This window comes from Diplotaxodon limnothrissa, linkage group LG12 (genome assembly GCF_057381915.1).
Source record: "Diplotaxodon limnothrissa isolate DT_005_m linkage group LG12, D_limnothrissa_male_GT1.1, whole genome shotgun sequence".
In the NCBI taxonomy this organism is placed as follows: Eukaryota; Metazoa; Chordata; class Actinopteri; order Cichliformes; family Cichlidae; genus Diplotaxodon; species Diplotaxodon limnothrissa.
The window spans coordinates 12,129,276-12,273,454 of NC_140607.1; the positions used below are offsets into that span (position 1 = coordinate 12,129,276).

At 41.4% G+C, this 144,179-nt stretch overlaps 4 protein-coding genes across 6 annotated transcripts; 3 read left to right on the forward strand and 1 right to left on the reverse strand.

Annotated features, from left to right (window-relative positions):
• Window positions 1-30,074: 30,074 nt before the first annotated feature.
• LOC146620910 (leucine-rich repeat transmembrane neuronal protein 4) lies at window positions 30,075-88,549 on the reverse strand. The gene is made up of 3 exons (XM_085367956.1): window positions 88,498-88,549; window positions 86,436-87,976; window positions 30,075-30,293 (listed from the first exon to the last, which is right to left on the reverse strand). The coding sequence occupies exons 1-3, from the start codon at window positions 88,547-88,549 to the stop codon at window positions 30,075-30,077; spliced, it is 1,812 nt and encodes a 603-aa protein (XP_085224082.1).
• Window positions 88,550-97,921: 9,372 nt separating this feature from the next.
• Window positions 97,922-99,520, forward strand: lrrtm4l2 (leucine rich repeat transmembrane neuronal 4 like 2). 2 transcript variants are annotated; one of them, XM_085367958.1, is made up of 2 exons: window positions 97,922-98,995; window positions 99,092-99,520. In XM_085367958.1, the coding sequence occupies exons 1-2, from the start codon at window positions 97,925-97,927 to the stop codon at window positions 99,518-99,520; spliced, it is 1,500 nt and encodes a 499-aa protein (XP_085224084.1). In that variant the 5' UTR covers window positions 97,922-97,924. The 2 variants fall into 2 exon arrangements, with proteins under 2 accessions (XP_085224084.1, XP_085224083.1); XM_085367957.1 differs by having other exon boundaries at window positions 97,922-99,520.
• Window positions 99,521-135,068: 35,548 nt separating this feature from the next.
• On the forward strand, window positions 135,069-139,193 carry vsig8b (V-set and immunoglobulin domain containing 8b). 2 transcript variants are annotated; one of them, XM_085367960.1, is made up of 8 exons: window positions 135,069-135,147; window positions 135,411-135,505; window positions 137,341-137,501; window positions 137,630-137,828; window positions 138,074-138,226; window positions 138,342-138,464; window positions 138,644-138,782; window positions 138,872-139,193. In XM_085367960.1, the coding sequence occupies exons 2-8, from the start codon at window positions 135,433-135,435 to the stop codon at window positions 139,122-139,124; spliced, it is 1,101 nt and encodes a 366-aa protein (XP_085224086.1). In that variant the 5' UTR covers window positions 135,069-135,147; window positions 135,411-135,432; the 3' UTR covers window positions 139,125-139,193. The 2 variants fall into 2 exon arrangements, with proteins under 2 accessions (XP_085224086.1, XP_085224085.1); XM_085367959.1 differs by having other exon boundaries at window positions 135,426-135,505.
• A 3,717-nt stretch (window positions 139,194-142,910) lies between these two features.
• On the forward strand, window positions 142,911-143,849 carry tas2r202 (taste receptor, type 2, member 202). Its single transcript, XM_085366900.1, has one exon. The coding sequence runs from the start codon at window positions 142,911-142,913 to the stop codon at window positions 143,847-143,849; it is 939 nt and encodes a 312-aa protein (XP_085223026.1).
• The last annotated feature ends 330 nt before the right edge of the window (window positions 143,850-144,179 follow it).

Sequence of the window (144,179 nt, forward strand, 5' to 3'; positions counted from 1 at the left end):
ACCTGGGAAGGACAGGTAATGATTCCTATCGGTGCAATTATAGCTACCCCCACAAACAGCTATTCGTTGCTGTCATGTACATAACGGTTCAGTATCTCTGACCTCAGGAAGTAAGTGGTGATGCCCGACATCAGGCACAGACCTTTGTTAGGACTAAAAACAAACTGGCCACATAACATTGAATCATGTCATTTAAACTGATTGATTCAAACATGTATTTAAACAGCACTTATAGACACATTGTGTCCTGCTCTGTTTATTGTTTCTCATAACTGGGCTTACTGATCTTTTTAAATGTTACAACTTCTGTATTTCTGATTTCTGAACATTATAATAGGTCGGTTTGTGATGTTACAAAATCCATAAATGTAATTATGTTTTTATTCATTAGTGTAAATTCCCCTCTGTTCAGTGTCAAAGTATCTCATCATGACAACAAGAGTCTCATTTATATCCCATTGGCCACCTTATTAGGTACACCTGTTCAGCTGCTCATTAGTCCTAATATCTAATCAGCCAATCACATGGAAGCAACTCTGCCCATTTAGGCATTGAAGACAACCTGCTGAGGTTCAAACTGAGCATCAGAATGGGGAAGGAAGGTGATTTAAGTGACTCTGAATGTGGCATGCACTGAAAAAAAGGGACTGGCCATCTCTTGGATTTATGTAAGCATCTTGCATGTATTTAACACAATTGCCTCATGTTTTAAAGATAAATGTAACTATATAGTGTAAAAACTACATGATATGCAGAAAGGGTGTATTAAATTGTTCATATCATGTTCAGGTGAAGTAAGTCAATAAGATAGCAACGTTAAATCTCGTGAAACCACGCGTGATTTCATCTCGCGGGCTTTGGATCGTGGTTTAAAAAATGCATCCATCTCAGTCAAGTCGAGCAGCCAACTCTACGTTTTTTGGTATGTCTTGATTTTTTGAATTAATATTTACCATATTTCAGCCAAATGTAGTTAAACGTCTAAAGTGCCGCCATGTAACATGCTAAAAAAGAGCCGTTAGCTTATTTGCTGTTTTATCTGTTATCAAAGAATTGGCGCTTTTTCATTTGAATTTGTCTTTGGCACAAGAGCCGTAATATCACATTAAACCTAATTACGAGGCACTCATAACATAATTTGGTTTTCTGTGTGAATAGATTTGTCAACTGACTCTTCAGTTACATTGTGTATTTACTGCACCGTGGTGTTAGTGAGATTTTGGACATTGAACAGCTTTAGCTAATATCATCAGCGGTATTATGCTAGCTTACATCCCTACCCCTCCTGCCCTCACCTGCTGTCCTTTTGTTTTTGTTTTTGTTTTTGTTTTTGTTGATGCACATTGAGAGACCACATCTATTCTGCATTTCACCAGGAGTCAGCTGATGGATTGTGGGTTCAAGGTGTTATGGTAAGAAAGTATATTCTATTTTCGCTTAAGGTTTCTGTAACTTAATTATAATAGGTTTTTTATAATTATTAGGTGCATGCATACTCAAATAGACCACCCTATTAATACAACTGAGAAATCCAAAATCTGCCATAGGTTTAACTTATACCTGTATGTATTGTCAGAAAGGTGATTACTGGACTCACATTAATGCACACTTGAACTAAAATGAGGTTGTAACTTGTGGGTTCTTGGGTTGCAAATGAGAAATAAACATCTTTGGATTTTTTTAATCCCATAAGATCTGGAAACACAGTTTTTATTCAACAAAACATTACTGATTATTAACCAAGCACAGTGCCTGCTGTTATTTCAAAATAATTTTATGTCATTTCAGATGAAATGCAGCATTCCAGGCATGGTTGGGATAACCATGCCTTTACAGTCAAGGTTTCTGACGGAGCTGAGTTTCTCTCTGACAGTCTGCTGAAAGTGTTTGCAAAGTGATCGGGGGAACAGGGCACAAAGCTAAAGGATGTAGCTGCCATGATGACAGTAAGAACTTTAAAATTCTTTAACTACAAAGTGTATATGTATTGCATTAGGTCAGTAAAAGATTTTTATGCTGCATCCATTGAAACAGTCAACTATTACCTGTGAGTACTGATTCCACCGAAAGGATGCCATAATTTTCGTCATGCATTTACTGGCCCACTGAGAAAAATTGATCTTTTTAAAAAAATAAATGTTCTGGAAACTATATATCCATAAAGTTGATGTCAAACAGGAACTTTTGATATTGCTTTGTAGATGCTGGTGTTGCATGTTGACTGGTTTAAGTTTTGGTCTGGGATCATTTTCTTCTGTGCTACTGAAAAGTTCACAAATCTCTGTTTTCTTTGTTATAATACTTTAGGATGACATTAATGCTCAAAGGGAGTCTCATCAAAGTGCTCCGCATCTGTGTGAAAGACAATTGCAACATCTTGGTGCAGGAGTTCATGGTGAGTGTTTTATGAGTAGATTGTGGCTTTGCAACATTTAAAAATGCATTTAGTTATCCACTTGATCCTCATTGGACCAGTTAGGACCAGTAGTCCTCTTTAATAATTTGAAGTTCACATGAGGCCTGGTAGTGAACTCAGCCGCCGGCCCTTGAGGCCCCACCCCTGTATTAGGGGTCACATCAGTGTGAAAAAACTTTAAATTTGTCATTCTAGTGAACAAAGGAAAATCCCACCAATATTTACATTAGCTTTTGTTTGAAAAAAAAAAAAAGACCAACAGCTAACCAAATTGTGGGGCTGAAAGTCTAAATTCTAACATCTTCTGAGTGACAAAACCTGGATTTCTGATGGGCCGGTGTCTTTCTAAGAAAAACTAATGTAAAGCATTTGAAATTATGTTTTTCACCCTCTCTTAGAAACTCTGTTAGACCATGAATGGCAGCATGGCAGGCCACTCTTTGGCTATAGCTATTTACTATGTTGCTTGCATTGGTTTAAATTACTCTAACATTAGAACTGGTAGATTCAAAAGAGATGAGTTTAAAAAGGAATCTTAAAGAAATGTTTTGTGTTTAACCAGGACTTGACTGAGGCCACTGCACAGATTGAGAAAACCACAATGAACATCTGTCTCCAGAGGATGCACCAGGCAATGACTTTTCTGACGTTGGCATCATCATCGAGGGTATAGTAGTTCTTCAAGATCTGGATAACGTGACCTTTGCAGTAGCCATGCTGTTTGGACCTTTTTTATTCCTTCAATATGAGTTACCCATCACAACTCTGCTACACTTTTGAGGTGATTCAAAGGGTGGTAATGGAGTTGGATGCAACTCAGCTCTCAAGAAAAGCTCACAACTAAGACAAAACTGCTCCTGCAACGAAGCTCACTGTTATGCATGTGAGGTGACCAGCTCTAGGTGAGAAGACATTTAAATCTCACACTTGTTCTGCTGCATTTTTGAAGCTCAATTCCAGGAACAGATCGCAGGGTTCATTTTTATATACACTGCAACTGCCATGAGGACGAGCCGTTTTTTTGTTGTTGTTGTTGTTTGTTTTTCCTTTTGCTCTGTACAAGTTCTCTGTCTGTTTGGCAGCATTTTTAAATTTCTCTTTGTATTTTTTCTTTCTTTTACTAGTGAAGAGATGTAGCATGAACAGTTATGCAGTCTAAATATCCCATATGGGCCGTGTGAAATGGTATTTTCAGTTTCATTCAGTTGAAGTAAGGAACGTTGAATATTTCTAAGTGTGCTGTTTTGAACCAAGATGTCACAGTATGATCAGTGCCGTAATTTTTGACAGTCACTGTATCAATGTTATTTTTGCATCTCTTGAATAAAGGTTTTGACCTGCAAGTGCTAATTTCTTTAGTTATTGGGGTAAAATGGGTAATGTTAATAGGAAGGTGTTTGCCAATTCAGTAACCTAATTTAATGTTAATGGAAACTAACATTACCTCAAATTGTTTAGTTATAATTGTTGTTTAACTGAATCTTGACGTTAGAGGCCTTAAATAGAATGTTTTGTATTGTTCTTTCCCAACATTTTTCAAAAGAAACAGTCTAATTTCTTTGCTGTGATTGATTCCAGAGAACACGGAAGAACTGACATTATTTAACTGTTGATTTATATAGATTCAGTAGTGGAGTAATGTCAGTTTAATTCTTTACCTACTGTCAATGCAGTGAAATTAGACATTTTGTTTTGAAAGGTTACTGGTGGATGCCAGCAACCATCTTGGAAGAGAACAATATAATCTGTTATAAGGCCTCCATTTGAAAATTGTGTATTTGATACTAGAATATAATAGCAAAATGTAATTTGAAGATAACATGTAGTATTTAAGTGACCAAGTAGTATTGGGTAAAAGTTATTGAATGGTGTTGGGATAAAGTGAGAAAATTGTGAAGGATTAAAATATTTCAAGAGCTCAAATTACTTCATCAAAACATGTTTAAGTCACATTTTATCAACACAAATTGCACAGGTTTATTGAACATGAATAAATTGTGTTAATTTAACTCAATTGTTTAAGTTGCTGCCAAAGCAAAACATCTGTGTGCAACAAATGTCCACCATTGAATTAAGTAAATCCAACAACATATTTTTTTCAGTGTGGTTAATGGTGCCAGATGGGCTAGTCTGAGTATTTTAGAAACTGCTGGTGTACTTTCACAGAGGGACGTAAACAGACACGTACAGGCCTGCAGTACCAGAACTGAAAGTGCATTTTTGATGGTTTTTAAATGTTAGGAAATGTTTAACATGTAGATTTGGCAAGAAGCGCAACATATCAAAGGGAATTTATATTTTGTTCTTCTGATTTTTTTTCAAAGCCCATTTTTTCTATTGATTTATGTAAATGGACACAATTTTCATATTTTGTGTATCCCACATGGACAGAAATGGCTACAAACAGGTGTTAAAGTTGGCATGATCCAGCACTTTCAGTTATTGAGCAATTAAATCTGATAGTCTCTTGTCAAATGAGTACGATTTTTGTGTGTTGCAGCTTTCATGCCGTCACTGACATCTCACAGCCCACTTACACCTTCAGCACATCCTTTTCTCCCTTCTCTTTGTGATGTGTTCATAGTGCAGATCTAAATAAAGCTGCAGTCATAGTACTTAAGCATCTAGCTAGCACTACAGAAGAGGGAGAGGTTTTTTTTTTCCACACAGTAGTTTATATTTAAGGTAGTGATGCTGATTAGATTCACTTACCTTTTAGACTTTTAGACACCTGCTTAGCTCTTGTTGAATTCAGCTTGCTAAATCCAGAAATAGCAGTGTATATTGAAGTAGCATCACAGGTCAGCTGATCACAGCCTGTACACAAAGAAAAATCTACTGGAGCTCAAAAAGCGACTTATTATATTACTTATCATTGTTTCCCCCAAACTGCACGAGACCTACTCCTTAAATATATTTACAATTATTTAAGCCAGAAATTTCTAAATTGGATTAATCCCCCCATAACTCCTGTTTCCACTGATTCAGTGCAATTGTGTAATTATGTGTAATTTAGCATATCTCGGCATTTTCTCCCTATTTCCCCTCAGCCACACTTACACTGAGACCATTTCTGATGAGGCTTTGGCAAACAGTAAATGGGCTAACTTAGGGTTCAGAGTCTCCCAGGTCCTGTGTCAGGTCTTTGCTGGGTTTCTTCCCTCCTATTTCTTAAGAACATGATTTTCAGATAGTGTTCACCTGCTGTACATAATTTTTAGGCCTGTCACTTCTTCTTTTGTCATCCACTTCTCCACCTGTCAGACTGTTTTTCTATCCATGTTTTTGATGACCAGCTGCTAGAATCAACGTACCTAAAGATACAGTTTAAAATTGGTTTGTTGCTAAGTTGTCTGTTATGTGTAGGCACAATATCGGTTCATGCTTTGAGTCAGGTACTGTGCCTTTTTTATGCTTGAAGTAAGATTCAATTTTAAGTGGCTTAACAAAGAAAAAACATTCCTCGGAAAAAGCAGCCGATTTCCAGAATTATTTTTTAAAGACCATTTAGAAAAAAATACTGAAAAGTCTGGCTCGTTGAAGCAAAAAAACAAAACAAAGTCTTTTGAACAGTGTGGTACGTGTGAACACGCATAACAAAACTTACTGCTACCCTGCAAGTTACTTCACTTCTGAGCTTACCATACTTCTACTTTTTTTTGTTTGTTTTCCTCCCCAAAATACAATTACAAAGACATCCAGGATAGTACTGTGACATTTCACAGGTAAGTGCTGGTGTTTTTCTCAACCCACTGAAAGGTCACGTCTAGTGATAAAGGAAATCAGCACAGTGTAAGGCAATATTCTGGGATGAAATACATCAAAACAAACAGAAAAAAAGAAGAGGAGAAAAAGCAATCTGTTTTGCGACTTCTGGGAGAAAAAAAAAATTACATTTCTATGTGTGGCAGTTTAGCAACTGGTTGATTTACACTTAAACACATCTCCAAAACCCATCATAGTCCTAAAAATGCCTCGGTATCACATTAACACACAAACAAATATTTAATTTTGTTGAAGAATTCTCCTGGATACAACAAATGATATGGAACTTAACCTGTGACTTAAAATGTAACCTCCCTACCCTGCTAGACAAGGTGGCACACGCTTTTCCAACACGACTCAACCTTTAGAGTTTCAAAAATTGACTCTTGCTCACTTCAGTGCCCTACATTTCTCACCTTTCAAATGGAATGTTTCGGATTTGATTGATTTCCAACTTGATCTATCTTTGCACCTGCACTCAACCACCTCCATCAACTTGGCAGAAATGCAACTAGAGAGCTATTGATTTTTGTACCCCTGAAATCACTTAGAAGAGGATACTCACTTTGCTCTCACTGTACCAAAATAATTTTATCTCTCCAAAATGGTTTCCTATATTCGCAATTTCACCAACCCATTTAATTCAAGGGAACATTACTGCGAGAGGAAATTGAACATGGGCTTGCTGCGGCCAATTCAATGAAACCGTAAGATATAGAGGCTGCATTTACACTGTGTGAAGGTACTGTGCAACCCACTGAGATCAGTGACACATTTGAAGTATAGCTGGTATTACAGGTTTCACCAAGCATTCATAAAACAACTAAGTTTTAAGTGAGAACACTCCACAATTGTGTAAAAACACTAGCTCGAACCAAATACATCAGCTAAGACTTAGAAGTGTATTTTTGAAGGAAAGCAGTTGAATAATCAACATATTTGCTCTTTAATAGCCACTTTTGCAGCGACTTAAAAGAAAAAAAAAAGCCCTGCTCCTCCATGACACTCCATGAGTGTCATCCACAGCTCTGCTCTTTGTGTCAATGTCACCTTTCGTGTCACAGCTTCATGGAAAGCTGCCCGATGATGAGCTGCCAGGTATTAAGCATTTTTAATCTCACTTAATCTCCCCCGAGTTTCATCCAACCTTCCACTTTCAAGGAGTTAAAACTTTATGATTTGTGATTCACGTTTACGATTCCCCACTTTCCTTCCTTCTCTGTTCCCTCCTTGTCCCTAAGGTTACATCAAGTGTGCATTTTCCTTTATTTTATTTATGTCTGTTGTGGCATAGAAGTGCATGACCTTATCTAAAGCATTCTCATTTACTGAAATTTGCATCTCGTGCATCACGTCATCAACGTGGATCAGCAGTAATTTAGATTGAGAATAATCCCATCTTGAAGAAAAACGCAATAATCTGTTTTTTCATTACTGGCTGTTTTCTGTGATGCACTGTGGCCAAATTTGTCACCCTAAGGCTTGAACGCAGAACTGTAGTCACAGTAGCCAAACGCATAAACTGCACAGTCCAAACGGATTTAATTTTACAGAGCTACGTTTAGTCTACACTAGGCTGATCCTGTTATCCCCTGCAGTAAAACAGAGCTGTATATTCAAGGCCATGTGCAAAACACATGAAACATAAACACACTCAGCCCGACTGGGAAAACATAGGGCCCTTTAACCAGCTGAAGAGGGTGGCCTATGAAGTCTGTAAATCAAATCATTTGTTCATTTTCAGTCCAAATGGGCTGTAATTAAGTAAATGGATTCTAAAAGAAATGAAACTGTTCAGCAAACACAGACCGGAGCAGAGAGTGTGGCCTATTTTCTGCACAGCAATGCTGATTCTTCCTTTACTCTGCATCCGTCTTTCTCTTTATTCTGCTTTCCTTACTTCCAACCCCTATAACGTACACCCAGGGAGAGGCCACACAAGCCTGCGTGGCACCAGTTGGAGATTAATGTATATTGCCCATAGGTCAACTGAGTCTCGGATGCAATTGAGAAAGTGGATATGATGCTGGCAGGGAGGCACAGCTTGAAGCCGTTCTTTAGATGAGTGAAAAATGTCACAGAAAAGGTGACTTATTGCACACAGGTTATGACAGAAACATAGTGGAGATGGGTTTGCATGGTATCTGAATATAGGCTCCAAGTAATTCAAATTTCATTTTATTTTTACATTCGATGCTTGAGAAAATGGATAAAGGAACCGCGGGAAGCACAAATACATTTTCTTTCATATTTTTCAAATTAACTAAAGCATTTCCAATAAACAAACATAACCAAAATAGATTTCCATGTCTTGTTTGTGCCGCATAAAGTAGAGGGAAATTGGTCCAGTGTTCCTCTGCTCTGAAGTAAGGCAAGCTATTTGAATTCCTGCTGTGCATAATTATGATGGATGTGCATAGGTCTGGTTGGCGGTGGAGGCGGAGGCAGTGAATCTGTGCGTGTTTGAGGAGTAGTAGTTGTCCGTGTATCCTGGTAGCTGATGAGCTGTTACTCAGGGTAGACTGACAAGCGCAGAGAATGTGTGGGTGATCTCTGGAGCTGACAGGTGTGAGAGGTTCTGTGGTGTGTAGGAACATTTTAATAGATGATACAATGTAACAGGACTTGAGAAGGACTGACAGCCTTGATTTTCTTCCTCTGATAGCAAAGAATGCAGGTTTCCATTGTTTAAAAAGAGTTCATTTCATATTTCAAATAAGAAAATATGTAGTGTTACCCAGTATACGTTTTTTTAAGTGTATGTGTCACGGCTGCCGAGGCGAGCCGTGTGGAGTTAGAAGAAGGACCCAAGATGCAGGCAGTGGATGAGATGCCGGTGAGTTTATTTACACAGTGGTGAGAAGGCAAAACAGGCAAGAGGGAAGACAAAACTAAAGACCTGAACTGGGAAAGCTAAATGACAAACCTGAGATGAAACAAAAAAGGGAAGAGAGGCAGAGAGACGAGCAGGACACCGAGGAACACAGACTGACGCGGAGTTACACAGACGAACCGGCAACAGGCAGGAGAACACACAGGGCTTAAATACACACACACACCAGTAATCAGGGGATGAGAGACAGGAGGGCAACACAGCTGGGAGGAATCTGGGCTGACGGGACAGGGGAAACGTAAACTGATCACACTCACATACGACACGGACCTTCACAATAAAACAGGAAACTCAGATACATGAAACCAGACAAGACATTGAACTAAACAGACAGATTCACAAACAGATGGGGAGACACCATAGACAGACAGATACAGACGCAGACTCAGAGGCAGATCGAAAATAACACAGAACTTAAACAATCATCATCTAGAAAATGATAACAAACTAAAAGCGCTGGGTCACCGACCCAGGACCATGACAGTACCCCCCCCTCAAGGGCTGGCACCAGACAGCCCAGCAGAAACGAAAAAACGGACCAAAACAAAACAGAAAACAACCCGACCAGGGCAGGCGGAGGGGGCCCAGGACGGAGGGACAGAGTCCAAAAAGGCCCAGATGGTCAAGTTCAGGAGGCCGACCATGCGAATGGCAACGGGGCAGGTCCGGATGCCGGCCACGCAGTAGGCAGTGGCGTGGAAACAGTTCTGGGGGCCGACTGTGCGGACGGCAACGGCGGCGTGGAAACAGTTCTGGGGCCGACCGTGCGGACGGCAACGGCGGCGTGGAAACAGTTCTGGGGGCCGACCGTGCGGACGGCAACGGCGGCGCGGAAACAGTTCTGGGGGCCGACCGTGCGGACGGCAACGGCGGCGCGGAAACAGTTCTGGGGGCCGACCGTGCGGACGGCAACGGCGGCGCGGAAACAGTTCTGGGGGCCGACCGTGCGGACGGCAACGGCGGCGCGGAAACAGTTCCGGAGGCCGGCCACGCGGAAGGCAGTGGCGGCGTTCAGGAGGGCGTCCACGGTGGCGGAGATGCCCAACAAGCGGCCTGGCAGATGACCGAAGATGTGGAAGTGGTAGTAGGGGACCTGAAGGCTGCGTGGCCCCTGCAGCCCCAGGCGAGGCGCAAGCTGAGGCTGGACCAGACAAGGCGGAAGCTGAGGCTGGACCAGACAAGGCTGATGAGGATGACGAGGAAGCTGAGGCTGGACCAGACGAGGCTGATGAGGAAGCTGAGGCCGGACCAGGCGAGGCTGATGAGGAAGCTGAGGCCGGACCAGGCGAGGCTGATGAGGATGCGGAGGCCGGACCAGGCGAGGCTGATGAGGATGCGGAGGCCGGACCAGGCGAGGCTGATGAGGATGCGGAGGCCGGACCAGGCGAGGCTGATGAGGATGCGGAGGCCGGACCAGGCGAGGCTGAAGCAGAAGCGGAGGCCGGACCAGGCGAGGCTGAAGCAGAAGCAGAGGCCGGACCAGGCGAGGCAGCAGCTGATGAGGATGCTGAAGCTGGACCAGGCAAAGCAGCTGATGAGGATGCTGAAGCTGGACCAGGCAAAGCAGCTGATGAGGATGCTGAAGCTGGACCAGGCAAAGTAGCTGATGAGGATGCTGAAGCTGGACCAGGCAAAGCAGCTGATACTGAAGCTGAAGAGGAGGCCACTGCAGGTGATGCGGGAGCTGGACCAGACGAGGATGAAGACACGGAGGCTGGACCAGGCGAGGATGAAGACACGGAGGCTGGACCAGGTGAAGCGGATGAAGCCGAAGCATGCGCTGGACCAGGCGACGGCGTGGAGGATGCAGACGGAGGCGCTGAAGCAGGTGGCGGCATGGATGAAACTGCTGCTGCAAGCGTGGATGAGGCTGCTGGTGGAGCAGCTGGTGGCTGGATGGGCTCCTCGGGCCCCCCAGCTGACGAGGAAGGAGGCTGGACGGGCTCCTCGGGCCCCCCAGCTGACGAGGAAGGAGGCTGGACGGGCTCCTCGGGCCCCCCAGCTGATGATGCAAAAGGCTGGACGGGCTCCTCGGGCCCTCCAGTGAGAACAGTCTCAGGACCAGTGGGCACAGGGGCCCCTGGAACACACAGGACAGAACCAGCAGGCACACGGGCCTCTGGCAGGCACAGAACAGGACCAGCAGGCGCACGGGCCTCTGGCAGGCACAGAACAGGACCAGCAGGCGCACGGGCCTCTGGCAGGCACAGAACAGGACCAGCAGGCGCACGGGCCTCTGGCAGGGACAGGACAGGACCAGCAGGCGCACGGGCCTCTGGCAGGGACAGGACAGGACCAGCAGGCGCACGGGCCTCTGGCAGGGACAGGACAGGACCAGCAGGCGCACGGGCCTCTGGCAGGGACAGGACAGGACCAGCAGGCACGGTGGCCTCTGGCAAACACATAGCAGGCTGCAGCTGCATAGAGCATCGACGCTGCTCAGGCAGCGACAGCCGGGTGCGGCCCTCAGCTGGCTTCTTAACCTCCAGGGGTCCGGAGTCTGCTGGGGGCTGAAACCCAGCCTCTGGGGAGGCCCTGGAGTGCACCTCAGTTTCAGAACTGGCCAGCCTTTGAGGAGTGTTGACATTATTACTAAGTGTGTTCCTCTGCTTGGAATGGACGGGCGAGGAATGGTGTTTTTCGGGTTGAATTGACTTGTATTGTTTTACAGGTGGAGCAATTGGTACAGGATGCCGGGCTAGCGGCTGCTGAACAGGAGGCTGGACTAAGGGTGACTGACATAATGGTTGTGATGACAACGGTGGTGACTGAGCTTCTGGCCGGGCGGCTAACTGAGCTTCTGGCCGGGCGGCTAACTGAGCTTCTGGCCGGGCGGCTAACTGAGCTTCTGGCCGGGCGGCTAACTGAGCTTCTGGCCGGGCGGCTAACTGAGCTTCTGGCCGGGCGGCTAACTGAGCTTCTGGCCGGGCGGCTAACTGAGCTTCTGGCCGGGCGGCTAACTGAGCTTCTGGCCGGGCGGCTAACTGAGCTTCTGGTAGATAGTCTTTCTTATTTCCAGATTTTGGTTTGAAAGTCCGGGTTGGCATAACAGAGGACTCGGAAGAGGCAGAATGAAAGCAGTCCTCTAGATCCTCAGAGCGAGTGTTAACGGACCTTGGAGTATCAGACAAAGAATTAACAGTTTCCGAATTACTCTTTTCAAATTTGAATAACCCTGAGTTGACTGGTATTGAATTACTAGATTCAGGAAAAACTGACAGAGTGTTCATGAATGCACGCTCAGATGGAGCAGAAAAAACACTGCGCTCCTGACTCACGGAATCCGCCGGTAACTGACGGCCGTGCGGACGTCGCTTCCGCCTGGGAGAAGGGGCGAGAGCGGCCGGGGAAGCGGACGGTGATGCGAGGCAGCTCTGAAGTGGCTGCTCCTGCTGTGAGGTGGATGGGCTGGGTGGAATGAGGATGATTCCCAGTGCTTTGTAAAAAGCCTGGGCTGGTGTGAGCTGGCCACTGGGGGGCTGCATGTACATGAAACCGTCACTCTCACTGACCCCGAGAGCTGGTTTGGCAAGCGAAGGATGACGGCGGCGTGACCGCCGTTTTGCCCGGAAGGAGGGGGAAGCCGACTGATCGGGCGGCATTGCGTCCAGCAGAGAGTCCTCTGGTGGACTGGGGAGAGAATCTTCCGGTAAGCCAGGCAGGTCAGCTGTCACAGTTGGAGGGTGAAGATGAAGCGTGTTGAGGATGAAGTCCTGTAGGAGTGGGTGAAGTGAATCCAGCAACCAGGGGTGATTGGAAACTAGCCGCTGTATTCGGGCCTCCAGAGCATGACGAAATTCCTCCCCCTCATGCTCTAGCCACAGATTAGTCCATCTGGAAACTGAATCGGTTAATTCCTCCCGAAGCTCCTTGGAAGGTGCGAATGCCGCTGGGTCCATATTTGGCCGGTTCGTACTGTCACGGCTGCCGAGGCGAGCCGTGTGGAGTTAGAAGAAGGACCCAAGATGCAGGCAGTGGATGAGATGCCGGTGAGTTTATTTACACAGTGGTGAGAAGGCAAAACAGGCAAGAGGGAAGACAAAACTAAAGACCTGAACTGGGAAAGCTAAATGACAAACCTGAGATGAAACAAAAAAGGGAAGAGAGGCAGAGAGACGAGCAGGACACCGAGGAACACAGACTGACGCGGAGTTACACAGACGAACCGGCAACAGGCAGGAGAACACACAGGGCTTAAATACACACACACCAGTAATCAGGGGATGAGAGACAGGAGGGCAACACAGCTGGGAGGAATCTGGGCTGACGGGACAGGGGAAACGTAAACTGATCACACTCACATACGACACGGACCTTCACAATAAAACAGGAAACTCAGATACATGAAACCAGACAAGACATTGAACTAAACAGACAGATTCACAAACAGATGGGGAGACACCATAGACAGACAGATACAGACGCAGACTCAGAGGCAGATCGAAAATAACACAGAACTTAAACAATCATCATCTAGAAAATGATAACAAACTAAAAGCGCTGGGTCACCGACCCAGGACCATGCTTGTGCTTGTGAGAGGAACACATTGGTTTAACAGCCACCTGAGCAAACATAGTATTTCACAGTTACTGGGTTTGTTATGGACACACATTGGTAATCCTTGAGATTTTCTGACATCTTTGATGCTGATTCGTGCAGTGCAGTTCGCACATCCACAGATCTCTTCTTCAGGCACTACAAAAGGCTCATGCTGACAATACATATACATGCACACATAATTTTGATTTAATTCTGTGTTATTTTTAATTGATCGCAAGTCTAACCCAAAACCCAGGAACAAGCTGTTTTCAAAACCAAATCAGAACCATGTGCTGAGTCTAAACAGGTTTTGAATAATTGAGAAGTCGCAACTTTAAATTTATAAACTGTCCAGCGTAGAAAACAAACAGAATTATTAGCCCACCTCATAAAAAAATGAAAAAAAATCAAGTGCTGCTAAAAAGAGCAAGGAATTGTTAACACAGCTTTCCCAAAAAATCCTAGCTTTGTTTTGGATGCTTACATTATTTTACTTACACAGAAAAATAAATTTTTGTATAAAAAATGTTAACACAGCAAATTATTAGCACCCTTAATGTTGTGTTTTCTTTTTGCTGGACACTCTCTGAAGGTCTTTGGGCATGGATCTAGTTCTTCAGTTCACCCCACATATTTTCAATGAAAGTCTTCAATGGAAGCTTTGTGGAGGCCAGTCAGCAATGTTATAATGTAATGACAACACGATGAACCAGACTCAGTGTTGCTGCTGGCTGGTTTTTCTTTCGGTCTTCACATATCTTTTTTTCTTCATGGTTCCTTCCTCCTTGACAAGATTCCCAGTTTCCGATACACTGAAGCATCATCACATCTCTGCGTAATACTCCCACCACCATGTTTCACAGTGGGGACTGTGTTCTTTGGGTTGTACGCCTCTCCCAGTCTTTCTCCAAACACAAGCAGCACCTGTGTGGCCAGCTTGTCCTTAGCATACTTCAGTCTGACTTGCAGGCGTCTCTTCTGCAGAAGTGGTGTTTTTCTTGGTCTGCACCCTTGCAGTCCATTCCTGTGCAGAATTCTAGTGATCGTCTTCTTTGAGACTACAATTCCCAGCTTTGCTAAGTGAATCACCAGAGTCTTGGCAAGTTGCTCTGGGTCTTTAGACACATCTCTAACTAATTTTCTTCACAGAAATGCTTGAAATGCTTCCTACCTCTGCCACACTTGTTCTGTTCTGTGTGGCTCTCTTTCTTGATGATACTTCTCCCTCCCAGCATGACACTTGGAAATGCTGGGATAACTTTGTTACTTTGTTTGTTATCACAGTCCATTTCTTGCTTTGTGAGCATCAACAATTCTTCTTCAGTCTAAACAATTCAATCAGTCTAAACTGATTTCTTTTGTTTTGGGCATGATGCTTTCTCAAGTGACAGTTCAAACCTTTGTTGAAGCGTTTATATGGTGTGTAAATTGGACGGTAACCCTCAGTTTAACTTGATTATACAAGCTTTGAGCATTATAAAGTTAAAGTGCATCCTTGCACAGCACTGGTTTGTGCTATGTCTCAATAAAAAGTCTGTTTTTAGGGGGCTGATAATACTGATCCTGGTAAAAAATAATAATAATAAAAATAATTATTATAATTCTGTTATTGTATGAATAGAAATAATATATCCAAACTAGTATATTTGGAAATGCTATGTTGAATGCTATGTCCCTTGCTCTGTTAACAAATCATTTCACACGGGGCTAAAAATGTTGCCCTAATCTGTAAATAAGTAAAAAGTGCCAGAATTTGGGACATTGTCCCAAAATTGAAATAAATGGAAGCAATAAAGGAGCTTCACAAAGTCGCTGGAAACAAGAAATCTTATTTGTAGTTATTCACTATAAAGTCCAGTGTTCAAATGCCCAACTTTAGAGCAGATATAAACATGTTTACTGCCTTATATCAGGGAGACCTGATCCGTTTGAACTGCATCACAGCTTAAAGTTATGACTTATTAAGGGTGTGGCCACTTTGAGTGTCAAGCCGGTGCTGATGAAGGTGGCTGTAGCTGCCAGCTGTCTGTTACCTGTCACCTCAGCTAATTTGAGTCACTAACTTGGAACTCAGACACACAAGATTACTTGCTATGTGGTAATTGTATCCATCCAGGCCGTCCAAGAAGTCTATACTTTTTTTATTTTAGTGAAATTCTATAAAATAGTTCTTATATGTAGACACTAATTAGCAGGTTCTGTAGTGAGAGTAGGGAGCAGGTGGAGTGAGCCTGGAGAGGTGGAGGTTTGCTCAGGAGAGAAGAGGAATGAGGTCAGTAGAAGCCAGACAGAATACAAGTGTGTGAATGAGAAGGGGGCAGGCATAACTGTGATGCTGCAAGTAGTAAGGGTTATGAAAGTGGATGAGTTTAAATACCTGGGGTCAACCATCCAAATCAACAGACAGTGCACAAGAGAGGTGAAAAAGAGAGTGCAAGTAAGGTGGAGACTAGTGTAGGGCAGCAGCAAGAGTGAAAGGGATTCTTTACATAGTAAAGATAGTGGAGGGATAGTGCATGTATTGGGCAAAGGATGCTGAAGATGGAAGACTACAGAGAAGACTGATTGAATGTAGTGAGGGAGAGTAGGAGTAGTTGGTTTGACAGAGAAAGCTGGAGATTAGTTAGATAGTGGCAGATGATCCACTGTGGCGACCCCTAAAGGGGGCAGTTGAAACAAGAAGAAGAGACACTAATTAGTAGGTATGTGTCATCTATGAATACATCTTGCTCACCAAGTTAGCCGATAACTTTGCAATCCACCCCCTCCTCCTAGATGATCCCTTCTGGCACCAAGTAAACACCATGGCGACGGCCAAAATGCCAGACTCGAAGTTACTTCACCCACTTTTGTTAAGGAAATAATTAGAAAGCACAGTGAATAAAAATCCTATAAATTTATGCTGTCTTTCTAAAGTTCCAGTTTGACATCAATCAATGCATGCAATGCACTATTTTCTGTTCATGTGAAATGAGCACGTTGATATTTTTTGTAAGCCAGCTACATAAACAGTCGACTAGCCGCGGTGTGGTAGCTGTGCTGTGTACACTGTACACAAAAACCATGCACTATAGAACTAGGACACACTGACAGCATCCATATTTTCTGCATTTTACACACAGCAGCACAGAAACCTGTCAAGTAAAACGAACATGTTCTCTCCCTCCTTCTCACTAGAGAAGACCAACATATGGCTCCACCATAATTCTTCTCACCACGTTGTTATAAAGCACTTTTTTTTCAATTAAATGATACAGTCGCTTTATTAAAAAATAGATCATTAAATTTGCTTTTGTTAACTAAATCAATATCTTGCAATTAAAAAGTCAAATTAAAAGTGTTAGCTGATGCATTGACATCCTCTGTAATTTAACAGCTGTTACAGAAATACAAACACTATTCCATGTCCTGCTTTAAAAAAATTGTTCCCAAGTAAAAGTGTGTATTGTTAGTAAAATGTACTAATTGTACAATAATCTGCATGTGTGGTGGATATACTACAATATGTATTATGTAGTTTTTCTCTACCAGTGCATACTGGTGCTATAATAGTGCAAGTGAATAGTGGAGTGCACAAATGCAACATTTCCCTCTGTGTTGTAGTGAAATAGAAAAAAAGAACCTTACACTTTACTTACACATACACTGATTGCAACACCTAAAAAGAATTAGGCAATATCAATAATAATGATCATCTCATTATGACATGTACCACCTGCCTAAAGACTGATGCACACTGACGCCCCCTCATGTCCCTCCCCTGTGGCAACAATACTCTCCCAAGGCAGTTGCCTCCGCCGGCAGGACAATATGGCCCACTATACTGCAAAAAAATAAAAATAAATAAAAACAACTGCTCAGTAGCAGACACCCCAGGACAGCTGCAGCTTTCTTCTGGTAGCATCAGGAGAACCTGTGTTATATGAAACGATTACTTACAGAAAACAGACGACATGTAAGATTTAATAGGCTGTCTTTGTGAAAATGTGAAATTTTCCCAGACATTTGTCAGATAATTTACATCTTCTGTTTGTGTGTGTGAGTGTCTGACAGGGAGAGAGAGAGAGAGAGAGAGAGAGAGAGACAAAGAATCTCCTATATAGTCTACAGTAGGCACATGTGACAGGAATAACGGTTAAAAAGAACCATTCTTATGACACTTCCTGTCCCTTTATCATTTTTTTTTATCTCTTTCAACTGACAAGAAACTCTTTAAGCCCTCTATGTACGGTCATGCAGAATCAAAAGTGTCTGGGCTCCTGTGTCGTGGAGAGGGGTGGGGCAGCTAGTGTGTATGTGTGAGGGATCTTTCTTGGCTGCTCTTGATGCAATTTATCATTTTGTGGCACCGATGCACCAGTCAACAGTCTCCAGCTCCCCTGTAATATGGGGGATATTTGTGGCTGCTCCGAGGCAAACAATTTAATAAATCAGTTCATTGCAGTACACACAATGCCCCTGGGCTTTACAAGCAAACAACATGCTCCGGCATCTAAAGACGGATGAGAAAACAACGTTTAAACAGTCTCTCTTTAAGGGGAGCTAATTTCTACTCAGCGATGCAACATTCGTGTTCTCGGGACGGCGCTGAAGACAAACCAATAGCTGGAACGGCCGGACTTAACAGCAATTAAAAGAATAATCTACAGCCGCGCTTGCTCGTTGGCAGTTCTTTTTTATATATCCAGGCGGTTTTAGATTAATTGTGCAGCTCTCTTCAACATAATAAACAGGAGATAAGCTGTAGATTAATTTAATGAGTAAATGTAATAAGAACAGGAGAATGGCAGGCAACGGCCTCATATCCTGAAATAAATAAATGCTTTACACTGGAATTCTGGCTACAAATAAAGCGTGTCTCTTATTCGTTCGAGTCTAATGACACATTTATAAATGGATAATAGTACTAAGTAGCAGCTTCGGTTACTCTTTGTACTCCAAAAACAATATTGTAAATGTGTTGCATTTAATTTGCTCTATACATCTGCAACTTCTCTCTTCCAAAAGCTTTTATTCTGAACTGTGTTACAGAGCCAGTTAGATAATTTCAGCACGTGGCAATAAAGCCATATTAAAGTAGAAGGAAGTTCATATTCAATTGTTAAAAATTCATCATTCATTTCTAAATGAGTTGGAAAATGTGTTGTTAGCTTGTTGAATACACAAAGACATGGTTCTGGTTTCAAAGGGACAAAAGCTTAAATACAGAACAGCTTAAAACAATGCTGATCGCAGACACTTTCTGATGGATTTCCCTCCTGTCAGGTGGAAGAGATAAGTCATGAGTGAAATCCTGCCTGGTTACAAAGGCCTTCCAGTGCCAAATCTCATATGACCTAAAATTGTCAATACAGCTTTTACAGCAACAGATATTCCCTTTTACTTCTTCTTCTTCTTCCCTCCCTAATTGTGATTAAATGCACAAATTTTCGATTGAACGTGATCAGAAGAGAACCTTCCATAACTGTTCTTGAAGTTCCTGATTAGATCTGCCATGATAGATTCCCAGTCATGTGGAAAAATGGGAGGAAAACACCGGATTTTCCACAAGTCATGAATTGCCTTCTGCCAGTGAGATGTAAATCAGTGTAGCAAGCTAAAATTGATGGAGCTTCCTCTGGTTTTATTCCCGGCTCCTCGAGATCACCCTGAATGCCCCGGCCCCTATGTATAGTCACTTAAAGATGGATTACAGGCAAAAAGGAGAGGTGTGAAACAAAGAAATTGTACATCAAAGCTATCAATCACACAGGTCCTGTGCCGCTTTCTTTCTTTTTTTTGGCTCCCAGTTTGTTACATAAACTGTAATTATGGATGCGGCTGAATACGAGGCCTGTATCTGTTTTGATCCCCATTGACAGTGCTTATGTTGAGTTAATTGAGCTCATATCCCAGGATACATGATGAGAGGCTGTAACATTAGCCATTTCCTGCATGCAGCTCATTGGGATGCAAGGCTAGTGCTGGCAGAGTAAACTGCGCCTTGGCAGAGATGCTGAGCAGTGGTGGTGGTGGTGCTGCTGCTGCAGGGACATGACAGCTACAGTCTTCCCAGCCATAAATCCCACCGTCCCCCACAGGGCACCCAGCTACACCTGTGTATTAAGTTGAAAGACAGGCTGAATTCAATCTGGCCCTTTTTGTGCCATGTCAGTGGGGCGAACTTGGTCAGGTGTAAGACTTTTGCACTGTTTCATCAACAGGCCATTATTTATTCTGGGTGTTTTTCAGATGCTCAGGAGATGGGGTGGGGTGGGGGGTCTGGGAGTCAGCCAGTCTCCACAGAGTGTGAACCCAATTATGCCACTTCCTTCTCTTGTCTCACTCAAAAATCAAAGCTGTTTGCTCAAAGCCACATCCTAAGCCCTTTCTAACTATGTCCGTCATGGAAGTAATCAGACCATATCCTGAAAGCGGTAAAAACTCTATTTTTTTTCCTAAATAAAGAAGACGGTCACTGATATTCTTATGGAGTGTACTTAATTGCTCAGGTTACCTGATTATGTCAACCAGTTGCTGCTGTGCGCGAGGACAGGAGGTAAACAGCTTCATTCAGCGGCTTGCTCCTCTCATTCTGCTCCTGAGCTCAGTGTGATATGACTTTGATTGTCTACTTGCAATTTACCCAGCAACTGCCAGCTCTCTGTCTTCGCCACATCTCATACAGACCTTTTCTTAGATCTCAGTGGATTGCCTAGCAACCTTTTTCCTCTGTACAAATACCAATCTGTGCACCAAGCAGAGCATGGTGACCAGTGTAATTATTATGCAAGGGAGACTAATCAGAAATGCAACATACTAAGACACAATATGGTCACAAAGATGCACCATTAAAGCTCTAAATAATTAATACAAAATGCTTCATAATGGTTTCTTTCCATTTACTGTAGCTAAACGAATGCCTCCAGCTTCCATCCAGTACTCTTGGGAATTCCTTCCACTAAACTGACGTCTTCCTTCATGAACGTTTTGTTCCCTTACACGAACTGTTCAGTCAGGTTCACTCTGCTCCCTGCAAAGATTAGTTTGGTAGCCTGCTGGTCTCTCTGTGCCTGACTGCGTGACACGGCAGTTGGACTGGGAGCTGAGACGCGCCACCGACAAGGAGTGAATGGGAGTTGGTGAATGAGAGAGTGAAGGAGACAGTGAGCCTGGCCACTGCCTGGTTGTGGCAGATTGAGCAGTCCATACTCTGGTCACAAACCACCATTTCACTAACAGGAATATTATACGTTGACAGAATCATTTTATTTTCTGGTGACACAATCTGCCACACTTAAAGATATTGTAGCCATTTACAAAAATGTAGATTGAGAACAAAGAAGCTGCCTCACAGAAGTAGTTTAAGGTTAAGATTACAAGCAAAACTAACTTGGTTTATGTTTGATTTGTGCGGTCAAGTTGGATTTTCAAGTACTTCTACAAGCCACTTCATCAGTCCTTCCAGTAGGTAAAAGGCAGCAGCATGCAATGACATTAACCTGCTAAGGCAGGCTGTGTTCCCACATTATTCAGTACTTCTCTAGCAAAATGAGACAGGCTTGTAGCATGCTGCCAATTCTTTAAAAGCCCCGATCAGCAAAAAGGGTAAGTGCAAGTTTAGGAATAAGAGTATAACTTTGTCCCAGTAGTCACTTGCCTGCATTGAACCGGTAATTTTGAGCGAGTGTAGATTTCACTAGTATGCAGAATGTAGAGAAAAAGCTGGCCTAATTGTCTTTCATCTGAACTACAGCTAAATGTGAAACTAGATTACACACATTTATGAACTTGATGGAGATTTCTCACATTCACATACTGCCAGTATAATCCTAAGGAGAGCATGTGTCTGGTAAAGTGAGTGGCAGTCAGCCTTTAATACAAAGCACACAGCACAATACCAGCTTAACTATGGGTCTATTTACCATAATTGATTCGTATTTTCACTGCTGAATGTGGCATTGAGGGAGACCTGAAACTAGTCTGAAACTATTTAAATAGGAGCAATTGACTATGTATTATCCTGGCTTTCAGTGACTAGAACAGCTGTGGCTACAGCTTGAGATTTTTAAATTTAATTTCATTGTTTACTGACATTTTTTAAGGACGTCGTGCATTTCAATCACCAGTGTCACCAAATGCGCTTCCACTCAGGCGTCCTCCTGCATTAACCCCGTCTTTAGTGCATCAGTGTGTCTTTTTCCCACTTGGGCTTCGGCTGAAGCCCTGTTCTGTGCAGGAAATCTGTTGAATCAAGGAAAAGCCTATGTTGCATATTGGATTTAGATATTAAAGCCTCGACCAATAATGCCGACATCCTCATGTGAATTGCGTAGCATTATTTCGAGTGATGAAAATGCATTTTTTATTAGGATTTGGTCTCTTCTCTCTGCATAACAAGGCCAGAGTGGGTAAGGGACAATGCAGAAAAGACTTGAGTGGGTGGAGGATTTAGGCTGGGGAGAACAGGAGGAAGGAGTTGTAGTTTCATCAAAAGTAGCAGAGGGTTGAAAGACACTGAAAAATTACTGCTGCTCACACAATATCTGTTTTATTATCATAGCCAATAGTTGTGCACATTACAAGCATACTAGATGGACAAAAGTATTGGGTCACATCTCTTAATCTTTAAATTCAGGAATTTTCTGGACCATTCTACAGATGTATAAAATCAAGTATGTATCCCCACGGTCTGTCTTTACAAACATTTTTGGAAAAATAACTCATTCTAAAGAGTTCACTGAATTTGACTGTGCTGCTTTCATAGGATGCTGCCATTGCAACAAGTAATTGGACTGTGCAAAGTGGAAGCATTTAGGAACCCAGCAAATCAGCCACTGAAGTATCAAGCCCTGTTATATCTCCAACGCTCTACTGTTTGAAACCTCCTCTGACATTAACATTGTACACCGGGAGCTTCATGGCATGGGTTTAGATGCATGTACAGGTACCTACATTGTGTAGGTAGCCCAATACCTTTGTCCATACAGTGTAGGTTTATTAGAAGTTCTGTTAAGTGTGGTTTGTACCATGGCCACTCACCAAGAAAATATCATATGTTATGTGCATATAAATTAAAATATGTTAATTTGCACATCTAATTTTGGTATAGTTTTCCTATTTATACATAATAATAGTATTTGTACATTACATTTAGCTAACAGAAGTGCTGGATCAGGAGTATTACTATTTTGATACATACATACATCACTTTCATATTCCCACAAGCTGCCTCTGTCTTCATCTTTCTCTCACTTTTACATTTTGCATTATGGGCAGCTTTAGCTGCATTATATTGTGGTTTTCCTCTGCTGACTTGCATTGATCCTCCACACTCAGGCCACCAGCCTATCACTAAATTCTATTTTGTCTGTTTTTCCCTATTCATTCAAAGACAATTCATATTTAAAATGACATCTGCAGTGTTCTCACTGATAAGCTATTTATCCCATCTTCTGGCTCTTGTTGTTTATACGCATAACCTGATACCTCCAAGCTCTTTAGCTGAGGCTCAGCTGTTGCTGTTTTCAACTCCCGTTTAACACTGGTGCATTCACTGAGAACAACAAACAAATACTTAGGTCGCAGGTGTCCAATTGAACTGTCCAGATGCTAAAAGCTAATAAAAACTTTGCATCCAATTTGAATCCAGAGTCATGATTTAGCAAGACTTAAACTAAAACAAATATGCTGTACTAGTTTAACACCTTATATTTGTGCAGTGGATAAAATGAGTTCAGGAGTAGCTAAGGTAAAAGGCAGCTACCTTTACAAGGCATAATTATGTCCAACTCAAAGATTTTTAATTAGTATTTAGGCAACTTAAACAAACAATGTGACAAACAATACTGCTAGTTCTTGGAAGCATTAGTGGCTATGCCTTTTGACCATAAAATGCATCAGGAACGTAGTCAATTGCCTTGTGATTTGGCATTTTGTTAAAAAAAAATACCAGTGTCATATTGAGCTTCTGAAATGGTAAAGGTAACCTCAAACTGTGAGCGTAGCAGCAATGTAACTCCCCGGGGAAATCAAGAGCTTTCACAGCTGCATTGCCCGCCAGCAGTTGCAACACAATTCTTAAATGACGGGGCAACGTGCAAGCGGCTGAAGACAGACAGAAACTTCAGTTTGACCCCAAATCCTTCAACACTTCAAACATATCCTAAACTGGTGGGTGAGACGAAGCCCTTTTGGAGGAGAAATACACCTGGAGAACAGCCACAAACAAAAGCATGTATACCTTTTGACTGTGCAACTTTGAGATGATCTGTGCATCTGTTACAGTTTGAAAAGGTAAATTTTTCTCTAATCTGTTGTGTTGCAGCAACCACTTGGAATCCACGAGAAGAATTTAGGTTAGAATATGCCAAAAGCAAAAACATCTGGCCCAATTTTATTTGATTTCAGAACATCTGAGTAAACAAGTCGACAGAGCTATTTGGGGCGATTTTAAAAACCAGTATAAAAAATAGATTGAATGAAGAAGCTATCGTAACTTTTTACACTCTCTCTACCCTTTACTTTAGTGTGCTTTTATGAGAATTGTAAATGTGGAAATCTCCCTCGACGCCATCCTGATCCCCCGGAAATATGATCGCTGGATGAAATCAATGGAATGGGATGAGGGATGAAGGGATTTTAAGCCCATATACTATAAAGTGTTGCATTGTCTACCTCACTCTGACAGCTCAGAAGGGCTGAGAAGATAGCTTGTGCCTGCTTTTCAAGAAAGTGCCAACAGATTGTCAGAAGGACGCACGTGTTGTCCAATCCGATAAAAGTAAGTAACAAAAACAAAAATGTTATGATCGCCTTGGCACTTTTCATTTCCGAGAAATTAAGCCAGTCAGCATCTGCAAGGAGCGCGTGGTTGTTGTTCCTGTACAGTGAAAGCATCGGCATTGTCCTTTTAAAAAAGAATGATTTTGTCTAGTGGCCTTCTGGCTTCGGTGTGCATGCACAAAATTGGGAACAGTTGAGTGTTTCTGTTTTCAGCCTATTTCAGTCAATACTTTATTAAAAGTTTAATCATTTCAAGGTTTCAGATGACAACATTTCTATATTAGAAAAAGATTTTTGTTTTGGTTCTTTTTCCACATGCCTTAATCTTCTTGTGACCTGTAAAAATCATCTATCAACCCTCCTAGTTCTAAACACTCCAAACTTTAAAATATTGTGTATTGCTCTTTTCCCTTTCTGTGAGTCACACAGTTGATTTAAGATGTGATGTGTGTGATAATTATCTTCCTAGTTTGCGGGTAAAGTCATAGAGACAGAGCTGCTCCAGAGGTGTTTGTCAGTGGTGGTTGAAGTATGATGAGTCATCAGCCTGTTAGTGTAAATCCATGCAAACGCTTAGGTTTGATGCTATTGTGTTGCATCTACTGCTCCTCAATGTCCTGATTCTCTCAACGCTTTTCTGAACACTTGAAGCGAGTGCAGTATATGCAGTCTATCAGCGTCATTAAACTGTTCCGTGTGCACGGCTACAGAGCAATAAATCCTCAAGCAGCATGAATCTGTCGTGTGTCAGAGCCTGTTGTCATAAGCAGATATATCTTCTGCACTGCCTGCTTTATTTTTCTTTCTTTCTTTCTTTCTTTCTTTCTTTCTTTCTTTCTTTCTTTCTTTCTGTCTTTAAACAGAGGAACACCAGGCAGAGCATGATCAAAATGTCTGTTATTGAGGAACTGTTGAAAATCGGACATACACATGTGCCGCTGTACACAATCAATGCGTCATTCATTTGTTCTTCATGATGCCAGATGACTTGTTTTATACAATCAGCGTTAAAATATTCAGAGTACAGCTAATGCATGACTGGAGATGGATACAGTATTGATAATGACAGAATATTGTACATCCCTGGACATTTCTATTCAAACACATCGAAAACAAAATGTATAATAAATATAAATTTTCTCAGTACAATTTAATCTGTGATGTCACATGTTCAAAAACAGTTTTTTTAAAAAAATCAATATTGTAAAAAGCCTCTCAACAATTGACCGTTTGCTAAGCCCTATCCCCATCCATTACTGTTGCATTAGAGTTTAGGGGCTAATCTACTGTTAAATCATCGCTGTTATTTTTCAATCACTGGGTTCTTAATTTCACATGAATGCACACAAGATGCCCCTGCAAGCAATGGCTTGGCCAGCTAAAATAAACAGATCTTCATAGCTGCTGCTAGCTAACTACTTTAGTAAAAATTTAATAGCTATATATTATTTTGATGAGTTTCTTAAAAGATAATTTAGATGCAGTTCAAACATAGTCAACATTATACTTTAAACTTAAGAATTTTTCTTTAACTCAAATAAAGGAAACCAAAATATACATATACACTATGTGGACAAATGCACAGAGCTACCTTGTACACATAAACATGAACAGCCATATCACGAAGCTCCTGGTACACAACTTTTATGCTGATGTTAATGTCAGAGGAGGGTTGTAACTCTGGAGTAAGCATAGTGTTGGAGACCTTTACACAGTATGCAGCTCAGCACTTGGCAACCCCACTTTGTAACTCTGCAATAATACCACTTGTGAAATCTGTAGGAGGGAAAGAATTTCATACAAGTGACTTTTTGGTGGCTCCAGCGAAACTTGAAGCACTATGGAACAACTTTATTAGCTGACCAACGTGTTTCAGCTTGTGGCCTTTTTCAGGGTCATTACAAAATACAGTTTGTGTTTAAATAAATAAAGAAATCCAAGTGAACCAATCACACATAAACAAGCTGACCAACCAGCATTTAAGGGGGTGGTACTGGCTGACTCTGGACTGAAAATCACCCCACATATCCAAAAGTAGTTCATTCTCAAAGGTCCTAACTAGATCTCTCTTTTTCCTGATGAAGTTAATTTTATCACCTCTTTGACTGGGCTTCATGGCGTCAATGCCAATAAAAAATAAAGCTCACCATGAAGCATTCTGGATATTTTGTTTAAAGAGTTTATTTCCTACAGGTATGAATGCAGGTCTATTAATGAGATTCTGCGAGTTACACTATTTTGCTTTATGTTCTTAATTAGATTTTCAAAGACCTTTAAAAAAAACCATCCATCCATCCATCCATTCGCTTCCGCTTATCCTTTCCAGGGTCGGGGGGGGGGGCTGGACCCTATCCCAGCTGTCATGAGGCGGTGGTACACCCTGGACAGGTCGCCAGTCTGTCGCAAGGCTAACACACAAGGACAGACAACCATTCGCACTCACATTCACTCCAGCATTTACACCTATGGGCAATTTAGATTTTTCAATTAACCTATCCCCACTGAAAAACCAAGAAACCAAAAACCTTTTATTGTAATGATAATTGCTGTTAACTAGTTCAAATTTTTTATTATGGAGTTAATAATTTTTTTTAAATCATTTTTTGAAAGTTGAACCAGAGCCAACCAGTCAGCCAGTACAACACGTTCTTGTTCCCAAAGTGTAACATATTACGCTATGTGACAAATCATCGGTATGTTACCCGTTTGGTCACCCAACATATTCCTATGTTATGCGTTAGGAAACAGGAGGAAACATGAGAATCGTTTGGACTCAATCTACACATGTACATTTATTTTACTTTCTCATCATGAATCGCGTTGGAAAACTCTATCTAACACGGGGCGATCGTGGCTCATGAGTTCTGAGTTCGCCTTATATTCGGCCCCGGCTCGGACAGTCTCGGTTGTTGTGTCCTTGGGCAAGACACATATCGCGCCATTAGCCAGAAGGGCCGATGGCAGAAGACTGACTGCTTCTGTCAGTCTGCCCCAGGGAAGCTGTGGCTACTGTAGCTTGCCTCCACCAGCTTGTCTCCAGTGTGTGTGAATGGGTGGATGTGTAAAGCGCTTTGGGGTCTCTAGGCGGGACTAATAAAAGCGCTATACAAATACAGGTCATTTACCATATTTACCATTTAACACAATTATTGTTATGGTTAGGATTAAGGTTAGGTTTAGGGCTGGAATACACGGCTGGAAGCTTCATTCTATGGGATTTCATCCGCAATCCGCCGCGTATCATAGGGACGTGACAAATCGTCAGTATGTTATGTGTCGGTAATAAGAATGCCTTGGCTAGTACCACCCTCTTAAATGCTGATTGGTCAGCTTGTTTCTGTGTGGTTGGTTCACTTGGATTTCTTTCTTTATTTAAACACAAACTGTTTAGTATTTTGTAATGACCCTGATGAAGGCCACAAGCCGAAACGCGTTGGTCAGCTAATAAAGTTGTTCCATAGTGCTTCAAGTGTCGCTGGAGTCTTCACGCCACCAGATCTTTGTCCTTCTCAATGCACCTTGGAAGCAGGTGAAGTTGTGCCAGAAATATTTGGACACTGACTTTTTGCAATGGCAGCATCCAATTACAGCTCCATGCTTGAGATCAGTGAGGATTTAAAAAAAAAATCTATTGTTTCACAAATGATTTGCACCTAGCTATGATTTGCATAGCTAGGCGCTTGATTTTATACACCTGTATAAAATTCTGGAAACACCCGAATTAATAAATTGAAGCATGTCTCCCCAAAACCTTTGTCCATATACTGTTATAATATTATATTAAGCGCCCCCTCCTGTGTTTATTTAACTCTTTAGTCTTACTTCTTTTGCCTGTTGGTATAGCTAGCTATTTACGTAGATTTAATTAAATCAATCAGACGTGTAGCAGGACTGAGCTCCTAATATTACTCTACAATATGCTGAATCAGTATTCAGGACCAACTTCTGGGGACTTGTGTAGTGAGCTTGCCTAGTTGTGGGACGCTAAACCCCAAACAGTTTAGTTAACTAATTTTCATTGGCCTCAAAGGTAAAACTGTGTTACTATTACAACTGTATCATAACTGCTTATTGCCGTAAGCTGGGCATGCTATCATTCACATCATATACTTAATAATCTCCTTAAATGGTGAGTGTTGATTTCGCTGGTTAGCAGTTCAAAATGTGCAGAAAACCAAAGCTCAGCAGGTCTGCTGCACATAGTTATTGTAGATAAACTATTATTTGACAATTGTTGTTTACTGGACAGGTTTAGCTAACGGTCAATTCCCAGCAGAAAAACAAATGTATACTTTTATATCACAATAACCTTTTACCAATTTCATCGTAAACTGTGTCTATGTTAAGAACATAGAACTGCTGCGTTGAACAATATTCAGGATATTAATTGGGTGATCTGTACACGTTTTCCTTCCCTGAAAGTAAAATAGCCTAGAAGTGTATGAGTTCAGCGAGTCGAGCTTACTGTATCACATCAGATACCACACAGTCACAGAAGAAGAAAAGCAAGAGAAGTTACCATCAGGGTCTTGATCAATAAGGCAAAAACCAAACACACATCATTATCAGACAGTCCTGCCTGTGCTGTGCACTGTGCTCTGCAGTTTAAACCACCTACACAGCTGGCAAAGTACAGTAGACAGTTGTTTGGGTTGATACCGCTGAACTTGATGAATGACACTGTTTCCGGTCATTTAGCACAGTTTATTTGCCATATATTATATTGTAGCATTTTGTAAAAAGCACACGTGTAGATATGCAAGTGTACAATCAGATAATTGGCTGAATAACACATTATAAAAACCAAAAACCATTAGCCACATAAGTGATTTAAATGAAGGATGAAAAGTAAACATCTGAACGTCCCAGTGCACCAAGCTCTGTACTTGGTGTTTATTTTTCCTCTGTTTATTTCTCAAATGAATAAGAACGTGATCAACATCACAAATCATTAAGCAATTCAAAAGTCACCATGTAAACTATACTGACTGCCAGCAAGATGTGTGGGCTGTACATTTTATAAAACAATTACTGTCCGCTATTTTCGGACTTGTTTCTCTTGTCTTGGGTAATTTCATTGGAGAGGCTCATTTCTCGAAATGAAAAAAGCTACAGGGACTTGAGTTTGAGAGAGACCTCTGGCTGACAGCATGATCAGAAAAAAGAAAAAAACAAAACAAAACAGTAGAAACCCTTTCAGCTTGGTCGAGCTTTCGTTTGTTCAGCTACTCAGTTGCTTATCATGCTGTTTCCCCCTGCTCTGTTTACAACGTTTTGCATTTTGATTACTTTACCTGCACAGCAGAGGGGTGTCCACGTTATGAGAAGTCAAGGAAATATGTTTAATAAGATTAACAAATCATGAAATTATTATCTTTAATACTCCCCAAGAGGCAAAGCAGAATGCAGAAAGTCATGCTGAAGTTCAGCCTCCTTTGCTAATTGAGGACATTGAGGGTCAGGTAGGTCAGAAGCTCACTAATCAAAACTGCTGCTCCCCTTTATTTCCACTGAGAAATATTTTCATTTTCATTACCCTGGTTCCAGGATGCTCTGCAGTAAATTAATTGTCTCCTTTGCTTCTTTACCAGTCCCAGCTTCCTCCCACACAGCCTTTCATTTCGTATGAGCAGTTCTGTGATTATGTGCAGCTGACGTACAGTAGTTTGGAGACAGAGCCTCGTGGTGTGCACAGCTCAGTGGTGGTGGGAGTGGGTCTGGGGGCAAGGCAGCACAGGCTTTGAGGGGAGGGCAGCCATTAGGCTGGGTTGGTACAATGCTGGCCCTGGACCTCCCTGCGCCTGAGTGGAGGGCTCCATGCCCACATTGAGGTGCAGTGACAGGTGGGTATGGCAGTAATCCAGAACAGACTGCTCACACCTGTACAATGTCAGAGCACTCAGCTGCCGCGGTACCTAGACAGAAACAGAAAGTAGAGGGAAAGAAGAAGCACACGTAAGGGTAAGGCTTTTAAAACAGCTAGAAAAAAATCCTTAGAATATTTGGAATTGGCTTAATTTACTTCATGGTGCCATGGCACAGCTCTGTCATTAATGCAGCCTTGGCCGATAATACAGCATGCGCCCCAAGACCTGAAATCTGTGGCGCTCAAACACCCACTTTCAGGAGTGATTTATATGCAAGATGAAAGCCTTAAGCAAGAGTGCACACATATTTTCTGCCCTCTTTTAAATGGAGTCAAGGCTCCATTTAGAAGAGAGTGCTTATTACATTACAAGCACTTTGCTGATTCAAAGACCCCTCTTCGCTTTACGTGCTACCGCGGTCTGAATTCTGTCAATTAAACGAGATAAAGCTGCATCACAGCCTGTGCAATATTGATATTAATATCCTAATGTATATTCATATATATATATATATATATATATATATATATACACACACACACAGTGGGGAGGAATAATTATTTGATCCCCTGCTGAATTTGTAATTGTAAAAACGATCAAAAGAAATAATTTTTATGGTACTTTTATTTTGATTCAATTCAATTTTATTTATATAGCGCCAAATCACAACAAAAGTCTCCTCAAGGCGCTTCATAGATACAGAGAAAAACCCAACAATCATATGACCCCCTATGAGCAAGCACTTTGGTGACAGTGGGAAGGAAAAACTCCCTTTTAACAGGAAGAAACCTCCGGCAGAACCAGGCTCAGGGAGGGGCGGCCATCTGCTGCGACCGGTTGGGGTGAGAGAAGGAAGACAGGATAAAAGACATGCTGTGGAAGAGAGACAGAGGTTAATAACAGATATGATTCAATGCAGAGAGGTCTGTTAATACATAGTGAGCGAGAAAGGTGACTGGAAAGGAAAAACTCAATGCATCATGTGAATCCCCGGCAGCCTACGTCTATTGCAGCATAACTAAGGGAGGATTCAGGGTCACCTGGTCCAGCCCTAACTATATGCTTTAGCAGAAAGGAAAGTTTTAAGCCTAATCTTAAAAGTAGAGATAGTGTCTGTCTCCCAAATCCAAACTGGAAGCTGGTTCCACAGAAGAGGGGCCTGAAAACTGAAGGCTCTCCCTCCCATTCTACTTTTAAATACGCTAGGAACAACAAGTAGGCCTGCAGAGCGAGAGCGAAGTGCTCTAATAGGGTGATATGGTACTACAAGGTCATTAAGATAAGATGGGGCCTGATTATTTAAGACCTTGTATGTGAGGAGCAGAATTTTGAATTCAATTCTGGATTTAACAGGAAGCGTCAATGAGTGAAATAAGTATTTGATTCCCAACAATCCAACCAAAACTCTCTGACAGATTGGCTCATATGACACTTCAATTACAATCAATCAATAAATTACAGATACTCTTGATCTCAACTCATTATATTTACATCATTTATATACAGCATGGCTGTACACAGCGTCACCAACAGCTCCACCATTATGGGTAAAACCAAAGAGCTGTCAAGGATTATAGATTATAGACCTGCACAACACCATCAGCAAGAAGTTTCTTAAGAAGGTGACAACTGTTTGGTGCTATTATAATTCAGTATGTATTTATAATAATCAATAATTATTTCCCCCACTGTATGTGATTGTACAGTCTACAGAAACATTCACATAACAACAGAAAGAACACGTGCAGAACAACTTTTCAGCTTTAATACTTCCTCTAAACCTAGAGTCATGTAAACATACATAACACCATTTTTTTTTCATTGACTTTCACAATATCCTCAGGAATAAAATCACATTATCAATCATTACAATGTAATCTTTCCTCATGTGTAGGATAAAGAATGGAGAATATATTCAAAGTCCTTGTGAGAAAAATCCCAATTCGCTGTAATCTTAGTTGTGGGCAGTACATCTATTGTAAAATATGCTGTCTTGGATTATTTTATTGGATCACAAAAGGATTTGCTGAAAGCTGATTTGATGCAGAAATGGCTTTCAGATAGGTTCCTCTTTATCTCGTTGGGTCAAGATTCATAGTGCCGTCACCATTCAGACCCTTAAATTTCAAATAACGGCTTTCTAAAGGTTATGTTTTCCTTTTCGGAAACGATATGACTCGGTTTGTTCTCCACTCTAATGGGAAGATTAGTTGAAAACACTCCATTGTCTAATTCAACAGCTGAACTTTGCACACTACATAGAGGACTCGATAAAAAATTCATGAACAACAATGCTCTGAATGCAAAATGAGGTAAATGCGGGGGAACCGGATCTGTGAGTTCTCGGTACAGACTGCCAAAGGAGAAAGGCTACACCGTGAACTTGTTTCTCCAATTATTACAATAGTAAAAGTCAAACACGTAAGCAGTGAAGTGGATATAAATTTTTCCTGGTTAGCTGGTCAAACCAATAGCCCTTTCCTTCTTTGCAGAAGTAATTGGCAGAGCACCCACAACCTTTGCCTCTACAACACTTTCTTGCCTCCTATGTTTAACTTCACCAGTTAATTCCACATGAAATCCAAAGGTACCATAAAACAAACTGAGCTGCAGTTGCAGAGACTATAAAAGGCTTTCTTGGCCTTTGCGCCTATCCACCAGGGACCTGTACAGATCTGTAATTACAAAATAAATACACCTTTAGAAAGGAATAGTGCTATAATCATATAGGTCTCATCATTGTTAACAGCATCAGTAGTTCAGATATCACAAAAAGACCTGAAAGAGAAATGGTAAATGGGCACCATTTACACAGTGCTTCTTCAGTCTTTCTCACTACGTGGTGCTTTACACTACAAGCCACACTCAGCCATTTCCACGCACATTCATGCACTGCTCTCTCACAGACACCTATGAGACTCTGAGGGCTGCTGAGTATCTTGCCCAATGACACTTCGACATACACACTGAGGACCTCGGGATCTTTCAATTAGCGGAGGGCCCGCTCTATCTCCTTCGAGATGCCACAGCCACCCCAAAATCTTCTTATGACCTCTAAAACAGTTTGAGGCTTGTGAAGGATTTGTGACATTCAATGGGAAATGCAAATAGTTAAAAGAAAAATGCAAACCTAAGCATTGAGAGAGACTCCTCTTTTGTCATACAGATAGAATTATTTATTCACTGTCTACAGTCTAATTTTTGGTATGTGTTTGCAAGTCAATCTTTATACAGAGTTTTAAAGTTGCATCTTTGTGGGCTGGATATAAAATGTACTGATTATTCAAATGGTGCCAAAGTCAGATTCATTTTTCTGTTTGACCAGAGGGTCCAGCGTGGTACAGCAAGTGTGGAGATGCCTCAGTGAAAACCATAGACATAGGTAATTATATGCCACCCAACACATAGGCATATTACAATAAACACATACATTACAACAAACCCACAACAATTTCAAAACAACCACGCTGCATTTGAACCTTTCCCCTGTTATTTATTGCCACCTCCTCAAACACTTTAATCATTTGCAGCCTTTTCCAGCACTTCACTCACACTGTCACCTACTATAGCTTATATAAAGAGCACTCACTAAGTTTCTATTCGTGGGATGAAATGCCAAGAAATCCGGCTATGATTTCCATTTCACGGGCTCCATTTTTTTCTATTAAAACCCTCCACAGTATTTTTTCAATGACCATCAGGAATAGCTACAGCTTTTGTCTTGTAAAAAGTAGAAATAAAGCCACACATTAACATGCTATACAGTTCATCTATGAATCCTTATAGTGGGCGTTCTACAGACACTGCACAGTTAAGCTCAGCAGAACCGTTTGTAACTGTTAAACACTCATCATTGAGAATAGTTTTCACTGAAACAGTGAGTGAAGTAGTGAGATGTGACACGTCAAGTAGTGGAGGCTTGGATTTTGCACTTACAGTATGAATCACCCTAATGATTTTTACTGAATATCTTTCACTCTACCCTATATTTTGGCACCCTCTCATATGAACTCTTCAACAAGACTAAGCGGCTGCATGAGCCCATAAAGCGCCATGTGTTAAAACAATGCAAAACATTAAGGCATATATTCTCTCAGGCAGCGGTGAAGCAAGAAAAATTCAATGCAGGATGTCCACTTTGAATAAAATCTGTGACACTGAAAGCTTATCACTAACCATTGTTAGTGATCAAAGTGAAAAATATCTAATCATTTGTGCTCATGGTTGTGAGCTAAAATGAAAAAATGCTACACTAATGCTACACACCTGCTCGGCATATATGTATTTGATTACCCTCTCTGGGCTTTTGCAGGATTAAAACTCACTGTTTATCTGTTTAGTTTATCATGTTAGTTAACATGTATTACTTGGCAGTAAACACAGAGGTTATTGGAGTACTATTACATGTATCTGGCCATAAAGCAACGAAATGGCAAACTGGTAATCTGACCTAATGGTGCAATTAAAGTTTAGAGCGGTCAACAAAGATTTTCTAATCTGTATTTTGGGAAAATTAATGTCTATACCACATATCATGACAAACTCTCCAGTATCGTACAGACTGTTCAAAACCAGAAAGAAATCAGGAAATGCTCCTGAGATATTTCAGTCTGAACAAAACAGGTGAAATGACTAACCATGCTGTGAGCCACGCAAACAGCTGTCCTCTAACTCAAAGGTCACTATCTGTGTACAATGTACTGGCGTCTAAATGGGCAGTTTGGCTTTAACTTGTCGTTATGAAATAAATGTTGACTGCAGAGTGAATGGCTACAGCCTAATGCAATCTGGGTTTTAACAGGCTACAGAAGGCTTCAGTCACACAAGCCTGGAGACCATTTGGCAACTGCTTCAGAAACCACCATTTGCTAGGAAAATGTTAGTTTTCCCTGACTGTGAGTGGTTGTTGGAGGCTACTGGCAGGCACTGTGAAATCAGCTGTTAAAGCCACAGTGGTGCAGTGAAACCTTCATCAGCTGATGAAATATGTATTCCCCAACTGATTGGCAAGCGGTTGCATTAAGTTGCTTACTGTAGTCCCAAAGAGTTATACCATGCAACACTAAAAGAAAAAAAGCCTGTCTGCAAATACTTACCTGCTTACAAAACTATAGTGAAACTGAAAAGCCTGTTGGTTTCAGCAGTAAGAGTTTTACTTTGGAAGAAAATATTTTCCTTTTTTGATTTTTGTTGCACTTTTAAGTTTTACTACTGCTCCATGGTTAATTAGCAAATGCTTGCAGTCAAGACAAAGTCATGCAAACTATGGGTGACTGTGGCAATCATGGTTCCAGGGGGACGTCAACCAGGCTCTAGGCTGGTGTAACTGAGGCCTAAACAGAATTTTCACTGAGGAATTGGTGCTTGGTAAAAAGTCTCCCAGAAACAAGAAGGTTTAATTGCCTAAGCAGAAGAGGTACTGCTTTGTTCCCCAGTAGCTAACAATAGCTTTCTCCATGTTGCTAAAATGTTAGGCATCAGACCAACTGCAGTAACATTTGAATTTAACATGCAACGAAAAAAGGAAGGCAAATAAGACAGAGAGGGAAAGTGGCAAAACCTGAAAATGTGAATCTCATACAGCCATTCATTCAATAGAGGAAGCTAGAAGACTTGATATTCAGTTGATATAGCTTCTACTACATCAAAGGAAAAAACAAAAAAACCTGCCTCTGTTTTCAGTCACTTTATGACAGTGGCGCGTGGGGGAGCAGTGCGGGGGAAGTTGTCTAACGCCACTTTAAATTAACCAGCTGATTTTTTTTCTCTTCCGCTGTTTTTGTTAAAGACAACAGCTTTTCTTTCACCCATTGTCAGCTTCTGTGGATAATAGCGTCCAATAATAACTAAAATACAAAATGTCAAAACAAAGTCACTTAACTTAATGTCATCTCCCTTCATAGGTCTGATGAAGCTGCTGCAGCTGGCGGTCATTAAGATTGGGATAAATGCTGTTTTGTGTTTAAACAGAACATTTCTGAGGTCAGCGGAACATCGAGCTCCATTTCCACAGAGCACAGAACCCTCTCCCTGCTCTTCACTGGCGATCTTTAATATCTGCATTGCCGAAGCGCTGATCTAAAACAGGATCAGTTTCATGTCTTTACACAGAGGAAAAGAGTAAAACCCTTTTTGGCGATCTAAGCTGACTTAGCATTCAGGTTTAATCAGGAATATTGGGGAAACGCTGGCTGTTACAGTTGGAGCTCTTAGAGAGGTGAGTCATTGGCTACCTCTGCTTGGATATTTGCCAACAGAGCTGCATATAGCTGGATTTCGCCTGAGGAATGATCGTCACCTTTCCTAACTTTAATGGGTCCTAAAGTCCCTTCCAATCTAGCTGTGCGCTACAAAAGCAGAAAAATATAAAATGAATTCAAATCTCTTGATTACAATAGCCATCTAAGAATAGCTCTGTTTCCTCCTGACAAGTGTACGCCGTTATTCAGTGAGTCACTGGCTACCGGCCAAGGTAATAGAGCGGACATCTGGCATCAGCCTGATCTTGTCTTCACTTTATGTTAACTGTTTAAACTGCAGCTTGACCTATTTACCCCGAAGTGAATTTCAGGAGAAGCGAACACGACAAGTGTCCTCCGCAGAGGCCGTTACCTCAACTACACCTTTAATTCAGGTACTTTTTGCTGTTTATATTGTACGGAGGTACATTTATACCTCGGGTTATTACATCCCATATTTATTTTCAATTTTTTCCCCCCACATCTTCCTCTCAGCTATGATTCATTGTTTATCACTGAAAACCTCTAGAGTTTAAAGTGTTAAGAAATTATCTTCTCAACTGTTGTGGGAATTGCTCTGGGCTTGAAGTGGTGACAGCTATTAGAATAAACAATAATGCCTTTTTTTCTTAGGTTATTTTCTTTTCTTTCTGTTTAGTTGTGTGGCGTTGTGTACTGGGTATTGAGTGTTGATAACACAAAAAAGAGCAGTGGTTAACACTTCAGATAAGAGAGAAAATGAAATTGTTGGATGAGACGGAGACGACAAAAAACCTAAACGACAAAGTAACAAAACACGGAGAAATTACCTAAACGGAAAGTTGGGGAAAATAAATGACTGTGTGGTTTTTCCACAGTCTGTGTGTGCAAAACATGAGTACTAAAATCCTCACCTCAAGCAATATGAAAAATTATTCACTACCTGGGCCGTTTTCTCCCAAGACTGCTCTGTGTGTGGTATTAAGTTGTCTCTGTGACATCTAGTGCTTTTGTACAGTTAGCACTGTCTGGCTAATGAAATGTAGAGTGGATTACACAGATGCCACAATATTTGGAATAGCTACAGTTTTCAAAGAAACATCAGGAATATGGTTCTTGGAAATACAGTATTATGAATGTACACTCAACAAAAATATAAACGCAACACCTTTGTTACTGCTCCCATTCCCCATGGGATGGACGTAGAGACCTAAAATTCATCCCAGATACACAATATAACCATCCCTCCCAAACAGTGGTCACAAATCTGTCCAAATGTGTGGTAGTGGGCACATCTGCTATATTGAGATAATCCATCTCACCTCACAGGTGTGCCACATCAGGATGCTGATCTGACATCATGAGTAGTGCACAGGTGTACCTCAGACTGCCCACAACAAAAGGCCACCCTGGAATGTGCAGTTTTGTCTCACAGCAAAATGCCACAGATGCCACAATGAGGGAGCGTGCAATTGGCATGCTGACAGCAGGAATGTCAACCAGATCTGTCGCCCGTGCATTGAATGTTCATTTCTCAACCATAAGCCGTCTCCACAGGCGTTTCAGAGAATATGGCAGCACATCCAACCGGCTTCACAACCGCAGACCTCGTGTAACCACACCAGCCCAGGACCTCCACATCCAGCAGGTTCACCTCCAAGATCGTCTGAGACCAGCCACCCAGACAGCTGCTGGAACAATTGGTTTGCACAACCAAACAATTTCTGCACAAACTGTCAGAAACCGTCTCAGGGACGCTCAACTGCATGCCCGTCGTCCTCATCGGGGTCTTGACCTGACTCCAGCTCGTCGCCGTAACAGACTTGTGTGGGCAAATGCTCACATTCGATGGCGTCTGGCACGTTGGAGAGGTGTGCGCTTCACGGATGAATCATGGTTCACATTGTTCAGGGCAGATGGCAGCTGAGAATGTCCCAGTTCTTGCATGGCCAGCATACTCACCGGACATGTCACCCATTGAGCATGTTCGGGATGTGCTTGACCGGCGTATACGACAGCGTGTACCAGTTCCCACGAATATCCAACAACCTCGCACAGCCATTGAAGTGGAGTGGACCAACATTCCACAGGCCACAATTGACAATCTGATAGACTCCATGCGACGATGTGTTGCACTGCATGAGGCAAATGGTGGTCACACCAGATACTGACCGGTTCTGGGTCCCCAGACCCCCAATAGCGCAAAAAACTGCACATTCCAGGGTGGCCTTTTGTTGTGGGCAGTCTGAGGTACACCTGTGCACTACTCATGATGTCAGATCAGCATCCTGATGTGGCACACCTGTGAGGTGGGATGGATTATCTCAATATAGCAGATGTGCCCACTACCACACATTTGGACAGATTTGTGACCACTGTTTGGGAGGGATGGTTATATTGTGTATCTGGAATGAATTTTAGGTCTCTACGTCCATCCCATGGGGAATGGGAGCAGTAACAAAGGTGTTGCGTTTATATTTTTGTTGAGTGTAGTTGATTTAAAAAAGCCCTTTTTTCTTTCCTGCTTCAATTCAGATAGAAGACTGTCTGTTCCTTGCTATAATCCATAGTGTTTAAGGTCAAATCTACTATATGTTGGACAGCAAAATATACAATGATAATAATAATAATATTACTATGATAATCAGAGTGTGTGTATGTCTGTTCCACAACTCCTCCTACATGGTCAGTTTAATCTAGAGTACCAGAATTGTCAAAATCTAAAAAGCTTTTAGAATTTTTTTGGCACTCTAGTCCTTACAAATTAAATGTATTATGTATAGCAGCTGATCTCAAACATTATCAGTACATTTGCATGTGTCTGTGAATTGTCTTCTTACTAATTATATAAGTTTTGTGTAGTAATTGCTCTCAGAATGAACACTGAATTTGCGTTACACGTACATTGTTGCCATTACATGTCTATTGTTATGTACTTGTATGTGCTTAAACAGTGAGGCCAATAATGCCTGTAACTGCTTATTTTGTCTCGTGGAATGAATATGTGTCTTGCAGAGAAGAATAAATATATTTATCTAATATTAATTTCTTTGGTTATTTTTGCCCTCTGACTACTTTCGTGATATGATGAAAATAAATATAATAAATTGATAATGGTAATGAAAACTTTATCTATATAGCGCATTTCATTATAAGTCAACTCAATGTGCTCAAATGAGAAAATGAAAACACCTGTGTAGGTTTTACAATGCCTCGAGGAAGTGAAAACAGGAAAAATGAACAAAACAAAATTAACATACATGTCTGGGCTTTTAATACAGGCGTGAAGCAAACAAGTGCCACAAGATAGTAAAAATAATAATAATGATAATAAGAATAATAATAGCTAGTAAAAAAATTCAAACTAGTAAATGCAAAAAAAAAAACTATTTAAGAAGATTCAGAGGATTTTGTCTACTAAATTTCTGATTAAAGTTAATCCCAAGACTGGAAACAGTGTGTAACATTTGATTTTTGTATGGACGAAACCAGCTATAACAGTGGGCTTTAAAGACTTCCCCCTTATACAAGTCTTCATGCTCATCTAAGCTAGCTGTAGCCAGGAGCTTCAATTTCTCAAAGCATTGTCCTGACTCTAAGCAGCCTCCTAGCATCATAACCTTTCAGTGTAACTTCAGACTTTCTCGTGATTTTGGTGCTGCATTACAAATGTCACAGTTCTCCAGTAGAGCGCTCCGCTGACCCACTCGAAAACACTTTGCAGCAGATGCTAAAGAGGCCAGTGATCTGAACAGTACACAGCAATTAATTCTAATTCCTGAGCGATTAGCTTTGTGATGCTAATGAAAACATTCGCATAGGTGGTCCCCCTTTTGCACTGCTCTGAATGTAGGTCAAGCTGCAGCTAAATAATTCCCATTTGCGTGATAGGCAGCTGCACCATGCCAGCATGCCTCAGACTGGCACGGGAGGCATGAGCTCTCATTGGCATATTAACAACATCCGCCGCCCGAGCTGTGCTGCTGCTCTCTGTCAGCTGGATAATTCACTCAGTGGTCAACGCTGCGGTGAGAGAGCACAGACAAGCCTCTATTATCATTGCTGTCTATTAGGCTGCACACCCAAGGCTGCTGAATGGCATCCTAATGGCCATAAGACCCCCCTTCCCTGATTGTTGATGAACTGAAAAATAATTTCAGGATGAGCATTGCCGACATGAAGCTGATAACAAGTAGTCAGTAAGCTTAATTAAGCGGGACATACGGTACAGCAGAGGAAATGCATTGTTATGAAGGTCAGAAATGTGCATACAAGAGACAGAAGCTAAATTGTCCTTGGAGAATGTTTCATTTCATAAATCATGCAACATATATTGAACAAGATAGCAGGCGGTTAGCATCCTCCATATAGGGGTTTAGTAGCAATAAGGAGACCAGACGTTGACCTCCATCTGAGAGGCAACTAATAGTTTTACAATTTGATACTGCGTGTGCTAGAATTCCAGAAAGATCATCTTCTGCTGACTTTAATATTGCCCATGTAATTACATTTCTATTTGAAAAGCATTTTGCATTTGTCAAAATAACCATAATCCTTCAGATGTGGGGATTTATCTCCTCCTAATGCTGCTCATCCCGTTTTCTGCTCATCAATGTTGGCAATGCCTGCTGAGATTTACTGTTATTTACTGGAGGGACAATTTATGAGTCACTTCGTAGTCTTTTCTGATATATGTAGATATAAGTAACCTGAATATGGAAGCCAAGAAAATGTAGATGCATAGATGAATCCATATTCATTGAGAGGCATGCACTAAGCAGGGATGTGTGCTACACTGTTTGGTTCATTCTCCCCCGTTGACTGTTTTTCTCTCTCTTTACACTCCCACACACTTTCCTAAGTGCACACACACACACACACACACACACACACACACACACACACACACACACACACACACACACACACACTCTTTCAAGCACACACATTCAGTATGTACTGATGCTGCTTGTCAAAACAGCCATTAAAAAAACCCAGTTCTAAAATGATAATAATAAAAAAAAAAATCATTTCACTTCTAAGGTCACACCTCTTTACTTGAAACTGTGATGCATCATATAGTGTAATAAGATATTGCTAAAGATTCGTATTTAATTTATGTAGCTGATATCACACATGCAGTAAGGATAAACTCTGCTTTTATCCTGTAACATGTATTAAAGGCTATACACTGCTGTGAGAGGGAAAGAAAAATCACAGCAGAGGGTTTTCTCGCCATTTGAACAAAGGCCTAAAGTAAACCTTCTTGTTAGCATGCCAGACCCTCTAATGGATATCATTTGCAACAAGAAACTCCAACTGCTGTTTTTTTTTTTTTTTTTTTTTGTATGTATAATTGCCACAAGTCAGAGCTGGTATTATTTAAATTGAAAAAATAGAGACCACGTTGGATTTGCTGGGGTATATATACAAATTTCTTTTAATTGCTTTGGACTTAATTCAGCGAGACAGGTCTCTAAATTTTTAATGCAGTCTAGTGATAATTAAAGCAAATGCAATAGGCTTTCTCATCAGTTAAAATGAACATAAAACATCTATGATTACTTTCAATAATTATTTTTTCTTTTTTTTCTGGAGAATGGATGCATGGGGAAGTTAGTCTTGATGGTGGAAATTTGATTGATTTGGTCTACTTTCATATGTTTTTGTCATAAATCTCTATAAGTTCTTCCCGACATCAAAGTGCAGACAGAGGAATTTAGCACCTACTGTAGCAGCATAGCTGGTTAACAAAGTAAAGCATCAGGACTCTGTGGTCATGTCCAGACTGGGTGAAAACAGAACCCCTGATTTATAGGAGCTGCTTTTCCATCAGTTAGTGCAATCAAGAGTGCATGGTGGACACTGCTAATGTTACTCTGTATCAAAAAATAACATTTGCAAATATCCGCTTAAAGCGTGATGGCAGTTTTCTAAAGAAAGTCCATTTTCATATATAAGATATATCTTGGAGAAATAACAAAACAAGCAAGGGAGGTAACTAAAATTAGAAAAAGCTCCATATCAACAAAAGAAAAAGAAGTTTGTCAGGAAATGCATACAGTCAGTAATTCTTAAAGAAAGATGATTCAGTGCTGCACGGCCGAGCTATTTCATTGTCTGATGGATCTATAGTTTATCAGCCTTGCCTTGGCCGGGTGAAAAGCAGAGCTAATGCTGCAAAGCACAGATAATTTAGTAAGTTAAAGAAACATATAAAAGACTAGTGTATTCAATGGCAATATTACAGTCACCTTGGTTCAGACTGAATGCTCACTGACTGTGCGGATGGCTGCTGCAGAGAAGCTGGGCCAAATTTTGTTTGATTGAAAGATTGCACAGATACAGTGTGTACAGTTAAGTCCTGCCTTCCACTTATTTAAAACATCTTAACTCCATGGGAATCTGCTGATATGCAAGAACTGCAGGACATAAGAGATATGGTAATTTGCTCACATCTTATACCGATAGTCCAATTAAGCAACTGCATTTAGTAACAAGCCACAGAGCTCAGCCGTAACTTCTGTAAAAAGGATAAGTGAAGGTTTGGGCTTGAGGTTAATTTGGGGATTAGAGTTAAACGCATACAGAGAAGACAGGGGTTGGGGTTAAGGATTAAAAGAGGGATCGGTATAGACCTAAACTCAGCCTTGGTTTGGGGCCTACATCAGACTAACTAAAAGCAAAAAAATCATCCCTTCTATAATCCTCCTGGTGGCTTTTTTCCCTCTGCAATGGTACTCTGTTCTTTCCAGTTTATGTTGGAATCGTCAGGGAGACACAACAGCATGAAGCAGACGAGCTAACAAGCTATCCGCTAATTATGGAAAATACTGACAAATACCATAAGGCAAGTAATTAGTCTCGAGCAAACTGTTCCTGTTACATTTTTCTCCTGGACTATATTTAGAAAATGAGCCGCACGCTGGAAGTTCTGCATTTGAAGATTCTGATTGTTTAAACAAATGACCATAGGCACATTTTATATTTGCCAGAAATCACTATATGATAGAGGGATCCTTTTTCAGGCTGGTTTTCAGATTGCCAGAATTTGGAAAATTATTGTGGGATATGTGAGGAATACAGCTAGCAACCACCATGGCTAAGCAGGAGGCATGAACACCTGTCAATCAAGGAAACTGTCATGGTTCTGGGCCATGTTGGCCCAGTGTTCTTAGTTTCCTTGTATGTTTGTATTTTGTTCCTTGCTTAGGCCATGTTTTCTGAGTTGCCCTGTTGTGTTGTTCCCTAAGTGTTCTCCCTTCATGGCTCTTACCCCCTGTGTGCCCCTCTGTGTATCTGTGAGCCCTCGTCTCTCCTTATGTTTTATTCCATGCTTCCCCTGCCCATTATGTCTAAGTTCTCCCCGTGCTCTCTCTTCCCCCTGTGTGCCCTCTATGTATTTATGAGCCCTCGTCCCCTTTCGTGTTTATTCCGTGTCTCCCCTGCCTGTTACGTTGGTGTTCTACTCGTGCTCTCTCTCCTCCTGTCTGAACCTCTGTGCACTTCCTGTTTACTTTGTGACCCTCACGCCCGCACATGTCATGTTCAGTTCACCCCGCCCTGTCTCGTCATGATTATCAGTGTCACCTGTGTTCCCCGTGTGTTCCCACTTCCCTCGTTAACCCTCTGTGTATTTCTGTCTGCGTCTCCCTCTGTTCAGCGTGACGTCGTCCCTCATGCTGCGTGGATTTCCCTGTGTCTCTCTCTCTCCGAGTGTTAGTTTACTTTTCCCAGTTTAGTTTTGTATTTCCTATGTTCTGCCTCTTCGGCAATAAAGCTGCCTTTTGAGTTCATCCCCGTGTGTGTGAGTTTTGCATTTTGGGTCCTCCTCCTGCCTGCCACACAGCCGAGCCTTGACAGAAACATGCTGCCAAATTCAATTACATGACATTTCCTGGCCAGGAGTCAGTGGAAACAGCAAAAAAAGAAAGAAATGCTATGAAAACCCCATTAACTGCATGCAAAAACTGTCAGCCGAACTTATCACAACATGAAACCGAGGTCCTAAATTTTAACAAGATGCCTCTAGCTAGCTAAAATGTTATATAAAATTGTATATTTATGTTAGCTAGCATCAACAGGCTAGTCTTCTAAATAATCCACATTTTACTATATTACAGGTGGCACACTTTAAAAGGCCTCAATCACAATGGCTGCTACCTCCAGTCTCTAGAAAAAAATATGTATTCTCAAAACAGTCTGTGTAGGTTCTTAGGCATCCAGGTCATGGTCTAAGGAGCTCGGAAGAACGCCAGTCAGGCTCCCGGAGGTTACTGGCTGTGTGTGCAATCAGTAGCAAAAAGGGTACTGCACCAAACACCTGCTTGTGATTGCTTTGATCGCTAGCAAGTTCCCCTGGATGCTTGAATTTTGCATGGAAGACAAAGGCCTTTCTGCAAAAACTTGCTAACTAACCACACTGAAACTTGAAAAAGTGCATCGCAAACGAGAAGTGGAAATCGTTTTTCACCAGCGACTGGTATTAGTGGGGTGGATGGGTGGAGAGATGTCACTGACCAGTCTTTAGGCCTGCTTTAGCAATTGATTGCACAGCTAACTTCCATTAACTAGTCGCAACCAGGTGGGGAATGCTCATTTTTCCCTAGCAACAGATGCTTGCCTGGCTGTCTCCTACCTGTGTCTAGGCCTCTGTGACGGAGGCTCTTGTAAACATAGCGTTATTACTCATAGGTTTCTAAATTATGCACATTCCACTATATTACTGGTGGCACGCTGTCAAAATGCTTTAGCTTCACTTAGAGCCTAAACTGTTATTTGGATGTTTGACAAAATGTTTGCTGCACACATACACTACCAAAGGTGGCAAAGTCAAGTTGAGGGCTGTAACCAAAACAATGGGCCTCCACAGTCATTTCATCCATTGCCAATCTAAATCCCTGTAGTGGCTTTAGTATATATTTTTTTTCGAAAGTACAGAAAGGCAGAGGAAAAGAAGCTCCTAGATTTTGGGCAGCCAGTGCAGTAGCACAAAATAGACAGCTGGTTTGATAAGACATGGATTTTTTTGTTAGTCAGTGGTTACCAAGAAAATGTTGCTGCGGCGATTTAAGCATATACTTTGAAAGCTGACTTTCTTGAAGCATTCAACCATGAGAGCTCAAAGTCTGAACAAGGTAATAATCATTAGCTTTTGATATATAGAGCTTAACAGGATTTCTGAAGAATCTTTTATGAATTTTTATTACTCTTACCGCTCTCACCCTTTTTAAATACCTGACTGACCCCTTCTGAGAGCTCAGGTTAATCTGCATAGACTCTGTAGTGCTGAGGTTGAAGTAAAATAAAGGATGCTAAAGTGGAAAGATGGCCAGTGATTTGCATTTCTTAGAGGCTGGCAGATAAAGCTTTTCCATATTGTGTATGTCACAGAGTAGGGCCTAGGATGTTGTCATGCCATTGCTCCATCCACCGTAGTATAGGCTTTTCACTTCTGTCCAGTTTCCATGGTGATAACTCTACAGGATAGGCTGTATGTCTAACTCTTAATGCTGTGGAAGATTATGTGCCATTGCATGCGGGTCTCTGTATGCCACACATGATAGTTTATGTGCTGGGTCATTGTGTGAATATCCGCTTAAGTTTCACACTAATATCAAATCTTTAAGGAAGGATACACCGAAGGAGACACACAAAAACACACAGATTTCCACTGCTCTAAATACGCCTCATTCTTGGCTGGAGAACCAACTTGTGCAGAGGGAAACAACTGATTGCAAAAAGAAAACTGCAGGAAAAAGATATTACATTTAGGTTTATCTCTGTCAGTCTTTTGTTTCAGCAGAAAAGGCCTAGAGGACTGCCATCTGTTTAAGTGCTACAGTCTGAAATCTCCTCTGAACTTGAACAGACTTGTTCAATAATGATGTGGCTGAAAAAGTGAAGTGACAAAAAATGAACTACAGCCAGCTGTTGGCCTCCTGTGATATTTCCACAGAGGAACAATCTGCACTACGATGATCGGGTTGAAGGCCCAGCAGAGATTCATCTGCGTCGATGAGAAGTGAAAATTGCTAAAGGATACAAGTGAAGCAAAGAGGCACGAGGCCAGCTCTGTGATAGAATAGCTGTTGCATGGAATCGCATTACAGCGTCTTTCTTCTTCCTGTCAAACAAACGGACTGTTCTGCCCCACTTTCAGAAGTCTCAAACTGTCTTTTCCACGGCAATGATCCCAAAGATTGGTTTTTGTTTTAATGCCGTGTCTCTGGTGCTGCTCATGCCACTCCCCTAAAAGCCCGGGATATTACAAATGCTGTCCATGCATGCAGCTGCACACAGCAGCGATAACTGCACTCTCATTAAACTGTCTTCACCTGATAAACATGTGATTGTTGACTGCGGTAGAGATAAAATAACATAATATATAGCGCTCCCTGTGATGAGCATCAGTCTTTATGGCTCTAGTGACGCATGGTGTTTGTAGTTTGTTTTATTTAACTCTTCTATTTCTGTACGGCAGATGAAAGTACCGTAAGCTTGGAGGAGATAGCCGCTGATTTTACACATCAAAGTCTGGTTACAGGTCTTTGAAAGCACTACTGCATTATGTGGAAATAAAAACTTTCGAAAGCCCTTTGTGGCTCCAGAGGGAGCACTGCTGTCACTTAAGGGTGAAGACTGAAGAGTTTGAAAAATAAAAAATAAATACATAAAAATAAATCTGTAAGTGCAGAGCAAGACAGAAGTGTGACCTCTGAAACCTGCATCTCATCTTAGCCGGCCGATGGGCTGACTATTATCTGTTTCGGATTTCAAAATGATCAATCCTCTGTAACAGAGTTGCTTTTATTCCACATATAAACAAGACAGTTTGTTTCTAAACAGGTTTCTGTTTGTTTGCTGTCTCTTTTTATAAGAATAAAGGTTTCATAAAATGATCAGGCAAGCTTCTTCACATAACTTCAACCCCCCTGAACCATCTTTTCTCTCCTTTTTCAATATTTCTTTTTGTTGGCATACTGCATGTATCATGCAAGATAGTAAACAACACGAACTGGCACATCTGGAATGTGGGTGTCATTTGAGTAAGGTTTCTCTACAGCTCTTCTGAAATCTGGATTTATTACGATTTTCTTTTTTGGTATCATGATTCATCCACTTCAGAGAACTTTGTGCCTGTTTTGTCCAAATTACAACAGAAACAGGAGCGACTATTGTTATACAGATAATTGTTAAACATTTGATATTTTTCCCCATGTGCCAGCTAAAGAATTTATGCATATGTTTACGCAAATGAATCATGACTCAGAAAAAATGGTAAAATTTAGGGTCTACCAAAAATATCCATCCATTCTTTCACTTCCCCAGCTACAAACTGTATTGAATGGTTATAAATGGTTTGTCCTATAAAGGGAGATCAATCAACAGCAGGAAACATGCAATCAGCCATCTGACTATGCAGCCTGAGGCTTAAGGTTCAAATAGCATCCTGTTCATTTACATTTGTTTTTTATATATCACCAAATCACAATGTAAGTCACGCTGTACAAGACACTTTGTATTGTAAAGATGTAAAGAGAAAACCCAAGACTGTGTAACCCAAGAGCTACATCTCAGACCCTATGCCTCAGTTAGCATGTTAAACATTACAGCTAATGACAGTTAGACAATTATAAAAAGACTAAAAAAGTACGGCTTACTTGGAACAAGCCTTTCCCTCTAAAAAGAACATGAGAGAGTACTTAGATTTGCAAAGTTGAAACTGAACAAAACCACAAGGCTTCTGGAACAATGTCCATGAAACAGAGATAGTATAAGTGAATTCCTGCAAACCTCAATGAACTGAACTAATACAGTAAAGAAGAATGCACCTGGATTTCTTCACACCAATGTGAGCTACTGATAAAGTCATACAGAAAATGATCAAGATATTGCTGCAAAACGTAGTTCTGCCAGATGATGCATAGGGTGTATTTGATAAATGATATTAAATAATGACACACTGTAATGTGTCATGCATTGTTGTTCATCTGAAGTTGTATTCATTTTAGGACCTTGTAGGATTTACGTACTTTTTTAAAATTTTTTATAAATGCCTGCATACTTAAGTCCTGTGTACTTTGTTTTTAACCATGACAGCAGAAGCACCAGATTTTATCATGAAGGCTGCATGAAATAAAAAAGATAATATCCTGCTGCCACCAAGTTTTTGTTTTTATTGTGTACAGTAAAGTGGTTCTGAAAATGTTAGTCACAGTCGGTGGGCTTCTCTTGTAAAGACAGTGTAACCTCATTAGTGACCTTTAAGTGTGTATTAGAAAATGCAATAAAACCTGTGTAAAAAATCCCAGCGTAAGACCAACTGTACTAACTCTACTTACCGTGACATGCATGCACAATGATTTTAACACAACCCCACATGCACAAAGTAATATGCACAATATGAATGTTGTAGCTCACCCATTTCCAAGCCAGACCCAAATGCTATTATTACAGTGTAAATAGAACACATTCAAAATGAAAGATGTCAAATTAAATTTTTTAATCTACTTCACACTCTTTTCTGCTGCACTGAACGCTGTGGTCCTTACTGCAGTAGTCTGGGCTCAAATGTAAATCACCCCCTCTCCCTACTTTCCTGTCTACTCTACATTGCCCCATCAAATAAAAGCCCCTAAAAAAGGACCATCAACCAAAATTAATTTGGCTTTAAATTGGTCATGTAGACACACAAGACAGCTTTTGGAATATTAGGCATATTCCTCTACGGGGCTAAACGACCAGATTTCTGTCAAAACACAAACAAGCCTACGAAAAAAGAGCCCGTCTACATGAAAATATAGAGATATTTGGAGCTTTTTTGTCAGCAGATCAGTCTTAAATATTGCAGGAGGGGGAAGCAGCTGGTTGCATGAAGAGGTAGGAGGTGATGCGGTACACTTTTCTCTGCATGCTATCACTCTTGTAAGGAAAACCACTCAAGCTGTCACTCTGCTTTTGTTTTTACAGGAGATTACTTGTCAATCAATAAGTGACGTCTTTGCCTTTCTATTTTATGATGAACTTGAGTGTAGCCGTAGCATCTGTAGGCGATGCAATTTTCCCAGTTTGTTCCCTGCTTGAGATAAATACCCGGTATTTATTACAGAGACACTGCTGGCAGCATAAAATGCATCATTCCCTGTATGCCAGAAGATATCTTATGGGAAAGACCCCACAGACGTGGGTGTTTAAAACAGGAATGTAACAGCCTTTGTGATTCGACTCTTCTTTGAATCGCTGCTGTGCTACTGTATGTCAGCCACTGATGTGGAGTAGCAAAACACGTTTATTTTTATGAAAGTGTGACAGATTTTCACTTAAAAGAATAATTGTGCTACCAAGCATTTGGGGTGTCAAATTAAAATGTGCTTTGCAGCACTTCAGCAAAAACGAGCTTTTCTGCCAGTATGCTGCCAACAGGTAGGTACTGTTCTATTCAGGGGAATGATGCCGGGGAAAGAACATTGTGTTTACAGCTGGAAAGCCTTACCCATAGCCCTGTCTGCTTCTCTTCCCTCCTCTCTCTGTCTCCCTGCCTTTCTTCCCTTGTCTAACTAGGAGCTCTGCAGCCACATCACTTTGATGGTCCTCTTTATTAAGATGAATGAATCTCATCCGCGTGATGCCCTCCTTCATTTTACTGCAGCGCATTCCCTTTCTGCTCAGTGTGCTTCAAGTGCTCAGCTGTCACCTTGAGTAGCCCAACAGGATGTCCCTGGAGGTCACCTTGGGGATGTAAGTTCACAGTCCCAGTGCAAATGTTTTGTTACCCTGACAAAACTGCTGCAGCATGACTCAGTTACACTGTCTATCTGCTGAGCAGGATGCAATGTACCCAGCAGGACGGCCAGTAATAAATCACATAAGAAGAGCGAGGGGAGAGAATGAAGGGAGCGAGGGAGTAGAGGTCAGCAACCTCAATGTTTTCCGAACAACATACATTTAAATTCAGCGATAAGATGAAGGAAAGGTGGGTGTAAAGGATGCCAGCGGGGTCTGTCTGTATCCTGGAGTGATATAAAATGATTTTATGTTTTTTCGTTTTGCCCCACCCCCCTCCTTTAAGCCCAGCTGGTTGAAGACAGAAAATGTAATTGATTACAAGACCTAGTGGTTCAGTTTGGTCTCAGTCATTTGATTATTTACCTCTGCTCAAAATGGGGAATAAAAACTAAGCAGATTAAAGGTTGACCATTAATCCGCTGTGTTTAGCAATCAAATTAATTTCAAAACTTCCGATGGTACTTTAGTATAAAAAACCTTATATTCGGGCAAGCCAGTGGCTCGGCAGTGTGGATGGCAGACCTGTCGGTTCGGCCGAGTATTAAAGCCGCTGTGAACAATGTCTTATATTGAAGGTGATTCAAGTAAGTCTGTAAACTGAAAAAAGAAATTCTGTGTGGTAAATGGAACCATGAATTCTGCTGTCTACTAAAACAAAAAGGCGGTTCATGCTTGAAAACCCTCCAATGTGGCTGAATTAAAACAATTCTGCAAAGATGAGTGGGCCAAAATTCCTGCACAGTAAAAGACTCATTGCCAGTTATCACAAACACTTGTTTGCAGTTTTTGCTGCTAAGGGTGGCCCGACCAGTTATTAGGTTTAGGGGGCAATCACTTTTTTTAGACAGGGCCATATAGATTTGGATTTCTTTTCCCTTAATCATAAATACCTTCATTTAGAAACTGCATTTTGTTTACTTGTGTTATCTTTGTCTAATGTTGACAAACGTACAAAGAAAAAAATAGGAATTCTGAAAGGGGGCAAACATTTTTTCACACCTCTGAAGATATTGTCCAGTCTGTCTGACTAAAGCCTATATTTAGACTAATCTATTAAATTATTACATTCACTTCATTGTATTATTGAATGAACTGTTTAGATGGCCACTTCAGTTAAATCCTTCAGCCAATATTTATAAACCAGATTTTAGCCGTTTCTGTTTGTCTAAATGCAAATGACATTTCAAGTAGAACAATCAAGTTCTACTGAAGTAGAACACTGACTAAACAAATTTAACCCAATGTTACCTGATGGAAGGCAATAGAAATGTTAAGTCTTTAGCATTTAACAGCTAATGCTACACACTAGAGAAACAGTGATTGGAGGCTGCAGTGCAAACAAAATTTATTGCAGCTGTGTGCACTGAACCGGCCGGCTTGTTGGGTTTGAAATGGTTGCTTCAAAAATGGGCACCAGGTCTGCGCAACTTTGGTGTGATAAAACACCAATTAAATCCCGATAAAACAGAGTCAGGTTGCCACCAGTTTCTGACTGAATTAGGTCACATTGGTTTGCATGTAATCTGTTTATGATACAGTTCAGTTAACTTGCAAATCTGCTGCCATCTGTTGAAAATCCATTGCAAAGCCATTGCCATCTACATCACATTAAATGGAAATTCACCTTCAGATACAACTTCATCACGTAGCTGTTGACACAAGCGCTTTGCAGGCAGCCTTGCTTTTACAAAGGAAAATAACCAGAATGTAACCAGTTGGCTACGAGTTGAGTCAGTTCCTGTACTGCAAACAGACAAGTTGCCCCCATTGCAGCAAAATGACTCAGACTCATTGCAGTGAGTTGGCAGTCTATCTGCATTTATAAATTGGATGGCAAGCCTTTGCTAATCTGAGAGCGATTCCAATCAACCCATGTTGACCTATGCAGTCGCCTTGTGATCAAAAGTGGTTGCCAAAGGTTGAGGGTTCAGCAGTTTCAAAGAAAGTAAATCATGATCTCACATTTGCTGTTTGGTCAGGTGCTTGCTGCTAAGTGTAGCATAGTTGAAGGTAATTTGCAATAACTCATATAAACACGTACTTGGCTTGTAGTTCATAGCTAGCAGTAGAATATCACAAAGGGGGGTGTTTCTTTTCCTTCTCTTGAACCAATAAGGCAAATGTGGGGTAGGTGTGGGTCACCTACATCTCCATATTAGAGATGGCACGATACCACTTTTTTATGTCCGATACCGATACCGATATCATAAATTTGGATATCTGCCGATACCGATATGAATCCGATATAGTGTTTTTTAATCAACAAAACTGTTTTTTAAAATATCTTGCTGCATTTTGCAAGTCTGCAAGTTCATACTCAAGTTTAAAACAACAACTACACTAAAGCTATTCTGTTATACCTGTGTACAAAAAAAAAATTTAATAGTTCAGCAATACTGATCAATCTAATAAACTTAGACCTACACCATCCTCCCTATTCTGGTATTTTAAAGAGTACTTAGCGTAAATATTAAGCAACCTAACTAATAGGGTTCCAACTCCCAGCAACAACAAAAATAAATAAATAAAAAATAGGGAACCACCCCTCACGCGCCACCTCATGATGCTTAATCGACGTAATCAACCTTAATTTGATGCAGTGTGAAAAAAAATGCACAGAAATCAATTATTTTTCAAGAAATATTAAATAGATTCAACATCTTTCTTCAACAAAATTGCAGACTGCACAGATGGTACCTTCCCAAAGGAAAAAGTACTATAGCTTACTAGGGTATATATATTAGACTTAATAGTCACTATATACAGTAATTGACTTCTATTCATTTTACATCAAATTAAAACTTTGTGTGTCAGATAATTATTTATTAAAAGCTAGACATTTTAAATGAGAATAAGAAAGAAAAGTATGTCTTTGTGCCCCCTTTTCCCTGTTAATGCCCTATCGGCCCCCCTGGCTAAACTTTGCTAGATCCGCCCCTGCACAGTTACCAGCGTCAGCTACGTAGAAAAAGATCCTGGTGTAGAAAGTAATATTAAATAAATTCTAACAACAGCTTATCAAGCTTAAACGTGCTGCTGTTGTTCAGCCGCTGGTTTCCTCTTTCTGGTGCAAAGTGGGCCAAAAACAAAGACGGACTCGCGACAGAAAAGCCGATCAGCTGATCATTTAAGCAGTTTCACGATTGAAGTAGCAGCCGGAGAGCGAGAGGCAGTCGCTCGTTAAGCTTAACGCAGGAATGCTTTACAAACATTCAGAGATGGACTTACACACTTGCTTTACTTCTCTCGGGGATAACTTTGTCGGAGATGAAATGCCAGGTTGCTAGCGAAGCTCCAAATGCTATCCAGACCACAGGTCCCGCATGCCACAGCCGCTCTATCACGTGATGCATACTGCTCCGACATGCTAACGTTCTGAGGTGAGTTACGGCGTGTTGCAAGTTTTGTGAGGTGCTTTCGTGATATTTAATGGATCGGATTACATTTTTTATTTTTCTCCGATATCCGATCCAGTCATTTAGGTCAGTATCGGACCGATACCGATACGTAATATCAGATCGGTCCATCTCTACTCCATATATATATATATACTCTCTGTCATCCATTAATACACTATGAAGACAACGTCTTCTGTTTTGCATTGACATCTAATGAAGTAATGTGGGCTGCTTTCATGTCTGCTTCATACAACACGGCCATTAGGCCAATCTTTACATGTATCACCTAACAGTAGTAACACACGGAGAGTGGCACAATGTCTCCATTTAATATCCACAGATTTTGTTTCTCAGTGTGTACGTTCATTAAAGCTTCACAATGCTGCTAGTGTGGCTTTAGAGTTATTGAGATTTGCAGCGTGATGAAAACTGGCACTACAGAGAACTTGCATTAGGCCGGTGTCTAAATTCTCTATGCAGACTCTATTAATTACAGGATTACAATGCCTGTTCCAGTCTGTCGTAGCAAAGATCACGGGCATCTGAAAAGGATATAATCAGATAAAGATGTTAGACTAAATGAACACAGCCAAACAATACACCCTGCTGTTTACTGGACCTATAAATAACACGAAGGTCTTTTAAAAAGCAATTAAAACATCCATGAACCATCTTTCAAGCAGCCAACACGCCTAATATTGTGAATCAAGATCAAGGAGAATCTATCCTGCTGAAAAACAGTTGTCTGTTTTTCTCCTTTGCCAAACTTTAAGGTTTTTTTCTTTCTCGCTGTCTATCTCTTTACCCACTGTCAGACACAGCTGACATTAGAATTCTGACACAGCCTCCTTCAAGCAGTGTTCAGTGCCAGCCACTTAATTTGTCATTTATTGCTCCATGACAACTGAAGTAATTGAACCTCTTGCCCATGGATGCGATCTGCCAGCCTTGTGGCGTTTTCTCTCCTCGTGGTGAGATTGTGCTGTGGGGCCTTGGTGCAAATAAGGGCACAGATCTCATTTTATAGGGCAGTGAGATTGTTAGTCCTTACCCTGGGAAAAAAGGCCTCTCTGAAATGTTTTCTTTTCCCTGTGTACCTTAGAAAGGCTAACCAGATACACCAAATAAAATCAGAGAATCGGAGAGTATACAGTAAATAGCTAAGAAAAGGAAGGAGTACAGCCTAATGGGATAAGGTTAAATGTTTTATTGAAATAAAAGATTTTAGGATGTCCGATACTGGACAAAAAAATTACCTAAATATGTGCATGCAAACTAGTGATCATTTGCATGTTTATCTGATGCATTATCCGCGAGGGAAATGAAGGGAATTGTGAATCAGATAACGAAAGAATGAATTAAAGATGATTCTTTGATCCACTGATTTACTGCTTTCACTGTGTGAACAAATGATCACCTCTGACCTTGTTATGAATATTCACATGGCTGACAGAAAGAAATCTATTGATCTGCTGACCCCTTGACCTTTCTCACTGTGCTATCAGCAAACCGTACATACCTGTAATTATCCTGTCATCTCCTCTGCACAGTGTCGACTGTGAAGCTTATATTGACCATACAGTACACTTGTTTGGTCATCGAGCCAGCTCAATACATATGTATGTATGTTGGTGTAAACAAATGATATGTGCACAGTGATTAACACGGAGCAGAGCACATGTAAAGATGCTCAAGAAGCACTAAGAAGAGATTACTGGTTTGAGAAACAAGCTGCCCAGATGTTACACGAGTAGTAGTACAAGTGCTTATAGTAAGTCGCACACGAAAAGCTAGTATCTAAAGCAAGGGAGTATTTTACTACATGTAAGGAAATACTTTCCTTTTAAAATATTTCCAGCTGTAACTTTTGGAGTATTATATATGTACAGAGAAGCAAATCAGGTTCATGCAAGAGGCAGAGCATGGACCAAAAAAATTAAAGCTAGCTGCAAGCTTCAAATACCCCAAAAGAACAGAGCGTAAAGACGATAAAATGCTCTACAGCACTGAGGAAAACTGCAGAATGGAGAGCGGACTAAGCTGAATGTTGTGTTTAAGTAATCACACAGAGGTGGCAAACCCTATAACTGCCTCCATTCAGACTCAGTGCTGGAATAAATATAGCAACAGAACAATGACAACTGAAGGAGACAGCTTCTAGAGAATTCCCAGCACAGCACTCTAACTACCTTGGCCAAACTTTGCTTTTGCATTGGAATTATTCACTTTAAGTGTCAAACTGCCTCACTGACAAGGAAATACAATATGTGTAAAAAAGTTCATAACCCAGCTTCTCCAGGTTACAACCTAAAACATTGTTAGGTGTAATTTCACGTTTTATTTATCTAGCATCAAATCACAGCAGCAGTTGCTTTAAGGTGCTTTATATCTTAAGATAAAGACCCAACAATCAGATGACCCCCTGTGAGCTAGCACTTGGCAACAGTGACAAGGAAAAACTCCCTTTTAATAGGAAGAAACATCTGGCAGAACCAGGGAGGGGCAGCCATCTGCCACAAGCGGTTGAATATGAGGAGAGGGAGATGTTGCTTTAGACCACAAGTTGCACTGGAGAAATTCTCGGACCTCAGAGACAAAAACCTTACCAGATGTATCTTTGAATGATTTCTCCACAATATCATCTGTATGTGCATTTAAGATGTCACAAATGGCTCCCAAACTAGTCCAGACATTAAACATGTACTTCTGTATCAGACCAACCCAACTTTCTTGTTGCCACGGCCACTGCTAATGAAAGCTGGATCTCTGGATACAAACCACGGACTAAACAGCAGGCTTTAGTTAAGAGTTTACCATGCCTAAGCCTGAAGGAGAAGGACCAGGTCAGCAGCACCAGCAGGAGCATGACTGTCGATCACTTCACACCCCACTTGCCAAATTTGTCTCCTAGCAGTTTTTTTCTTTTTTGCTGAAACACAAATTATGGTGGAGACATGACACATTTGAGACTTCCAGTAATCAAGTGCAAATGTGCATGTCCAGGTGGTTACAACAGAAATTCCTAGTAGCAGGAGTGTTTGTAGCAGAGCAGCTACTGGTCGAAGATGACAGCGGCCAAATTTAACTCAAAAAGGTCTGAGTCCCGGATGTTTTTGCTACTGTATGTCACTACATGCTATGTAAATTCCTATGTTAGACTTCATCTAAACCAAGATAATTTCACAATATCTGTTCATATGTCCACAGCAGTCACTTTACCACTGACCAGCTCATTAAACCAATAACACTCAATGGTCAATGAAGGCTTATTAAACTAAATTTCATCTTAAAATCATTTGTTATATTTAATACCAGACTGCACAGAAAACTGTTATATAATCCACAGTACTGTGCAAAAGTTCATCCCCCCCTTCATTTCTTTATATTTGGCTTCCGAGGAGTCAGACTGTCTTATAATTTTTTTTAAAGTGGTCCTGAGGAGTAGTTCTCCAGGTTTTCTGAATGTCTCTCAAAGTTTTTCTTTGAAAATTAATCAAAAGCTTGGACTATATCAGCATGGTGTGGAGTGTGCCCTTTAAAAAATGTTAAGGAAACTGGACACTTGGTAGATAAAAGTAAAAGTGACAGGGCTGAAAACTATCTAGAGCAGATGAAAAATATTTGACAGTCCTGTCCTTAGAAATTGGAAAAAATCCAGAAGAAACCTTATACGGGATCTGAGAGATGCATCTGGCTGATCTACAGTTCACTTGAGACCAGAAATGGTCAAGCTGAGGTACGCTGCATCACACAAGAACTGGACTAAAAATAAATATCAACAGGTCGGATGTAGTTGAAATTGTCATCAGTGTGTACAGAGGTGGTCAGGACAGGTATCATGGTTTGGGGCTGCATTGTCAAAACTGATGGAATTCTGAATGCGGTCATGGATTGGTCTCCCCGGAGCCCAGTGCTCAACATTATTGAGGCAGTGTGGGATAATGTTGGCAGAGAATGAAACAGAAGGCAGTCAAAAATCTAAAGAAAAGCTTTGAATGTCCTTCAAGTAGCCAGCAGAACTATTCCTGAAGACTGCTTAAAGAAATTACAAGTAACCTTATGTTTGCATATTTCAGTAAATCACTGCACCTATTTCCTTTTTTGTATGAAATTTTTCACACAGTACTGTAAAAAATGTCATTACAAAGTTTGAGATTTTAATTTTTCAAGGTCGATTTTGTATTTAGTGCCATCTTGCAGAGGGCACACAGGTCTGCAAAATGAATTTATTCATTTATATGTGGAAAAATAACAGAACGCAACTGGCTTTATTTCTGGGCTAACTTGCCTTAATATGATAAATGCATAGACATTTTTATTTAACAAACTCCCCCAGACTGTCTTAACGGAGAATCACTATATATATAAAATTCCACACTCTGTTTATCTCTGCATGAGCCATCATAATAAAGTAAGCCCTGCATGCCATCAAGGACTCTGTGAAGTCAAAAACAGTTTGTTTGAGTATCTCACATCTTTGTACTGTGCAACAATGCATAAAACTTAAAGGCAAAATCCAAGCTCATGAGTCATCCTAGGCTTTACTCATTTGGCATGTGTCCACAACCTTCATATCAATCATTTCAAAAAGACTAATTAGCCCAGCGCTCTTGGCTCTTCATGAGCTCCAGTATGTTTAGCAAAGGTGAAAAATACAAAAGAAGTGGACTGACTCATCTTTTCTCGAGTCCTGTTGTATAAAAGCCAAGCCTAAAGCTTTATCACCATCAGTTGAATCTCTGATGAATATTTTGGTGTCAGCAACAGATTCCTTTCTCCTCAGCTGTGCAGACAGACGTACCCCATTTACACCTGACATTGTCATCAACCTTTTATGTGGCTTATATATTATTCAAATGGAACTTAAGGCTATATCCTCAGATACACCATTCCGACGATCTCAAGTAAATTCTGCTAGCTCAGTTCAAAGAAAAGCCCCATTAACAAAGAGGTACAGTTTCTTTTTTTCTGCTGGCCGCGCTTCACTTTCATGACTGAGCTGTGTGAAGAAGCGTGGGCACGGCAGGAGATGATGGACACAGTACACAAATGTTTTCATCTTCGCTTTCTCAGACAGAGCAGACATTTGGCTACCATTTCGGTTTCTATTCATCTTCAGATCGATCACCACCAACCTTATAAAGCCAATTTCATGTACAAAGCACTGAGCAGCACACAGTGGTGCACACCAAAATCTCTTTTTACGTATTTCAACCATTTAGTGAATCTGCCCAGTTACCTTTTTAGCTGCATTCCACTGTGCATCAATCAAGGTTATACTCAGTGATTTATCAACATTAATTTATATCTGTGCCACACTGCTCTCCCCTGTCCATGTTTTACTCCTCAACATTGCATTGTACAGCTTGGACATCACTACCATTTCACAGCGACAGTAAACATCTGTTTTCATTGTGCTGCATTGTAAGTCTCATCCGTGTCCAGTGGCTGGAGCCTGTCCCAGTGTGCTTTGGGCGGAAGGCTGAAAAGAAGTGTGGACAAACAGCAGCCCACTGCAGACACACACTTAGTCATGCTCGCTCACACCTACAGTGTGAGAGTCATCAATGTGTCTAACCTGGGTTCTGTGTATGTGTGACAAAGATGTGTATGCAATGACATTCATGTGTGTAACGTAGGAAGCGTATAATTTCAGCCAAGCATTTACATGTATGTGTACGTGCACTAAGTTTATTGTTGCAAAGAAAAGACACTATTAGTGACCGTGGAAACAATTTACATAATGAGGCATGCCACATGTTGTGCTGTTAAACAGCACGATGTCAGAGGTTAAAGGCAAAAAGAATAGTGCTAGCAATGTGAATGTACTGTAGATGTGTTGTTTATTCCATACAATGCTCTTAAAGATCAGACACTGAGGCAAATGTAGGTGCGGATGATTAATACTGTACCCACACAAACCCTGTTAATGTCAATTATGATGCGTACAGTGGTTAGCAAGACATTAAATTCCCAATGTTCCTTCATTGTGCTATAATTATGTTATTAATAATCGAATATAAGAATATATATTTCAACAAAATACATATTGGTATGAATATATTTAAAATGTTGGCAGCACTTCCTATTACAGGCTAGGAATAATGTAGTAATAATATGGAAACAAGGAGATAACAATAATTTCAATTAAATCTTATTTATATGGCACCAAATCACAACAGCAGTCACCTCAATGGACTATATTGTACGCTAAAGACCCTACAGTAACACAGAGAAAAACCCCAACAATCAGACAACCCCTTTTTAGCAAGCACTGTCACAAACAAGGATGCAGTGGACTCAAGAGCAGACTCAATTGCTCGAACTATATACAATTTATTGAAAGGAAAAGGAACTTAAACAAGACTGGGTCTAACAGAAATTATTCGCAGGAACTGAGGGAGGCCCGAGGGCGGCGAAACGGACTTTGAACACAAAGAGAACACGGGCGGGAACTTCTGCAAACACAGGGTTTTACTGAATGGGAAACAATTAAAGGACAGAGGTGAGTGGTACTAGTGGAGAGTCTTGTGCTTACTTGAAAACACCGGCTATTAGGCGGGGAAGGGGTTGCTGTGGGAGTGTCCCAGGGATGGTTGAGAGTGTGGGAAAGCTGGTCCAGGTTCCAAGGTGTCAGGGGAGTTGAAGTACGGGCTGGAGGGCAGGCTGAGGAGAAGGTGAGTGTGTAGTCCTAGGGTTCTAGGCAGACTGGAGAACGGGATGGAAACAGAACCAGCACTGCTGATGAGCACGACGGGTGATGAATCTGGAGAACACAGGAGACGGAGAACACATTAACCCACGATCCAGGCACACAGAGTCCGAGCACAGAGGAGGCCAAGTTTATCACGGGTGGTAGGAGGACAAACTGGCGAGGAGTGGCAGGCAGCCCTGGCTTAAAAACCCTCTAGATGGAGGCCTGGAAATTGGAAGCAGGTGATGAGCTGGCCAACTCCACCCCAGGGAATGGACAACAGGAACCTGGACCACACCCGACCAGACACTCCCACGGCATATGACAAGCACTTGGTGACAGTGGGAATGAAAAACTCCCTTTTACCAGGAAGAAACCTCAAGCAGAACAAGGCTCAGTGAGGGGCGGCCATCTGCCATGACCAGTTCAAGGTTAGGGGAGGAAGACGGGACAAAAGACAGCGCTCCATGTTACTCTGTGAATATTCCAACTATTTCTGTATGGAAATAGCAAGTTATCATCTCTTAATTACACGCCTTATAATTGAGTTTGCTTTAATATGTCAATGATATGGAATTAGACAGAAACAGGGATTTTTGTATGTTGCAGCCCTGATTCCTGGTATGAAACTACCACATGTTCAGGTGGTTCCAGGAAATAAGTCACACATTACATATAATGTTTACCCAGTTACCTTCAAACAAAGACGAATGCTAAGGACATAATGCAGGAATCACTCCAGTATTATAATATGATAACAGTATCCTAATATGTCAAAGCATCAATCAATGAAGCTTCTTTTGGCTGCTCCCTTATTCACATGGGGTCACCACAGCAGATGGCTCATTATATGTGATTTGTCAGAGTTTTACACCAGATGCCTTTCCTGACGCAGCCCCCAATGGGATCTAAGTCTCCTTCCAGCATCAAACTGGGGAGCTTTCATGTGTAAGGCAACAGTGTAAACCACTCTACTATGGAGCCACGGTTAAAGCAAACAACATTAACTTATAATTATGAGGTTACTACCACAAGTTTGTATATACAAATGCACAGATATTACAATTTGATGGTCAGGAGGTTAATATTATTACTATAATATTTTGATACTATTAGTAATTGTTTTGCCTCACAGACATATATTTGTTTCTGCATTATTATCCCCTGTTATCACGTAATTACATATATTTCAATGTAATATTACTCAGAAGATCATTATTTGGACATTCGTCTGTGAAAGTTCTCAGTCATCATCTATTTTTAGAAATTACTTTGCTAATCAGGTGATAATAAATTGCTATTTGCATAGTATTACCTTCTTGTTTCATCTTATTACACCTATTACAGCATCATTACAAGCTATTAAAATCTTCATTCAGTTATTGGAAATGACAGTTATCACCTAACAGTTGTGACGATGTGTCAGCCACCTGGTCAAGTTGTAGTGTGCTTCCATGTCTCTCCAGACTAATTATATAGTTAGAGTTGCCTGGTGAAGTAAATGAATAAAAGGAATAAGAGTCTGTGTAAAGCTCTAGTGTGTTCTGATTTTATCACTATATAGACAAAATATACTAGAATCTATCCATCCATCTATACAGGCACAGTGGTTAAGTAATTAGCACCATCACCTCACAGTAGGAACCCGCTGGGGCTTTTCCGTGTGAAGGCTGCATGTTCTCCCTGTGCCTGCGTGCAGTATCGCAGGGTACTCGAGCTTCTTTATTCACTCCAAAGACATGAATGTTAAGGTAGCAGGTGAATCTAAAAAAAAATCTAACTGGTTCACTGGTGTGAACCAGTGCTAACACAGGTCTATCTCTCTGTGTTAGCCCTGCGATTGACTGGTGATCTCTCCAGGGTTTGGCCTGTGAGAGCTGACAGCTGGATAAACATACATTAACTTTACAAAATGTGAACATTTGCAGTAGGTTATTCTCTGCTCTGATAGGGTATGTCCACTGAGGTCATTGATGGACACATATGATAACATTCCAAACAGATTGCATTAAGTAGAAGATGGGTGTCACGGTACTTGGTCTGCGACCCACTATTTGTGTTTCAGCTTCTGGAATTAGATTCTTTGAATATTTTTTCATGTGTTTGGGTTTCTTTAGTTCTCGGTAATCTTAGTCCTCTCTCCCTTAGTGTTTAGCCTATGTTTAGTCTGTTCCCATGTTTTCGTTTGCTTTTGTATTTCCTCTGTCCCAGAGTCTGTCGTGTTTCCGTGTCAAGTCTGCATCTACATGATGTCATGCCTCCTGTTTTATTTTGATAGTCGTTGACTTATGTCAGTGTATTCTGCTTTGCTTCCTTTGTCTTGTTATGTCAGATTTGTCCCAGCGGTGTTCCCACCTGTTCCCCATCCTCTCGTTGTCTTGCCTGTGCATTTAAGCCCTGTGTTTTCCTTTGCCCTTTGTTGTGTCGTACCACTCCATGTGCTGTGTGTTTCCAAATTACTTGGCACCTAGTTTTCTAGTTTCCCTAGTGTTTAAGTTCTTAGTTTCTAGTTCATGAGTTTATGTTTCAAGTGTCAACAGCGCAATAATTCTGCCTTTTTGAATCCGTCTTCTCCATGTTTAAGAGTCCTGCTTTTGATTCCTCATCTAGCTCCTCATCCAGCACCAAATTGTGACACTGGGTTAGTTTTACCAAAACCACAAAGATACACAGTGTTTTCTACCCCCTTCATAGAGCCCTATTAAAAATCTATCCAACAATGTGCGTAGAAGGTTCAGTAATTCTGTCATTACACACTCAAGCAAAAGCACAACTGGACGAGGGGAAAAGGTGCCTTAATTGGATTCTCATGCAGCCTCATTTCTGCTAAATGTGTGAGTAGGCATGTGTTTAGGCACAACAACTGTGCTGTAATATGAAACAGCAAATTAAATGCAAACAAGTTGCTACGCTAAGCAAATTAAAGATGTGTAATTGCATAAACCAGCATGGTGAGCCCAGCTGACCTCGAAGAGTGCCTTGTTTTTTTTTTTGTTTTACGAAAGCAATAACACACTTCACCTCACCAGCAGAAATGTTTCTGGAGGAGGATCGAGGCATGAGAGTGAAAAATGCGTCTTGTATTTTTTTGTATCTTATGTTCTATTTATTGCTAATAACTTATTGATCCACAAAGAACTGGAGCTCATTCACCAAGAGTATAAAAAGCCAAAAAAATAAATAAAATAAATCCACATTTTAGTTCCTCTTTGAAACGAGTCCTCTAAATGTCTGGTAATATTATCATCATTAAGAGCAGCTGGTTAGGTTAATGACTGTGGTCAAAAACTGTTGAGTCACCGCTGACTTAAAGAAATTGCAGAGCTACAAATAAAGCTCAAGCCTCACTCTCAGCTATCAGGGACTTAAACCTCGCCATTACCAATGGCATTCCTTTGCAGAACGGCTCAGCCTGCTTTGCATAATAGGGTGAGAAGTTCAATGATGTGAGCAGAGCTCAGTGTTCTGCTCCTGCTCCACCATGTTGCATGGACCAGCTGAGGTTTTTTAAAGACCTTATAAACTGCACCATTGATTCTTGTAAATAGAGCCCATGGTTGTTGGCTTATGATTAATGGAAGTAATTTTGAAATATCAGGAAGTTCAACTTCAGAATATTCTTTTCTGCAGTTTCTCACTCAAACCACTACAGTCAGAGTGTTCTTGTCTGTACAATTGCTCAAAAATTCAGGACGCTATTAAGTAGTCCACTTTAAATAATGTAATATTAGAACCATCACCACAAAATGTACACTAACCCAAGTCCTGAGACAGCAGAACGGCTGAAAGATAATTTGTATGTATGGGTTTTAAAGTGGCCCTTGCTGCAGCTGTACAGTACTATACAAAAGTCTTGAGCCAGCCCTCACTTCTTTACGTTTTCCCAGAAAAATGGGAAGCAGACATAGCAATTTAATGAAATATTGCACACACTGCAATATATAAAATCCGAGTTTGTACAATTTTAAAGAGCTTGGAAGTCAATATTTGGTATGACCGCGTGTATTCTTTAACACAGCCTGAATTCTCTTTGGCAGCTTGTGCCTAAAAAATGACACATCTTCAGGACATTGCAAAGCTCTTCTTTGGATGTCGACTTCTTTTTGTTCCGTTCTCCATCAAGATGATCCCACACTGCTTCAATAATGCTGAGATCCAGGATCTGAAGAGGCTGATCAATCACTGACAGTATTCCACTGTATGTTTTTCTATCCAGATTTGATTTTACTGCATTGGCAGTGTTTGAAATAATTGTCATGCTGACAAATGAAGCTGTTGCCAATTAGATGCTTTCCAAATGGTATTGCATGGTGGATCAAAATCTGATGGTACTTTTCTGGGTAATATTCCATTAGCTTTGACAAGATCTCCCACACCACCAGTTGAAATGCAGACCCAAACCATGACAGAGCCTCCACCGTGTTTTACAGATGGCTTTAGACACTCACTGGAAAGTAACAAAATGCTTAAAGATTTGATTTAAACTTGGCTCTTAAAGTTATCTGCTTGCATTTGGTGTCTTTAGTATGCCTAAATGACTAATAGGAGAGTGGCTTAACAAACAGTAGAAAACAAAGTAAACATTCATGTGAAAATGTTCAGGTGCAAGAAATTGACTGAAAATGATTGAAAAAGGAGAAAATATCCAAAATAAAACTTTGAAAGACCTTCAAAAAGCCTGGAAAACTGTTGCTCAAGGCTATTTTAAAGAATAAGAAGAAAATCTGGGTGCTTGGAAGCAAAATATGAAGAAATGAGGAGTAGCTCAAGACTTTTGCTCAGCATTTTAACGTTACCAGGTAATAACTGGTTGATGAAGCCTTTCCTTGAGTGCAGCCAGTTATAAAAATGAAATACATTCTTAAACAAGAGAGAAATTCAAGGGCCAAGAAAAATCTTTCCATTTAGCAAACAAACCTAACTTGATGGGTTGTCATTTTGCCCTTCTGCCAACAAACAAGCTTTAGGGGCTGCTCCACGGACCTTGGGTTTGCACTAAATGTTTTTGTTCTTTAAAAAAAACACACCAGTCGCCTGACTTGGAAACTGCTGACAGACAGCACATAATATAGCGTTTGTTCAGAATTTCCACAATGAAATGAAAAAATAAAAACGTTTCTTGACTTTGCAGTCAGATGTGACTGCTGCCATCTCCGCAGCTCTTGATGAGTTATACATTGTCAGTGGGTGTGTGTGTGTGTGTGTGTGTGTGTGTGTGTGTGTGTGTGTGTGTGAGACTGTGCTCTGGAGAGAGATGAAGGCAGCATGAATGCGAATTGTGCATCTCTCTGACATGTGGGTCGACGTGAAGCAGATTGGACTAAATGCTGCCGCTCATAACGATTCATATCAGCAGCCTTGTTTTCGGCTCACTCGAGACATCTAAATTCATGGAGTCTATTTCTCAACTTTTTCAAGCATGTTGTGGCACTGAAATGTCAAGTTAGAACATAAAGAGCTATTTTACAAAACGTAGTGCTGTATGGGCAAACTGGAGAAAAGAAAAAAAAAACATTACCACTAAATTGTACTAAGAAAAATGCTATGCAGGAAAATAGTTTCCATCATCCTTAGCAAAACATTTGAGATTGAATTAAGCCGCTTTAATATGGAGGGCTACACTTGTCATTTAAATGTGGTCATTTTTGTTTCATTACATTTTGGCCGTACACCGTCAAATTTGGGCAAAAAGGGAAAAATGAAAAATGCTGGAAATCCACTGCAACTGAGGGCAGTGTCTGTGCAATACAGTCAGACTATTACAGAGGAGAAAAGCTGTTTGACAGGTGGGTGGAAAGAAAGGGGGGGACGAAAAGCCTCAGGAGCAAGAGAAGCGCATGACCTCTCCATTCTGCTACAGCTGTGAGCTCGCACCTCTGTGCTTTATGGAAATAGGGATTGACGAAGATACGAGAGTCACCAAAAACAGGGAGTCTTCAGTAATGTCAAGCATGTACGGGCATGCAGGATCAATAAGTCCTGATCTCAAATTGATAAAAACGCCCGTCCTCCGGGGTTAAACTCTACAGATCTATCTGTACTAAGGATGCTCTGCAGAACACATAGCCCTGCGCTTTGTTCTTTACTCTGGAGTTTGAATCTATTTGCTACATGAGGAGGAGTAAATCTGTCGGAAGCAACGACTGCCCAAAATCTACTTTTAACTACAGTGGGCCTCATTTTAGCCTTGATGGAGAAGCTTCTGTTTTCTTATGGTGAACCCAAACAACGATCTTTCTCTAACTGGAGGACATATACAATGCTGGACATGAGACAGCAGCTGCTACTGAATGGAGAATCCAAACAAAGTGTAGCCACAAACATGTTTGGGGTTCACTCTGGTACAATAGCCTAGAAATCGGAGTGCTTTCCAGCGCTGGTATTTTCCAGAGAACAAAGAACGCTGGCTCCAGCAGGGGAGAGAGGCCAGCAAAATATTTCCAAGGCGTTCAGAAACATTTCAAAATCACATTATAACCATCATAACATTATAACAGCTGCTGTAATGCTGACCGGTAATAAAATGGTTTGAAAGCGGATCATGCAGCACTGGAAGGCTCTAATTTGTGTTCCATGGTGATACTAGGAGCTCATGAGTAACTCATTGTGAGCAACAATTGAACTGATAAAACTAAATAATTAGAAGAAAATGAGGTGAGCACATAGAGGATTTCCATGCACAGAGGATCTCCATGCGGCTGCTTTGCTGACTGGAGCTGATGAAGTTATCAAAGTGAACAGAGCAGGATGCACACTCACGACCGTTTTAACAACCTTTGACTGTCTTGATTGATCTGAGTGAATCCACGTGCTCACATGCTGACAGCCATATGTGTTACCATGGTCACTGAATGATTTGTATTAATATATGTATCATTTATAAAAGAGGTTAAGGACACTTCCTGAGCAGTTTATAATCAGCAGCTATTGAATTTATGGTAATGCCACATAAAATCATGTCGATGGCCTGCGTGATAATGGATCAGAAACAAACCTCAGTAGGACAGGACTTTCACACATTTAGATCACAATTTTAGACATAGCTGTGTCTTATGTTGCTGTTTACTTCTGTTATTATTCATTCTTTTGCTAGAATGTATAGCCAATTACATGCAATGACTTTATTCACAATCAAGCATTGAAAACACATCAAATGGGAACATGTACTGTTTCAAGGAAAATAGTAGCTTAGTTTGAATTTGATGGAAGCAACAGATCTCTAAAAAGAAATGGGCCAGTGCAAAAAGAGTAAGTAGTACTAAAAAGAATCAGCTGGAGGGACGTTTTGAACTAATTAGGATAATTGGCAACAGGTCAGTAATGTGATTAGAGAATTTAGAGAGTTAGAGTCAAAAATAAAGATGAGCAGATGTTCATCAATTCCCCCAAAATTGCGTCTACAAAATTGTGAAGATTTTGAATATCTCATCATTTACAGTGCATAATATCATGAAAAATCCAGGGAATCTGGAGAAAACTCTGTGCAAGAGACAAGGCTAAAATTCAATATTGGATGCCTGTGATCTTCGAGCCCTCGGGGGCACTGCATTAAAAACAGCATGATCCTGGCATGGAAATCACTGCATGGGCTCAGGAACACTTCCAGAGATCACAGTCTGTGAACATAGTTCACCGTGTCATCTACAAGGCGGCAGGTTAAAGCTCTTTCGTGCAAAGAAGTCGTGTGTGAACATGATCCAGAAATGTCTTCTCTGGGCCAAAGCTCATTTAAAGTGGACTGAGGTAAAGTGGAAACGTGTCCTGTGGTCAGACAAATAGAAATTTGACTCTTTTTTCTTTCTTTTTTTTTTTTGCATAAGATGAACACCACTTCTCCTGCATTAAAGAGGAGAGGGAGCATCCGACTTTTTATCAGCCCTCACTACAAATGCCTGCATTGCTAAAGGTATGAAAGTGCACTAGTGCCTATGGAGCTTTAGAGCAACAGATTTACAAACCAGATGGCGTCTTTTTCAGGGAAGACCTTGCATATTTCACCAAGACAATGCTAAAGCTCATACTGCAGCTATTACAGCAGCATGGCTTTGTAGGAGAAGAGTCCAGGAACTCACCTACCTGCAGTCCAGACATTTCACCAACTGTAAACATTTAGCACATGATGAAATAAGGAAAACAGCAAGCAGCATCCAGGACTGTTGAGTACCTAAAGTCCTACATCAGAAAACATGTAGGGGATGCTACATGATGGCCTCAACTATTTTCCATTCTTGTCACTTTAAACTTGTATTTAGGAAAGGATTGTGGTTTGGGCGTAAAACACACTCCGTCAAAGGCACAAACAATGGACATCTGGTGATCTTTCAACCTTTTTTGTCATAATACAACATTTTTAGCCGTCTACCAAAGTAGATGAGTTTAAATGAACTAGCAAATAGGTTTTCTGTGCATGGACACAAACTGGCTGTACAAAATCAGCTCAACATTTTCAGAAAGTGGACAAGGAGATAACATTGTTCAGCTTTCCTTCTTTAAATTGGCTCATTTGACAAAACTGAATTAGTTCCATTAATTGCATTCAGTTCGTTGGCTGATTGGCATAAATGATGGCTTCACTTTAGAAACCAAGTTCCACTGGCTCTAAATATTCTTCTCATAATCTCTCCCATCTACCTACGTTACAACAGAATTGAATTTTTATGTCAATGTGTCGTTCACAAGTTAATTTGATTGCTGAATTTATTGGCATGGAAAAACTGGCTCATCTCCAAGGAAACTGGCTAATTACGCTTTTTCCCAGTTTATTGCCTTTATTTTGTTTTCCAGCACATGGCCTTGCAGTTTCAGCCTATATAATTTTATAAAAGTATAAGTTCTTTCTGTCAGTTTGTCTTCCTACTTTAAGTTTGGCTTGTTTACTTTTCGCTGTATGGAGAAACATAGCTGGGAAAGGATGTTGGTAAAAAAAAAACACGGTACAAAAACATGAAGTAAGGTACCTGGGGAATGTCGAACTGAAAGAAAAGAAATCCAGAAATCAGCTGAGGTATGTTTAAATTCTGTTCACTCGGAGCACACGTAATCCCAACAGGAATATCTGCCCCACATCCTGCATTGTGTAGACAGCGTTGTTTTTTCGTTTCTGTGAATGACCAAAATTAACTACAATTTTGCCCAGCATGGAGTAAATTTTTTTTTTTTGGTTAATGTATGACTGCTGTCTGCCTACACAAATCCAGAAAGCATTTTAAATTTAGAGTGCTGAAACAGCCCGCTGATCAGAGTGTATTATATCCCTTTTAGATAAGGCAAGTAAAAATATTCTGCCGGAACAAAGGGCTGACCCATTTGTTTGATTTGAAAAGAAGCATTGGCAGCCAGAGTGAAAACGGAGAGATGAATCCCTCCGCTCCCTCCACCTGTTCACAATACATGTCAAAGCAGATTATACGGCAGCAAATATTTAAACATCTCCATAGCATTTAACATCAATATTACACACGAAATGAAATCTGACACATTTCATTCCTTGAGTCAATTTGTTCCATGTGCTCCAACAGCTGTGCGCTTCGGCAAAATTTCATATGAGTTTGATCAAAAGTTTGATTTGTTTAATAAGGCTGGTTCTTGCTCCCCTGCTCTATACAGACATGCTACGCCCACTCTAGCAGTGTGCTGATACACCTTATGTAAGAGATGTATCTGTGTGTGTTTATATACGTGTGGGTCTGAAAAGTGAAGCAAAGCAGAGGTGCTTTAAACTAGCATTCTTTCCCATGGCCAGCAGGAGGTAGCAGTCTATGAGAAAATCGTTCCATTTCATTCATGACCTCAGTATCATCATCATCATCATTTATTTATTTATATAGCACTTTAAAAACACACCTGGTAGACCAAAGTGCTGTACAGTACTAATATGCACATAGTAATAAAACCAGACATAGCAATAAAGTTAAAAAACAATAAAAATATCAGTTACCCACAGAGTTAAAAGCCAGGGAATAAAAGTAGGTTTTTAATAAAGACTTAAAAACTGGCACTGATGCAGCCTGTCTAATATGGAGAGGAAGGTTATTCCAAAGCATCGGCGCGGCAACAGAGAACGCTCGGTCTCCTCTAAGTTTCAGCCGTGACTTTGGGACCGAAAGCAGCAACTGCTCAGCTGACCGAAGGGAACGAGTGGGGACGTGGGGCTTCAACAAGTCAGACAAATAAACAGGTGCCAGACCACTTAGAGATTTAAAAGCCAATAAAAGGACTTTAAAACGGATCCTGAATTCAATTGGAAGCCAGTGTAAAGAGGCCAAAATCGGAGTGATGTGATCAAATTTTCTTCTGCCAGTTAAAAATCGTGCCGCAGCATTTTGCACTAATTGCAAGTGTGACAAAGTGCCCTGCCCAACCCCTGTTAAAAGAGAATTACAATAATCTAAACGTGAGGTAATAAAGGCATGAATAACGCTTTCCAAGTCACGCTTGGAAAGAAAGGGCTTAACCTTTGATAAACGTCTGAGGTGATAAAATGCTAATTTTACCACCCCGTTTACATGGTCATCAAAGGTGAGTGCAGAATCAATTTTAACTCCGAGATTTGTGATCGAACTCTTTAGTTGGGAAGTCAAAGCTGCAAGATCAACATCCAGAGTATGAGAAGAACGATTTGGGCCAAATAAAATTGCTTCAGTCTTCCGATCATTAAAATTTAAAACGTTTTTTGCCATCCATGCTTTGACATCAGTAAGGCAGTCAAGCAGAGGTCCAGTTGGGAGACTATCAGAATGACTAAAAGGTAAGTAGAGCTGGCAGTCATCTGCGTATAGATGGAATGGCACTTTATGCTTTCGGAAAATTGCGCCAAGAGGCAAGAGGTACAATGAAAACAATAACGCCCCAAGAATAGATCCCTGTGGCACACCCCAAAGCAGAGGGGCCACAGAGGATGAAGCCGACCCCAACTTAACACAAAAGGTCCTATTTAAAAGATAGGACTTTAACCACAAAAGTGCCGAACCAGAAATTCCCACACAGTGCTGTAGGCGGGAGATCAGCAAATCGTGATCCACAGTGTCAAATGCAGCTGTCATGTCCAACAAGACCAGCACTGCATATTTACCACGGTCTGTCGCTATCAGGATGTCATTCATAACTTTTACGAGGGCTGTCTCCGTGCTGTGGAATGGCTTAAAGCCGGACTGAAAGATTTCTGACAATTTAGAGTCATTCAAGTAGTCTATCAACTGAGTATAAACAATTCTTTCCAGAATCTTACTAAGAAAGGGAAGCTTAGAGATGGGTCTAAAATTTGATATGACTGAACTGTCTAAGCCTGGTTTCTTAAGTAAAGGATGTATGACTGCATGCTTAAATTCCCTAGGTACTTGACCAGACAAAAGACTAGTATTAATAATGTTCAGAATATGTGGTCCGATGATAGGATATACCTTTTTAAGAAAACGGGGCGGAACAACGTCATTTGGAGAGCCACACGGTTTAGCATTCAACACAAGTTTCTCTAAATCAGATAAAACAATTGGTAGAAAAGCAGAGAACAGACTTGAGCAAGAACCATGCATGGCTGGGTCAGCAATAGGTAGAGTCTCAAACTAGCAACCTTATCCACAAAATAATTAAGAAACTTATTGCACATAACCGCAGAAGAGTGCAAAAGAATATAGCCTTCCGGATTAAGTACAGAATTTATAGTGTTATATAGAACATGAGGGTTATGCGAGCTGGCAGCAATAAGTTGAGAAAAATAGGAGTGCTTGGCAGCCTTTACTGCTCTGATAGACTTTCCAGCTAGTCTTAAGAGCTTCCATAGAGACGCACAGCCTATCTTTTTTCCACTGTCTTTCACATCTTCTACATTCTTTTCTAGCGGCTCTGGTAAAATCAGTTAGCCAAGGACTAGCCTTTGGCTTGCATTGTCTGAATATAAAAGGAGCGACAGCGTCGAGGACAGATTTACAAGCAGAATCCAAACAAGAAACTAATCCATCTGAGGTGGACAACTCAGGAGGATAAGAAATAAATTGGTCAAACAATATGGAAAACCGCTCGGCAGTATCTGAGCCAAAAGCACGATAACATCGAGCAGGTACAGCAAGCTTAAGAACAGGATTAAAAAGAACAATATCACATAAAATAGGCATATGGTCAGAGAACACCGCATCCTCGACAAGTAAACACTTTTTCAATGGGTTTTAAAGTCTTACTGAATCTAGTGTGATGTTACTTTTGTTTCTTCCATTTGGACAGAAATAGATAATAAATGAGACTGTTCTTTAGTCTGTGGCTAACCTGTGATTAACAAGTTAGCTTGCTCTGTCTTTTTATCCTTGGGTAGGTCCACCCCTTGCTTGGGAAGTCACGTTTCAAAGAACCAAAACAACCAATGGTTAAAAGTGCTTAATTTCCATCTTTAGAAGGGCCCCTAATAGGTCAAATGACATTCCTGTTTTTTTAGTGAAACTTTTATGTTGGGTTGCAATTAAAATGTAAATAAAATGCAGATATCCCTCCTCATGATGGCTTGCATTAAGTCCAGATACCATAACTTTTCTTATGTTTGAACTCTGCATTTAATCAATACTTATTATTAATCTCTGGTTCACCTCCACAGTGTGTCTTTTACCCTGCTGTCCTTCCCTCATCCACAGCCGGTGGCAGCAGATAGCTACTCCACCCTGAGCCTGGTTCTGCCAGAGGTTTCTTCCTGTTAAAAGGACATTTTCCCTTCCCACTGTTACCAAGTGCTTGCTCAAACTGGGTTCTTTAATTTACAATATAAAGCACCTTGAGGCAACTGCTGTTGTGATTTGGCGCTTCAGCATAAATTTATTTGAATTATTTTGTTTATCTTTTGGACCTACAGGTTGTATGATCTTATTGTAGTCCTAATTATTTAACAATTTCTATCTAATAGAATCTATCTTACTTATTTGTACTTAGATATTACTTAGTATGTAGTGTGTGGCAGCTCATGCTTTGCACAGCACACTGAAATGTGTTGTATGAATAAAGTTTGACTTGCTTGCTAGGGAGCGTGTCTTCATACCTTAACCCTGCTAATTAATTTTAATGACTCTTGGATCTTGTTCTTTTTTTTGTTTTCACTAACTAGCTTTGGCTAAAAACTGCGTACATATATGCATTAAACGCAACAGTAACTCAGGCGGTAAACACGACAAACCTACCTGCTGAACATCAGCACAGCCACTGTGAGTGTTCTGATATTTATATTTCACTATAAGTGAGGAAGATGGCAGAAGTGTGGCATCATTTTCAGTTTGTGCTGACTGACACACCGTGTCCCATCAGACAGAGTGAGAACATACTGGTATGCTGTAGCTACACGATGTAGAGGTTTTAGTTTCTGGGAAAACACTATTTTTGAGGTAGACGTGAACGTTACATCAAAATTCTTCTGAGGAGAAATGATGAAAGAAACTGTAGTGTCACTCTACAGAGAAGCGTGGAGATACAAATTGCAGTCCAACAACTTACAAGGGCAAGCACTAATGTGCCTAGTCAACATTTCATCATTTCATTCTCTTTTAAATATCACTTTCAAATTCTTTTCAAGGGAATCAAAGTGACACAGAAGGCAGAACTACAGCGTCTCCGTCAAACTGTCTTAATAGCTCTAATTAAATGAATCATAATAAAATGAAGGGCTAAACACGCAGTAACTGCTTCAAGCTGCGATGAAAAATTAACGTGGCTGCTGTGACCATAAAACGGCATAAAATGTTATGTCTAATATTTTCATGTTATATTATTCATTCTCTCTGCGGTGCCCGACTTTTCATAAAGTGCTAGATAAGCTGTCAAATCCTATTAAAGCAGAAGTGTCGCTGACTGAGTGAGGAGAAGCTTAAACTGAGGGAATCCAGGGCGTGTGATTGCTGATTGATAGATACGCCATGATAATAGGACACTCGATATGGGATTCAGATTTTTTGAGAAGTTATTAGAAGTTTACTGATATGTGCAAATACTTTTTTTTTCTTTGAAAAGAGACATTGATCTGGACTCCTTGGGAATTCAAGTAGTTCTTTTGTTCCTCAACTCTGACTCAGACTGAAGACTTGATGGAAAAATCCACCCTTGGATAGACTTACACTGATATGTATCATCAATCTGTAATGTTTTGTGGATGCCAGAAGCGCAGATCTGATGTAAATTGTCTTTCGGGTACCGAACTTCCCTCAAATTGCCACATCTGCTTTGACATCAGCTAGTGATTTCCTGCATTTCCCTGTATGCCTTTTGACGAGCGCCAGGGAGTTGAGGGTCAGGTTGCTTGATTCAGCTGCAGTAGGTAGGTGGAGAGTAAAAATAAAAATAATAAAAAACAAGACATGACTTGTCATGACGCTGCATTGCATTGTGGTCTATTGAGGCGGCTGTCAACTGGAGAAATTGGTTTCTCTGCTTCTTCTAAAATGAATTTCTCTTTTATGATGGATTGTTGAATGCCTGTGTAAAATTGTGGGCCAATCTTTCACAGTGTCTGACACCAAAACTAGATGTACCCCCCTGGAGTTATAGCAATGTGGAAACGTTGAAGCACATGAAAGAGTTCAAACAAAATGAGTCCTGAAAAGAAAAGTACATTCCTCAATACCAGAGTATTACACCTACTTTAGGAAGTAAATCCTTCAAGGCGTTTGTATTAATTGCTCAGATAAGGCTGAAAAGAGACACAGCCTTCGGTTTATTAGGCTGGCCTTGCAAGAAAAATGATTGTCCTCTGATGAAACACCGGAGCATGACTACAGCCGAGGCACCAAAACAACATTGTGCTACTGATCGGTGCTGTTAATAGACACAGGATTACAACTGGTTTACACTGAGAACAAATGTGTAAATGGTGTGCGAAGAGGTTTGCTGGATCATGAAGCATGTAAGCAGCTAGTGGATGGGACTGATAACACTGGAAGAAACGAATACTAGGTAAATTACAGAAATGCTTTAGCTTCGTTTTGCTAGCAAAAGCTGACAGCTAACAAGCTAAGCTAAGATGACGAGCATAGTAAACACTTTCACGCACAGTTAGACTCAAATTGACTAAGAAATCAATTTTAACTAAAGCAGCTAATGCTACACCTCATAATAAACCCAGATAGCTGAACTATGTTGATCACATCCAGATGAAATTGACCGTGTCAGAACAAAAACACTCGGACAGAGCGCCTGATTAAGTAATTTTTCAGACACAGAGATGTTTTTGAGGAGGATTTATCTGCCACACCTGTACTGAATATGAATCAACAGACAGCAGCCAGTTAGCACTCTTACAATGACAGAACTGCACAGTGTGAATCCTTCTTGGTAAATGGACTGGTTGTTATAAAGCGCTTTTTTACTCCAACTGAGCACTCAAAGTGCTTTTCTACAACTTGCCTCATTCACCCATTCATACTAGCACTTTTTTTTCTATGTAAGTGCTTTCTATGTAACATTCACACCATTGGAGAGAGCAACTTGAGGTTAGCGTCTTGCCCAATTAGTAGGTGACCGGCTCTACCTCCTGAGCCACAGCCTCCCCAGGATGAAAGTCTGGAATGGGTGTTGGCTGTACAGTGAGGCAAGTCGTCTAATCCAGAGCTGTGCCATTTTATTCAACATCATAATATCACGGCAAAGGTGACCTTTGATCTTGTGGACAGGAAATGCCTTTTTTTTAAAATTCTGTTAGATATTTGATGAAAAATGAGTTCACAATTAGCATATTTTGTAGACAAAAACATTGTTTTGTTGGGTCACAGTTACCTTTCACCACCCAATTCTAAACAGATCACCCTCGAGTCCAACAGGACGTTTGTTCCAAATTTAAAGAAACCCTCAAGGTGTTCAAGAGAATGACACAGACGGATGAGCCACAAATGCAATGCCTCAGCTGTAGCCAGCAAGGAAGCGTAAAGAATAACCCAGCACACAACACTCAAAGACAGAAGGACACAGCTCGGGCTTATGCGTGGGGTACAAGTGAAGTACAAAGAAAGCAACAACAACAAAAAAAAAGAAATGACAAATTATGTTATTCTGTCAGTAAGACTTTAGCTGAGAAAGAGCTTTGCTCACAAGAAATTGACTCTGCTGTTATTTTATTACAGGAATTTGTTATTTTGGGTGGGTGAGGTAGCAACACAGTGGCGTACAAGATACTGTATCTTAGAGAAACACACACAAAAACACACAGTAGGCTGTATATTAGAACATGTATAGCAGCATCCACTATGTAACAGCATGAATTTAACACAAAAATCGTGAATAATTTAAAAAAAAGAATGTGAAATTGTTTATTTGAAACATTCATTTGGTCAACAACAGCGTGAGCATTAAAAAAAAGACAAAGTACATTAAATTGATATAAGAGGCGCGGCCTTAGGGAGCATCAACAGGAGCCTGTTTTTCCTCCTCCGCCACCCACCAACTCTTCACACAGACTGATCTTTCACCTTTTTCCTGCCCTGCAGGTTTTGCTGTTGAAGAATTTTAATCAGAGTTGCAATAATGGATTTTTTTCTTTCCAGAGAAGAGAGGGGAAATATGTTAGAAATGATGTTAAGATTTAGTAATATTCTTTTTCCAACCAATTACTCGTTTATATTTTGGGCTCCCCCATGAATCTCAAAAGCAGAGGAGGAGGCGCAAGATCCTCTGCCTCCATGGAAAGAGACTCCTCTGATCAAAACATACTTCTAATTAATCACTACTTAATGGAAAAAATGGTCTTGAACAAAAAAAAAAAAAGAAGAAGTTTAATATCGCATTAAATATTCATCATGGTTTGTGTGTGGCTCCAGGAGGGGAGGACCACTGGAGATTGTGTGATGGGGAGGGATGAATTAGTCTGATTTATCTCTGTGGTCTTTTCATTTACTCCCAAATTAGTTTGTGCAAAAAAAGGGGGGCTTCTAATTCCATTTCAAAACTTCCCATTCTTTGTTTCATTACAACATACGTCTCAGTCATGCCAAAGTAGTACCAAATCAACCAATTTGCTCACACAAGACATTTCATCTTAGGGTTAAATGAAGGACTAGGTTATCATGTAATATCAAGTGCATATCACAATTAATGATGTTGTCAATCAGCGCTGGCCTCAATTAAAAATGAAGGTGTGAAGGTCAACAAAATGATGGCTTTCATTTAGTTTTCCTCGGCAGAACGATGCGGGCTCAGAGGAGACTCCCACTTCTCTGGCTTTAAAGCTTTTGCAGGGATCTTTAATGATTAGCCAGAGACACAAACAGCAGTTCGTCGCATGTGTTCTGTAAATAAGTACATCTAACCCAGAGTGAAATTCAATATTGTCTGTGTTGGAGCGTGGAGGAGGAACATCATATTTTCCGCTTGTGCCAGCTTAAGCTATTAGCTGGCTGAGACATGTGCTATTAGCACATCATAATGAGAGTAATAAAATCACGAAAACATCAATCGGATGAAAGAAGAGATGCTAAGATTAATTATGAAACAACACAACTGCCGTATTCATTTTAACAGTCCATGTTAGACTGCAAGCTATTATTACACAGATCTCACGTTGCCTCGACTTGCTGCTAAGTATTCTTCTTTTTTTTTTTGTAATGTATTCCACCTCCTCACCCGAGCAGACATCACACCTCCAAGAGGAACATCTGTCAAAAGTCTGAATCATACATATCGCAGAGTATGTTTATTTGGAGATCTCACCCCACACACACAGCAGCCTGAGAGGTGCTTTACTAAAGATAAGTCTGAGGTCTGATTATGTGCATTTTTGCTAATGAATCCCACTGCAACATTGTAACTCGGCTTGAAATCACAACCTTGACTGGAACGAGGTGGGATATGCTGCATATTTGAGGCTGGTATGAAGTCTCTAAGTAAATGCAGAATGAGGTACGTTTGCAGCTAACAGTGAAGTAAGAACGGGTTCGTTTGAGAAATGCTTTTAACGTTTTAGGCAGACATTTGTTTTGATGATGGCTTGGTTTAGCATAAACACTGAGTATTATTTGTTGGGACTCTACGTTTGTCAAGCATCCAGAGTTTGGAAATATATGTATATGTAAATATGTAGTCTGGTATAGTCTTTTTAGCAAAAGAAAAATTAAAAATGATCTGTATTTACTTTGTTTCATTTATAGATATCTGACACCTTACCTTCTTTGCTATAATGATTGTAGTGTATCTATATAAGTCTGTATGTACTCTCACCTTAACAGGTGGGCCAATCTGAACAAAAGTTTGCACAAACATTGCCATACATAGATTATTTACCATTATTAACATCTATATTTTCATCTATATTATAAATTCTTGGTTTTTTTTTATATCTACATTGTAGAAACAAACAGAAAACATCAAATATATGAAGCAAGATATATGGAATTATGTTACAAAGAAAAAATTGATAAATAACTCTAAAGATTTTTATATTGTAGATTCACAGCTGTGCCTTGTCAGGGTTCATTTGTGGATTTTCTTACCTTCTTAATGGTTGGGACCATTAGTTGTGTTGTGCAGAAGTCAGGCTGGTACACAGCTGACAGCCCTATTTGACAACTGTTAGATTTCCTATTATGGCAAGAACCAATCAGCTAAGTAAAGAGAAACGAGAGTCCATCATTACTTTAAGGACTGAAGGTCAGTCAGTCTAAAACTTTGAATGTGTTCCCAAGTGCAGTTGCAAAAACCATCAAGCACTACGACAAAACTGTCTCACATGAGAACCGCCCCAGGAAAGGAAGACTAAGAGTCACCTCTGCTGCCGAGGATAAATTCATCCGAGTCACCAGCCTCAGAAAGTTAACAGCACCTCAGATTAGAGGCCAGATAAATGCCACACAGAATTCCAGTAGCAGACACATCTCGCAGCAGGACCCGACGGCATCCCAGGTCGTATCCTCAGAGACTGCACATACCAGCTAGCTCCTGTGTTCACTGAGATATTCAACATCTCTTTATCTCAGTCGGTCATCCCCACATGCTTTAAAGAGTCCATCATTGTTCCTGTCCCGAAGAAACCCCACCCTGCTTCTCTCAATGACTATCGCCTTGTAGCCCTCACCTCAGTAGTGATGAAGTGCTTTGAACGCCTGGTCAGAGACTTCATCATTTCTTCACTACCAGACACACTGGACCCACTACAGTTCGCTTACCGTCCAAATCGTTCCACAGACGATGCCATCTCTCATCTCCTCCACACATCACTCACTCACTTGGACACTAGAAGGGGGAATTATGTTAAAATGCTCTTCATAGACTACAGCTCTGCATTTAATACCATAATTCCCTCCACCTCACCACCAAGCTGGAGCATCTGGGACTCAGCTCATCTATGTGTCAGTGGATCTCCAACTTCCTAACTGGCAGACCACAGGCAGTAAGGATGGGCGGACATGTCTCAGCCTCCACCACTCTCAGCACTGGAGCCCCCCAGGGGTGTGTTCTGAGCCCCCTGCTGTACTCTTTGTACACATATGACCATGTGGCCACTACCAGCTCCACCACCATCATCAAGTTTGCTGACGACACCGTCGTGGTGGGCCTGATCTCTGATAACAACGAGACGGCCTACCTGAAGGAGATTAGGAATCTGGAGAACTGGTGCCAGAGGAACAACCTCCTTCTAAACGTCAGTAAGACAAAGGAGCTGATAGTGGACTTCAGCACTAAGCAGGAGAGGAACTACCAGACCCCCCGTCATCAACGAGTGCCCAGTGGAGAGAGCGGACAGCTTCAAATACCTCGGAGTTCACATCACGCAGGACCTGTCATGGTCCTGTCACATCAACACCGTGGTGAAAAAGGCCCGTCGGCGTCTCTACCACCTCAGACGCTTGAGAGACTTCCAACTGCCCTCCAAGGTGCTCAGGAACTTTTACTCGTGCACCATAGAGAGCATCCTGGCGGGAAACATCTTAACCTGGTTCGGGAACAGCACCATGCAGGACAGATGAGCTCTACAGAGGGTTGTGCGGTCAGCTGAGCGCACCATCCGCTCCGAGCTCCCTGACCTGCACTCAATCTACAGCAGGCGGTGCTGGACCAAGGCCAGGAAGATCGTGAAGGACCTCAGCCATCCCAACAACGGACTGTTCTCTCTGTTGAGGTCAGGAAAGCGATTCCGCTCCCTGAAGACCAACACAGAGAGACTGAGGAGGAGCTTCTTCCCGCAGGCGATACAGTCTCTCAATCACACCACCACACAGTACATTAAATGAGAAGGTTTGGTTGATCTGGAATAGCTCTGACTAGTACTTTATATTACTGTAACTTTTATTGTTTACTGATTACTGTTACTGTAATCACATTATATTTTTCGTAACACAGTAATGTCATGCATTGCATAGCAGCCAGAGCCTGACCTTCAGCAGGTAACAAAGGCAGTGAGGGGCAGTCAAGCTTGTAGGATTGAAGCCTGTGCGTGTTCCTATAGTAGAATGTCAGTGGAGCTTTCTTTAAAGTCTCTCTTTGAGCTGGTTTTCAACTTTTCTTTGTGTTGTCGGCTTTGTGTTCAAATGCTGAAACATTGAAAGAAAGGTCGTATGTATGTCCTCATTAGGAAAGAGATTTGTGTCAGTGTGTGGGACTGTAGCCTAAGGGTTATATTGTTAACTAGTGATTATGTGACAGTGTATTTCAGACCATCTTATGGAGTAACATGAAAGTAAAGTAATGAGAAGTGTAACACATTTTTTTTCCGCCGGGGAGTAATTAAGTAAGGTAAAGCATTACTTTTTAAGAAAAAACACTGGTGTTTAGTTCCAGCTTGATTTTAGGAGACTATTAAATGTAACAAAGATTAAAAGCCACTGTACCCTTTTTCATCCTGAGCTCACACTGCACAGTCCTAACAGCCTTCAATAATAAAGTAGGGCTGCCTGTACGCAGCCTGAAAGGGTAGAAGCATGATAGAGAAAGTCTACATCTGCTTGCTAACCTTATTGCTTTAAGCACAGCGAAACTACAAGTGACTCAGACTATGACAGAAACAATGTTCGGAGATCATTCTGAAATATGAAAATGAAAGCGTATGCAGCGGTACCATCCATATTATGAAGCTCCCTGATGTCAAGTATCCTTTAAACATGAAAATATTTGTATTCTGTTGTGTTTCAATGCAATTAATTTGTCTTATCTTAGCAATAAAAATATTTTTAAAAAATTTAAAAACCCTATGTATTTTTATAGAATTATATGTAATTATATTCCTTATATGCACACGAGATAAACATGCAATGTGTATATGTATACAGTATTAAAATGTAACACCTCAAATCTGCTTAATATTCTTGATCATACACAGAAGTCTTTCTTTCTTTTTTTAACATCACCACAGGCCACTGAAAAATTATGTTGTATAATAGCCATTACAGCCAATTCACTTAATAGTCTGTTTCTTCCTGCATTTTGCTGCAGTTGAGTTTTAATGGAGCTGACTGGAGTCCATTTTTCACAAAATCATCAGGTATGATAAAAGCGAAGCAGTGTACTTCTGTGTGTCCGTGGATCATTGCCACCCAGTCTTGCAGGTACAGTAATTTTCAATTCTACCAAACAAGAAGACAACTGAGCAAAATAAAAATTAATGGCATAAAGAGACTTTTTTTTAAGGAAAAGACCCCCCCCCAAAACACATTTCATTTGCTATACTGCACGTGCCTTATTTTTCAGTGTTGTATTGTGTTGTCTATTGTGTGAGAGGTTTAGATCAGTGTGCACAGTCGGGTGTGCACTCACTGATGTAAACCCTCAAAGTTCTTTATCCCTTAGGATTATAATAATGTATGCATTGATTACTCACTAAATATGGCCTGATCTTCATCTAAATCACAATTATAAACAAACACAATTTGACTAAACTAATAACGCACAAAATCAAAGTCTTTAAGGAACACATTCGGGAATAATTCACTAGAAACAATAAGTAACCTCGTTATTAATGACTCCTCCACTTCCATTAAGGAGATTGGATTTGAAGTGTGGGTTGTGGAGGTTCCTATCTCTAAAAATATGGCCATTCTAAGACTGCTTACTGACAAAGTCTGCACTGAAGACAGACTGGTTGGTGTGAGCTGTTCCTCGATCACAACAACTTTCAGTGGATCTTAGAAGAAGCATTATAAAGATGCACGAAGCCGTTAAAAGGTTACAAAACCAATTCTAAAGACCTGGGTGGTCATCAATCCACAGACAGACAAATTGTCTAGATAATGGAGGAAAGTCAGGACTTTTTTGGCTCTCGCTAAGGGTCCTGCAAAGATCACAGCAAGAGCACAACATGCAATCCTGAAAGATGTGAAAAGAGATCTAAGGTTAAAAGCAAAGCACCTGCAGAATTGTTTACAAGTGGCAAGGTCTTTATTCATGTGTCCACTATAGGAAAAACACTGAATAAGAATGAAACACACCACAGAATGAAACCACTGATCTACAAAGCTGTAGTTTGTTACACACTTTTTGTTGTCTGGACAAATAACACAAAAGTTGAAACTTTTTTTGGCTGCATGTGTGATTGTATGGATCAACAAAATTAAGGATTTTTAAAGAAGACGCTGTAAAATTAAGACACTGTGTCCCCAAGTACGCATGACTTGAATAGGGCCGTGTAATCAGATGAACTGAAACAGTTTTTAAAACAGGTGGAATCACCCAACGTCATCCTCACTGTGGAGCAACTCTCATCAGCATTAATCACAAAGGTCTAATGGAACTTGTTATTGCTAAATGAACCTCTGCACACTCACTTTTTCACCCAACACTGTAGAGGATTTTTCTGTGTGTTCAATAAAGACAGGAAAAGCGTTCCAGTCATATTAGTTAAGTAGTCAAATTTCATTTGTCTGTAACTGTGACTTAGATGAAGTGAACACCTTATTTCATGACTAATCAATGCAGGAATCCAAAGGATTTCTTGCACCTGTAGTTTGCTAAGTGATGTGTTAAAAAAAATGACACACACTTTTTTTTTACTGGTCCATTTTACTGATGTCTGTAGCCTTTATTTGGAAACAAATACCAAAGACTGTCAAAACTCTCTTCACTTGACGGCAGCCAGCCTTCTGTGCATTTACGCAGAGATGAAGTGCAAGCTGCCATCTTGGCAAGTAGAGACAGTGTATGTTTATCATCCATCATGCTTGATACTTATTTCTGACATTTCGAAGGCCAGGCTCGTATTATGGTGTCCACAAATTAAACAAATGTTTGCTGAACAAAATGCGCCCCCAGATACAGAGTTCGTCCCAGGAAAACACTGATTAGGTCCACAGGAGCCATTAGTTTTTAATATAACCAGGAGGGGGACACTCTAACTGCAAATGCGAGGAAAGGAAAAAGGAACAACTTTATGCATGAATGAAGCTTGTGCTGGCCTCGAACGCATCAGAATGTTGACAAACCCTGCCAGCTGGAAAATTAGTTGATTTTTAAAAGTAATTATTTAGGCTTGTCTTTTGGACAACAGTGGTGTCAGTCCGTCGCACCGGCAAGTTCTTTTTCCTCACTTCACTCACCTTTTTCACAGGCCACATTAATTATCTCTGAGCAGGATCTCCTCACCTTATTAATGCTTGCAGATTCCACCCTAGTACAAGAATTGCCTTTGGCTGAGACGGTGGGATTCTCACCATAATATTTTCTGAAATAACTTTGCAGGGGATTATCTGTGGGTGGACAGCTACCACTGCAGCTGCTCTATGAGCTCAGAAGTGGATAGCATACAAGGAAGAGAGAGGGTTTTTATTTATTTTTTTAAATTTTTAAATAGTGTGCCACAGGAAGACCACAGAATCGCACGGTTCAAAGTGTTCATCAAAATTCACAGCCTGCGAGTTCAGTTCGCAGTGTCGAAGCCAACCTGCTGAGCTGTGCTGGAGTAAATCTATAGAAACAAATTAACTCCACGTCTGTTGGTCTGGGCATGTGCAGAAGATAACAGGCTTCAATTACAAAGCTCTTTCTCCTAATTGAAAATGCAGCTAATAGCTTAAGTGCTTGCTATCTGGAATAGCTAAAATAATGTGCGGGGAGTGCAGCGGATTCTGGCGTTTACAATACACTCCTGAGAAGAAGGTTTGAGCCCTCGGGCAGCCTTTTACAGCATCTCTCCCACGTTCATCTCACTTGCCACTTTGCACTCTGTGGCTCTTAATAAAAACTGAAAAATGAATTCTCGTGTGTCAGAAGAGACTTTGCCTGCACTGTGATGCAAATAGCCCAAGACACTATTGATGAGCACGATGGCAGCAACGTTCATAGCTAATGCACACGACGATCTAGTGGGCACATTTTTACAGCAACTTAAACAAGCACGACAAACCTGCAGGTGGTTTCACAGGTGTCCGGCTCTAGCATGTGTTCTTACATTGCATTGCTGTGTTTGGCATGAAATGTAACACGCACAGAGGTAACAAAAAAATGGAAAAGAAAAAAAATCCCATTACATTTTTAACAACTCATGCTGCTCCCTTGAGCTGTAGAGGGCAAGGAATAACAAAGCTGAGGGAAGTCTCGGCTCCTTACCTCTGATGGGCTATTAGTTATTCCAGCTAGCAGAAGCCCCATTAGGTCTGCCATTTAATGCTCCCACGCCACATTCGCACATGAAAGCTACAAGATTGATAAGCCGACCATCTCACCTCCAGCTTCCCTTGCGCTTGAGAAATGCTCTGCCACAGATAATCTGACAAAGAGCTGATTTAGCTACCCGCGCACCTTGTACCAAGTGACATTTCTGAAAACAATGAAACATATGTGTGCGGGCCTTTTTACAGTGACTTGAGTAAAGGGCACAGCAAGAACCTAACTGGTGCTACAGCACAATCCACTGACATGAAACATCTTATAAAATGCTTTACATGGTGTATGTAGAGTATAGAAAATGAGCTGTGCTGCAGCGAGATAAAACTTTGTCTCTGAGCTGCGCTGACACAGACAACGGAGAAGAAAGATGTCTCCCGTACTAAACAGCATGTCTGGTTATTCTGACAAAAAGGTGCTCGCAAAGATTCCAGCGACTCCACATCTTTCCCAGCACAACATGTTCTGTTAATCACACTTAACCACACTGCCAAATGAAAAAGAAGAAAAAAGAAAAGCTGCTGGACAAAAGAAGACAGATACAGAGCATTTGGAGAGAAAATAAAGAATACATGGGCAAAAAAAGTGCCTAATTAAACACGAGCAAATTGATTAGCCTTTCTGTCTCGATCCCTTAGTGCCACGCAGGGGGCTCACAATCTGTCACGTGGAGGAAGTCTGGTTTTAGTGCAAGGATTTTAAAGCCAATTCCATGAGTAAAAGTTTCACAGGAGTAAACAGTTTCTTTATAATGCTGAGATTAAACAAAAGTAGCATAATGCAGTCCCCTCCTGCAGCGTTACACAAAAACCGGGAAAAATGCAAGCCCAAATGCATAATTTATCTTTTATTTGGCTGCAGGCCTTCATAGTGTTCCCCAGCCTGTGGTGACTGTTTGAACTTTGTAAGTTAAACTAATGAGGAAAAAAACCTAAGCACACAATTGCTAAAGGCTAGGGGGGGAAAAAGCAAAGAAAATGAGATTTACAATCAGCTGGTGTGATTGTAAATATTGGCACACTTCAGACATTCGCAAACAAACATCAAGACTCACACGATTTGCACGTTTGCCGCTACAGCTGTGGCAGCAAGCACACAGGATAGGAGAGGACCATCTGCACAGTGACTTGATCCAATCGGTTTACACCGGTTCGTTCAGGACGGCAAGCAGTTTTGGGAAAATAAAAAGTCTGAGAATACACAGATTCATCAATGAGATGTTTTGTGTCAGGAGTGAAAGATGGAGCCACTTTGCGTGTAATGCATCTTACTGTAAGTTACCAATGAGGAGGAGCTGCCGCTGCACTCGCAGCTAATGGGTATCATATTTTAGCAATAATATTGCATGACTCAAAACAACAGCTGGGTAATCGAATGGAACTGAACAAACCCAGCATAATGCAAAACAAGTCACCATGCACTGCCCTTTGCGTCCTTATCCTATTACAGACAGAAGCAGAGGAGAAAACAATTTTTTTTCACCCTGCAGATCATTAGAAAATTTACCTCTTATGCCTCGCAGTGGAAATGGATTTTTGGAGGGCAACGGTCATACCTCACATTCCCTGGAGCCTGAGATGGTGTATGTGTAAGGTCCTGTCCCATTAACCAGCACATCCATAGTCTCTGAGTGTGAAGGCTTGTAGTCCACATAGTACTCTTGCAGTGGTGAATTAAAGGAGCGCTCGGTCTCCCGTGCCTTTTTCTGGCGCTTCTTAACCGCAGAGCGCTGCTGAAGCTGTTTGATGCTGCTGGGATAGCGCTTCCACGACACATAGATAACCAGCAGAATTATAGCCACAGATAAGAAGAGGGCCACGCTACCGGCTATGATCTTGTGGAAGGACACATACTCGGTGTCTGGTAATGGGATAGTGGGGGAGGCCTCGGAAGGAGTTGGAGAGGCTGTCCTGTTCCAGGTTAGCTTTTTATCCACCGCAGACTGCGTGGGGAGAGGTTTCAGCTCAGGCTGAAACGCCGTTGTGAGGGGCAATGTCGTTGAGGGGATAGGGGTCGGAGTTGCAGTACAGATGTTGTAGGTCTCCACCACATCTGTAACTTTCTCTCCTTGTGCCTCCTTAGGGCTGGTACATATCATTGTAAACTCCTTGTTACCCTTGAAGGCTTTGAGCCAGGACACCAGAGGGCAAACGTTGGGGTTACAGTACCACAAATTACCGGCCAAACTGATGGTTGTGAGGGAGATCCAAGCATCCACTGTCTGCTGAGAGACATTAGTGAGCTTGTTGGAGTCCAGGTTGAGAGTCTGAAGGTTAGGCAGGCATTGAAATGTGCTTGGATCCAACACTTGGAGCTCATTTCCTGAGAGGTCCAACTTCTGCAAGGAAGTCCACATCCATGGCAGGCCCTGCGTTAGCAGTTTGATGCGGTTCCACTGCAGATAGAGAGCCCGCAGGTTAGTCAGGCGAGGGAAATGAGCGAAATTTATCTTAGAAAACTGGTTGTGCTCCAAATGGAGCTCGATGAGCTTCAGGAGTCCCGCAAAGGCATTACGTGTGAGGCTTCTCAACCTGTTGTAGCCAATATCGAGGAACTCCAGGTTACGGCAGTCGAGGAAAACGCGCATCGGGACTGTTTTTAGGGAGTTTGACCTCAAGTGTAAACTGAGTAGCTTCCGTAAACCCCAGAACTGATTAGGCTGGAGGACCTGCAGTTTGTTGTAGGAAAGGTCTAGGTTACGCAAATTCGGGACGTCGTGGAAAGTGTTGTTTTTCAGCTGCGTGATCTTATTGGAGCTGAGAATCAGTTCTTTGAGCCTCCTTATCCCGTGGAAAGCCTGGCCATCCACGGCATTGATGTAGTTGTGGTCAAGATAGAGCCAAACTAGTTGACTGAGGCCCGCAAACTGGTGGGCTCTAAGGCTCACCAGGCTGTTATAACGCAAAGACAGGCCCTGTGTGCCGACAGACACGTTGTTTGGCACGTCACGGAAGGCATTGGACTCGCAGTATATTATTTTCCCATCACATCGACAGCTCTGGGGGCAGGGACGCTCACGGATGCCGCTTGGAACAGCAAGCAGCCAGGAGGGCACCACCACAGTGAACACAAGCCATCTGAAAAGCACAAAAAGTCCTGCAGACACACAGGAAAGTGAGAGGTTTATGAGTACAGAACATGTATCACACAGAACCATGTAGACTACACGGACTAGAAGGGAATAAAAGAGATGAAAATAGAATGTGCACAATTTTTGAGTCGAGCAACTGAATATGTTCTGAGACATTTGCAGGGGGGGATTTTCCTGCCTACTTAATTTGCACTGGAGCATTCATGGCGCGCACACACACACACACACACACACACACACACACACACACACACACACACACACACACTTATGTTCAGCCAAAGTCATGCTCTTGGAAAGGTGATTGATAAACCACACGCATGATGCACAATGTGACAAACAGTTGCTGAGAGAAAAGCCTCCTTTCGGATTCCCCTGCCTGCAGTCATCAGTCATAAACCGCAGGGGGGGCACAGACGCCAGCGACACCAGCTCTAAGTGAATTGTAGTTAGGCAAAAGACAAAAAAGACTGCGCAGGAATGAACCCTTTAAGCACCCTGCGGAACAGATTTTGGCTATACATACCCATATTTGCTCGGTGTCGGCTCTTCCTCTTGCTCAGGGATCTCTGTTGCATGCGTCTCCGGTGCACATGTTTAGACGCACTCGGCGTTTTGCCCAAATAGTTGGACACTTAACCAGGACGCTCGTCTGCGCGGATAAAACGGACACTTTGCGCCGAAGCCGGATCCGCTCTACTTGCAATCGCACACCTGTCGGAGATAAGAGCAGCTCCAAAAGGTGTGCATCAGCCTCCCTGTCTGTAGTTTCCTACATTACCGCACAACATCAGCTCGATAACGCGTATTTTTTTTTCTCCCGAAAGCCCTCGGATGGATGCGCTCAAGCTCGTATCCTCGTGAGAGTGACAGTTTAGCGCCTGTCGTGGGAGGCTATTAAAAAAACAGTCTAAACACCGAGTCGCCAATTGTTGAATCTAGGTTAAGTGGCAGAGCGAGAGAGACGGGGAGAAAAAACACTGGAAAACGACCAAGTGAAGAAATCTGAGAGGGATAAACTGTGGTCCAAAGCCGATAAGTTGGTTATATCCCGCTTCAGGCGTGGACAGTGGAGAGAGAGTGGGGGGGGAAAGAAGCAGGCTGCTGTGGATTAGAGCCGTTAACCGTCGCATTAAAAATAAATCAATTGTACAGCAACAGGAATGATGTTGGTGTTAGATTATTACGGAGCTCGCCGGTGCTCGGTTTCAGGACTTGAGATGCCCTCTTCTGGTCGCAGAGTGGCACTCCGCAACCGGAAAAACCTAAAGTAGACTTCATTGTTATCACAAACGCAGCCTGCATATCAATTATAGAGGGAATGGGAAGCCTGTTAGCTTTTTGTGTGGATATTTGTGAAGATGTGCCGCAAGATGTGCGTTCATTAGAATTAAACCCCACCAAATTTAAGATTATAATGAGCGAAGAAATATTATGTAACTTTAATGCCCTGATTTTCTTTCTCTTTTTTGGGGGGCACATATGAATCTTAAGAGGCATAGGCAGAGGCAGTCATTATACAGCACAGTCCTGTTTAATATTCCATTATCTTTTGCTTGAATATTATTGCTATTTAAGAACCATTTGGCCGCTGGAGGTAGTTAATTTAAACCTTTATACTACTTAGTTTTCTTTGTAAGTCTGCACATATTTTGAGGTTCGCCACGTGTGTTTCTTTCAAGTAGATGATTAAGAAACAGAGGACGGAGGAGCAGGAGGGGTTCTGGGATAAATATCCAAGGAAAATGCGAGGACCTCAAACGCAAACTTCATTATTTTGGCGAAGTCCACGCACAGATTGTTTTCCTCACCGGTAATTAAGTGGAATTATGCAGTGAGTTTTACTCTATCTGAGCCTGCATCGAAGGGTCTATTGGCAAAATCTGTTAATGTGGGTTTTTAATTAGGACTTCGGCAGGTGGGCCTGTAACAAAAAGGTCAGCTTGTTAAGAAGTTGTTAAGGAGTTGGTGGTAAAATAAATCACACATGCAGCCTGCAGTCTGCCTTGTACAGGTAGGATGCAGGTTTTAGATCATATCTGTTAAACATTTCTCAATCTCCATATCACTTTTGTTATTTATTTTCTGAATTAATGTATTTTGCAATGAAGGTTTTGTTGACATTTGCTACATTAGCATTCCAAATGCTCTCTTTTAGTCTTATGATACATTTATGAGCAAGAAAAAGTGTAAAAAATTAAGTAGGAGCTCACTAGGAACTCTTTATTGGTAGTGATACTGAAATACATCATGCGTAAACAAAGGATGCTCTCAAGGCTTCATAATGGGACTTTGAGTCCGGGTCAAAGTCATCATTTCTAATGGGTCCCTCTGCCCCTGCACTTAATGAGCAGCGTAATTACCAGTAATGGACATTAATGAATATTTGAGCTCAAATCACAAATAGTTTGTGACAAAGAAATTGCTTAAACTAAAATAAAACGGATGCATGTAGCACTTCGCCATCAGTCACTGATTTAATTTCCAGTGTTAGATCGATAAGCTAACTGGAGGTGAAGGGCAGGGCATTAATCTAAAGACACACACACACACACATACACAATCACTTTCTCTGGCATGGGCACATATGTAACTGAAGGAGTGGCAGTGACGGTAGCAGAGCTTTTACCCTTCAGTGTGCTGTGCAGTCACCTCACAATCATCTGTGTGTTTAGAACCATCTGATGGTGCTTCCAAACTTTCATTTCTGAAATGTTTATGTATTCTTAAGCAGACGTGTAACACCGTGTGGTGCAAAACAGTAATATAAGCAGACAGCTCTCGAACGTGTACACGTGTAAAGCAGGGTTATACGTAGGGTTTGTTATCTGGGGAATGATTTGTGACAGCAGTGGTTCTATTTATTTGATTAGTGCAGCAGCACTGACCCAGTTTTGCAGTAATTTGAATTTAAAAGGATGGAAATAAACTTAAATCAAAAACTTTTGTGTGTATGCATTTTTTACACACCAGTAATGTTCAGACTTGGTGCTTTTTTTATTATGGATTACCAACTTTTTCTGTTATATACTTTTTATGCTCTTGGATTTACTTAAATGTATTTATCTTGAATATATATTGTGCATATTAAGAGCAAATATATCCTTTCAGCTTATATGAAGTCTGCTTCTTGGAGGTTTTAGACGTACTCTAACTGGTCACTGTATTAGTTATATCTTTTTTACAGTTGCAATCTTTTAAATAAGGTGGTGCATGAGATTTTAGTCCATATTGACATGACAGCATCACACAGTTGCTGCAGATTTGTCAGCTGCACATACATGATGTGAATCTCCTGTTGTGAATGATGTGAATCTCAAATGTTCTCTATTGGATTGAGATCTGGTGACTATGGAGGCCATTTGAGTACAGTGTTCAAAATACCAGTTTGAGATGATCTGAGCTTTGTGACATGTTGTTCTGCTGGAGATGACTGTGGTTATAAAGGGATGGACACGGGCAACAATACTCAGACAGGCTGTATGTTTTAACAATGCATATTTGGCACCAAAGTATGCCAGAAAAATATCCCAAACAGTATTACACCACCACTAGCAGCCAGAACAGTTGATATAAGGCAGGACGGATACATGTTTTTATGTTGTTTATGCCTAATTCTGACCCTACCATCCAAATGTCACAGCAGAAATTGAGACATTTTGTGTGTTCAGAGATTCTCTTCTGCATCTGTTGGTTGTAACAAGTGGTTATTTGAGTTACTGTTGCCTTCCTATCAGCTCGAAGCAGTCATTCTCCTCTGACCTCAGTCATCAACGAGACATTTTTCCCAGAGAACTGCCACTCACTGGATATCTTCTCTTCTCAGACCATCCTCTGTAAACTCTAGGGATGGTTGTGAGGGAAAATCCCAACATATCAGCACTTTCTGGAAAACTCCAACCAGCCAATAGCCAGGCACCAACAACCTTCATCATCCCATTCAGTTTGCAGTTAGCAGGTCATCTTCCCCATGTCTGCATGCCTAAATGCATCAAGTTGTTGCCATGCAATTGGTTTATTAGATATTTGTATTAACAAGCAGTTGTTAGCTAACAAAGTGGCCAATGAGTGTACAGTAACTTTAAGATTAGGAACATTGTTTTCTTAGCAGACTGCAGTGCATGAATAAGAATGTGGAACTACGTCTATCCCTTGAGATTGGCCATGAAAGTCTGCTAAGAGAAGCAGTAAGGACATGAAAAGAGTGATTCCCTGTCATCCATTTATTCACTTCTATACATTATAAAGACAAAATTAAAAGACACATTGATTTTTAATATCTATTTTATGGTGGATGGAAATAAAGTGGAGAAGAGTAATATTAGCAATATAATATCACAAGATCTCTCCCCATTGTTGGTGGCCCACTTTTGTGTCAAGTAATTTAAATCCAGAGTAAAACTGCACGTGTCTGAGGTGAAATGTACCGCACCGTTCTAGTTGGTCTGTGAGGTCGATCCCCTTGGGGTCTCTTTTGTCCTCATACACAAACATCTCAAAAGTTTTTTCCACATATGGATGTATGGAATAGGAAGAAATTTTGATGTTTATGGTGGAAAAAGCTGTTATATCCTGTATTCCTATCCCTATTTTTTATTTTTTTTAAATCACAGCACGTCCCTGCTGTATAACCATCCCAAGCCGGGTTCCTTTAAATCCCCTGTGGTCTGTGCATCACTTCTTATTTATGTTGTTGAACAAATCTAACATGACCCACTTTCACATTTCATTCAGCTTTTTCTGGAATCTGCGAGAACTGGCATATGCAAGGAATAATTGAGTTTCACAGTACATTTATAGGCAACTTTTACACTGAAAGGAACGAGTCTACCTCAACTCCTTTAAGCCTTTCTCACTTGCATGTTTGCTTTGTGCTTATTCTTGCTTTCAAGCTGAAATCCATCTGCTTGCCAAACTGAGACAATCACGTGGGTTTCTCTGCTGCTGGATAATGGCACCTCAGGAGTCATCGGGAACAAGTTAACACCATAAGAGACCAGAAGAATGGCTTTCTTTTGACTTTAAACAGCACAGAGAGCAGGGGCATAAACAACAAAAAGGTATATGCACTCACCTCACTTTGCAAATGCCTCAGCCACCAAACTGCTTACTATGAAACTTTAATGACTGTCTGTGACTGACTGAACCCTGAATAATAGAGCATGGGCGGAACTGCTTTTTTGCAGCATAATGAATCCCACTGAAACGGGATTTAGAAATGTATAGTAAAATAATTAGCACAAAGCAGATTCAAACAGATTTAATTTGCGCTGACCCTGACTTCTAAATTTGAAGTTTTAATTACCTCCTGAACATTAAAAAAACATCCTAGCAGCAAGTAAATATTTCTGAGAAAGAAGCCTGGTCCCAAAACATCTGCCACTCTACCCCCTGCTGCTCCTGTGACTCAAACAGCATGCTTGTTTCTGCCATTTAATACACCAGAAAGAGCGTGTGCCGACTGATTGCTGTATACGAAAGCTGATTCCTCCAAAACCGATCCTCATCCTAACACAGCTCACTGGTCGCACCATCGTGCAGCCACTTTTCATTAACAGTTTTGAAGTTACGTGCTGATTTGAAGTTGCAAAGTCATTCATCTCACCTGGGCTTATACTCACTTTTACATCTTTCTCAAGCTGAAACGTCAGCAGCTGTAACACTGATGCATTTAACGAGGGGGCGGGGAAGCTGGTTAAACAGTCGTTAAAATGCTTAAAACAAAACTCTTCGGCTTCATTTCTCCAGCAAAAGATCATTAAAGCATCTCTCTATATTCTAAGTCTACCTTTTCAAACTCTGCTCTCATGCATAAGATAAACTTCTCCTTCTGCGAGGAGGCCTGTGAGGATCGGTTGGTAATGCATTATAGAGATGATGGTAATGGGCTTGTGCATTCGAATCCTGAGTCAAACAACCATAATGTTCCAAATGAGCCTTTCCTTGCACCGCAAATATCAAGGTGCTGCTTTTAAAAATGGTTTATGTTGCTTTCATTTGTGTATTTCCTCATACATAATGCAGCGTACATAGAAAAGCTCTGCACACACGAGACAGCTGGGCAACAAGGATTCCCTATCATCAACAACCACAACAAAAAAAGCCGACAATGTAACGGTCCTACTTCCAACTGGGGACTGAAAAGACAACTTGAGTAGGCAACAGGCTTCGCTGTTTTATAAAGTATTAATATAAATATAAAAGAAAACAAAGGGCTGTGCTCTAGCTCACAAATGATTTGTGTTATTGTAGGTGATGCGACAAAGCAAATCCAGTCAGTGAGGAGAAACAGTGACTCTGTTCCTGTTTATCATCTTATCAGGGACCTGTAGAGGCCAGCCGAACAGCTGATCTCCCTACAACAGCAATTCTTCCTCATATACTTAATCATAGAGTAAAACCAGGGTGACCATTTTAAAACAAGATATTTCAGTAAAAGAAGCTTGGTATTTCAATATGTGGTCTATATTTGGCAATATGACTGGTATGAATGGTGGAGACAGGTTGCAAAGAAGTTTGCATACGTGGACAGGCTAAAGCAGTTAAAATTTTCTGGCTGGATGTGCTGAAGGGCATCAGCTGAGCCATCACCAGATGTGGCCAAGCATCGAGGTTAGCTGATTTGGCGGGATTGCGGCTGAGCTTTACAGCTTTTCAGGCATGTCTCAAATGACAATATGCTCAATATCTGTATTTGTCAGGGTTGGCAGGACCAGATTCTATTTCGAGTATGTATTCTCTAAACAAATAAAAAAGATAAAATGAGAAAATGTCTGTAAATAATGTTAGATGTTTGTTTTTCCACTGTGTACTGTTTACCTTTTTCATTTTGTTCCCAATTGCGATAAAAGTGCTATATAGTTGTTTAAACCTTACGTGCAAATAAAATTTTAATGAACCTGCTGCTTTAGAGTGACTGAGAGTCATTTGTTTGCATGAGCAATGAGACGTTGTGGCCTACCTCTTCGCGCAACCGCTGAATACCTGGGCATCAAATTCATTTCAATGCAGTTTGAGATATAGCAGTAAAAGCTGTCAAATACTAAAAGAAGGCCTGAAAAGTGCAACAGAAACTCAGTTTCTTTCTGCAGAGTCTCCCTCCTGTGGATTTCAATATGTGCAGCAGCAGTCACGTAAAGGCAAATTAGCCATCAAGTTATCTCTGTGATGCATGTGATGCTGTAACAGAAGGCAACTACATTCAAACATCTACCCATCTACTTCTGCTTATCCAGTTCCAGGTCTTGGGGGGGAATTCCTCCCATCTGTCATAGGACGAGTTATGAGGGGTGCACCCTGGACAGGTTGCCAATCTGCTGAAGGGCACAAAATTATCATGAGAGGCAATTTTGAGAATATAAACATGGTTGATAATTTGTGGCCTAGTGAGAAGAGTGAAATGTCAGAGAAAGTTGACTGAGTGGGTGATTAAATCCATCCACCTGTGAGCACCAGATGTGCGTTATATTGACAACAATATGTGACTGCATGCAACTCGCTGTGCAGTCCACATGTGGCACAGTGCAGGCTCTTAACAAGTCAGTTCAGACACAAACTTATGCCTGTAAAGCCCAACTTTTCTTCATCTTCCACGCTGTAACATCCTGTTTATTAGCATCATTTTGAAAAGGCGGGCTCGCATTTTTGATCTCTGAGAATGGGTTTGAAAATGGCCCAGAGGAGGATTCGTCTGCTGTCACTGGCAGTTAAGAGATAGCGGTTGTCACATCTGATGACATCCACAATTATACTGTCAATACAGAAGATGGAGTCGGCGTGCATACGGAGTCATTTGCCATATACAAAGTGAGTTCCGGTTGATAACCTGTTTGTGGAAGCTGACACCATCACTGACAAACAGCACAGCTCACACCCTTAGCTGAGAGCAGGTTTCGTTTTCTCTATAGTATTTATGTAGAAACTGGCACTTCTTCCACCTTAATGTTACAAATTGTCAAGCAAGCAGTTTGCCCCCTAAATGAAAAGTAATCTATGAGTTGAATAAATGCATTTAAATGACATTTAATTACAAAGTGTGCCACTATAGACATAATCAACCCTCTCTTTAAAGAGCAGAAATACATTTCTCTTTAATGCGCTCCACAGGGATGGCAGGAAATATTGCTTTCCCAGTAATATTACAAATATGAATATGAATTCATCAGCTTGCTCTGGTTACCCACAAGTGATCTGGTTGGTTACCTATCTCTCTCCAGTCTTCGCTGAACTGGTGAATTTCCAGGTCTCTGCAAGCCATACGCTTCCCTCCGCGTGCACAAGGGGTTGCTGTTACCACACCTTACAACTCAAGACTCTCTGACTGCTGTGCATTTTCCACGCTGTTGTGTCCAATGAGGTGAGTGCGTGCTCTAAGCAGATTTAGCAGAGTATGAAAGATGAGCGTGAAACAACCACAAAATTAGAGGTACCCTCATCCCCTCCCACTTCCAGTATGTTTTGTTTCCCCTTTTGTTCCTCTGCCGTCTGTTGAGTGCACACTTCATAAAGGCCATTTATAATCCCGCTGTCTGGAACATTTCTAGCCAGCAAGAGGTGCTGACTGTTTATCTGCGTTAAAGTGTCAACATCACACTTAAGCTGTTAGAATAATTAGCATTTTTGACAAGCTACTCATCACACGTTTTCTGTCACTACTTGGGTTTTTTTCTGTTTTCCTGAATGAATGATTGCAAGTGCTGAATGAATGGTGGATGTGGATCACAGCCCCCCACCTCCACCACCAGCCCAGAGTTTGTTGTTTTGATTACCCGCACCCCCGCCCCCGTTTGTTATCTCTGTCATCATCATGTTCGGCACTCATCAGGACACCGGTGCAAGTAAACGAGGTGAAATCTTACTATAAATAAATACAAATAAAATACCTAAAATTTAAAAAAATGCGAAGCTTGGTTTCAAAGCTAATTTTTAGAATTAATTTTAGGTAGCTTTTAATTCAACCCAGGTTAAAAAAAAATACGAGCAATTAATAGATAAAAAATACTAATACTTTGCTTTAATTAATTCATTAATTAATAGCTGGTTTAGGCATGCGTGGCTGGAGGTGAGTTTATATACTGTATGTGTGTTTGGAGACGCCTACGCCTCTGAGGGGAGAGAGAGAGGGGGGAGAGAGAGAGCACAGAGTGGAGGATTGTGCATCAGTCTGTTGGCGCTCAAATGGGTAATTGCGCACACAGCCGACTGGACTATAGTGGCGACTCCAAGTACGACCCAGGTGTGAAGGCGTCCTATTTCTGAGCGGCATGCAGGGATCAGGGGGTTTGGACCGCTACGGAAAACTTGCTTCTGCTGCTCAAGTCATGCTCAATGTGCAACTCTGAAGCCGCATAAACTGCGACTGAGAGCAGTTTAACGCGTCTCTTATCGTTCTTTTTTTTAACCCCCCCCCTAGAGGATTACTCCTTCCCTCGGTAACCATGGGTAAGTCATTATGTTCCTCACAATTTAGTGACACAGTTTCTCCCTCCTGAGGCTCCTCGTAGCCAAGACGACGGCAGTGATCAGTTTTTAATGGCAGATCATTATTATTAATTATTATTATTTCTGTTTAGTTCCTAAACTGAATTTTGCTTTTATTTATTTATTTATTTATTTATTTATTTATTTAATTATTACCTAATGATGGAGGAGGATTTTACGTGTCTGGTCTTTGAAAAGCTAATAATAATTACTGTTATTTGCTTTTCTCTTTATGTGAATATGATCACATATGCATACCTTAAAAATAGCTGACGTCAGACTTATCAATTCTTCATGAAGCAGGTCTGGAGTCTGAGACATCAGACCTCAAGCTGCTCCTCTCTCCATGATCTCCTGTTTGAAGGATGAATTCTTTGCCTTTACTTATTTGAGCGTCCTTGAGCAGGCATTTTCTTAAACCATGTCATCTCTTTGATTGCTTGTGCTCCACTCTACCCCCAACAGGTTCTGTGATGTTGGACTGGCGGTTATCATGTCTTCTTCTGCAGGCAGCCGTTTTGCTGCTGCTCAGCAAGGGGGAGAGGATGTGCCCCGTGAGTTGTCGCTGCGAGGGAAAGATCGTTTATTGTGAGTCGGGCATCTTCCACGACGTTCCAGAAAACATCACCACGGGATGCCAAGGTCTGTCTCTGCGTTACAACAACCTGCAGGTTCTGCTGCCGTACCACTTCGCTCATCTTGGTCAGCTTGTGTGGCTTTACTTGGACCACAACTCAATCAATGCCATAGATGCTTTAGCTTTCCACGGGGTGCGCAGGCTGAAAGAACTGATCCTGAGCTCAAACAAAATATCCCATCTGCACAACAACACATTCAGTGCCATACCAAACCTGAGGAATCTGGACTTATCCTATAATCAGCTGCAGTCTCTCCATCCCGGACATTTCTACGGGCTGCGCAAGCTACAGAATCTCCACTTCAGGTCCAATGGACTGAAACAGATCCTCGTTCGTACTTTTTTGGATTGCCGCAGCCTGGAGTTCCTCGACCTGGGTTATAACCGCTTGCGGAGCCTCACCCGCACCGCGTTTTTGGGGCTGTTCAAGTTGAGGGAACTTCATTTAGAGCACAATCAATTTACCAGGATTAATTTCTTTATTTTCCCACGCCTCAGCAACCTCCAGGCTCTTTATTTGCAATGGAACCGCATACGATTCATCAATCAAGGTGTGCCGTGGACTTGGCAGAAACTTCAGAAACTGGACCTCTCGGGGAATGAAATCCAAATCTTGGATCCCGCTGTTTTCCAGTGCATGCCAAACTTACAGATACTGAACCTCGAATCAAACAAGCTGAGTAGCGTGCCTGTGGAGGCTGTGGCAGCATGGACTTCGCTGACCACCATCAGCCTGGCAGGTAACGCCTGGGACTGCAGCCCCAGCATCTGCCCTCTCATGACATGGCTGAGAACCTTCAAAGACTCCAAAGAAATCAGCATGATATGCAGCAGTCCCAAGTCTGTGCAGGGCGAAAGAGTGGTGGACGTAGTGAGAAACCACTCAGTATGCATAGACATGTTAAATGTGTTCTCGACCACTTTCATCATTAGGGGTTCAGCTGAAATTGTGAACATCACAGCTCCCCCGTCTCCCTCTGATGTTACAGACCTGGCTGCACAGACATCCACTGCTTCACCTGACCAGCCTGGCAGGACAGACAGAGAGACAACAGAGTCCATAACTATGAGCTCTACAGCTCACAATTCCCCCGAAACACCTACATCATTTATCCCTGAGCTACAGTTTGAACATATGGCTTTCCATAAAATCATTGCGGGCAGCGTAGCCCTGTTCTTGTCAGTGTCATTGATTCTGCTGGTTATTTATGTCTCGTGGAGGCGCTACCCCAACACCATGAGGCAGCTGCAGCAGCACTCAGTCAACCATAAGCGCAGAAAAAAGGCCCGCAAGCAGGAACAGGACCTTAACTCTCAGTTGCAAGAGTACTATCTGAGCTACCACTCAAACTCGGAGACAATGGACTCCTTGGTGAACGAGCCAAGGCCGTGCACGTGCACTATATCAGGATCAATAGAATGCGAGGTCTGAGCTGCCCACTAAAACACGAGATATAAAGTGCAATTGCTAAGCAGAGGTAGATAGGCTTTGTTTCCCCTCCAAAAAAAAAGATTAAGTGGTTTTTATCTCTAATATGAGATGATAGATTCTGCAGCAGTGAATAAAATACTGGGGGGCATAGTACAATATAATTATATGCAGAGAAAAGAAGATTGGAATGGAGAAATATATTTGGAGAGTTAATTATCGCCCTGACTGACACAAGAACAGTGGCAGGGTCAGTCGGGTTAGCTGTGTCTGACCTTACAAAAAGACTGGATCTTTGCTAACGCGAAAGTCAGCTCCACAGAGAGACTGACCTTATTCTTAGTCAGAGTATATTGCCATAGAACATACGAGCCAACAAAGCCACTTTTTACTTGCAACTGTTTTGTTTTTTTTATTTTATTTATTACTATTATATAGCTTGTAAAGCATTTTGGATAAATGTCAGTACCTTTGAGTGTATGTGTGTATATGAGTGTACTATGGGGATGAACTAATAGGACTGCACCTTATTCTCACAGATAGTTTTTGTCCAGTTAAATTATTTTTGCATTGGGCCCCACAGTATAGCAGTAGCACTACCATAAAAATGGACGAGGGTGGGGGGCAATCACAGAGAACAATCTTGTCCTGAGATCATATGCATGAGGCCGTTCTCTTTACTTTAGATGCTTCTTTCTCCTGTAAAAGGATCCGTCCTGACTACAGAAAAAAAGAGAAAAAATATGTGTGCAATTTGATTTGCTGTGAGAAAAGCCACACAGATGAACAGTATTTAAATACCCATGAGTCTGAATCTCAGGACTGACGTTTTCCAAGCTGTACAAATCTGTCAGGTCCAACAGAAGGCCTTGTGTGTGTGTGTTAAGAAGTAACAATGTTGACTTTCAACATATTTTGTATTGATTACCGCTGTCATTGTATGGACTGTTTGTGTAAAGACGTAATAATGTGGATACTAGGAATTCTATGTGACTGTATAATTAAAAGAAACACTGACAACTGATGAAAAAAAAGAGAGAAGAAAATGTGTGTGTGATGAGAACGCTGACATCTGACGCGGCGCATGGCGAAAAAAAAATCTCTTGAAATCCATGCATTGTGATGTGGATATCTCACATCTCATTGGATTTGCAGCTGCACGCGAGGGGGAGCTGACATATTTCCACGTGTCTCGTTTTCCTGCTGTCTTCTCTTACACCCTCTCCCGGCACTACAGCATTGATTGTATCTGGGTTAACACCTCAAACAGAGGGTAGGGGGACCGTGTCAGTCCCTGGGATATAGCTGATCTTGTTTTAAAAAAAAAAGAGGAGAGGAGTATTATACTCTGTTTTACTGCGGAAAGGTTTGGTTTAAGTGGAGCCCAAGTAGGCGATGCCATTCTTTGAGACAAAGAGACATTTTTGGTCCCTGAAACCAGAAAGAGATTAAGAATCTCTGCTTTATATAACCATGTATTCACTGTCAGTTTGAAAATACAGCTCTGGTGCAGTGAAAGGAAGGACAGAATAGAGGCAGGCCACTGAGGGACAGTGGGTGTTACAGGTCAAGGCAGTTATGCTATTATGAAGCTATCAGCTGCACTGGTCTGCTTTTTTCCCCATCTCCTCCCTTACGTATTCTCTTTGTGTGTGTGTGTGTGTGTGTGTGTGTGGTTTGTTTACTGTGTTGACAGAAAAATGAACCTGTGCCAGGAGACATGCAAATGTTCACACGTTGAGCAAGACACACAGGCAGCACTAGTGTTAGCATATATGAACAATAAAAAGGGGTATTCGTCCCAACGCGAGAGATTCCGCTGAAAAACGGCATCCTACAGTCTCTCCCTCGCAGCTGTCACATTTTTTTTGCTGTCTGCTTTTTTTCTTTCCACCTGTTGTGTTTTGAAGTAAATGCACGCTTGAATCCCTCTTATTATCTGCTATTAGCCCGTTCGCATGTGTCGTGTGCTAAACGTGGAAACTTTCTGACAGGTCAAAGGTTGTTTAGATGTGGATTTATGATCGCTCAAAATCCACTTTCCTTATCCTCCAGGCAGGCGTCGAGGCACGCTGCCAACAGAATTTATATCCATAAATCTGGTTTCTAGCTTGCATATATGATGAATTTCTTCTTGTGGGCCTGTGGGAAAAATGTGAGGCCACACAAAGAAAAAATACATAATATGAACAGGACAAACGATTTGTTGATCTAATTTCCGCAGCTATTGTAATTAGTGTTTGATTTGTCGTGTAGTGATTGATGAAAAGCAATTCCTTGTGTTTTGAAATGTTTTGGTGTTGTGTGGCTAAGAAAGGAATACTGATTAGAGAGCTGCGGCCTGCATCCTTCAGATCGCTATTGGAGGATATCTGTGCGGATGAAAGATGCTAGGAATGCGCTGCTTCAGCTTCAAGCAACATTGCACAAGTAGAATCACATTTCGCTGGTGAACTCTGTAAAAAGCTAAACCTTTACATACTAAATATCTAATACCTCTGTGAAGTTCAGCTCAACAAGGCCAGAAATGCTCACTTGCTCGCCCCTCCCTGGTGGTCATGAAGTTTTGATTTACAGCAGTCACTGGGGATTTTTCCAAGGTAATGCATGTAACTCTTTGCACAAGGTGTATGCTGGTTATTTGAAAGGTAAGCACACTAATCCTAACGCAGCAGTGATGGTATTTTATCCCCTCAAACACATAATTTTCTTTTTATCTGGCTGCCTGATTTCTATTTTCGAGGGAGGTAATTTAAAGTAATCACTCAAAATTTGGGCAATAGCATATTAGCATTCATGCCAAGAGTTTGATGAGAAAATTGATAACACTCCTGTGTTTTTCTGGTAAATATAAGGCAACAGCCAGCAGCCAGTTAGCTCAACTTTGCATGAAGAATGAAAATGAGGAAACTAGCCTTGGTTTGTCCAAAGGTAACAATCGCCACCCAACGTCATCGCTAAAGCTCGGTAGTTAACATCCCATTTGTTTAATCCTTAAACAAGCCAAAGGATTAAGACTGTCATATGTAGTGGGTTACATCGCTGATGTAACTTCCTGAAGGATCAGGTGGTTAGCTGACACCTCGTATAGTTAAGGCTTTATCTCATTGTTTTTAATTGTTGTTGTTTTGTACATATCTAAGATACATGGTGTGTGTTTTTACTGATCGTGGCTACATTATCAACCTGTGTACCGTTAGCTACATGGTGTAGAGGTTGCCGAACATATAAAAACTCCCTGGTTAGAGACCAGAAGGAAATACCAACCCGGTCTCAGAGAAGTCACAAGCTAGTGTACTCCCAGTGCTGGTCCAAAGCCTAGATAAATGGTGTTGTTGTGTCAGGAAGGGAATCCAGTGTAAAATTACAGTGCAGCCCTCCTGAGCCAGGTTCTGCCAGAGGTTTGTTCTTGTTAAAGGGATTTTTTTCCTTCCCACTGTTGCCAAGGGCTTGCTCATAGGGGGTCGTCTCTGTATTACTGCAGGGTCTTTACCTTACAATACAAAGCACCATATGATGGCTGTGGTCATGATTATGTTGTGCTATATAAACTGAAATGAACTGAAATTGAAAATCTGTTGTGGCAACCTCTTATAGGAAGTAAAGGAGTGTCTGAAAGTACTGATAGTAATATGTGCTGGTTTGTCGACTTTGTTTTCCTTTTGACAAAGCAGTGGGAGGTTTTTACGTTGGGCCCAGGTGGGAAATTCCAGTATTTAAAAACAGGCACGATCTTGATATTGAGGGTACAGGCAGAAAAAAAGTGACATCTTTTAATCCACCTCTCGGCAAGCAAGTGAATTTCTCAATTAAATCAAAGACATGAAAAAACAACTACAAGTTATTTATATATGCAAATGACTGATAAATTCTTTCTCTTTTCCTTAAGCATATTTACCATCTTTAATAGCATGGCTGTTTCTGCTTTCACCTTGTGTATTTGTGTGTGTCGTGGTGACTGTCTAATGGGAACAACCGCAAATGCATTTAGGATTTCTGCAGACATATTTTGTCAGCTGAATGCAGCTGTGAGGCTTCAAATGTGTGTATTTGACTTCAAAATCAAGGTCAAGTCCAGAGGATGAGTGCGGTGAAACTATTGGCTACTCATATGATAATGCAGTAATGACTGCTGAGTGCGCGCAGTTTAGAATATTAACATGTCAATGGGTGCCACAGCTGTAGGGTCCCATTGCAAAAGGGTCTTTCATTCAATATTGTGTTTTCTATTGCATTTGTGCCAGGCTTCCATCCAGTGGAAAGGATTTCTTCAAGGATGATTGAGTCATCCAAGTCTTTTATTGGACAAATGTGCTCAGCAGACAGGGAATTTCCTTTATTTCTTTCTCCTTTAAAACAGCGAGCATGACATCCACTCCTACATGCAATTTAGGACCAAGGCTCAGGACCTTTAAGCTAGCATGTCGAGACTTTTACGCTAATATATTCAAATGATTACAATCAGTCCAAAATAGAGTCACTGAAGTATGAAAGGCTTCAAAGGCAGTTGTCACACTCTGGGGAGACAGAATTGCCCTGTCTCTAGTGTGCCACAACTAGATTCCTTTGTTACTTCACCTTTTGTGCACTGTATGTCACCTGTAAAATTCATTTCAATACTAATGCCTAACAGCTTTTGTCACATGTCCCAGTAGGTGCTTTGAGCCCCCCCCCCCCAAAAAAAAATTCTCTCGCTGCTGCTTTTTATTTTTTATGTGATCATGTGAAAGTGGTGATAGTCAGAGAGACCTTTCAGCGTTCAGTAAAGGCACGCTGTTTTTCGTTCAAACAAGACGACATTACTGAGCGAATTGCTGCAAAGAATTTTAAGATAACTTCAGAGAAAATGACTTTTTGCCATAATCTATTCCCTCACTTTCATCTTTCCGCTTCATCACTCAGTGTAAACTTAAACATATACTGGAAATTTAATGAAAAAAATCACAAAATTTTGATTTTCTCTGCCGTTTGTCCTGAAGCAGTAGGACGTAGAAACTTTCTTCGCAGATATAGACACAGATATATTCATTGTGTGATCTTCTCTGAACAGTGTAGACTAACGGCCTCTTTATTAAGTACAGATTATAAATATCTCATCAGTCAGTCACATGGAAGCAACTCAACTCATTTAGGCATGTAGACATGGTCAGTACAACCTGCTGAAGTTCAAACCGAGCATCTGAATGGAGAAGGAAGGTGATTTAAGTGACATTAAATGTGGGATGGTTCTTGTTGGTAGATGGGCTGGTCTGAGTAATTCACAAACTGCTGATCTAACAGGATTTCCTCACACAACTATCTCTAGCGTGGTCTAAAAAAAGAGCAAATATCCAGTCAGGGGCAGTTCTCTGGAGGAAAATACCTTGTTGATGTTAGAGTTCAGAGAAGAATGGGCAGACTGCTTTAAGCTGATAGGAAGGCGACAGTAAGTCAGACCGCTATTTGTTACAACCAGGTCTAAAGAAGCAGTAGCAGAAGACCACGCTGCAAGCAGCTCAACAAAATCAGATGAAAGAAGACTGGAAAAATGTTCCCTGATGCGATGGTGAGGTCTTGATTTCTGACGTTACATTCAGATTGTGAGCTAACAATTTGGCGTAAACGACCTGAAAAAATAGTTCCATCCTGCCTCGTATCAACAGCTCGGGCTGCTGGGGGATTTTTTCCTGGAAGCCTCTTTGACCCAACTGGGCATTGTTTAAACATTACATCCGACCGGAGTATAAAGAATTAACCCAGTACTAGCAAAGGGTACCTAATAAAGTGACTGGTAAGTGTACTTGTATATGAGCACTGATCTGTGCTCCTAATCATTCCCATGTATACTAAACAGTTAGTCAGTACAGTAAAATCTTTCCAGCAGTGAGTTTTGATATTAGAGACGCTTGAAGTGAAAATGTTGTTCCAGGCACGGAGTATAGTATATTACGTTTTACGAGTTACTTTCTTATCCATGGAAAGTGATCCCAGAGCAGCTTTAGTTTACATAACATTAGGAAATCATTTCAGGCAGAAACCCAATTAACAGCCTGACCTTTATAGCTGCATTTCCACTTCCCTTTGACAACACGTCTGCTTCATTTAGAGTCTGAAGCAGTATTTATACATCTTGTTGCCACATACTTAGAACTCAGATTCAATTATTTTGTATCTAACATGCTGTACATACAGACTGTATGATGTAACAGTAATATAGCGCATTCTTTTGAGGTGTCACCTCATTGTTTCACTGATTTATTTCCCCTGATTCTCCACCAGTTCTTCCTCCCACACCGGGGGAAATCAACCAAAAGCCAACAACAATTAAATGTATAAGATTTATAAGCGCCGGGCCTAGTCATATTATTGTTCCCTGAGAAATCCAACATCACCATGGAAACTCTAATAAAGAAGCAGTGGCCACAGAGGATTCATTTTGGGGCTAAAAAAATGTCACTTAGAATTGTGAAAGAAATTTTCACTTTCAGGTAGCCTTGCATGAGAGCACACACACACACACACACACACACACACACACACACACACACACACACACACACCGTACGCATGATTCAAACCCTCCTTTTCAAGACCGTGGTGATACGGCAGCTGCTTATGTGACTGACAGACAAGCTGACTTAACAAAACTCAAACAAAAACAAAAAATGACAATCATAAATAAAATATGTGACATACGTACACATCCTGCCTGTCCATCTTCCCTTCACTGTCATTGCTACTGTTACTGGAAAGGAGAGGAGCTGAAAGTAAATGCAGTCTGACTGGTTATGTGGAAGCAGGTTAGGTATTAAACTGTGTGAAAACAGGTCATATTCAAATTTCCAAGTTCACTGAATCCAGCATACTGAGTATGACAGCAGAGCTGCAAACAATGCCTGGCAGCTGTAAAATTTTGCTTCTAATAAAAAATATTTTCTGTGCAGGAAGTAATTTTAGCCAAAGTCCCTGAAGAATTCCAAATACCAAATGCACATTTTCAGCAAATGCAGTGACTAGTTAAGCTGACAGGTCTATGTAAAAAGGCCAGCGCCTAACTCGTTATTTATTATATTTTTTTTAAATGATAAAGTCCTGTCCAGGGGGTATCCTGCTCCTCTCCACCCTATGGCAGCTGAGATAGGCTCCAGGCCCTGCAAGACCCTGAATTGGATAAGTACAAGACAATAGATGGATGGATGGATGATAAAGTCCTCACAAGTATAGAGTCGTACAGTTCTGCTTTATCGTTGGCACAACCTCAGTATCGTCAGTCTTCTCTTTTAGGGGAAAAACATAATCAGAGTCATGTTTGTGCATGTTACAGACAGAACTAGGCTGAGCTTTATGGCCTCCTGCATATGTACGGTGTAAGCTGTACCCCAGCGCTGTAGTACAGTACAATTTAGTGTGGGGAACATTGTCTCATGAGGATAATCTAGAGCACAGAATGCTTAATACAGATGCAGGGATACGGAAAAGTGAGGCCTGACCTTCGGCCTACACCTATACACCTGTCGACTAAATTAGTCTGTGTGTTTGATGGAAAGGTTCGTATTTAGCTCTTACCCTCAAGCTCAGTGCTGTGGGCTTCTCTGCTACTGCATGAATGATGGCAGCATTAGTGCAGCAGAGGCATACTACAGTGCCATGACACTTTAAAACATCCTAATAAAGATAAAAAAGTAGCTACCGAGCCCATCTTTATCTCTACAGAGGCTTCACAGTGAAGGCTGTTAAAGGGAGGAAAGAAACAAGTTACATAGAAACGAATGGGCAGCGGATTGTCCTTATGAAGTTTGACTGCCTTTAACAACTTGAACTTTAAAGCTGCAGTAGGCAGAAATAACTCCCCCCACCTCCCCCTTTTGTACTAGGCCCCTCCCACCAGACCTGCTAAGGCTTCTATACAGTCCCCTTATTAAACCACTGAACCGCCACTAACCTATGTGGAGTTTTGTGCTTTCCTTACTACTTTATACACTCAACTAATTAGGTTTTAAAGGAGCTAAAGCCTGAAAACCAAACCCAGAGATAACTAGTTCTTCTGGTCAGGTCACTCTTAATAAAATGTTATGAAAGGTTATTATTATAAAACAGCAGCACTTTTGCACTTCACTCATGTGTAGCACAGACATATAAGGTTCATTTATCTTGTTATTCTTAAGATTTTTTTTGCCACTGTGTGTAGCCAGAAAAAAAAACATCATTGTTTATAAATTCTTAAATATATACACTTATATGTGTCTTTAACTTGTTATTTTAAGAGCGACATTAATGGGACATAGTACATGCGCTGATTTCTAAGGTCATTAATTTAAGATCTTAATTGTAATGCAGATTGTATCCTAGTAGATTCTCATCTTCGTTGCCTAAATTTACCTACAGGCTGATCATTTAACCTCAAATTACAGCTTTAATAGTAATATATCTATAAATTCAATTAATCGCTCGATCTATATATCTGTATACACTGTATATAATATAGAAATGACGAACAACACTCAAAAACTAATTTAATTTGGAAAAAGTTTTCTAAAGTTTTTATATAAAAGTTTTGGGCGTCCTAACAGTCGATAAAAAGCGTCTTAAGCTTTCAGCTTCACCAGAATTAATTGTTAAGCTACAATGTCTCTGATATTTAAGGACTGTAGTTCTGATTCTTCATTCTATATTTAGTGGTGAGTTGAACAAAATTCCTTCGCAATTATAGACCGGTAATATAATATACTAAAATCAAAAGAACTGGGATGTATAATAAATGGGGTTTTTTTGTTGTTGTTGTTGTTTTTAAATATAGAGATGTTAATAATTGCTGTATGTGTCAGGATGTTCATGGATTGGTCCACTTCTTATGAAGGAGATACATAAATACATACATAAGCTACAATCATCCAAGATGACTTTCAAATTACAGCGTTTACTTTTGATCTAGTTTAACCATTTCATATTTGATATCTGTGTCATTGATCAAAGCTGACAAGCTATATACCTTGAAATATGTGCACAGCAGCTCTTAAGACTCTGGATGGTGTCTTCCGTATTATCTTCTATGAGGTTTGAACATTTCCTATTTGCTGTCTATGTTGGTCTTTTTTTTCTTAGGTGATTTTTATTTATTTATTGTGTATTCTATTTGAAGACCTCAAAGTGAGCTAATTTGCTAGGCAAACAAGGGCAAACAATTCAAGTGTTTTGTGGTGAAAATCCTCGTGAGCGCTGGAAAGTGAACAAAATGTTTGCTTGCTGCAAATAAAGGATTGTTTTTGGTGGGTATAAAAAGTATAGTTTTGTTTCAGTATGCAGTTTTGTTTGAATATAAAACTGTGTTATTAGCCTAGCCCAGGTCTTTCTTACTGAAGCTAGAATAATGCTAAGGTTAGCTGGCATGTTATAGCATTCTTTGGCTACTTGTCTCAGGCTGCCTGCTTGCTTTTGTAGCTATATATTAAATAAACAGTTATTAAATACTAACTTAAATAACATATCTTCCTGTTTAAGGTATCTAGTAGATATAAAATGTTCACAATATTAACTTCGTAGTATATACTGTTAGATAGTTTCATGCTTATCGTATAAATCTACCTGTGTTTATTGTCTACAAATAAAGTTAATTTTTGTGTGTGTGTCAAAGTGGAAATGGGCAGTATCATGACAGCCTTTCATTGATTTCTCAGCTCTTATGGTGCATTTATGAATAGAGCACTTCTTTATGGAGCATCAGTTTAAAAGTTGGCCATCTTTCTAGCTGAGGATGCTACAATTATAGATTTTTGTCCAATGAGACAAAAATATGTTGCCTACCTCAGCTTTAAATCAACTGGAGTTCTTTACTCAGAGGTCCCTCCTTGTTTTCACTGCAGCAGATTCTTCTTCACTTGTTTATAAAGTGTCATTAAGTAATCTGTGGCAACTATCGACCTCTCTTGGCAGCCACAGAGCTGTGACAACATCAGCATTGGCCTGGCACAGCTCACATTGTGGCATAAAAAATAAAGCCACATTTGCAGCAGAGCTTGTTGACTAATTAGAGCAAAGATCCATCAGCAGAAGTGGATGTGTATTACAATATGTACAATAGAAAGAAGTACCATCATAATCCTGTATTTAATGTGACATTTTTTTGGCTTATGAATCAAACCTCTGGGTTGTAAACAGCGTCTTCCAATTATCCATCTGTTAAGGTATTGCTGATTTTGGCCAAAAATACATCTCAGCCTTCCACAGAATGAAAATCGACTGTCACTGAACACAACAATAAGAATTTTTGTACTCTTTACTTGTAGACAGCATATGTTTTGGCTAATATAGAGATTTGTTTTACATAATAAGCCAGGTAGCACACGAGTATGTCTGTTTAAATCAAGCTTTTATTTTAATTTAAGATTAAATTAGGAGCCAACCTCTGGGGCAAAAGACAGCAGTTTCTTTAATTGTCCCTTAAGGCCGGCGCCAAAATTAGAAAATCCCTAAAGACTCCCATGTCGTATTATCCACAATTAATGATCAAACTACCTGGTAGCAAAAAAATGCAGTTTTCATTTCTAAAGCTAATTTCCAGTTTCACAACAAACAAGTAAAGACACGAATAAATATGGTTATCCCAGCTGGACATTTGTCAAAGCTGGGAAGGCACCTAAAGAAAGCTCCAGCCGATCCAGGAGAGAAGGACAACTGCTGCCTAAGCGAAAACCCGTAGTGATCCCGTATGTGTCAGGAGTATCGGAACAGTTGAGACTCGTTTTTTTTCTAAATACCACGTCTCTGTGGCTTTTAAACCCCAAAACACGCTGTGCCAAAAATTGGTCCACCCCAAGCATCAGGTCCGCTGACACAAACAGAGTAATATAGTGTAATAATAATAATAATGGATTGCATTTATATAGCGCTTTTCAAGGCCCTCAAAGCACATTACAATTCCACTATTCATTCACTCTCACATTCACACACTGGTGGAGGCAAGCTGTTAAGTGCCAGGAGGATTGCCATGATTTTTACATCGGGGAAACCAAACAACCTCTGGCAAAGTGGATGGCACAACACAGAAGAGCTAACTCGTCAGGACTCTGCAGTCTATTTACACTTACAGGTCAATGGACACTCTTTCAATGATGAGGATGTACACATCCTGGACAGGGAGGAATGCTGGTTTGAGTCAAGGGGGTCATTTATGTGAAAAGGGAAAGACCATCTCTGAATCAAGGAGGGTACATCTTTTGCCATCTTACGATGCTGTGACCGCAGCCATTCCCCAACTCTATGTGAATGGTCTTCATGGCCATTGATCAGTGGGCTTTGATCAGTGGTTGTTGATCAATGGTCATGAGAATTTGCATATTAATGATCAAGGAACTGACCTCACAGCCCATTGTTCATTCAGTGAGCTGGTTTCAGTTATTGTGCAAATGTACTATAAGGTTGGGGAAACCTTCAATCAGCTGAGACTGAAGAAGTCACTTGGATGAGTCATGAAACATTTCTCCCACTGAAAACACTTCGTCCAGATGAACAGAATCAACTTTTTGGGGTTATGGCTTAAAGTTAGGAGTATGTTGCGATTGGGCAGCTGTAGCTTGGAGTAAAATTCTAGTTCTTTTTTTTAAACTTACTTAGAACTGACAGTCTATCTACTGACAAACTATGTGTGTCAGGTAATTGCACCGATTTATTCTGTGGATGGATCCTGCTAACCAAGCTTGCTAGCATTGTTAGATAACACTCTGACCCAAATATGGTAACTCCTGGCTCCAAGAAAAGCAGCATGGCAGTTTCCAAAACACCAAAGTTGAAGCTTCAAAATGCCAGAAACAAATGGATTGCCATTTTTTTTATCTTTTATAGCCTGAAACTTGTAACTTAACCATTAACTTAGAATGAGGCTAATTAAATCCATGCTGCCCGCTAAGAAACACCTGAACTTGCCAACATATTCCCACATAGGCCCCTTCATATTTGTCGTTATAGGATGAGATGTGAACTCTTTCTCACTGATTTTACAATTAGTTTTTCCTGAATTTCAAAATGTCGTCTTTACTTTAGCCCGGTTCACATTAGTGCTGCTGTTCCTGCATGACACCCCCACGCCACTACAGCTGAGAATGTGAAATGACCCGCATCAAAGTGGCAGCCATGATAAGAACAGGCTGGCCCCTCTAAACACTAAGGAAAGGTGCCTGAGTATGTCATTTCTTACTTTTTTACTCCTCAGCTGTAAAAGGCTGATGGGGTATTGTCGTCAACCCACCGGGCAGGTGCGCGGTTGGCGGGGACACCAAGGTTTGTGAATGCAATAAGTTGAGAACGAGGCAAATTCACACCAAAGGTGGATCTACAAAAGATCTCAGATGAGTTCAAATCCCGGTGGTCTTGATGTCAAGAGGTCAAGTTCTCTGATAATCTTGTGAATGCGATAACGTGAGAACGAGGTGACACGGGATTTTGAAATTGATGCCATGGATGTGATATGAATGATTGCATTTCTCATCTTACGCTATAACTTGCTAATATGCTGATACATTTTGGACTTTCAACAATGAATCAATCACACTGGGAAATCCTGCTGCATAATGTGCAAGTTATAAAGCTACAAGCGACCCTGAAACGATCAAAGTCAACAGGACTGTAGCTTAAGTCAGATTGTACTGGTTATGTTCTCACATATTATAACCCTTTAGGATCATCACTAATTAACTTTACTTCAGGCCAAGCAGTAATCAAAGCAAGAGTTAAACTCAGCAGGAGCAGAAAATAAGAATGAATATGAATGCAGCCATTTTATTTTACATTCCAGCCACATGGTAAAAGAGCACGGGTCATTGAATTCTCCCTAGCATCTTTTCTCTTATCTCAGGGATCTGATGTTTTCTATTAAGGTCAGAGAAAAGCATTTCACAGAAGACATGAGATGATGGGTTTTTTTTGTTTTGGTTTGTTTTTTCACCATTTGTCCACAACCTGAATCTACATAGCACATTACCCACAAGTCTATGTTAATACATCCTCCGAATGCAGTCTCGATTGAAACCGTTGGCGTGACAGTCCAATCAAACACTCCCAGTCATCATGCATCACAGGCATTGTTGTCAAAGACCCACCCTCTTGGAGCTGATTTAAATTACCTGCTGCTGTTTTTAGATTCTCTTGGTAAGGGCAGAACATGCTTCAAATATTGATCTTTTTTGGTTCGGGTACATGTAAAGAGCTCCAGTCATCAGTTGACAACACAGATTTTGTTCTGGTCTGTTTCAAAATGTCACACGCACAAAAAGAGATGTCACCGTATGTCATCCGTAGAGTACAATGACTTCTTTTCACTTCAGTAGTTTATTTGCATCCAGTCTGGTAGCAATAATGATCGGAAGTAATGCTTCTGCGTTTCTGCAGTCTAGTCTACAGCTTGTGAGTGACATTCCTGTGTCACAGAAGCAAACCTCTGCAGATCGCCACGTGTAGTGATTACTGCAGCTTCAATTCATTAGCGGCTAGCTGATGAGAATATATTTTTGTTGGCCTCAGAGCCATGATTGTTCTTGAAATAATATATTTCTTCAGTGTTAAAGAATTATTATTTTTTGGTAGGGTGCAATTATCATGATTTCCATTTTAATATCTTATGAAATATGTAAATATCTTTAATAAAATACATGACTGTAATATTCATGCACCCTATTCTCAGTGCAGTCAGCTCTGTGATGTTATGATAATTTATGTAGCCATGTACAACGGGTGTTGTCATAGCAAATAGCTTTGCCTGGTTGACCAGGAGGAAATGTTTAACATTTTAAACAGACTTTATTTATTTATTTATTTTAATCCGTGCTTGGAAAAATGCATGCATGCATGCCGGAAGAGAATTAGACTGAGCTCACTTAGAGATTGTAGCTGGAAATGTGTGTTTCACATGTCAGTGGCACCAAAAGAAGACTATGGTGTCTGTGAGTTTTGTGGAATTGTGGAAACATCTATATGACATGTGCAGTGTGCATTTGAATTTCAAAACCAACATGCTACCACCTAAAACACACTCATGTAGTAATCCACTGCAAGCAAACTAATCTGCATGTTTACAGAAGTGTCTTATTAATAATTAGAAGATGTTTAATAGATGTTTTTTGGCTGGTGATATTTACATTTTTGTTGTGTGCAAAGCTGAGGTTAGCAGAGTTGACTCTTTTTTTTCATGAAGTTAAACAAAATATCTGACAAAATTCAATCTGCATCTGATGACGGACCAGATAAAAAGATCTGTACTCAGTTTTATGGCAAATCATGTTAAGACATTTTACCCAAAAGCAGAAATAACCAGGCACAAGAAGAAAAATCACAAAACTCGTTAACATTGATCCCCTATTTCCTGTAATTTATTCACTTGCTGTCTGACAAATTGACCAAGAGACACCCATGCCTGTAGCATAGCTAAAAAGGCCAAATAATTACCTTAATCTGCTTGGCACTGTCAATTTTCTATTAAATGTTACTTCTTATTGGAAACTATTTTTTGCTGCAGATTCAGAGCTCTGTGCCAAGAAGATTGTGTATGTATGACTGACTCAAAATAAACCACAGCACCCATGTTTAAATAAGTTAAGTGGGGTTTCACAAAAATGAACCATTATACAGGAATTATACAGGTATTTTTGTACGTAATTTCCCATTTTCAGAGCCTCAAAAGTAATTGGACAATTGACTGCTAATGTGACAGAGGACTGATGTAAGAGGATGAACTGTGAAGTGTACGTGGCCGTACTCTCTGCTCAGATTCAGCTACACGCTGAAAAATCAGACAGTGCTTCACCATCCAAATGGATAATGAGCCAAAAGAGCCCAAGAGTTACTTAAGACAAAAAAAATAGGATATTCTTCAATGGCCAAGTCAGTTACCTGAACTCAGCCCAGTAGAGCGTGCTTTTCATTTAGTAAATACAAAACTGGAGGCAGAAAGATCCACAGACAAGCAGCAAATGATGGCTGGAGTAAAGGCCTAGAAGAGGATCTCAAGGGAGGAAACACAGCATTTGGTGATGTCCATGTAGGCTATTCTTCAGGTAGTCACTGACTGCAAAGGATTTACATCGGAGTATTAAAAGCAATTCTTACATTTAAAATAATGTTAGTTTTTCTGATTACTTTCGAGCCTCTGAAACTGGGGGACGATGTATAAAAACGTCTTTAATTCCTAAACAGTTGTTGCAAAATGAATGCTAAACTCCTTGAATTAAAGCTGAAAGTCAGCACTTCAATCGCATCCTGATTGTTTGATTTAAATTCCACTGTGGTAGTATGGAGCCGAAATTAAAAATGTAAAAAAAAAAATACTCCATATACTTATAAGCTGAAAGGTACCTGGGGTCCTAAAGTATGTAACTTCTTGCTCAGATTAAAATTTGAGCATCGTTTATCGAGTCTATATTAGCAAAAGTTGAAGGATCAAAGTTTTTCAGTGGGATAAACACTGTGACATTCAACAGGACGTCTCTATAAGTCGATAACCTTATCACATCCTCTCAGCTCATTTTGTGCCGTGAATCATTAAAACGCTCATTAAAACTCTTGATGAGGACCGACCCATGCAAATGCGAGTGTACAGTACTTTATCACACCACCACAGTGGATATTGAACTTCATTGCAACAATGTTTATAGAGCCAGATAATAAATAAGAGCTCGTATTCTTACCGGAACCTGCTTTATTTGAAGCAAGACACAGCCAGACTATTAATTGTGGTGCAGATGATAGTCTATAGTCTGATATTAATGACAAAGAGCACAGCTATTAGGAAGGGGGGATTTTTTTGTGTGTGTATGTGTCTGCATATTTATCTTCAGGCATTGTTGTTGATTTTGTAACTTTGGAGAACAAGCTAACATCTTGAGAAACTTCTTGCCATATTTTTTGTGTCTCTTATTGTTAGCCCGCATCGTTGTTTCTAATTTATCAGAACAGCACAGAGAAACTGCTCAGACCAGATGGTGCAGCTCACTTAATCTTTATCGAATTGTGTGCAATTCGGCATCTGTGTGTCTTAAAAAGCAATAGCTGGTGTCAAAACACTTTTTTTCTCTCCTTTCTCTCTTTTCTGCGGAAATGAGCTGCTCAGTTCCGAGTGGGCAATCTCACTCATCACACTTTCATCTGGAAAGCCCTGTGGGGGAGTGTACACGTATGTGAGAGAGTCCTGATCTTCACACAAGCGTAATGTGAGGCCATTCTATATATGTCATTTCTTCTTAACAAGCTCGTTTATAGATCATCAGTTAGAGCCAGGGTTAGGCTTGGTTCAGATTAAGGGCCATGGCGGACAAATGGATAGGCTTCTGATCAATATTTTATAATAGCAACGGATGAAATCATTATGTGTAATGGCAAAGGTTACTTTCTGTGTAACAAACTAAACAAACACAGAATTATCACCGGACTTGGCTTCTCTCCAGGCTTCCATTGTTAGCATCTTTAAGGTCACTGCTTTCATTTTACAAAGTGCAACTTCACCGTTTTGGGTCATTCCCACCATAATTATCAAAACAGCCACAGCTACTCTGAAAACAGCTCCAAAAACCTGTACCTGCATCAATCCAGGATTCTTCAGACATTTAAATCAGTTGTGTGGTTGCAGGCTAGATTTTTGATATTAATAGCATTTATTTGTATAGGGATAAGATAACATGAACCACACCACACGCCACAGCTTTTATAGGTTAGACTCATTTGCAAAGCCCATCCCTAGATGAGCTTTTAAAATGCATACAACTGAGCAGCACTTACACTAGCGCTAGTAGGATTCACAAGTTATACTGTTAGAGAGTTATCTCTGGGATGCTGGGATGATAGCTCCCTCAGGACTTAAACTCCGGTCAGAGAGTGGGGCACAGAGAGTGATGTCCGGATATACTTTAATGGAAGTTAATAGCAGCTCAACAGTACAGCAGTAGGCATACTTAACGAATGTGGGAGGGGTGGACAGACGTGTGGTTATTTGCACAGGAACGCACACGGCTGGAGATCGCTATTCCCCCACACTCATGGAGAAAAAACATGGCTAGTAGTGATGGGTCGTTCGCGAACGAAATGGCTCTTAGAGCCGACTCTTTGACGTGAACGACACGAGCCGACTCCTTATCGCGAGCCGTCACGTGGTTTTTTTTTTTTTTTCTTTCTCTCAGCCTCTCTCTCGCACTTTTTTTCCGCTTCACTCTGCACGCGAGCCTTGTGCTTTACGCTGGGCAGAGGGGGGAAGGGCGGTAGTTACACTCAGTAGCACAGGAACAGAGCCAGAGAGAGAGAAAGAGAGGCAGGGACAACAACATTAGAAAGGTATAGTAATCATCCACAACTATTTTCGGTTGCAGATGATAAAGGATTGAGAAAATTTATTCATGCAGGTCCATATGTCAGAGAATATGCATGTTCTTTTAGTTTTCATATTATAATTTATATTTAATTGTGTTGTGGTTTGCAGTGTTTTGTGTTCTTTTCACTTTAAATTTGTGAAAGGAAAAAGCTGAAAATGTAAATAGTTAAAACTTGAAATGTGAATAGTTGATTTTTGTATTAGATGATTTATTTATTACATTTTATGTGGAGTGAATAAATAAAAGTATATTTACGGTGGCCCCTAGAGACAAAGCACATACAAACTTCAAATCACGTACGAACTCTGAAGCATGTACAAACTCCAAAACACGTAAAAACACGTACAAACTCCAAAACACGTAAAAACTCCAAAACACGTAAAAACACGTACAAACTCCGAAGCACGTAAAAACTCAGAAGCATATAAAAACTCAGAAGCACATAAAAACTCAAAACACGTACAAAAGAACAACAGAAGTGCTCCAGGATGCTGGGCGCAGTGTTGAGCCTTTGTTATCTTGTGGCTACACAAGCCAGCAAGTACCAATGACCGGATTTGGTGTGTGGTAATAACAGGTAAATGAACTTTTTTTTAAATTATTTGAATATATATATGAGTGCCTGTGTATAAATACACAAACAATACACACATGCTTTCAATTGTGTAATTTAAGTGATCTAGTAGCTCTGCTTTGGAAGTTCAGTTCATGCTAGCACAAGTGTATGGTCACAATTGTAATTTTGTTGTGAATTGTTTTTGATGTAAAAGACCTGATTTTATGGTGGTATTGCACTTTTCATTTAGCGTTATGGACAATGTAATTGCGTGGCATTGCCACAAGGGGGAGATAGTGGTGAGTGCGATAGGCTGTTGCAACGCGTCTCGGCCTCAGACGAGGAAGAGCCTGCAGACCGAACGCAACTGATGTCTCCTGTCTCTGCTTTTCTGTTAAAAAAACAGGTCAGTAGTTCAAGTTTGCTCACCACAATGTACATATAAAGGCAAGAAACCTTTTTCTGTCTTAGTTTAAAGACCGCAAATGTTGTGAGAGAGTGTGTTTTCACTGATTGAGAGAAAGCTAACTATACCGCCATTTGTAATGGCAGCCGCCATTTCACTCGTAGTCTAAATAGGCAGCTGGTCTTATTACCTGTTTTATTTTGTGACAAATGGAGCTCTTAGACACTTCTTTTATCCTGGCATTATTGGAAGTTACAGTTGATTAGGACCTACCCAGTTCTTATGTGTCAAATGTAAATAGTCTGATGTATACTGTTTGTGGATGATTGTGAACTGTTTGTGAGCAAGGGAAGAATATTTTTGTTTATTGGTTACAAATGTAATATATTGTTTGAATCTGTTAAAGTATAAGAAAAGTATAAAGGTGACATAAGCGGGTTAATTGCAGTGTTAGTGGTGCTGCACAGAAATGTTTTGATGCTGAAATGCAGTAAAATTGGTTACAGATTTATTGTAAATAAGGACGTTCATATACAATGATTATTTTGTAAGTTTATTCTTGTGAGAGTGCAAGGTAACCAAAAGGGTTTGAGCTATGGACCTAATTGAATGTTTGTGTTGTTAAAAGCGAAATGTGTGTGTCTAAATGAAAAGAAAAGGACGTTGTTAAACTCTGTTAATAAATCAGACGAGGAAGAGCCTGCAGACCGAACGCAACTGATGTCTCCTGTCTCTGCTTTTCTGTTAAAAAAACAGTTTAAAAACAGACCCCATCGAAGGCCTGTAACATAATTTTGGTGGCCCGTACGGGGATCAGCATGCTACGTGGGTGACTGCTGATCCTTTAATTAACGAACCAGAGACAGCCATCACAGGGCAGGCGTGTTGGAACAGCAGACGTGCAACTGAGGCAGCAGCGGGACCTGTGTCGAGGAGGGGAACCCCTGCTGGAGAGGTGACGGGCTGCGTGTTTGAGCTGACTGCACTGTGAGGAGTGCTAGCCAAAAGACACAGAATGGAGGACAGTGAAAGAAAAGAACTGGCTTGGCAGATCAGAAAGAGTCTTTATGCACTGACAGCAGAGGAACTCTTCCAGATTGCTACAAACATCACACCAGTACCTGATGTGGACCCCGCAAGTGTAAGACGTGGTGATGAGGAAAGTTGTTTTGATTATGTTTGTGCTTATCTACGCTGTAAGACATTGCTTGACTTAGAGGATCAGGGGTTTTCACACCTACTGCTGTTGAAAGATGCTATTATTCATCTCATTGATAGTCATGCCGCTGAAGTATCTCACCCTGTAGTCTCAGAGGAAAATGTTGTTACTCTCACAACACTTAAGCACCCGGAACAGAGTGATGTACTTACCTCAGCTATATTGCCTCTTGAGTCTGTTAATCCACAAATAACAGAGTATGAAATGCTAAAGGCTAACTACGAGGCACTTGGTAAAAAGTTAGCAGATTTACAAGTGACATCTGCAACACAAGACACACCCACCCCCACTATTACACAGTCACTCCAGCCTCGAGCTGAGAGCGTGACAAACAGCCGCTCCACCACAGACATGCGACAATCTAAGCCTGATCACATGGTTTCCCTAAGAGACCTGCCATTTTTGCAACGCAGAGAGTTTAAAGTACATGGTGGTCAGGTTGGGGACATTGCATCTGACATTAGCTACCATGGACTGTGTAAGCAGATTGAGGAGGGGCTCAAGGTGAAGCACACAGAGGGAGAGATCATTCAAGGTGTGCTCCGTATTATCAAGCCTGGACAGTTTAAGGACATGTTGATCAGTAAAGATGACTTGACCCTCATTGAACTCAAAAGCTTACTACGTTCACACCTGAGTGAGAAGAGTGGGAGTGAGTTATTTCAGGAATTGTTGAGCACTAAGCAACATGACCATGAAACTCCACAACAGTTCCTCTACAGGATGATTGGACTGAAGCAGAAAGTCATGTTTGCATCCAGGCAGGATAACATGGACGTTGCGTATGAGACACGTACGATCCAAAATGTATTTCTACGCACCATTCATCAAGGTCTTCTACCAAAATATAGTGACATTCGTAATGAACTCAAGCCACTACTATCAGACTACAGTGTGTCAGATGAAGCCTTGATAAGGCAAGTGAACAAAGTGTCAAGCGAAGAGAGTGAGCGACAGCGAAGACTGGGATATTCCACTCGACAAAAGGTAACACATGCTCATACTGCTCAACTTGAACCTGCTAAAGACACTGAAATGACTGACTGTAAATCTAAGAGTAAGAATAAAGTCATAGAAGAGCTGGCTGCGAAGGTGGAAACCCTGACCAAAGTGGTTGAGTCTCTCACAGCCAGTCAGGCTCGTGAACCCACTTGTCAGTGTGCACACCCAAAGCAGAAGCCCAGACAAACTGCAAAACAGTATGGCTGTCCCAAGTGTATTGAAAGTGGGGCTACTTCATGCACTCATTGTTTTATCTGTGGGGAGACAGGTCACAGGGCAGTGGGATGTCTCAAACGAAGCCAACCCAGAAGCTCTAGTTGGCCTCCTGCTGATACACACACGCCCAGAACCAGTGGACAGCCAGACCCAAAATCACGAGGTATGTGCTCAGAAGAGTTTGCTCATGTCAGAAGTAGTTGGGCGACCCTTCCAACGAAAAATGCAGACACAGGGGCAAGTGAGAGAGTGGCACAGCTTGTTGGGAAAAAATGTAAAATCAAGTGTTACATTCATAGCTTTGCAGTGGACTGTTTATTGGACACAGGTGCACAAGTGAGTCTCATTGATCGCCAGTGGGCAAAAACCTACCTCTCTGACCACAAACTCCGGCCACTGACAGAACTTATTGGAGATAAGGCTCTTAGTGTGCTTGGTGTTAATGGCCAGCCATTACCCTACGACGGCTGGGTGGGCGTGATGGTGAGTCTCCCAGAGAATAGTGACCCAAACTTGACTGTACAAGTCCCCTTTTTAGTAAGCAGTGTGCCCATGGACTGCCCCCTGATTGGTTTCAATGTAATTGAACAGCTGATACTGGGGCCAAATGCTAGTACAAACCTCATACCCACCATTGTGAGCCTCCTGCGCAGCGCGATGAACCTCCAGGATGACACAGCGACGACACTGGTCAACTTCATCCAGACCAAGCTCACCAGTGATAACGTGGTCAGCCAGAGTGTCCTAAAAGTGGGCCTGTATGATGTAGTAATCCCGGCTGGTCAAGTTAAGTATGTTAAGTGTAAAGTCTCCTCTACAGTTGACATGTCCAACCCCCTCGTGCTCTTTGAACCAACTGAGAGCAACCCACAACTGCAACAGCTTGATATTGGCAACAGCCTCCTCACAGTTTGTGATGCCAGAGTCCCATATGTCAAAGTACCTATTGGCAATCACACTAAGCATGATGTGACCCTCACCGGCAGAGCAGCCCTTGGAACTATTGAACCAATAGCAGGAGTCGTACAAACTGACTTACCAAACCTCGGTGAGCCCAAAGTGACTCAAGATGTCGACCCTGATGTATCTCAAATACCCCAGCAGTGCGGTGAAGATCAAGCAACACAGGAATGGGATCCACCTGTTGATGTTAGTCACCTGACTGAAGACCAACAGACTGTTGCCAAGAAAATGTTAAGGGAAGAGTCAGGGGCTTTTGCACGTGATGAGAATGACATGGGGTGCATTCCCAGCTTGGAAATGACAATAACACTCAAAGACACAACCCCAATTCAGAAATCGTACACCTCAATTCCAAAACCCCTCTATAAGGAGGTTAAAGAGTATATTGAGGACCTCTTGGCAAGAGGATGGATTGTAAAGTCTAGATCCCCTTACTCTGCGCCAATAGTTTGCGTGCGGAAAAAGGATGGCTCCCTAAGGCTCTGTATCGACTACCGTCTCCTGAACCAGCGCACAGTACCTGATCGCCACCCATTACCAAGAATCCAGGACCTCATTGACACCTTGGGAGGGTACAACTGGTTCTCCATTTTGGACCAGGGAAAAGCCTATCACCAGGGCTTTATAGCAGAAGGATCCCGCCATCTGACTGCATTCATCACCCCCTGGGGCCTTTATGAATGGGTGCGAATTCCCTTCGGTCTTACCAACGCACCTGCTGCATTCCAACGCAGTATGGAAGAAATGCTGGCTCCCCTTCGGGATGAGTGCTGCATTCCATACTTGGATGACATCTTGTGCTACGCCAAGACTTTTGAGGAACATGTGGAAGGGCTGAGGAAAGTCTTGAGAGCCCTGCAGAACTACGGAGTCAAACTCCGGCCGACAAAATGTGACCTATTTAAAAGAGAAGTGAGGTATGTTGGGCGCTTAGTGTCAGCTGAAGGAGTACGCATTGACCCAAAAGATCTCGAGGCAGTGTACGCCCTGAAAAAGGAGACACCTGCCACAGTGGGAGATGTGAGGAGGATTGCTGGGTTCCTGAGTTACTATCGCTCATATATCCAGGATTTCTCGAGAATAGCAAAACCCATCTATGAGCTTTTGCAACCCAAGAAAACCAAAGAGGAGCATCTTCTGGGGAAGGTTACAGGACAGAAGGGGAAAGGCGCACAGTTACCATCCAAAACACCAGTTGAGTGGGCAGAGAAGCACCAGGGTGCCCTGTGTAAGTTGATTGATATGTTGGTAAACCCCCCTGTACTTGCCTACCCGGATTTTGAGCTTCCCTTCGTCCTTCATACAGACGCATCTGATAAAGGACTTGGGGCCGTTCTCTACCAACATCAGAGTGGGAAGCTAAGAGTGATTGGATACGGCTCCCGAACACTGACACCGGCTGAAAAGAATTACAGACTCCACTCGGGCAAGCTTGAGTTTCTCGCCCTCAAGTGGGCTGTCTGCGAGAAGTTCAGGGATTACTTGTTCTATGCCCCGTATTTTACCATCTACACAGACAACAATCCCTTAACTTATGTCATGAGTACCGCCAAGTTGAATGCGGTTGGGTTCAGATGGGTGGGAGAGCTATCAGATTTCAGGTTTGATATAAGGTACAGACCTGGCAAAGTAAATGTTGACGCAGACACCCTGTCGAGGAGTCCCCTTGACATTGACAGATACGTCACTGAATGTACAAAAGAGCTCTCCAAAGAAGCTGTTGCCGCTACTTGGGAGGGATGTGGAGCAGGCAAGCATGGAGATGTCGCATGGATCGCTGCTCTGGTTTTAGCGCAAGGTGACCAGCTTGAACCAGTAATCCAAGAAATGGTCACGCCCATCAATTTGGATGAACTACAAAGGGCTCAAAGAGCAGATCCTGCGATAGGTGAGATCATGAAAATGAAAGACTCAGATCAAAAGCTGACAGATGACATGAGACGGAATGTGAGAGGTCCGGCAAGGAAAATGATGCATGAGTGGACAAAGCTGAGCTTAGAAGACGGAGTTCTGTATCGTAAGACTGCAGAAAAGCGCCAACTAGTCTTACCAGCTAGCTTCAAATCCCTGGTCCTGAAACATCTGCATGATGACATGGGGCATGTCGGGGTAGAAAGAGTTCTCAGCCTGGCGAGGCAACGGTTCTACTGGCCATACATGAGGCGAGACATCGAAGCCTATGTCACCCGGCAGTGTCCGTGCATCAAACAGAAGAAACCGGTGACACATGTCCGAGCTCCCATGTCCAGCATTACCACAAGCTCACCAATGGAATTGGTTTCAGTTGATTACCTCCACTTAGAGCCAAGCAGGGGCGGATATCAGTATATCCTAGTTGTGGTAGACCACTTTACTAGGTATGCCCAGGCCTATCCAACCCGCAACAAGAGTGGCAAAACTGCAGCTGAAAGGATTTTCAGTGATTATATCCCCAGGTTTGGCTACCCTTTAAGGCTGCACCATGATCAGGGGCGGGAGTTCGAGAACGAGCTTTTCCGGACTCTACAACAGTTGAGCAATGTGGGGCACTCTCGAACAACTCCGTACCACCCTCAGGGCAACCCAGCTGAACGCTTTAATCGTACCATCTTGCAGATGCTGAGGACCCTGAGTGAAGAAAAAAAAGAAAGATGGAGAGAATATCTCCCACAGATGGTTCATGCGTACAATTGCACTCGCCATGAAGCAACGGGTTACTCGCCATTCTTTCTGCTTTTTGGTCGACATCCACGAATGCCAGTAGACCGCCTGTTAAAGTTGGTTACTGATGGAGAGCCACAAACTGCAAGAGGTTATGCTGAGAAATGGAAAGAACGAATGACTGAGGCTTACAGGATTGCATCTGGAAACAGCCAAAAGTCAAGTGATCGTGGAAAGAAACACTATGACCGGCATTTGAAAGGAGTGGTACTCCAACCTGGAGACAGAGTACTAGTGCGGAACCTGACTGAGAGGGGTGGTCCTGGCAAGTTAAGGTCCTACTGGGAGAACACCATTTATGTGGTGAAGGAACAGATCAATGACAGCCCAGTGTACAGAGTGACCTCAGAGGCAAAGGGGAAGAAAGTGCGTGTTCTGCATCGCAATCTATTGCATCTTGTCAATGAGCTTCCTGTGGACTTGCCTGCTGTAGATAAGGGGGACGGGCCATCCGCCGTCAAGAAAAAGAAACCAAAACCAGCTCAAGGAGAGACAGAGTTTCAACCCCACTCTGACGCAAGCTCCGATGAGGATGAGAGTTCCATGTATTATGAGTTGAGGTATGATTTGAGAAGTGGGAACAAAGAGGATGCACTACATACCTGTAACCATACTGTTGGACCCCCAAGAGGAACAGCTGAGTTCAGCAGAGTGGTCAACTGTGGAGCACCTCAGCCAACAGAAGCAACAGATGAATTGAGGGAACAAGGAATGGAACAAGATGGTGGACACCAAAGCACTGAACTTGACAACGACATGGGAGAGGAGGAACATGAGAGGGTACAGGAATCAGGAGTCACTGAAGTGCCTTTCACAGTCGACGAAGGAGAAGTTGGACTGCCGCTTTCAGAAAGGGCACAGTATACACCTAACGTGGCCCCGCCGACTAATGAATCAGTTCTAAGAAGGTCTACTAGAGAACGACGGCCTGTTACACATTTCACATATGACACCCTTGGCCAGCCCTCTCTCCGGGTGCATCCATCAGTCAGTTGTGCTGAAGTGCACGAGTCACCAAACACAACACACTACACCATGCCACCATATCCCCTGTTACCTTACTTCCCCCTAGTGCCATATCGCATTCCAACATCTCACTGTGCACACCCAGGCACCTTCCCTGTATATTATAACTGCCCAATCTATACATGTTAGTACACAAGGAATGTGGGTATGTGGGAAGGGGATGTGATTTGAGTTGAGTAATGAGTATAATGAGTTTTAAAGGGTAAGAGGTTAAATGTCAGGAGCCATTTTCTTTTTGTTGGGGAGTGTGTGACGCCCACAAGTGTATGGTCACAATTGTAATTTTGTTGTGAATTGTTTTTGATGTAAAAGACCTGATTTTATGGTGGTATTGCACTTTTCATTTAGCGTTATGGACAATGTAATTGCGTGGCATTGCCACAAGGGGGAGATAGTGGTGAGTGCGATAGGCTGTTGCAACGCGTCTCGGCCTCAGACGAGGAAGAGCCTGCAGACCGAACGCAACTGATGTCTCCTGTCTCTGCTTTTCTGTTAAAAAAACAGGTCAGTAGTTCAAGTTTGCTCACCACAATGTACATATAAAGGCAAGAAACCTTTTTCTGTCTTAGTTTAAAGACCGCAAATGTTGTGAGAGAGTGTGTTTTCACTGATTGAGAGAAAGCTAACTATACCGCCATTTGTAATGGCAGCCGCCATTTCACTCGTAGTCTAAATAGGCAGCTGGTCTTATTACCTGTTTTATTTTGTGACAAATGGAGCTCTTAGACACTTCTTTTATCCTGGCATTATTGGAAGTTACAGTTGATTAGGACCTACCCAGTTCTTATGTGTCAAATGTAAATAGTCTGATGTATACTGTTTGTGGATGATTGTGAACTGTTTGTGAGCAAGGGAAGAATATTTTTGTTTATTGGTTACAAATGTAATATATTGTTTGAATCTGTTAAAGTATAAGAAAAGTATAAAGGTGACATAAGCGGGTTAATTGCAGTGTTAGTGGTGCTGCACAGAAATGTTTTGATGCTGAAATGCAGTAAAATTGGTTACAGATTTATTGTAAATAAGGACGTTCATATACAATGATTATTTTGTAAGTTTATTCTTGTGAGAGTGCAAGGTAACCAAAAGGGTTTGAGCTATGGACCTAATTGAATGTTTGTGTTGTTAAAAGCGAAATGTGTGTGTCTAAATGAAAAGAAAAGGACGTTGTTAAACTCTGTTAATAAATCAGACGAGGAAGAGCCTGCAGACCGAACGCAACTGATGTCTCCTGTCTCTGCTTTTCTGTTAAAAAAACAGTTTAAAAACAGACCCCATCGAAGGCCTGTAACACTAGAAATGTGTTTTGGAGTTTGTACGTGTTTTGTCTCTAGGGGCCACCGCATATATTTATATATAAACATATATAAATAAAACCACTTGTTTTTACGTTAGTAATTCCTTTTGTGCATAATTTTATATTATTGTTAATAATAAATTAATTAAAGCAACAAAACAACCTGAAGAGCCGGTTCGGAGCCGAAAGAGCCGGCTCTTTTTAGTGAGCCGAACCGAAAGAGCCGGATCTCTAAAAAGAGCCGGAAATCCCATCACTAATGGCTAGTGCTCCTCTGACTCGTGATACGGCAGGAGCGTCGTAAAAGCATGTGACGTCATCACCGCAGCAAACAGTAAGAACAAAGTGGAACTTATAGGCAGAAATTGACACTGCACTTATAGCGATGCGATTGAAATATAAGGAGACTTTCGGACACATACACTAAAAAAAAAACTGTATTCAGACAACTACACAATGTGCAAACTGCAATGTAATACAGCACCAGAAGACAGGAAACAGTAGATCATTCATGATATCATTTAAATCGGTTTTAGTTGAAAACAATTCAATTCAGGAAGCCAAACCCAACCTCTGACTGGTAATGGATCAACATTTACATAGTCACATTTTAACTGCACATTCAGACAGTGCATTGTGTACCTCCTCACATACAGGAAGAAGCAGGAGCACAACCATGCTGGCACAGAGAGGGTTCGAGCCAGGAACCTTCTTGCTGTGAGGTGACAGTGCTAACAACTGTACCACTGGTGGATTTAATGAAGTCGGAGAACACATGCAGAGCTTAATGCGCTGATGTCTTGTGATAACCCAGTCATAGTGGGTCCCACAAGCCAGTGTGCTCCTGGTGCTGGTCCCAAGCTTGGTTAAATGAGGAGGGCTGTGTCAGGAAGCATATCCCCTTTATTGTCATTGTACATTTACAATGAAATTGTGGAAATTGCTTGCTATCCATAATGCCAACAGAGTACCAGTGGAAACTGTGCTACTGTTGGCCAAATGCAAATGGAGATGAGCTGAGGTGTATCCTCTAGACAGAGGCAAGCAGACAAGGAGACTTGGTGGAATTACAAAGTACGGGAAAGTTTTCAAAGGAAGAGGTCAGCAAAGAAAAGTGGGATAATAGGGTAGATGAAGAAAGTAGAAGGACGTGCTGGGAGGCTAGGCATACAGCAAAGAGAGATGTGGCAAACGCTAATGAAAGGGCATATAGTGAGTTGTATGTTAGACTGGACACTAAAGAAGGAGAAATGGACCTGTATTAATTGGCTGCACAGAGAGATCGAGCTGGAAAGGATGTGCAGCAGATTATGGTGATTAAGGGTAGAGATGGAAATGTACTAAAGAGTGAAGAGAGTTCGTTGAGTAGGATGTAGGAGTAGGTTGAGAACGGGTCATTGGAATCTGCTCTGAGCCCTTTCTTGTTTGCAGTGGTGGTGGACAGATACCACAGGCAGATGAGGTCAGGCAGAATTGTCCGTGGACTGTGACGTTTGCAGACGACATCTGTAGTGAAAGTAGGGAGCAAGTAGAAGAGAGCCTCGAGAGTTGGAGGTATACATTGCTGGGAAGAGGAATGACAGTCAGTGAAAGAGAGAGAGAGAGAAGTGGAAAGGTGAAGGAGTAAAAGTAGTGAAAATAGATGAGTTTAAATATCTGTGGCCAGACAAGGTAAAGAAAAGAGAGTGGGCGGAAACGAGAGTCTGGGTGATTTGTGACAGACTGAAAGGGAAGGTTTACAAGATGGTAGCACTAACAAGAAGACAGGTGGCAAAGCTGAAGATGTTTCAATTTTAACTGGCAGTGACCAGAATGAACACTGGTAGAAAGGAGTACATCAGAGGAGACAGAGTTGGAGAGGCAAGACTGAGATGGTTTGAACGTGTGCAGAGGAGTGATAGTGGATGAACTAAACATACAATGCTGGATATGAAGCTGCCAAGCAGGGAAAAAAGAGGAAGACTACAGAGAAGATTCATGGATGGAATGAAAGAGGACACACAGAGGGCTGGTGTGACAGAGGACGGTGATAGCGATAGTGAGGAATTTGCATTTTGCTGGTGAGCATTAGATGACAGGATTATGGTAATACCTATTTCATGTCTGTGGTAAAGTAGGTAGGTAAGTAATTTCCTGTCTCATAAATATCAAACCAAAGCCAGCAGTCAGTTAGCTCAGCTATGCACAAAGACTGACACCTCCAAAAAAAATCACCAATAAACACTTAATATCTTATTAGATCTGAAATCAAAGCGTAGGAGAAGAATTTGTGGATTTATGAGGGATTACTTTTGTTTTAGACTCTGAAGGCATGTAAGTTAATAGAGGGTGGCTGTCTGGTTAGGAGTTAGAGCAGGTTGTTCATTAATCACAGAGTTGGGGGTTTAATCTGCAGCTCCTCCTTTCCACATGTCAAAGTGTCCTTGGGCGAGAGACCGAACCCCAAATTGCTCCTGATGGTCAGGTCTTGCATGGTTCGTTGCCACTGATGGCATGTCCGTGTGTGTGTGTGTGTGTGTGTGTGTGTGTGTGTGTGTGTGTGTTAAGCTGTTATAATGTCTAAGGCCAAACTTGTTTTAGATCAAGTCTAAGATTGAATTTGTAATACAGAAGGTTAAGTTGCACAGAAGCAGTTTGTAGATGATAACAGTGGATAGAGTGTCCTACCAAATTGTGAAATATATGCATGAGCGCTTGTGTAATCGTTGCATGAGTCTTGTGTTTTCTAAAGCACGCTTGTATTACTACCAAGCAACCGAACAAAGCCGGGTTCACTCGTTTGTAGCTGTGACAGGGAACGAGGGCAAACAGCATCAAACGGATGCAAATTTTACTCCTCAAACTGTTAGCTGTTTAACAGAAAATTGCCATTGCAGTTGTTTTCTCATTTTAAACATTTGCAGAATGTGTATATAAATCCATTCAAATGATATTCATTTCAGCAGAAAGCATTTTTTTCCCAAATGAATACATTTCTTTTCTTTATTTGACCCAGGGAAAGGGTGCACATGAAAGAAATTGAGGCCTGGTCGTATCTGCTGGGATGAGCCCAGGTCAGGTCAGTAAGGGATGATTTCATATGAATGCAGGAGCACACACACACAGAGGGGGCCGGTAAGAGACGGACAGGGCTGGTGAAAACTTTATGGATTTTTTGACAGTCCACCAATGCAACGGTCCACTGGGATTTTCCAAGTATGCCTGGAGGCTAGTACACCACTGACTGAAGATACAACAGCATAACATCATTCTCAACAGCCTTCCTTCCAACACAGTTGTTATATGAGGCTGTTATTCGAGGAACATTTCCCTTAATTGGTCATTTTAGAGAAAAGGAAATTTCAGGATTAAAGTACATCATTATATCATAATTCCCCAGTGTGTGCGGGGAAAATGAGCTATCACAGAAGCAAAGAGGGCAGAGACAGATCTGAAGTTCTTTATCAGAGAATACAGTTTCCATCCTACTCCTGCAAGCGAGGCTTAGGGGACTCTGGTCTCTGTGGACTTTCTCTGTGTGCCAGACTTCACTGGGTTTAGCACAAGAAGCACAACTTATTGGATTATGGTGTCCAGCGTTTATGCTCATATTGCTAGAGGCTGTGTGTGTGTGTGTGTGTGTGTGTGTGTGTGTGTGTGTGTGCGTGCGTGCGTGCGTGCGTGCGTGCGTGCGTGCATATGTGTAACTAGATGAATTATTCACTGTTTACTGAAGAAGAAGCATTTATGTTCCCATTGCTGTATGTGGGTGGGCAGCTTGTGAAGATAGAGATGGAACAGTAAATACACGACAAACTCCCGTTTACTTTCCCATTTTATAGGTGGGATTTCTTTATGGAGCCCTGCCTTTTCATGTTCACAGGTTAGCCGGTAAACAATCCAGAGGGGGGCCGTACTGTAAATGAAACGGGACTGTTAAGGCTTTTCTTGTTTCACGTGGATTTAACCGCACCTGTCTAATTTCATTCCTCGAGAAGTTTTGTGTCTGCCTGGACAGGATAAGGTTTTTGGCACTCGTCCTCAGTTAGATAGACTCTGGGGCTGCTGATAGAATGCTGCATAATTGTGCACATGCAGATTTGCAGTGGAAGTGATTTACTGGTACACTCTCTGTGTCTGTGGTGCCTGTAATTGCTGTAGCATCGCATTGCATAAATGTTCTGTGTTTATGATGCCTGCTTGATAAATGAGTCCATAATTTTATCTAATAAATAGATCTATAAAATACTTTTGTTCTACTTGTAGAATGCCTTTTGTTTCATGGTTGATTCATCTTTTTTGTTTTCATGCTGTGCACTGTATCACTAGTTGATGCATAGATGGAACTGCATCCTTTTAGACTGCTATAAAAATTAGTTATATACCACAAGATTCCCAGTAAATCTCCAGTAAATCATCTTTATGGTTAATTGCTGTAATGTGCATTACATTCTATGATAACACAGTGAGTTATTGTATGTTTTGAAACTGCACTAATATCGTCTTAACGTATTAGCAGCGCTGTGCTCATTCTTAAATACAGTTCCCACAGTGTGAATAAGGCACGGGCACATCAGAGTAAAACAATGTTGCTAAGGAACTGACCTATGTCTATCTAGTTATGAAGAGAGTTATGGTGCTTATTCAGTGTAGTAACCCTGCTCTGCTTTAACAGATTACAGCCTAGGTAGGGATTTTGTATCATTAAGGCTGAAGTTAATCCTAATCTTATTTTTTTTCTCTTTTGCTCTAAACCACTTTCTGCTTTATATCCTCTTTCATTGTGTCATGACCTCGCTCACAGCTCCATAAAAGTTCAAATGCAGGGAAGACATAAGAAAAACACAACCAGAGGATGATCAGTGTAAGCAGCAACAGAGACAGCGTGGCAAGGCCATGATCATAGTATCAAAATGTATCTAGATTTTCCCTACATTTTGATACCATCTATCCCATTTCCTCAAATAGTTGGCAGTGGGAGGTGGTTTCAGGAAGTTGCTAGTAGTTGCTTATGTGAAATTTATGTATATTTACTGCACGTATGGTACCAAGAAAGATGTGGATTCACTGATTTGTTGCTAGCAGTTGTTAGTATGAAATTGATCACAAAGAAAGTGAGTGTTTGTGGGGAGTACAAGGTTTCCAAATACCTTGCAGGTGAATGTTCTCTGTAAGTGGTTTGAGTCACTTTTTCAATGTTCACTATTTGCTTGGATAGCCAATGACAAGTGTTTGCAGACAAACTGGCATATTTCCATGCAAAGTACTGTCAACTTCAGCAACCAAAGCAATCACAAAGAGGTTTTTGGTATATCCCCTGATAGATTTCACCCAGCCACCAAACTCCAGCAATCACTCACCGACCTCTTGGAGATTATAATTTTTTTTTTCTAGTGACTGGAGGTTTCCAGAGAATTGCCAGCTGGTTTCTAGGCCTGTATGACTGAGGCCTTAGGCAATGAAACCCATGCACCACAGAAAGATATGCAGTACCACTGCACAGCCAGTACAGGTTGCAGAGGGCCATAACAAATGCAAGAGACATAAAAATAATGGTAATACTGTCTGCACCAGTTTCAAAATCATAAATATATGAGAATGAAAGCATAGCAGATAACTGATGGGATTTCATCCTGCTGTGTATAATGCCATTCAAGTACGCTCTGATGGTAGATATGCCCTTTCCTTAGTGAGTTACTTATTGAGAGGATGAATCACAGATGCTGGGAGGAATCCTTGCATTTCCCTTTTTATTATTTATTCGGCAGCATGGCACAAGGAAAGCATGCGGTGCTGGAGCAACAGGGGGAAAAAAACTGCTTGGAGAGCGGGACTAATCATGCCAGTTTCACAGCATAACAAGACAACAGTTAGAATTGGATGACGACTGGAAACCTTAAAAGCAATGCTAGCTCTGGTCCCATTACTGCACAGCCTAACGAACACCAGCCGGGCTGTAGAGTGTATTTATGATCTGCAGGACATCTGCAAATACAGACTGATTGGTATAAAAGAAAAATACCAAAAAAAAAAATCAATTTCACTGTCAGAGTGGACATTTAATTGCTGAGTTTCAGGAGGTCATGAATAAAGTGTGTGGCCCAGATTGTGCTGGCTGTATTCCACTCACGTTGCTCTTTGAGGGGTTGAGTGACTGCTCCCCTCTGCCAGAAGCGCCATCCTTGTCCCAGTGGCGTTCCACCTTAAAAAGAGGAATATGTGTGCCCAACTGGCTCCCTGACATTGACACACCGTGAGTCACGCTGCTGTGCTATTTCAGTATGGCTGCTGGCAAGCCAAGCCTTTCTGTAGCCTCTCCCCTCCCTGCTTTGGTCATTTGTTTGCCTCCCCTGCTATGCTGTTTTCTTGTAATTTGGACATCTGTCAAGGTGGTTTGTTTGCAACCCTGTGGTGTGATTAGGCTACCTGTGCCAAATCTGGTAAGAGAGATGTGGGTTGAAGCGAGCCTTGGCTCTAAAGACAGAGCCACAGCATGGCTGCTCCACATCTACCAAGTTTAGCGGGATAATTACAAAAGCACTGGGCGATCAAGATGCTGTGAAAGAGATGCAACAAGTCGAGAACATTCAGGTCAGTGATCACAAATGTATTCATCATGCTTGTCTACACGCTCTCCTGCAGTGTTAATGGTGGTCTTGTCAGTGTCCTAGTACTGTCTGTTCAGTCCCGCCTCGCCCTGTCACACAGCTTGCTCAACTCAGAGCCAGTGCCAGAACCTCCTCTTACACCAGGGGGAGGAAGTGGGGCAATTAACCACCTGCTGATAAAGGAGCCATACCGCACAGCCTCACACATACCCCGATATTTGGTGGATCACTCATGGACACATTCAAACCCAGACTTATGGGTGTGGTGTCACTCAGGCGCACTGCGTGAAGCTCTAGCAGAAAGCTTGCAAACATACAGTGAGCACCAAATGAGAACAGGGTTGTGCTGATTTCAGATTTGCTTTCTGATCATGTTTCATACTGAGCGTTACTAATTTGTTCATCTCTTTAATGAACATTATTGGCAGGATCACATTAACCCAGCACTTAAGTTTCCTAATGGTTAAGGTCACGCTCCGCGCTCACATCATACTGTACGATGTCATTCAGTCAGTACTGAATGATTCCAACGGCACATCTCACTTCATTGAAAAGATCTTTTTTTTTATTTTTACATCATTAGCCAGACAGATATATTGCATGTTAAAACAAAGTAAATAAACCATAATGAGCCTCCATTATGCTTTTTCCTTTTTTTCTGTGATATATTTGCTCTGTTACTCGTCCATGCTCATACACTATATTGCCAGAAGTGTTCGCTCATCTGCCTTCACAGGAATGCTCATCTTAATCCATAGGGTTTAATGTGTCGTCGGACCACCCTTTGCAGCTATAATAGCTTCAACTCTCCTGTGGAGGCTGTCCTCAAGGTTTAGGAGTGTTTATGAGAATTTTTGACCATTCTTCCAGGTCAGACACTGACGTTGGATGAAAAGGTCTAGCTCACAGTCTCCACTCTAATTCATCCCAAAGCTGTTCTGTCAGGTTGAAATCAGGACTCTATGCATGCCAGTCTAGTTATTCCACATTGACCTCGCTCATCCATGTCTTTATGGACCTTCCTTTGTGCACTGGTGTGCAGTCAGTGACCCATTCTTTCACAAATTCTTGTAGAAGTAGTCTGCATGCCCCGGTTGATTTCCTACACTTGTGGGCAGGGAAGTGATTTGAACACCTGAATTCAATTATTTGAATAGGTGAGTGAATACTTTTGGTAATATAGTGTATTAAACACGTGCAAACTTTCAAATAATGAGATCAGCTTGTGTATAAGGAACTTAGTGTGAGCCAACAGCTCAAGCTTTAGTCTAGAACATTTGGTTTCAGAAGGATTTTTTCGGTCTTAGAAGTCACTGAGGGTGGAAATTCCTAATATGGTCATTGCAGGCTGTGAGCACAGGACTGTGTACCTGCTGCTCAAACTTTCTGTTTACTAAGAGCATGCAATCAGAAGTAAGATGGCTCAAAGAAATGGGGAAAAAGCTAAAATAGCATTTTTCAGATGGTGGATGAACTGAGGAGCACCAGGATAAGAAAAATAACACATTTATGAACTGAAAATCATAAAAGATGCCACAGTTGAGACAGAAAAATAAAAGGAATTGATTTCTGGCCTAAATCAAAACTTTGTGTTTTGGTAAATCATTCATAGCTGATAAGCCATTTCAACCTCACTAACAGCATGAACGGCAGTGGCAGCTGCCGCACTGCGCTTTGCCGCTCTGTCACGTTAAGTTGTCTTTTAGTCCCAAATCAGCATGGATCTCACTATGTGCCCTGTGTGGCAGAGCAACAAAAACCAGTCAGTGTATGTTCATGGGAGTGTCAGGAAGATGGGTTACACAAGGGCTGGCAACATTTTTTTCTGGCCCATTCGGTCTTAAACAAGTATCATAACTTTCCTCTTACCTTAAAAATAAGCATACCACAAAGAACTCTACAGCATGCAGCAGACTTATCATACCGTAGTTTTAGGAAGAGAGAGAATTTGCATTGTTATGAAATAACAGATGATAGATGTGATAAATAGATGATAGATAAAACTGTGAAAAAAGCAAGATGTAGGTGTTTATTAAACTGTTTTCAGCCAAGACACACACAGAGACTGGAAACCTAAACTAGCAAAAGTCTCTTTTCACATTTTTTGATTATCTTTTATTCAAACAAGAAAAAATAAAAACAAGTATGAAGGGGGCTTGGCGTGTTTCCAATTCTAGGAGTGGCCAACAGGTGCACTATGGACAGAGAGGGTGTGGCCATAGTTACTGCTCCTGAGTTTCACCCGAGGACAAAATAAGCCTGCTACACCTGTACTGTCACACCGGTTAGCCTTCAAGGACACACTTTTGTTGTGGATTGCGTCTTCACTTTAAGGTATGTCGGAGCTGTTATTTTTATTCTTCCCTTTATAGCGTTTATCGATCAACATTTGATTTTCTTGGTAGTTTGTACAGACAAACACACACACACACACAAAATAAACCGTCACGACTGAGTTCTCAGGTGATGTAAGTTTATAGATAAACAACTAAGCAAAAGTGATAAAGGCTCTGGGGGAGAGGTAAATGACGCCAGACATCTTTGCTTTTTGATGCCAAATACAAGCCTTTAGATTAAAACTCTTATTTTCCTGATAGTGTGTTTGCTCTCAGGTTGAAAATGGAGCCAGCATTCACGAGCGTCAGGCTAAAGGTGGCTGTGCTGTTTCTGGTGACAATTCAGCTGAGAACAGGTGAGTGTGGGGTTTTTCTTTCTTTTTGATTACATCTAAGGAGTTTGTTTCAGGTTTCTGAGCATGCTGAATCAGGGAACACAACGATCACCAGCAGAAGAGTTGTTTTTCTTAGGAATTCTGAACCTGAATCTGATTTGTGATCCACACAGCAGATACAGTTCACTGTAACTCAGCTGATGATCTGACCATTTCACGTACTCACTGAAGGGTGCGTTTGTAGTGGGGATGGCTGAGAAGTACCCTGCATATCATTCATACCTTAAATTATTGTGGCTGAGGGTCAAACAGCTATGTGCATTTGCAAAGCGCGACCCTGATGGATTTTATTGTGACCAGGGGAGTAATTAGCCTCGGGCCCCCATCCAAGCTGTCTGTATTAAATATGAGCAGCATAAAAATGCAAAAAAAAAAAATTACATCAAATACGCCCAGAAAAAACCCTCAAACCTCAACGTCCCCTTCATTATTCAGATAATGCTTCCTAATTAGACCAAAAGTTCACCGCCTTATATAAAGAGCCACGACTGATTCTTTCGGCTCTATCGTGACTATTTGAGGAAAGCACCTGGGCGTGTGCATTTCCATTCACAGGAGAAATAAACAACATTAATGATGGCAGTATTCCAACCATCATTTTATTTACGATGAGCGACATCCAGGGTTTAGCATTGTACGTGGCAATTCCTTTAAATTCCTCTGCATCATTGATGTAAACACTTCTACGTCTGCTTCTGCTGTTATGACGAGTCAAAAAATTATTCCAGAGAAGAAGTAGGGGTGAGCAGGAGGAAACACACACAAAACAAAACAAAAACAAAAACTGTGAGGCACCTTTGTATTTGCCAATGAGGGGAGGGCACAGGGATGTGCATGTTTGTACTGAGCTCAGTGGCTGAACCTACTGGCAAGTTAGCTCAGTGGCCTCTTCACGTGGAAATCGCATCTTCTTTAGATCCCAGTGTTTTGCCCTTGGGGGGTGCTGGGAGTTGGGGAGGGCGGCTTTCACGGTGTAAACATTTGACTGACTAATTTGTTTTTTTCCACACTCACTTCATCACATCTGCCATTGTGTACGCTTTCATAAATACCCCTGACATCCTCTGCTTTGTTGTGGTGCCACTAAAGTGCATTCTGAGTGCTTTCAGAGGGTTATAGTGGATTTAATGATGAGCGATGTCAAAACAGAGGCTGATTTGATTTGAGCTCCATTTAGATATTTTCTGAAGGTTGGACACCCGAACAAAGGGGGAGGGATGGCGAGAAGATAGAGTCGAACATTATCGAGATAAATAACTCTGATCTGTTGAAATGTGTCACCACGCTATCAGTGTTGACTCTGGCAACAGTTGAATAAAAATCTAAGGCCAAAAAGAGTGAGTTAGCGGGGAGTGTGTGTCAACTCAGAGACGGCTCGTAACTAGCTCATGTGTTCAGCTTTCATCATTATTTGCCGATATATTTCAGACAATTAATAAGCCTCCAGAGTTTAATAAGTTAAATTGAATATGCAACCCCAACCCAAAAATCAAAATAAACTTTTACTTTAATTCATGTCCAAGCCCTCAAAATCTTCAGTTTGACTTAAAAGGCCTATTAGTCTCACATCAGCACTTCTTCTCCTCCCTGAGACGGCACAGGAGCGCAGGCCCAGAGCTTGAATGCCATTAAGTGGGAGAAATATTAATACGTTTGAGAGCGAAATTCATTTTATTCTGTCTTCTTTCTGTCTCTTAACTTGGGTACACGACTGTAAGAATCCAATGGAGAAAGAAAGCATTGTTCTAAGTTAGACGGAGCTTAATAGAATTTTTGGTTTCATCCCATGTTAACAGAGGCGATGCAGATAACATCCACGGGGCCGCAGACCATTCAGTATGCAACGGGAACGACTGTTAAACTGGGATGCACCTATACTCCAGCCGCAGCAGACACAGGACCGCTGGATATTGAGTGGTCCAACGTCAGTCCGGACATGACACAGAAGGACACAGTGGTATGTTGCATGTGTGATGACAGAGAGGAATTATAGAAAGACAGAGAAAATATTGCATTTAGGCTCAGTTAGCTGGAAAACCTGAATCAAAAAATAAGACATTACTCAGTGCAAATCTTGCCTCTCAGATCTTATCATATTCAGGTGGCCAGACCCACTACACGGACAACAGCGTCTCCAAAAGGTTCAGTTTCACAGGGAACCCCGACCAGGGAGATGCTTCGATCTCTATCACTGGTGTGACAGTCTCAGACACCGCCACATACCAGTGTAAAGTCAAGAAGCTCCCAGGCATTGACATGAGAAAAATCACACTGGTTGTGTTGGGTGAGGACAAATTGCTTTTTTTGTTTTGCTTCTTTTTTTTTTTTAACCGGTCTAACTTGTTTCATTTCTCAGCCGTCTGCTTTTAAATGTGCTCATTCACATGGAATGCAAAGGCTCCTCCATTCTTTCTATCTCAGTAGATTACCTCACTGCAGCCATACCCAGATGCTTCAGTGTTGAATCAGAGCATTGCACTAAAATAGTTTTTGTGCCATATGGGTTGTTTCTTTCTTTTTTTTCATTAGTTCCCCCATCAACGCCAAAGTGTTGGGTTGAAGGTGGTGAGGAGAAAGGAAGCACAGTCTCCCTCCGCTGCGTATCCCGTCAAGGATCCTCTCCCATCAGCTATGTGTGGACGAGAGAAAACGGAGCTGCAATTCCATCCACTGCTACTCAAAGTAAGCAACTTAGCACCAGGATGCCTTTTTCTAAGAATGCTCTTCTCTAAACACTAATGCGGCTGTGTTTGTGTAGGTAATGTGCTTGTACTCAGTGCTGTCTTCTTTCATTAAGACCAACAGAGTGGGGAGCTTCTGATAAAGAACCATACAGACAGCAACACTGGAACTTATGTCTGCGAGGCAGCAAACGCTGTGGGCAAAGGGCAGTGTAAATACGTACTGCGTGCATACAACCGTAAGTCTACAATATCATCATCTTATTTTCAGTTTAACAGCTCTGAACACTCATATCCTGAAGGTACCTTTTTTGACTTGCTTTTATGCAAAATCACATATAATCCTCTTGTTGGATTTGGAATTCAAGAAGGTGAGCTGCACACGTTTGATTTCTAAGCAATACATTGCCTCTTCCAGCTACCAATAAAGCAGGTGTGATAGCTGGCGCTGTGATAGGCGCTCTGCTGCTTCTGCTGCTCCTCCTGCTTCTCATCTGGCTTCTCATCTGCTGCTGCCACAAGCGTCGCTACCAGAAGGAGGTCGCGAATGAAATAAGGTATTTTATGGCCGTTTGAGGCATCTGTCAAACGATCTCAGATTGGTGCAGCAGCTTAACTGAGAACCTGCATGGCTCTACTTTCCCAGGGAGGATGCGCAGGCCCCGGAGAGCAGGCCCCCGAGCAGGAACTCCAGTATGCACTCCAGCCGGCACTCCAGCCTCCGCTCAGTGATGGGATACCGCACTCACCACGGCGTCATCTACAGTTCCGTAAGGGGCAATCTGCCTACGGTCAATGAATCGGGCCCAATCTTCACAAATGGAAGCAATGGGTCGACCACAGGCGGGGAGATACCCGCTCACCTCACATATGACCCTAAATATGGATACGCCGTGTGACCACAAACCTCAAGCCTAACAGGCTCTTAATTTTATTTTTAGTGCTCAACTACACTTTATGATAAAAAAAAAAAAGACTCAACACCTTTTAAATAATATTCTGTGTCTGAAGTATATAAGGGCCAAGAGTTGCAATAATATATACATGTTTTTTAAACCAGGGAACAATGGGAGTGTTTGCATAGCTACTGACTCATAAAATCCTACCCTCATGTGACATATTATATGTATCAGCTGACTTTCATGAAGCACTTTAGCACATCACTGCTAGTGTAAAGCAAACAGAAGAACAGGTTTTCATAATCACAAATAAGATTTGCTTTGTTTTTTTTAAAACTGTATGTAAAATGTATATAGCAAAGCAATTATTTTTTATTATGGTGCTTTTTTTCCTTCTTGTTATTTTTTTATTTTGTACAGTTTGTTTTAATTGGCAAGTCAAGGCGAACAACAAATGTAAATGGCATTCGGGTGTTTGTGTTGTCGGTCCACATGGGTCACATGTGTACAAATGTAACTTAATTAGAGAGATTAACGAATGAAGAATCCATTAAAATAAATATCTAGTGCAAAGTTCTTGTTTAAAAAAAAAACTCAAAATCTTGGTCATTTAATATGCTCGATGTGTTCTCACAGCTTTCACAGTTGCTGCTATTTTCAGGGGTGTAAGTGGCTCGATAATTGGGGACACTTTAGAATAGTTAGCTTTACCTCTGACCCTCTTTATGGCAGTTTGCTTTCTGGTAAAAAAAATAATAATAATAATTTGTAGAGCAAAACGAAGCAGAATTGCCTCGTTCATGTCCTGTGCAGGGATGCATGTCTGATCTTTTTGGGGAGGGGGTAGGAAGAAGGTAAACTAGCTCTTAAACTAGCGGTACTGACCTGCAGCTGACACCTTCAGTAAGCAGAGTCAGCACTGTGCCTGCAGCCCCACCTCTCTTCAAAAGATCCCATCTTCAAAAGGTGCGTATATTGAATGAATACGAGCTGCTGGTAGTGGTGTGGCTTGGTCAGTAATTCTGTTTCCAGTCCCCTTCAGGGCAAGGGGCACCCCATCCCAACCCACCACACAGCTACACCAACAGACTGGCATAACACAGTGTTTAATGTGCCTCTGCTGTGCTTGACTTTGTCGTTTGTTTGCTTCCCAAGAAGACAAACACATCCTCTGTGGGTCCGTGTTAATGTCTGTGACTTTCTGTTTGCTCTAACCAGTATTTTTTCCCCCTTTCTTTCCCAGTAAATGCACATCCGTCAAGCTTTCTCATGTGCTCACACGTTAGCCTGTCCTTTGATCCATGCAAGAAGCAGGAAAACGGATACAATAATTAATTACAAATACTGTTCTGGAAGCCTCGTTGGAAAATCGCAGTCTTGCTTTGGAGGGCAGAAGTTTTAACAGGGTTGGCATAGTAAAAGAAATTGTATTATTATTATTTTTAGAAAAAAGAAAAGGCTACCACCGCAGTCTGCTTTCAAAGAGCTTTTGTATGGAAAACTGCTTTTTAATGCTCTTGTGCAACAAAAAGGCAGAATCTGTCCCTGAAATTTGGCTTAAGGTGATTTTTTTTTTTTTTTTTTTTTTTTATAAAGAAAAGTGTGACTGCAGACTGTTGGGAAAGCCATACTGTGTGCTTATGAAATCAGCATCTTGCTTGTTTTGACTGGATAAATGGAGTAAACAAGAAATCTAAATAGAGTTGAACTATAATTTTAAGTCAACACCTCATTAAAAAGAAAGTTGGGGTGCTCCACAGCACAAGCTAAAGTGATAAGGTGCTGCATGAGCACGGCTTGTGAAGGTGACTTAAAGGTGATTTGCTGTTCTTATCAGGTAAATGGGCGTGTGGGCGGTTTGGTGTTTGTAAATATGTGGCGGACAGCAGGAATAAGTATTTGCATGCGGCGCGTGTTGGATTGTGGTTTGTGGATTGGCTGAGCTGCTGTGCTGCACTGACAGACGTACAGTAAAGTCATTGGATATCAATATGCACTGCTCAAAAAAAAATGGAAGGACTTTTTAATCAGAGTGCAGCCTCAAGTCAATTAAACTTGTGGGATATTGATCTGGTCAGTTAAGTCGCAGAGGGGGTTGTTAATCAGTTTCAGCTGCTTTGTTGGTCATGAAATGAAACGAGAGGGGCAACAATGAGACAATACCCAAAACAGGAATTTTTCCCAGAACCAGTTTTACAGGTGGAGGCCACTGACATTTTTCCTTCCTCGTCTTTTCTGACTGTTTTTTCACTAGTTTTGAATTTGAAGTCAGTGTTATTATTGGCAGCATGAGGTGCCAAGGTTTGCTGTGTCTCCCAGCACAGTCTCAAGAGGAGACTCTTTGAGACAGCCAGTTACTTAAGGAGAGCTGGACAGGGTCATAAAAGGTTCTTCCCGTATCAGTAGGACTGGTATCTGGAGGAATAGCATGGGCACTGCCAGAGCTAAAAAAAATGGCCTCCAGCAGGCTGCTGGTGTGAATGTCTCTTACCAAACAACCAGAAATAGGCTTCATGATGCCCAGTACTGTGCAGCTCGATTGGAATTTCCCATAGAATCCCAGAATTGGCAGGTCCACCGCTGGCACCCTGTGCTTTTCACGAATGAAAGTAGGTTCACCCTGAGTACTTGTGACAGACGTGAAAAAGTCTTGATAAGCTGTGGAGAATGTTATGCTGCCTGTAACATCATTCAGCATCATAGGTTTAGTGATGGTTCAGTGATGGTTTGGGAAGGCATTTCAATCAGGGACACACAGACCTCTACAAGCTTGACAACAGCGCCCTAACTGCCTTTAGGTATCTGGATTAAAGTTCCTTCGGGTGATGTGATGACAGTATGCAGGCAGTTCTATGACAATGAAAGAATTGATACCCCTGAATGGATGCAAATCTCTGGGACATTGTGTTTTGGTCCACAATGCTGCCAGGTTGCAGCTCAGACTGTCCAGAAGCTCATCGATTCCCATTGAGATCTGATGTTTTCAAATTGTCCCTTTATTTATTTATTTATTTTTTTGATCTGTGTATAATGAGCACATATCCTGTCCACCTCATGTCAATGCAAACCAGCTGTCGCCACTACCTGTGGTCAGGGATGATGCAAATCGTACCCAATGTGAACATATAAATCCCCATGAAAAGAAAACTTAGATCCAAGACTTTCACCTTGCGTGTGCATCCTGCAGACAACTCCAGGCAAGGATTAATGCTTGAATAAACAAAACAAAACAAAGGATTCCTCAGCTGCTACCAAAGTTATTGAGCCAGACCGGGTATTGTCACGACTAACAGGCAAAGAGAACGTAAGCAGAAACCTTCAGTTGGATTCACGGCAATAAAAAACACAATATCTGACCCAGGTGAGCTTCGCTAGTGTAGGAATTTCCTACACTAATTACTCTAACCTTCTTACCTCACTTGTTCGCTTTGCATGTGACCACCTTAAATTTCAGAATTGGCATAAAATTCGAACATTGACCAAAGATTTTAATTGGGCCTGTTTGTATCTGTTTAATGAATTTCAAATGCTAAATGTGTGAATCTTTTCCTCGGGCCCTTCTGACAAGCTATGACTGATTCAATTCTGTGACAGAAATGAAGAATCATCTGATTTTTGAGTGTGTGTATATAATTTATTATTCCTCTTCCCCCCCTTCTTGTCATCTCTTTGAACGCAGCAAAACCAAAGCACTTCAGAAACCCACACAGACTGCTGAGTGTTGCACGGAGACTTAAAGACTACGGTATCCTTGTTAAAGTTTACGGCACAGAAGAGTTTGGGGTTATGCTTGTGTTAATTAAATATCCCCTCTGGGTAATGACGGGTGTGCTGGGCATCACCACTGTCTTTTTTAATTCCTATATCTCTTTGATGAGTGTGTTGAACTACAAGGAGAAAAAGCAGTGGACGCCTTGTGAAACTATCACCATGGCTCTGTCGGTGGCCAGTATTGCTCACCAGATGACTTGCTACTTCTGGATGACCATGGATGAGGTGGACAGTAACTGCCAGATTGCCCAGATAGGCTACGCTATCCTGCTGGTGCTTACCTTCAGCTTCAAGTTCATCATCATGTGGAACAGCAGCTTTCTCACTTTCTACTACAGCACCAAACTGGTTCACGAACCCAACCACTGCTACACACACGCCCAAGATGTCATCGTCAAGCACGTGACCATAGCTGTGATTCTCATCCCTCTGTTTGGTTTTGGCACCTGTTTGCCAATGCTTGTGTTGTTTAACGCTGGCAACCCAGCAGCTGCTGGAAACGCGGTTGGCAACATCACCTACAAAGCAAATGGAGACTGTGGACTTGTATTCTCTGACACCACTTCTGTGAAGGTTTATCAAGTCATGTACTTGCTCCTCTCTGATGTATTTCCAGGGGTGGTCATGGTGAAATGCTGCATCTCCATCTCTGTTCACCTGGCCATCCATCTCCAGCATATGAAAGCTAGCACCAATGGAACCCACCCTCCAAAGCTGGGCACTCAGATAAGGGTCATCGAAATGGCTCTTGGTCTAGTGGCCAACTTCCTTGTCCTGCTCGTGGTAGACCTGTATGTCAACTACAAAATTGTGGCGCACCAAGAGAGCACCCTCTCTCTCACAATCTTTTTCACATCGCTCTACACGACCGTTGCTGCCGTGGTGCTCATCTACGGCAAGAGGACTCTTTGGAAAACGCTGATACATGATTTTAACTTCTGGCTTAGTGAATAACTGTATTTGTCTTGTCTGAAGGTGCCCGAACAAAAGACTCAAGCCAGCCTTCCTTCAAAAGTTAAAAACTGGGGGACAAAAAAAAGCCAATTTGCTTTCTGCTGGAGGTCTTTGTGCTGAAATCAATTGGTCATTGTCTGAACTTATTAAAAAACTTTGAAGTATTCTTTTATCTTTTGTGCTAGCAATTTCAGTAATGACTACTGTCCTGCTGCATCACCATTAATTACAGTTTCTTGCATCAGAATGGGATTTTAGCTGTGCTGGCCACTTAGAGCTCTGCAAGTGAACGCACACCGGGGCCATATAACCAGCTGACCAGGCCAGTAC

Coding starts and splice junctions, on each gene's coding strand:
- LOC146620910 (XM_085367956.1), bottom strand. CDS start 88,549: ATGCAACAGAGATCCCTGAGCAAGAGGAAGAGCCGACACCGAGCAAAT. Junction 87,977..88,497: donor CCGACACCGAGCAAATATGG/GTATGTATAGCC, acceptor GTGTGTCTGCAG/GACTTTTTGTGCTTTTCAGA. Junction 30,294..86,435: donor CAGGCTCCAGGGAATGTGAG/GTATGACCGTTG, acceptor GTTTCTGTCTAG/GTACCGCGGCAGCTGAGTGC.
- lrrtm4l2 (XM_085367957.1), top strand. CDS start 97,925: ATGTTGGACTGGCGGTTATCATGTCTTCTTCTGCAGGCAGCCGTTTTG.
- vsig8b (XM_085367960.1), top strand. CDS start 135,433: ATGGAGCCAGCATTCACGAGCGTCAGGCTAAAGGTGGCTGTGCTGTTT. Junction 137,502..137,629: donor TGACACAGAAGGACACAGTG/GTATGTTGCATG, acceptor CTTGCCTCTCAG/ATCTTATCATATTCAGGTGG. Junction 138,465..138,643: donor CGTACTGCGTGCATACAACC/GTAAGTCTACAA, acceptor TGCCTCTTCCAG/CTACCAATAAAGCAGGTGTG.
- tas2r202 (XM_085366900.1), top strand. CDS start 142,911: ATGCTTGTGTTAATTAAATATCCCCTCTGGGTAATGACGGGTGTGCTG.